The sequence below is a fragment of the Muscardinus avellanarius genome, assembly GCF_963383645.1.
Source record: "Muscardinus avellanarius genome assembly, chromosome: X".
NCBI lineage: Eukaryota > Metazoa > Chordata > Mammalia > Rodentia > Gliridae > Muscardinus > Muscardinus avellanarius.
In genome coordinates, this window is record NC_137792.1 from 41,133,472 (window position 1) to 41,276,222 (window position 142,751).

General features: G+C 46.7%; 6 protein-coding genes across 8 annotated transcripts; 5 read left to right on the forward strand and 1 right to left on the reverse strand.

The window, feature by feature from the left end:
- Positions 1-16,905: 16,905 nt before the first annotated feature.
- Positions 16,906-39,470, forward strand: TBC1D25 (TBC1 domain family member 25; the record flags this gene model as incomplete). Of its 3 annotated transcripts, none has more annotated exons than XM_080719563.1 (6): positions 16,906-17,040; positions 19,690-19,799; positions 21,132-21,286; positions 37,461-37,588; positions 37,683-37,871; positions 38,112-39,470. In XM_080719563.1, the coding sequence occupies 6 exons, from the start codon at positions 16,906-16,908 to the stop codon at positions 39,468-39,470; spliced, it is 2,076 nt and encodes a 691-aa protein (XP_080575689.1). The 3 variants fall into 3 exon arrangements, with proteins under 3 accessions (XP_080575689.1, XP_080575688.1, XP_080575690.1); XM_080719562.1 differs by having other exon boundaries at positions 16,906-17,028; positions 19,642-19,799; XM_080719564.1 differs by having other exon boundaries at positions 16,906-17,028.
- Positions 39,471-48,856: 9,386 nt separating this feature from the next.
- On the forward strand, positions 48,857-52,106 carry RBM3 (RNA binding motif protein 3). Its single transcript, XM_080718286.1, has 7 exons — positions 48,857-48,894; positions 49,486-49,605; positions 49,790-49,896; positions 50,537-50,642; positions 50,743-50,836; positions 51,166-51,251; positions 51,548-52,106. The coding sequence occupies exons 2-6, from the start codon at positions 49,503-49,505 to the stop codon at positions 51,224-51,226; spliced, it is 471 nt and encodes a 156-aa protein (XP_080574412.1). The 5' UTR covers positions 48,857-48,894; positions 49,486-49,502; the 3' UTR covers positions 51,227-51,251; positions 51,548-52,106.
- A 5,460-nt stretch (positions 52,107-57,566) lies between these two features.
- Positions 57,567-68,659, forward strand: WDR13 (WD repeat domain 13; the record flags this gene model as incomplete). The annotated part of the gene is made up of 9 exons (XM_080718466.1): positions 57,567-57,613; positions 58,300-58,540; positions 59,518-59,627; positions 59,751-59,881; positions 60,635-60,942; positions 61,675-61,855; positions 61,962-62,103; positions 67,693-67,811; positions 68,475-68,659. The coding sequence occupies exons 1-9, from the start codon at positions 57,573-57,575 to the stop codon at positions 68,657-68,659; spliced, it is 1,458 nt and encodes a 485-aa protein (XP_080574592.1). The 5' UTR covers positions 57,567-57,572.
- A 30,537-nt stretch (positions 68,660-99,196) lies between these two features.
- Positions 99,197-109,280, forward strand: WAS (WASP actin nucleation promoting factor; the record flags this gene model as incomplete). The annotated part of the gene is made up of 12 exons (XM_080718374.1): positions 99,197-99,328; positions 99,655-99,795; positions 102,545-102,631; positions 102,732-102,834; positions 102,935-102,976; positions 103,070-103,123; positions 104,112-104,286; positions 104,568-104,610; positions 104,807-104,960; positions 105,784-106,190; positions 106,439-106,553; positions 109,225-109,280. The coding sequence occupies 12 exons, from the start codon at positions 99,197-99,199 to the stop codon at positions 109,278-109,280; spliced, it is 1,509 nt and encodes a 502-aa protein (XP_080574500.1).
- Positions 109,281-119,903: 10,623 nt separating this feature from the next.
- LOC308278863 (small RNA 2'-O-methyltransferase-like) lies at positions 119,904-121,085 on the reverse strand (the record flags this gene model as incomplete). The annotated part of the gene is made up of 1 exon (XM_080718866.1): positions 119,904-121,085. One exon carries the CDS (start codon positions 121,083-121,085, stop codon positions 119,904-119,906), a length of 1,182 nt encoding a protein of 393 aa, XP_080574992.1.
- Positions 121,086-123,207: 2,122 nt separating this feature from the next.
- Positions 123,208-140,801, forward strand: SUV39H1 (SUV39H1 histone lysine methyltransferase; the record flags this gene model as incomplete). The annotated part of the gene is made up of 6 exons (XM_080719377.1): positions 123,208-123,226; positions 127,082-127,227; positions 128,686-129,348; positions 139,677-139,823; positions 139,909-140,038; positions 140,668-140,801. The coding sequence occupies 6 exons, from the start codon at positions 123,208-123,210 to the stop codon at positions 140,799-140,801; spliced, it is 1,239 nt and encodes a 412-aa protein (XP_080575503.1).
- Positions 140,802-142,751: the final 1,950 nt, after the last annotated feature.

Sequence of the window (142,751 nt, forward strand, 5' to 3'; positions counted from 1 at the left end):
ACCCAGGAGCCTTCTACCTCTGGGCTACACCTCTAGACCTATTTTATTTTTTATTTGGAAACAGGGTCTCACTGGGTTGTTGAGAGCTTCACTAAGTTGCTGAGGCTGGCTTCGAACCTATAATGCTGTCTCAGCCTCCTAAGTACTGGGATTACAAGTGTGCACTACCACGCCCAGTTTAAACAGGGCCCCTTATAAACAACAGAAATTTTATAAGAGTTCTGATGACATTTTTACTACATCCTCACGTAGCAGAAGGGTAGTCCCCGGGTTCTTCATCTCTTTATAAGAGCATGAATCCTATTTATGAAGGTACCGCCTGCATGACCGAATTGCCTCACATGACTCCAATTCCTAACAGTATCATTTGGGGGATTAGGTTTCATCATAGGAGTTTGTAGGTGGACATAAAAACCATTCCTCCAAACCAATAATCCAAGCTGTGTTTTTTGGGGGAGGGGACATATTGGGAATGGAACCCAGGAATGCTCTACAATTGAACTACATTCCAAGTCCTTCTTTTTATGTGGTTCTAGGGATTGAACCCAGGGACATTCTACCTCTGAACTATACCCCCAGCCGCATTTTACTTTTTAGTTTGAAACAGAGTCTCACTATGTTGTTGAGGGCCTCTCTGAATTTCTGAGGCTGGCCTTCAACCTGCAATTATAATCCTGTCTTGGTCTCTCAACTACTAGGATTACAGGCGTATGCTACCATACCTGGCTCCCAGCCATTTTCATTTTGAGACAGTACCTCAAAAAGTTGCTGAGGCTGGCCTTAAACATTTTTTAGGCCAATGTGGCAGAATAGAGGACCCAGAAACAAGTCCACACACTTAAAATCAATTGATTTTTGACAAGGGGGCCAAAAACATACACTGGAATAAAGCCTGTTCAACAAATGGTGTTGGCAAAACTGGTTAACCACATGCAGAAAATTGGAAATTAATCCCACTTTCTCACCCTGCACAAGAGTCAATTCAAGATGGATCAAAGACTTGGAGATCAAACCAGAGACCTTGAAGCTCCTTGAAGAGGGCATAGGTCCAACACTGCAACACATAGGCACAGATAAAAACTTTCTCAACAAGACTCCAAAGGCACAACAAACTAAAAGGTGAATCAATACGTGGGATTGCATGAAACTGAAGAGCTTCTGTTCAGCAAAGGAAACTGTCAAGAACCTCAATCGAGAGCCAACAGAATGGGAGAAAAATTTCGCCACCTACACCTCCGATAGAGGACTGATATCTAGAATATACAGAGAACTCCAGAAACTCAACACTAAAAAAACAAAAAATCCAATCAAAAAATGGGCAAGTGAACTAAATAGACACTTCATGAAAGAAGAAATTCAAATGGCCAATAAATGCATGAAAAAATGTTCAACATTATTGGCAATCAGAGAGATACAAATCAAAACTACCCTGAGATTTCACCTTACCCCAACTAGCATGGCAACCATTCAAAACACAAACAACAACAAACACTGGCGATAATGTGGAGAAGTGGGAACTCTAAACCATTGTTGGTGGGATTGCAAATTAGTGCAACCACTTTGGAAAAGTGTATGGAGAATCCTCAGAAGAATGGGAACAAATTTTCCATTCGATCCAGCAATATCACTTCTGGGTATCTACCCAAAAGAAAGGAAACCGAACTACCAAACTAATGCATGTGTATCTATGTTCATAGCTGCACAATTCACCATTGCCAAAGTATGGAACCATCCAAGATATCCATCAGCAGATGAATGGATTACAAAACCGTGGGATATGTACACAATGGAATTTACTGAGCCATTAAAAAAACTCAATTACATCATTTTCAGGGAAATGGATGGAACTGGAGGACATTATGCTAAGTGAGATTAATCAGTCTCAAAAAATAAGAAATCAGATGCTTTCCCTAATATGTGAGAGGTAGGGAGAAATGGGTCATAGGAGGAACTCTAGATGAAAAAGGAAATCCTATAGAGGAGCAAACAAGACAAACTAACTGTGGGGATGGGAGTGGGGAGAAGGAAACTCTTCAAAGCACCCGATGCACTTACTCATATCCTAGTCAACCACTAAGCCAAGCATGAGAGGGAGGGATGGGGAGGGAGTGGGGTGGGGGCTGGGTGGGGGCTGGCTGGGTGATGTGTGCATTTATGTCTACACAAGTTTTTTGCTTCATTATGATGTATAAATACAATGCAACAATAAAAATTAAAAAAAATTTTTTAGGGTACTGGGGATGGAACCCATAGGCATTCTACCTCCAAGCTACACCCCCAGCCCTATTTTATATATCGTGTTTGGAAACAGGGTCTCACTAAGTTGCTGAGCACCTCACTTAGTACCTGAGGCTGGCTTCGAACCTGTGCGATCCTCTTGTCTCAGCCTCCCAAGTGCTGTGTTTACAAGCGTGCGCCACCACGCCTGGCTGAGGCTGGCCTTAATTTTATGATCCTTTTCCCTAGACCTCCTTGAGCAGCTGGGAATATAGTCATACATCACAGTGCTTGGTATAAGCGATGCTTTTCCTAATATGTACATCAAAATACTTTCAGGATCTACTCATTACTCAGATCCAAAGCACTCTTGCATTTTTAGTTATTTGTTACGGCAGCGTTCCACTCCCAGTTCTTCTCTTGGGCAGCCATATCAAAATGCCAAGATGACAGAATGTGGTGGCACATACCTATAATCTCAGTATTTGGGAGGCTGAGACAGAAGGATCACAGGTTGAAGGCCAGTCTTAACAATGTAGTGAGGTCCTCTGCAACTTAGTGAGACCTTGTTTCAAAAAAGAAATAAAATAGGGCTGGGGGGCCGGGCTTGGTGGCGCACGCTTGTAATCCCAGCATTCAGGAGGCTGAGACACGAGGATCGCAGTTTGAGGACAGCCTCAGCTACTTAGTGAGGCCCTCTGCAACTTAGTGAGACCCTGTTTCAAAATAAAGAATAAAAAATAGAGCTGGGAGTGTAGCTCGGAGGTCGATGCCCCTGGGTTCCATCCCCAGACACGAAAAAAAAAAGGGGGGGCTGGAGGTGTAACCCAGAGGTAGAATGCCCCTGGATTCATTCCCCAACACCATACACACACACACACACACACACACACACACACACTCACTCACACACACAGACTAGGTGGCTTTAACACACAAACAAAAAATGTCTATGCTATTTGTTGGAGGTAACTAGGTCACTGAAGATAGGGGACAGAGATTGGAGTTGGAAGGCAGGTTACTTTATTCCCTAGTGAAGGCTCAGCAAGGAAGCTAGAGGTCTGAGCCCCAAACTGAGAGCATGCAGATTCTTTTATACATTTGGTCACCTGATTTTTAGAGAGGAGGGGTAACCGTGAGACTTGTTTTTCCTAGCATAAACATGATGTAAAAGCAGAACAGCAATTAGTCAGTATATTGTTTCTATTACTTCTGTGTCTTATCTTGCAGGCCGTCTAGGGACACGCAGCTTTGTTTACCTCTGAGGGGGCCTGAGCTGTGTTTCATCTTGTAGATTGTCCGCTTGTTAACATCTCAGGGGGACTGTGAAGACCCTTTATTTTTAGGCTCCTAGACAAGAGTAATTTTTCTTTAGGACGAAGCCAGGCTCCTGTCTCATTTCCCCCCTTATGAGAATTCTCAATATATTTAACAAGAAGTTCTCAATTTTTGATATTGCTTTCAGCCAGAGCCGTAAGGATGGCATATGGGAGTAGGTTTCTTTTAGGCATTGAGGTTTCTATTACTCGTTGAATCAACCCCCTGACACATGGGACGAGGCTGCGTTGGACCAGGATGAAAACTTCCGTTACTGCTATTAAGGACATTATTTTTTTTTTGCGAGTTTAGTGATGGAACCCAGGGGCATTCGACCTCTGAGCTACACCCCCTGCCCTATTTTTTATTCTTTATCTTGAAACAGGGTCTCACTAAATTGTGGAGGGCCTCACTGAGCAGCTGAGGCTGTTCGTGAACCGTGATCCTCCAGTCTCGGCTTTCCTCCCGAATGCTGGGATTACAAGTGTTCGCCACCATGCCCCACTTATTAAGGACATTAAGACTTAAGACAATAAAATTTTCCAATTCTTAAACCATTTTCAGAGCATATCGTTAAAAGGTTTGTCAACAGCAGGGCATGGTGGCACAAGCTTGTAATCCCAGTACTTGGGAAGCCGAGACAAGAGTATTGTACAAGTTCGAAGCCAGCCTCAGCTACTTAGTGAGGCTCTCAGCAACTTAGTGAGACCCTTTTTCCAAATAAAATATAAAGAAATAGGGCTGGGCTGGGCGTGGTGGCGCACGCTTGTAATCTCTGCGCTTGGGTGGCAGAGACAGGAGGATCGTGTGGGTTCAAAGCCAGTTGGGCACGCTGGCTTAGGAGACCCTGTTTCCAAATAAAAAATATATATAAATGGATCTGGGAGTGTAACCCGGAGGTAGAAGGGTTCCCAGGAACCCCAGTACCACCAAATTAATTAATTAATTAATTAATTAAATAAAGAGCAAAAAAAGAAAATTAAAAAAAATAGGGCTGGGAGTATAGCCCATAGGTAGAAAGCCTCTGGGTTCCATCTCCAGTAACACACACACACACACACACACACACACACACACACACACACGGCCTAGTCCCAGTACAACCTGAATTCAATTCAGGGCGTATATATTTGTCAGCTTGAGAAAGCTCTTGCTGTTACATCAGGCTGCCATAAGATATAATCTGACATGCATCAAATCTGACAACAATAGGTTTGTCAATTCTGGTCACATTAATGGTGAAGATGGCAGAAATTAGCTGCAACAACTCTATTAGTCCTCCCCACAGGATTGGAATCGCCAATTGTTTTTTTGTTGTTGTTTTTTTTTTATTCTAGCAATGCAAAGTGAAATTGGGCAGACACCTAAGTGCTAAAATCAGGATTACCATAAATCCAGTCAGTCCTAAATAAATAAAGTCAGTCCTAAAACACTTATGGCAGAAATCTTGTAGTCCAATTTTGTGGCATGAGGTGTTGTGGCACTCCTCAGTCTTCCAGCCCGTTGGCCTCTGGGTGCAGCGGGAGCAGGGCGGGTTGGCTTTTCCAGGATCCCCTTGTTTGGCACTCTGGATTTCTCCTGAGCTCTCCAGTAAATTGTCTCTGGGGCTCTTAATCCAGGGCTGCTGGCTTCAGGCAGCTGTGATGAATCCAGACAACAATATCTTTGACTTTTACGGCTGTTGGGGTGGAAAGAATAACAGTAAAGGGCCCTATTTTGCCTTGAAGGGAGCCTGGTTGCAATCTTGACACAAACTAAGGTTTTAGGCTTATAGGGAGGGACTGGGGTAGTTCATCTGACTGGTGTTTTGTCTAATACCCATTTATGTATGTCATGTGTGACTTTAGTTAGTTTTTTCTTTAATAAGTTTATGTATTATTTTACCATTTGGGAAACAAATATAACATTACAGTTATACAGAAGTTAACTTTTACTTTCAAAGTAAACTTTAGAATCTAGGATCCAGTAAGCTAACTATAGAAAACAAAAACAGAAAACACAGGAAATGATCTCAATATAACTTCACTGTAAACTCTTTAAATAGTTTCAAAATGTAACCTGCAATCCTCCAATCCTCCTTTCTTTTTTTCTTTTTCTTTTTTTGGTGATACTGGGGGTGGAACCCAGAGACTTTCTGCCTCCAGGCTATACTCCCAGACCTATTTTATATTTTATTTGGAAACAGGGTGTCACTAAGTTGCTGAGAGCCTCACTAAGTAGCTGAGGTTGGCTTCAAAACTGTGAGTTCCTCCTATCTCAGCCTCCCAAGCGTGGGGATTACAAGCGTGCACCACCACCTAGGCTTGCAATCCTCCTTTCTAAGCCTCCCAAGCACTGAGATTACAAGCATGTACTGCCATACTTGGTTAACATATCTAGCTCTCAATCCAGAGTCCAAACCTTTACCTAGAATTGGTGTTGAATTTTTTGCTTTGGGATTAAAATTCCAAAGTTTGGTGGTCTTTTATTGACAGAGTAGTACACAATAATTTGTATGATCTCTTAAAAATTATTTCTCAAGCCAGGCGTGGTGGCGCACACTTGTAATCTCCCAGCATTTGGGAGGCTGAGACAGGAGGATCACAGGTTTGTAGCCAGCCTCAGCTACTTAGTGAGGCCCTCTGCAACTTAGTGAGATCCTGTTTCAAAATGAAGAATAAAAAATAGGTCTGAGGGTGTAGGTCAGAGGTAGAATGCCCCTGGGTTCCATCCCTAGTACCGCAATAAAGAAAAAAAACCTAAAAAATAGGACTGATGTAGCTTGGAGGTGCAATGCCCCTTGGTTCCATCCCCAACTCCCTGGGTTCCATCTCCAGTACCACAAAAATAATAATAATAAAGTAAAAGTAATTTATTATGGAAATTCTTGCAAACACACAGAAATAAAGAGAGTAGAACTAGTAAGCTAAAAAAGAAAATATAAGCAACTTTAAATTATCACACATGCAAAATTCCTTTCTGTGTGTGTGTGTGTGTGTGTGTGTGTGTGTGTGTTACTGGGGATTGAGCCCAGGGGCATTCCATCTCTGAGCTAAATCCCAGCCCTATTTTATTTTTATTTATTTTATTTTTTAATTTCATACTGGAAATTGAACACAGGGGCATTCTACCTCTGAGCTATATCCTCAGTCCTATTTTATTTCTTATTTTGAAACAGGGTCTCACTAAGTTGCAGAGGACCTCACAAGTTGCTGAGGCTCGCTGCAAACCTGCAATCCTCCTATTTCAGCCTCCTAAGTACTGGAATTACAGGTGTGTGCCACCATACCTGGTTCACATAAAAAGTTTTTATAGCTGGGTGTGGTGGCGCATGCTTGTAATTCCAGCATTCCGGAGGCTCAGACCAGAGGATGGCAGTTTGAGGACAACCTCAGCTACTTAGCAAGGCCCTCTGCAACTTAGTGAGACCCTGTTCCAAAATAAAGAATAAAAAATAGGGTATGGGGTATAGCTCGGGGGTCAAATGGCCCTGTATTCCATCCCCAGACCCGCAAAAAAATTTATAAACTTTTTTTTGGGGGTATTAGGGGATGGAACCCAGGGACTTTCTACCTCCGGGCTACACCAGAGCCCTACTTTATAATTTATTTGGAAACAGGGTCTCACTAAATTGCTGAGAGCCTCACTAAGTAGCTGAGGCTGGCTTTGAAACTGTGTGATCCTCCTGTGTCAGCCTCCCAAGTGCGGGGATTACAAATGTGCGTCACCATGCCCGGCTTTATAAATTTTTATATTAAGATTATCTTATAACAAAACAAGGAACAAATTAAGATAATCTAAGTCATCTAAATCAGCTGGGCATGTTAGCACGTGCTTGTGATCCCAGCATTCAGGAGGCAGAGACAGGAGGATTGCAGGCAGGTTCACCGACAGCCTCAGCTACTTAGTGGGGCCCCTTGAAACTCAGTGAGACCCTGTTTCAAAAAAAGAATAAAAATTTAGGGCTGGGGGTATCTCTCAGAGATAGAATGCCCCCGGGTTCCATTCCCAGTACAAAAAAAAAAAAAAAAGATAATCTAAATCTAAGTCTTACAAGTGGCCTGGATTTTTTGTGTGTGTGCATGTGTGGTACTGGGAATGGAACCCAGGGGCTTTCTACCCACAGGCCACACTCTCAGACCTATTTTTTCACACTTTATTTGGAAACAGGGTCTCACTAAGCTGCTGAGAGCCTCACTAAGTAGCTGAGGCTGGCTTCGAACCTGTGCGATCCTCCTGTCTCAGCCTCCTAAGTGCAGGGATTACAAGCATGCGCCACCATGCCCGGCTACAAAATGGCCTGAATTTTAAAGAGACATGGGTTTTCTTCACTGTTATTTACATTTTAGGTAGGACTGACTAAAATAACAAACTTTTTTTTTGGGGGGGGGTTGGGGATGGAACTCAGAGGCATTTGATCCCCAAGCTACACCCCCTGCCCTATTTCCTATTCTTTACTTTGAAACAGGGTCTCACTGAGTTGCAAAGGGCCTCATTAAGTAGCTGAGGCTGTCTGCAAACCGTGTAAATGAATGAAAGCTTGCTGATTGCGCAGTGCCTTGGATACAGAAGGAATAGCCCCACCTACTGTCCACTTCACCCATTGAGCAGGAGCTGCTTTCTCCTGGACCTTCAATTCTCTCCTCTGTAAAATGCTGCTGCTGCTACTACTACTAGTACTAACTACTACTACCTACACACACCTACAGATGAAATCAACAGATATTTGTAGATAGTCTGAATATTATTTGTATCTGTTGAATATTAGAATAAATAAATAAATGAAAGAGGACGTTCTCCCCAGGACTATGCCAAGGGCTATATGTGTATATATTGAACCCAGGGATGCTTTACTTCTGATCTATACCCTCGGGCCGTGTGTGTGTGTGTGTGTGTGTGTGTGTGTGTGTGTGTGTTACTGAAGCCAAGGGCATTCTACCTCTGAGCTATACCCTAGCTTTTTTTTTTTTTTTTTTTTTTTTAGATTTTGTTTTGAAACTGGGTTTCGCTAGGTTGCTGAGAGCCTCACTAAATTGCTGAGGCTGGTCTCAAATCTGCAATTCTCCTGTCTCAGTCTCCCAGGTACTGAGATTACAAGCATGCACTACCGCACCCAGTTCCTTTTTATTTTTATTTTGAAACATAATCTTGCTAGGTTGCTGAGGGCCTCACTAAGTTGCTGAGGCTGGTCTCGAACCTGTGATCCTCCTGTCCCAGCCTCCCAAGTATTGGGATTATAAGTGTATGCCACCGCACCCGGCTTCTAGTATCTTTCCTTCTGCGAATCTCTGCACTACAGAAGATGACCACATCACCCTCTCCATTTAAAACCTGTGCTCTGCCAGGCGTGGTGGTGCACACCTGTAATCCCCTCGCTTGGGAGGCTGAGACAGGAGGATCACGCAGGTTTGAAGCCAGCCTCAGCCATTTAGTGAGGCTCTCAGCAACTTAGTGAGACCCTGTTCCCAAGTATAAAATATAAACTAGGTCTGGGAGTATAGTCCGGAGGTAGAAAAGCCCCTGGGTTCTACTCCAGTACCACCAAAAAATAAAAATAATAAACCCTGTGCTCCATACACTTAGCATAAGCTCCAAGCTGCAGGAGAATTGTTTGCTCATCCTATCCTTTGATAAGTGAAATGAAAAGTGAACTGCCAGATTTATTTCTCTCAGAAACTCTAGCTATGCCGTAGGTGTTTTGGACTCCGTTACATGGGACAGGAAACACCTACCAACAACCTTCTTTCTGCCTTTCAAAGAAAAGTCCCCATTGTTTATAGCTTCCAAAAACTGGAGATATCTACTTAATGTTAAATACCAAGGCAGTGAGTTATTTACAAGTATACTAATTTGTTTTTTGAGACTGGTAATATTGCCTAGTATAATATTCTTAAGTTCCATTTTTTTTTTTTTTTTGCGGTACTGGGGATGGAACCCAGAGGCATTCTACCTCTGAGCTATACCTCCAGCCCTATTTTGTGTGTGTGTGTGTGTGTGTGTGTGTGTGTGTGTGTGTTGCTAAGGATGGAACCCAGAGGCATTCTACTTCTGAAACAGGGTCTCACTGAGTTGTAAAGGGCCTCACTAAGTAGCTGAGGTTGTCCATGAGCCGTGATCCTCCGGTCTCAGCCTCCCAAATGCTGGGATTTCAAGCATGCGCCATGATACCTGGCTGAGTTTCATCCATTTACCTGCAAATGCCATGATTTTGTTCTTTATGGCTGAGTTAAGTACTATTGTGTGTATATACCATAGTTTTGTGATCTATTCATCTATTGATGAACACCTAGTTTTGTCATATATACATATGTACATACATATGCCTCAAAATTAAACTGTAGATTGGTCTAAAAGTGCTGTGGGGCAAGCCGGGCGTGGTGGCGCACGCGTGTAATCCTTGCGCTTGGGAGGCTGAGACAGGAGAATCACATAGGTTCGAAGCCAGCCTCAGCTACTTAGTGAGGCTCTCAGCAACTTAGTGAGACCCTGTTTCCAAATAAAATAGAAAATAGGTCTGGGAGTATAGCCCAGAGGTAGAAAGCCTCTGGGTTCCATCCCTAGTACCACCAAAAAAAAAAAAAAAAAAAAAAAAAAAAAAAGCTGTGGGGCATGGCTAATCCCAGCTACATGAAAGACTGAAGCAAGACTGAAGCAGAAAGATCACAAGTCTGGGCAATTTAGCAAGACTTTTGTCAAAAAATGAACCTTAGCCAAGTGTGGTGGCATACACCTGTAATCATAATATTTGGGAAAAGGGTTGATAGTAGCCAGGCATGGTGGCGCACACTTATAATCCCAGTATTTGGGAGGCTGAGACAGGAGAATCACACGTTCACAGTCAGCCTTGGCAATTTAGAGAGACTATTAGCAAATTAGCAAGACTGTTTCTAAATAAGAAATAAAATGAGGCTGGGGGGTGTAGCTCAGAAGTAGAATGCTCCTAGTTACAGTCCTCTGTTTAAAAAATTAAATGGCCGGGCATGGTGGCGCGCGCTTGTAATCCCCGCGCTTGGGAGGCGGAGACAGGAGGATCGCGCAGGTTCGAAGCCAGCCGCGCTGGCTTACAAGACCCTGTTTCCAAATAAAAAAATATAAAAAATCGGTCTGGGAGCATAGCCCGGAAGTAGAAGGGCTTCCAGGAACTCCAGTACCACCAAATAATAGTAATAATAATAATAATAATAATAATAATATGTTAAACTTAATCTGGTCAATGTGGAACACGCTGGTAATTAAAAAACTTAGGAGGCTGAGACAGGATGATTGCAGTTTCCAGACCATCCTCGGCAATTTAGTGAGACCCTAAGCAACTTAGCAAGATCTTGCTTCACATTTTAAGAATAAACTGGATGTGGTGGTACACACCTGTAATCCCAGTACTTGAGTGGAATCGGAGGATCGAAGTTTCTCCACCAACCTCAGCAGTTTAGTGAGGCCTTCCACAACTTGTTTCAAAATAAAAAATAAAATAGGGCTGAGGTGTAGCTGAGAGGTAGAATGTCCCTGGGTTCCATCCCCAGACCCGCAACACACACACACACACACACACACACACACACACACACACCCCGGTGTGGTGGCACACACCTGTAATCCTAGTACTTAGGAAGCTGAGACAAGAGGACCACAGGGTGGAGGACAGCCTCTACCTCCGCAACTTAGGAAGACTGTTTCAAAATAAAAAAGAAAAGCCGAGTGTGGTGGTGTGTGCTTGTAATCCCAGCATTTAGGAGGCTGAGACCGGAGGGATCGTGGTTCGTGGCCAGCTTCAGCTACTTAGTGAGGCCCTCTGTAACTTAGTGAGACCCTGTTTCAAAATAAAGAATAAAAAATAGGGCAGGGGGTGCAGCTTGGAGGTAGAAGGTCCCTGGGTTCTATCTCCAGTATCAAAAAAAATAAAAATAAAAAAACTAAAAAAATAAAAAGGGCAAGTCATGGTGGCGCACACCTGTAATTCTAGTACTTGGGAGGCTGAGACAGGAGTCTCGCAAGTTTGAGGACAGCCTCAGCAACTTAGCAAGATCCTATTTCCAAATCAAAAACTAAAAAGAGGGCTGGTGGTGTACCTTGGAGTAGAAAGCCCTTAGGTTCCATCTACAGCATTACAAAACAAACAAAATTTAATAATAAAAAGGGTTTGGGGGCATAGCTCAGAGGTAGAATAATGTCCCTGGGTTCAATCCTCAAAACCAAAACCAAACCAAACCAAACCAAAACAAAACACGTATAATCTTAGCCAGATGTGAGGGTGCTTGCAGTTTCTAGGCCAGCATGTGGTAATTTAGCAAGACTCCGTTTCAAAATTTTAGCTGAGTGTGATGGTGCATGCTGGTAATCTCAGTACTTGGAAGGCTGAGATAGGAGCCTTGCAGGTTTAAGACCAGCCTTAGCAAAATTCTCAGTAACCTGGCAAGCCTCTGTTTCAGAACAAGAAATATAGAGCCGGGCGTGGTGGCACATACTTATAATCCCAGCATTTGGGAGGCTGAGACAGGAGGATCGTGGTTCCCAGACAGGCTCAGCTACTTAGTGAGGCCCTCTGCAACTCAGTGAGACCCTGTTTCAAAATAAAGAATAAAAAACAGGGCTGGGGGTGTAGCTTGAAGGTATAAGGCCCCTGGGTTCCACTTCCAGTACCACACACACAAAAAAAAAACCCAAGAAATATAAAAAGGGTTAGAGGTATAGCTCAGAGGTAGAAAAGCCCTGTAACAGACACACATGTGTGTGTACACACACACACACACACAGAAAAAAAGGTAAAATTTTTTACATAGGGTTTTGGGTGCAGCCAGGGGTAGAACTACCCTGAGTTCTCCCCCACCCCCAGAACTAGTGGTTGAACACAGGGCATTCTACTTCTGAGCTATACCCCCAGCCCTATTTTTTTTTTATTAATTTTGAAACAGAGTCTCACTAAGTTGTAAAGGGCCTCACTAAGTAGCTGAGGCTGGACTTGAACCTGTGATCCTCCTGTCTGAGCTTCCCAAGTACTGGGGTTACAAGCGTGTGCCACCACACCCGGTGAACCACCTTAAATTCTATCCCCAGTGTCACACACACACAAAAGTTACCCTTAAAGGTAGAATCCATAGAACACCGTATTATCTAAAGTCCAGTCATTTAAAAAGACTCTTTTGCTAGAAATAATATTGAAGAGCTGGGCATGGTGGCGCACACTTGTCATCCCAGCATTCGGGAGGCTGAGACCGGAGGATCACGGTTCGCAGCCAGCCTCAGCTACTTAGTGAGGCCCTCTGCAACTCAGTGAGACCCGGTTTCAAAATAAAGAATAAAAAATAGGGCTGGGGGTGTAGCTTGGAGGTTGAATGTCCCTGGGTTCCACCCCCAGACCCGATAATAATAATAATAATAATAATAATAATAATAATATTGAAAAGTGCAAGCCTGTTTTTTGTCCAAACCACATGGTGGTTGTTCATTTTGCCACACACAAGTTTTCTCAAAAAAATGTCTAAGATATGTTCATTCAGCCAATATTTAGTGGACATACACATGTTTTTTTTTAACAACCCTAATCAGACAGACATACAATTTAATAACAAGGCTGACCTCACTACGTTGTGGGGATTGAATAAAACTTTATTTATTTATTTATTTATTTTTGCGGGTCTGGGGATGGAACCCAGGGGCATTCGACCTCCGACCTACACCCTCTGCCCTATTTTTTTTTTTTTAATTTGAAACCGAGGCTCACTGAGTTGCAGAGGGCCTCACTAAGTAGCTGAGGCTGTCCGCGAACCGCGATCCTCCGGTCTCAGCTTCCCGAATGCTAGGATTACAAGCGTGTGCCACCACGCCCGGCTTAAATAAAACTTTAAATACGTAGGACCACATCTCAAAGCTTTTAAAAAGCTGAGAGCCGGGCATGGTAGTGCACACTTGTAATACCCTTGCTTGGGAGGCTGAGACAGGAGGATCACGAAGGTTTGAAGCCAGCCTCAGCTTCAGCTCAGCCTCAGCTTCTTCTTAAAACAGAGACCCTGTTTCCAAATAAAATATAAAAAATAGGTCTGGGAGTGTAGCCTGGAGGTAGAAGGCCCCTGGGTTCCATCCCCAGTATCACCAAAAGAAAAAAAAAAGAGTAAAAATCTGAGAGAATATAGCTTAGTGGTAGAGTCTCTGTCTTGCAAGCACAAGGACCTGGGTTCAATTTCCAGAACCACCAAAAAAAAAAGAGGAAGTTATAAGAGCCAACCGTGGTGGCACACACCTGCAATCCCAATACTTGGGAGGCTGAGACAGGAGGATCTCAGGTTTGAGGATGGCCTCAGGACACTCTCAACAACCTAGCAAGATCCTGTTTCAAAACAAAAAATAAAAGACAAAAAAGGGCTGGGGTATACCTTGGAGGTAGAATTCCCCTGGGATCAATCCCCAGTACAAGGGGAAAAAAAATAAAAAGCCAAGTGTAGCTTGGCGGAAAGTTTGAGACTAGTCTTGACAACTCAGTAAGACTTTACTTAAAAAAAGGGGAAGGGGGAGCTGGTGTTGTAGCTCGGTAGTCGGGAGCCTCTGGGTTCAATTCCAAATAACACACACACACCACACGACTCTAAGAAATAAAACACAACATTAAGAAATAAAACCTGCGCCAGGCGTGGTGGCGCAGGCTTGTAATCTCCACGCTTGAGAGGCGGAGACAGGAGGATCGTGCAGTTTCGAAGCCAGCCGCGGGCGCTAGTTTAGGAGACCCTGTTTCCAAATAAAAATATAAAAATAGGTCTGGGAGTGTAGCCCGGAGGTAGAAGGGCTTCCAGGAACCTCAGTACCACCAAAATAAATAAATAAATAAATAATGTATAATAAATAATGTATAAAAAAGGTCTGGGAGTATAGTCTGGAGGTAGAAAAGCTCCTGGGTTCCATCCCAGTGCCACACACACAAAATAAATAAATAAATACAAAATAAAGAATAAAAAATAGGACTAGCGCCAAGAGTGGTGGCATATGCTTGTAATCCCTGCCCTTGGAAGGTGGAGACAGGAGGATTGCACAGTTTCGAAGCCAACCACGCTGGCTTAAGAGACCCTGTTTCCAAATAAAAAAAATAGGTCTGGGAGTGTAGCCCGTAAGTAGAAGGCTTTCCAGGAACCCCAGTACCACAAAGAAGAAGAAGAAGAAGAAGAAGAAGAAGAAGAAGAAGAAGAAGAAGAAGAAGAAGAAGAAGAAGAAGAAGAAGAAGAAGAAGAAGAAGAAGGAAAGAAATAAAACCTAGCCCGGCATGGTGGCGCACACTTGGGAGTACTTGGGAGGCTGAGACAGAAGGATTGTGGGTTCTCGGTCAGCCTTAGCTACTTAGTGAGGCCCTCTGCAATCTGGGTTCAATCCCCAGAACCGCAAAAAAAAAAAAAAAGTTCTACTAAAAAAAAAAGTACTAGTAGTTGTAGAGAGCATAAAAATGTACGTTCGTGCGTGTGTGTGTGTGTGTGTGTGTGTGTGTGTGTGTGTTACAGGGATGGAACCCAGAGGCATTCTACCTCCAAGCTACATCCACAGCCTTATTTTATTTTATTGTATTTGTGGGTCTGGGGATAGAACCCAGAGGCATTTGATCTCCAACCTACACCCCTGCTCTATTTTTTATTCTTTATTTTGAAACAGGGTCTCACTAAGTTGCAGGTTTCACTAAGTAGCTGAGGCTGTCCACGAACCACGATCTTCCAGTCTCACCCTCCTGAATGCTGGGACTACAAGTGTGCACCACCACGCCCGGCTTCTCAGCCTTTTATTTATTTACTTATTTGCAGTACAGGGAATGGAACCCAGAGGCATTCTGCCTCCAAGCTACACCCACAGCCCTATTTTTTATTCCTTTTTTTTTTTTTTTTTTTTTTGGTGGTACTGGGGGTAGAGCCCAGAGGCTTTCTACCTCCGGGCTATACTTCCAGACCTATTTTATATTTTATTTGGAAACAGCGTCTCACTAAGTTGCTGAGAGCCTCACTAAGTAGCCGAGGCCGGCTTCAAACCTGTGCGATCCTCCTGTCTCAGCCTCCCAAGCGCAGGGACTACAAGTGTGGGCCACCACGCCCGGCTTTTATTCTTTATTTTGAAACAGGGTGTCACTGAGTTGCAGAGGGCCTCACTCAGTAGCTGAAGTCTGGCTTTTATTATTTATTTATTTAGTATTATTTGCAGGTCTGGGGATGAAACCCAGGGGCATTCAACCTCCGAGCTACACCCCCTGCCCTTGTTTTTTATTCTTTATTTTGAAACAGGGTCTCACTAAGTTGTGGAGGGCCTCACTAAGTAGCTGAGGCTGTCCCCGAAGTGCGATCCTCTGATCTCAGCCTCCTGAATCCTGGGATTATAATCGTGCGCCACTACGCCCGGCTTTTATTCTTTATCTTGTGTTTTTGAAACAAGGTCTCACTAAATTGTGGAGGGCCTCACCTAAAGGCTGAGGCTGGCTGTGAACCTGCGATCCTCCTATCTCAGTCTCCCAAGAACTGAGATTACAAGCATGCGACATCATGCCCGGTTTAAAATTAAAATTGTGTGTGTGTGTGTGTGTGTGTGTGTGTGTGTGTGTGTTGCGGGTCTGGGGATGGAACCCAAGGGCATTAAACCTCCGAGCTCCACCCACTGTCTGTGTTTTTATGCTTTATTTTGAAACCGAATCTCACTGAATTGCAGAGGGCCTCACTAAGTAGCTGAGGCTGTCCGCGAACCGCCATCCTCCTGTTTCAGCCTCCCGAATGCTGGGATTACAAGCATGTGCCATCACGCCTGGCTTTAAAATGTGTTTTTAATAAATTAATAAAATATAACAAGCGCTGAAAAAAAGCAAAAATCATAAACGTACAGTTGCACGAATTTTCTCAACATATTAATTAAAATTACTCAGGGGAAAGGATTTTTTTTTTCCGTTCAGCCGATTCATCAGAAGAGAGGGGCCACAGGTATTAGAAACCGATGACATCATCTGCCAGCGGCGGCGCGAAACAATTTGGGGCGGGGTGTGGAATCTTGACTTTCTCAAGCAGCAATTTTCTTTCCCCGCCCACCTTGCCGGAAGGGGTCGTCATTATTACACATCCACCCGTGGACGAATCCGGAAGTAGACTGCCAAAACAGCCAGCCTCGGGACCAGGGAAGGCGGGGTCTCAGGAGGCGCCTGCAACGGTGGCAGAAAAGAAGCTGAAAGCCGGACTTTGCGGGAGCGGAGCTCAGGGCAAGCGTATTCTAGGCGCATGCGCGGAGGCGACCTCCCGCTAGGGCCTGGTGGGAGGGGCCGTGGGGGCAGGGTCTCGCGGCGCTCTGTGCGCCTGCGCCCTGGCGCAAGGTGGGGCCGCGGGCGCCCGCTCTGTAGGGTGCGCGCCGGGGTCGGGGGCAACAGTCAGCTGTCACCCTGAGGCTGGCGGCGGGATGGCGACGGCCTCCGGGTCCTCGGACTTGGCTGGCTCCGCAGCGCCCCCGCCCGGCGGGGGAACCCAGCCAGTGGCCGCGGCCGAGGAGGAGGAGCGAGAGGTGGTTCGAGTCCGAGTCAAGGTGAGCCCGGCGGCCGCTCGGCCCTCGGCCATGGCAACCAAGGGGAGGGGAAGGCGGTGGCTGTCGTAGGATGGAGGGCGGGACCTGAGATTTGGGGCGTTATCTGAGGGCGAGGCTTGAAGGCTGAGTGGTGGTGGTGGGGAGAAGACCTGAGAGAGTCGGCTTTAGGGACACCTCCTGGGGCGTGGGACTGAAAATGGTGAGGAAGGACCTATGAAAAGGGACTCTGCGGTGAAGGGGCGGGCCTGGAGGGTTGGAGGAGGGGCCGCAGTAGTGGAGAGGTGGGGCCCTGAGGAATGGGGGGTGCTGGTGCCGCCTGAAAGGGGAGCTCTGTAGTGTCAGCCTACGCTAGGTGTTGAGAGCACACTTTTGTGCAAGTCCGTACCTTTGAGCCCACCTGCTTGTATGGGGCGGGGAGGGGGAGACAAAACAGCTAAATAAGTGAGATGCTTGGGACTGCCTAAGTCAAGGGGAAACCATGAAAAAGGCTATGAACTAGGGATTTACTTTTTTTTTTCTTGTCTGTAGCACTGGGAATTGAACTCAAGGGTATTCCACCTCCGAGCTACACTCCCAGGCCTATTTTGTTTGTTTTTTTGAAATGGGGTCTCGTTATGTTGCAGAGGGCCTAAGTTACTGAGGCCGGTCTCCAACCTGCAATCTTCCCGACTCAGCCTCCCAATTACTGGGATTACAGATGTGTGCCACCACGTCCTGCTAGGGAGTTACTTTAGCCAAGGCTCTGCAGGGAAATCGCCGGGGGGGGGGGTGGGTTTGGCAGCGGGAAAGGCAAGGGCAAAGGCTGAGAGGTGGTGTGAGTTTGTTATGTTCCTGTAGGTCCTCATATTGCTGGTGCAGCCTTTGTGAAGGGAAGAGGGGTGGGAGGTGACTCATAAAGGAGTGCAGGTGGTTGAGCCGCCTTTGTTGTGTGAGGGAGGAAGCTGTTGCCAGTAGCTCCAGCAAGCATGATAGTGGCCCAGACTAGGATGGTGGCCTTGGCAGTGATGAGAAGAGGGTGAACAGGTCACTGCAGTGTGATTGAGCTCTAAGGGAAAGGTTTGGGAATTCAGAAAAAAAGATGATACCTGAGCCATGAGTGAGCCAGATGAAAAAAGTGGGAAGGGTGTTTCAGACAGAAGAATCAGCAGAGACAAAGGCCTGGAGCCAGAATGTGTTCAGGAAACTTCCAGTGGTTTGGTACTACCAAAATGTAGAAAAAAAAAAAAGTATAGCTTGGTGGCCCATGCTTATAATCCCAGTACTTGGGAGGCTGAGATGGGAGGATTGCAGGGTCAAGGACAGCCTCAGTAAATTGTGAGACTCATTAACCTAGCAAGACCCTGTTTCAGAATTTAAAAAAAAAAATCAAAAGCCGGGCCTTGTGGCACATGCCTGTAATTCCAGTACTTGGGAGGCTGAGACAGGAGGATCTGGGTTCATGGCCAGCCTCGGCTACTTAGTGAGGCCCTCCACAACTTAGTGAGACTCTGTTTCAAAATAAAGAATAAAAAAATAGAGCTGAGAGTATAGCTTAGAGGTAGAGTGCCCCTGGGTTCCATCCTCAGTACTGTAAGAAAAAAATTAAATAGGGCTGGGAGTGTGTTTTGGAGGTAGAACACCCCTGGATTCAATCCCCAGTGTCACACATACACACACACAACCCCCCCCACACACACACACACACAAACCTGGGGCTGGGTGTGGTGGCAAACACTCGTAACCCTGGTACTTGGGAGGCCGAGACAGGAGGATCAAAGGTTCAAGACCAACCTCAGCAACTTAGAACTTCAACAACTTAGCTAGACCCTGTTTCAAAATAAAAAGTAAAAGCCGGGCGTGGTGGCGCACACTTGTAATCCCAGCATTCGGGAGGCTGAGACCAGAGGATCGCGGTTCACAGACAGCCTCGGTTACTTAGTGAGGCCCTTTGCAACTCAGTAAGACCTGGTTTCAAAATAAAGAATAAAAAATTGGGCTGAGGGTGTAGCTCAGGGGTAGAACGCCCCTGGGTTCCATCCTCAGTACCACACACACACACACACACACACACACACACACACAAAAAAAAAAAAAAAAACGAAAAAAGTTAGGGTGTAGCTTGGAGCCTTGGGTTTGATCCTTTACCAAAACAAACTAATAAACAAACGTGACTGGGGAGGAGCTTGGCTGGGGCCCCTTAGGTCTACTTGCTGGGGACCCTCGAGTTACTATTGAAGAGATTTTAGCAGGGCAGTGACAGAGATAGCTATGCTACTTGGTGGCAGGGTGGAGGATTGATATAATTGTGGCCAAAATGGACATGGTGATGCTGGCAGCCATATTTGAAGGGATGAAGAACTGGATGCCTAGACTATTGCCATTACCTCCTCCTCACTGGACCCCTTGCTTCTACCTGCCCTCCCCTTCACGCACCCACAGTGTTTGTGAAGCAGCCATAGGATCCTATAAAATCCTAAGTGAGGCCCTGTCTCTCCTCTGCTTGGACACATCCCATGGCTTCCTCTCGGAACAAGAAACAGAATCCTCACGATGGCCTAGAATACTGGCTTCAGTCTGGCCCCGCCACTTGTCTGACGTTTCCTTCTACCTTTCTGTACCTCACTCACTCTTTAGCCTGGTGACGCCTCCGCGTATGGCCTACCCTGTGTCTTCTCTCTGCAGAAATGTGAGAACTTCTTAGCAGCTGAATTCCGCTCTTTTGCAGTAGACCCCCAGATCACCTCACTGGATGTGCTGCAGCACATCCTCATCCGAGCCTTTGACCTGAATGGGTGAGTGGGGTGATGCTGGGACTGGCCAGCGGGCGAGTCACCTCAACAGTGGTTGCCTGCCTTTAATTTTGTGTTGTCATTTTGGTAGGGTTTGTGTTTATTTTTCGATTGTAAGTAATCACACAGTGAACACCACAAACATACATGTTGGAATATTTGGGGGAACCTAGTCATAAGATAAATTCCTAGCAGTGGTATTGCTGGGCTAAAGGGTGTGTGCTTTTTAAACTGAAAATGGATCTTTCAAAGATGCTCTCAGACGAGTTCTACCGACTTAAAACCTCACTAGCAAGCTGGGCGTGGTGGCACACGCTTGTAATCCCAGCATTTGGAAGGCTGAGACAGGTGGATCGCGGTTCACGAACAGCCTCAGCTACTACTCAGTAAGGCCTTTTGCAGCTCAGTGAGACCCTGTTTCAAAATAAAGAATCAAAAAATAGGGCTGGGCGTGTAGCTTGGAGGTAGAATGCCCCTGGGTTCCATCCCCAGTACCTCAAAACAAAGAAAACCTCACTACTAGCATAATAACTATTTGATTTCCTCACACCCATGCATTGAGTACTATAAGACTGGAGGTGTAGCTCAGTGGTAGAGCACTTGCCTAGCATGTGCAAGGCCCTGAGTTCCATCCCCAGTGCTAAATAAATAAATAAATCATGACAAAGTATTGTATATCATTCATTCATTAACATATTTAGCAGTGGTTACTATAAAACACTATAAAATCTGCCAACCTGTAGAGCTGAAAATTGATGTCTATTGGGAGCAGAGGCAAAGGTTATTCTGTGATGGTGGTTATTTTGGAGGAATTCATGCCCATGGTAACAAATTTAAACAGTACAAAATTGATGGGTATTTAGGATGTTTCCATGGTGACAGTGATTATCACACAACATTCTTCTTGGCATAGTTGTACAAATATAACTAAAGAATAAATTCTAAGTTTTTTGTTTAACTTTTGGGCATAAATATTTTTGTTGTGAAAAATAACAAACATACAGATTGCTTTATTTTTTTATGTAGTAAGAAGGCTGCTTTCTTCCACTTCTATCCCTCAACTACACTGTTACCGTCCCCAGCAGGGACCAACATTTTACCAGTTTTCAATGTGCCCTCCAGATATAAGCAGGTGTGTATCTGTCTCTGTGTTTGTGTAACAAAGTGGATATAAATGACCTGACCTCAGGCTGCCCACAATCCTTAGCATAGTACCCAGCAGATAGTAGGAAGTAATTATTAACACTTTCATTACCCACCTCATTTTAGAAACTGTCCCTGGAGTCCCCAGGGCACTGGGGAACCCTGAGAGCTCACTTATATCTTTCTGTCCAGGAAGAAGAATTTTGGCATTAGCTACCTGGCCCGGGACCGGCTAGGACAGGAAGCTTACCTCTCCCTCCTGTCAGACTGGGACCTCAGCACAGCTTTCGCCACTGCCTCCAAACCTTACCTGCAGTTACGTGTAGATATTCGACCCTCTGAGGACAGTGAGTACCCAGTGCTCAGAGACACTTCTCTGGGACCCACCCTTCACCCCCATAGAACGACTCCATCCCTTGTAATACAAGTATGCTTCAGTGAGCTGAGCAGCAAAGTATTCTAGGTCCAGATCCCTGACTCAGGCCACTGGGCCTCAGTTTCTTCACCTGTAAAGCAAAGATGATGGTATCTTATGGCTATTATGAGGATTAAATAGAGAAATTCACATAATACTTGGGAGGAGATTGAATACTTAAGACAGGAGGATTGCAAGTTCATGGCCAGTCTCAGTCATTTAGTGAGGCCTCTGCAACTTAGTGAGACCCTGTTTCAAAATAAAGAATAAAAAGTAGGGCTAGAGGTATAGCTCGGAGGTAGAAGGCCCCTGAGTTCCATCCCCAGCCCCCCCCCCACACACACAAAAAGATAAATTCATATAAAATGCCTGGAACAATACATGACCACATAGTGAATGTTCAGAGTGTTAGCTCTAATAAAAATTAATACACTATCTAGTAACACACTATTATAGCATATAGCCTAGTAATTCATGTTATTATATAATGCACTATAACAGTATAGCTGTGTTATATATTTCAGTTGTAATATCTAGAATAGCAATGTTTATTATAACAATGGTAGTTGGATTTATTCATTCACTCATCCTTTACTCACATTCATTTGTTTACACTCTTTCTAATTCATTTGTTCCCTTGACCTCTCGGCCACTTCTATCTTCTTATATACATTCCACCACTTTTGCCTATGTTGGTCCCTGCAAACACAAATAAATTAACACATGGTCCCCAAAATGTGATTATTATTATACATTAGATAATAGTATTCTTGTCAGTATTAAATTTCCTAAATGTGTATCTTAGTCTGTTTGTGCTTCTATAACAATACCACAGCCTAAGTAATGTATAAAGAATAGAAATACACCTCTCACTATTCTGGATGCAGGGAAACCCAAGATCAGCATGCTGACAGGTTGGGAGTCTGGTGAAGACTTTTCTGCTTTGTCTTCACATGGTAGAAGGGACAGAGAATAAAAAAAGGGGATGAATGCTGTGTCCTCTCCTGGTGGAAAAAAGGAAACCCACTCTTTCAAGCCCTTTTATAAGGGTCCTAATCCCCTAATCTTTTTTTTTGTGATACTTGGGATTGAATCCAGGGGTATTTTACCTCTGAGATACACCCCTAGCCTTGTTTTATTTATTTTTTTTTGTTTTGAAACAGGGTCAGCCAGATGTGGTGGCACATGTCTGTAATCTCAGTATTTGGAAAGCCAAGACAGGAGGATTGAAGGTTCACAGCCAGCCTTGGTAACTTACTGAGGCCCTCTGCGACTTAGGTAGACACTTTTCAAAATTAAGAAAATAGGGCCGGGGGTATCTCAGAGGTAGACTACCCCTGAGTTCAATCCCCAGTATCACACACACATACATACACACACAAAAGAAAGTAAGTTGCAGAGGCCTTTGCTAAGTTGTTGAAACTGGCCACAAACCTCTCAGCCCCCCAAGTATTGGGATTATAAACATGAAGCACCATATCCAGTGTCTTTAATTTTTTTTTTCTTTTTTTGTGGTATTGGGGATTGAACCCAGGAAATTCTACCTCTGAGCTACACCCTCAGCTTTATTTTTTTATTTATTTTTGTGGTACTAGGGATGGAACCCAGAGTTGTTCTACCTTTGAGCTATACCTCCAGCCCTATTTTATTATTATCATTTGGAAACAGGGTCATACTAAGTTGTAGAGGACCTCACTAAGTTGCTGAGGCTGGCCACAAACCTATAATCCTCCTGTCTCAGCCTCCCAAGTACTGGGATTACAAGGATGTGCCACCACGCCCAGCCCTATTTTTCTTTTTCTTTTTCTTTTTTGAGGTACTGAGGATGGAACCCAGGGGGATTCTACCTCCAAGCTACAGCCCCAGCCCTATTTTTTATTCTTTATTTTGAAGCAGAGTCTCACTTAGTTGCAAGGAACCTTACTAAGTAGTAGCTGAGGCTATCTGCGAACCACAATCTTCCTGTCTCAGCCCCCCAAATGCTGCGATTACAACCATGCGCCACCACGCCTGGCTCCCCTAGCCCTTTTTATTTTATTTGTATTTTTATTTTGAAACACAGTCTCACTAGGTCGATAAGAGTCTCACTGCTGGGCTTGGTGGTGCACGCTTGTATTCCTAGTACTTGGGAGGCTGAGACAGGAGGATCTCAGGTTCACAGCCAGCCTCAGCTACTTAGGCCTTTCACAACTTAATAAGACCCTTTTTCAAAATAAAGAATAAAATTGAGCTGAGGGTATAGCTTGGAGTGAGAGTGCCCCTGGGTTCCATTCCTAGTACCACAAAAAGAAAAAAAAAAACCAGTTAAGAGTCTCACTACTTACTGAGACTGTCTTTGAACCTGTGTGCTTTCTGCCTCAGCCTCTCAAGTATTGGGATTACAAGTGTGCACCACTACACCTGGTGGCTATTAAATTCAGCATATGAATTTGGGGGTATGCATTCAAATTCTAGCAGTGTAGTAATGATAGCAGGGCTACTGGAGGAAAATTTGCTTGTTCTTGGGGGAAACATAGGCAAGTATGGAGGCGTAAAGTATTATGATATCTGCAAAGAGTTTGGCAAAAAATGCTTCTACATAGAGCCGGGCGTGGTGGCGCACGCTTGTAATCCCTGCGCTTGGGAGGATGAGACAGGAGGATCACACAGGTTCGAAGCCAGCCTCAGCTACTTAGTGAGGCTCTCAGCAACTTAGACCCTGTTTCCAAATAAAGTATTAATAAATAGGTATGGGAGTAGAGCCCGGAGGTAGAAAGCCTCTGGGTTCCACCTCCAGTACCACCAAAAAATGTTTCTACATAGAAAGAGTGAGATAAAAAGAAATGTGGCAAAAATGTTTACGACCCATAATCCCAGATTTCTGAGAGGCTGAGGCAGGAGAATCGTAAGTTTGAGGGCATCTGGACAATTTAGTGAAACCCTGTCTGAAAAAACAAAAAAATTGCCGGGCATGGCAGTGCACTCTTGTAATCCCAGCATTTGGGAGGCTGAGACAAGATGATCATGGTTTGCGGACAGCCTCAGCTATAGCCTCAGCTACTTAGGCCTTTTGCAACTCAGTGAGACCCTGTTTCAAAATAAAGAATAAGCCGGACATGGTGGCACATGCTTGTAATCCCAGCATTTGGGAGGCTGAGACCTGGAGGATCGCGGTTCGCGGACAGCCTCAGCTACTTAATGAGGCCCTTCGCAACTCAGTGAGACCCTGTTTCAAAATAAAGAATAAAAAAATAGGGCTGGGAGTGTAGCTCGGAGGTCGAATACCTCTGGGTTCCATCCCCAGACCCACAAAAAAATAAAAATAAAATAAAATAAAGAATAAGCCGGGTGTGGTGGCGCATGCTTATAATCCCAGTGCTTGGGAGGCTGAGACAGGAGGATTGCACAGGTTTGAAGCCAGCCTCAGCTACTGAGTGAGGCTCTCAGCAACTTAGTGAGACCCTGTTTCCAAATAAAGTATAAAATAGGTCTGGGAGTATAGCCCAGATGTAGAAAACCCCTGGGTTCCACCCCCAGTACCATAAATAAATAAATAAATAAATAAATAAATAAATAATAAATAGGTAGATAGATTGATGGATGAGAGTGTCACTTGGAGGTAGAATGCCCCTGTGTCTCATCCCCAGTATCACACACACAAAAAACTTAAGCTGGGCATTGTGGCGCATGCTTGTAATCCCAGCACTTGGGAAGCTGAGGCAGGAGGATCACAGGTTCGCAGCTAGCCTCAGCTACTCATTGAGGCCCTCCACAATTTAGTGAGACCTTGTTTCAAAATAAAGAATAAAAATAGGGCTGGGGGTGACTTGGAGGTAGAACGCCCCTGGGTTCAATACCCAGTACCGCAAGAAAAAAAAAAAAAGAAAAGAAAAGAAAAGAAAAACCAAAAGATTGGCTGGTACGCCGGCCGTGGTGGTGCATGCTTGTAATCCCTGCGCTTGGGAGGCAGAGACAGGAGGATCACAGAGGTTCGAAGCCAGCCGCACTGGCTTAAGAGACCCTGTTTCCAAATAAAAAATATAAAATAGGCCTGGGAGTGTAGTCCGGAGGTAGAAGGGCTTCCAGGAACCCCAGTACCACACACACAAAAAAAAGATTGGCTGGATGTGGTGGCACACACTTGTAATCCCAGTTTGAGGGAGGCTGACACAGGAGGATCACAGGTTGACGACAGCCTCAGCAATGTAGTGAAGCTCTCAGTAACCTAGCGAGACCCTGTTTCAAAAACAAAAAGAAAAAAGAGGCTGGGGGTGTAGCTCAGAGGTAGAATGCCCCTGAGTTCAATCCCCAGTACCAACCAGAAAATTTAAAAATAAATAAATAAAATAGGACTGGGAATGTGGCTCAGTGGTAGAACACTTGCTTAGTATGCATTCGGCCCTGAGTTCAATACCTAGTACCAAAACAAAACTTTAAAAGGCCTAATAACCTGATATGGTGGTACATGCCTGTAATCCCAGTACTTGGGAGGCTGAAACAGGAGGATCACAGGTTTCAAGCCAGCCTCAGCAATTTAGAGAGGCTCTCAGCAACTTTTTGAGACCCTGTTTCCAAACAAAAAATAGGGCTTGAGATGTAGCTCAGATCTGCAGCACCATGAAAAAAAAGAGGCTAGAAATGTATCCCAGTGTTAGATGGCTCCTTGGTTCAACCCGCTGTACTGGAAAAAAAACATCATTGGGATCTATTTGAGGAATGTATAGGTGTTCCATGTATTTGTTGTTGGTCTTGTTAAATTTTACTGCAGGTTTGAAAGGTTTTTGTTTTGTTTTGTTTTGTTTTTTTGTTTTTTTTTGGTGGTGGTACTGGAGGTGGAACCCAGAGGCTTTCTACCTCCGGGTTATACTCCCAGACCTATTTTATATTTCATTTGGAAACAGGGTCTCACTAAGTTGCTGAGAGCCTCACTAAGTAACTGAGGCTGGCTTCGAACCTGCACGATCCTCCTGTCTCAGCCTCCCAAGCGCGGGGATTACAAGCGTGTGCCACCACGCCCGGCTTGAAAGGTTTTTAAAATAAGAAATTATGGAGTAAATCATACAGTTCCCAGCCTCAGGGGGCTCCAGTATCCATTAAGAATGACTGAGGCGTTTCTTTTTGTGGTACCTGAGGCTTGAACCTAGGCTTGTTCTACCTCTAAGCTATACCCCTTGCCCTGTTTTATTTTTGTTTTGAAACAGTGTCTCACTAAGTTGTTGAGGACCTCCCTAAGTTGCTGAGACTGGCTGTGAACCTGTGCTTTTCCTGTTTCAACCTCCCAAGTATTGGGAATATAGTATTGGGTATATCAAGCCACCATACCCAGCTTGACTCAGACATTGTGTGTGTGTGTGTGTGTGTGTGTGTGTGTGTGTGTGTGTGTGTATACACATGCACACGCACGCACACATGGACTACTGAGGATTAAACCCAGGGGAATTCTATCTCTTAGCTATATCCCCAGCCCTATTTTTTAATTAATTAATTTATTTATTTATTTATTTTTGCGGGTCTGGGGATGGAACCCAGGGGTATTCAACCTCTGAGCTACATCCCCTGCCCTACTTTTTATTCTTTATTTTGAAACAGGGTCTCACTAAGTTGTGGAGGACCTCATTAAGTAGCTGAGGCTGTCTGCGAACCGCAATCCTCCTATCTCAGCCTCCCAAATGCTGGGATTACAAGTGTGTGCCATCACGCCCAGCTCTATTTTTTATTTTAAAACAGGATCTCAGCTAGGCATGATGGCCTATGCTTGTAATCCCAGCATTAGAGAAGCAGAGACTGGAGGATTGTGGTTCACAGACAGCCTCCGCTACTTAGGAGGCACTTTGCAACTCAGTGAGACCCTGTTTCAAAAATAAAAGAAAAGAGGCCGGGCGTGGTGGCGCACGCTTGTAATCCCCGTGCTTGGGAGGCAGAGACAGGAGGATCGCACGGGTTCGAAGCCAGCCTCAGCTACTCAGTGAGGCTTCCAGCAATTTAGTGAGACCTTGTTTCCAAATAAAATATAAAAAATGTTTGGGAGTATAGCCTGGAGGTAGAAAGCCTCTGTGTTCCACCCCTAGTACCACCAAAATAAATAAATAAATAAATAAATAAATAAATAGGACTACCAAATAGGGCTGGGAATGTAGCTTGGAGGTACAATGCCCCTGGGTTCCATCCCCAGTACTGCAAAGAAAAACAAACAAACAAACAAAACCAAAACAGGGTCTCACTATGTTGTTGAGGCTGGCCTCAACCCTGCAACATTCCTACCTCAGCCTCCTGGAAGTGCTGGACAGAGTAAGGCATTTGATTGACATCATAGTAACAAGTACATAACTAACATGGATTGAACACTTGGGCCATTCTATACGTATATTTTTTCAGTGAATTATCAAAATAATCCTCCAGGGTAGGGATTATTGTTATCTCTGTGTAGCAAATGAGGAAACTCCGGCTCAGAGAATTGACAGGACTTGTCCATATCATATAAACGGTAAGCGGGAGGACAGGCTTTGAACCTGAGTGGATAAACTGGTTTGAGTCCTTGTTCTCTTGTTTAGTCCATTATTTGTACACTGAAATTATACAATACAGTGACATTCATAGTGCTACATTCATATGGGTCCTTGTTCTTAATCACCTGGCTCTACAACATTTTGGGCTTGTTAATACTGGCAGCTAAAGCCAGGCACAGTGGCTCAGGCCTGTAATCCTAGTAAATAGAAGGCTGGGATGGAAAGGTCAAGATTCAAAGCCAGCATGAGGTAACTTAGCAAGACCTTGTTTCAAAACAAAAAGGCCTAGGCTGGGGCCAGACGTGGTGGTACATAGTGTAATCCCACTTGGGAGGCTAAGATGGGGATCATAGGTTTGAGGCCTGCCTCAGCTATTTATTTACTTACTTATTTGTTTGTTTGTTTATTTATTTATTTTGCGGGTCTGAGGATGGAACCCAGGGGCATTTGACCTCCGAGCTACACCCCCTGCCCTATTTTTTATTCTTTATTTTGAAACAGGGTCTCACTAAGTTGCAGGGAGCCTCACTGAGTAGCTGAGGCTGTCCGTGAACTGCGATCCTCCAGTTTCAGCCTCCCAAATGTTGGGATTACAAGCGTGCGCCACCACGCCCGGTTACATATTTATTTTTGAGGAATTGAAAATTGAACCCAGGGCATCCTACCTCTGAGATATACCCCCAGCCATATTTTTTTATTTTTTAAAATTTGGAAAAAGGGTTTTTTCTAAGTTACAGAGGACCTAAGTTGCTGAGGCTGGCTGTGAACCTTTGCTCCTCCTCTCAAAATAAAAAATAAAAGCCAGACGTAGTGGTACACACTTGTAATCCCAGTATTTGGAAGGCTGAGAGAGAAGGATCTGGGTTCTCAGCCAGCCTCAGCTACTTAGTGAGGCCCTCGGCAACTTAGTGAGACCTTGTTTCAAAAAAAAAAGAATACAAAGTAGGGCTTGGGATATAACTTGGAGGGAGGCTGCTGCCAGTGTGACAGGACACCACACTAGGGTAACTTTGTACGTGTGTGGTACTGGAGATTGAATCCAGTGAGTTCTACTTCTGAGCTACACTACCAGCCATATTGTTTTTTATTTTGAAACAGTGCCTCACTAAATTGCTGATGCTGGCTTGAACCTGGATCCTGCTGTCCCAGCCTCCTGAGTACTGGGATTATAAGTGCGCATCACCATGCGCATGTGTGTGTATGGTACTGGGGATTAAACCCAGGGGCTTTCTACCTCCAAGCCACGCCCCAGCCCTATTTTATTTTTTATTTTGAAACAGGATCTCACTAAAGATCTCACTAAATTGCTGAGGCTGGCCTTGAGCCTGCAACTCTCCTGTCTCAGCCTCCCAAAGACTGGGATTATAGGTGTATGCTATCATGTCCAGCTAACTTTGTTTTATAAATAAAAGTATACTCTAAAATGATGATTAAAAGTATAATATAATGAATATATAAACCAGTAATAGTTATTTATTATCAAGTTTTATGTACTGAGCCACTATAATTTCAGTACTTGGGAGGCTGAGAAAGAAGGATTGCAGGTTTGTGGCCAGCCTCAGTAACTTAGGCCCTCTGCAATTGAGTAAGAACCTGTTTCAAAATAAAATAGGGGTGTAGCTTGGAGATAGAATATCCCTGGGTTCCACCCCTGGTACCACAAATAAATTGGTTAAATTAAGTTAAATAGTGCTGGTGATTAGCTCAGGCATGGGTTCAATCCCCAGGACTATACACCAAAAAGTATGTACTGTACATAATTCTATTTGCTATACTCTTATCTCTTATGACTGGCAGTGAAGTAGTTTTGTTTTTTGTTTTTGTTTTGTATGTGTGTGTGTGTGTGTGTGTGTGTGTGTGTGTGTGTGTGTGTGTGATACTGGGGGTGGAACCCAGGGGCTTTTCTACCTCCGGGCTATACTCCCAGACCTATTGTATATTTTTTATTTGGAAACAGGGTCTCACTGAGTTGCAGAGAGCCTCACTAAGTAGCTGAGGCTGGCTTTGAACCTGCACGATCCTCCTGTCTCAGCCTCCCAAGCGCGGGGATTACAAGTGTGCGCCACCACGCCCGATAAGTAGTTTTGTTTATATCATCATCACATCATTAAAGAAATGTTCTGCTAGAGTAGGTAAGATATTTGTAGGCAACAGGAATTTTTGAGTTCCATTATAATTCGTGGGATTACTGTCATCTATCTGGTCCCTCATTGACCAAAATGACATATGCAGTACATAACCTTGTATACTCAAACTTGTGGCCCACCACCTTTTTGGTGCTGGTGATTGCCCAGGGATCACACAGGCTAAGTATATGCTCTGCCACTCAGCTACTCCCCTGAGCCTCTTACTCTCCCTTTTGCTTTTTCCTATCTTGAGCCCTTGTAATCAGTGGTCATTTGCTTAGAGGACTTCTTTGTTCTCCATTCAGGCGTATGGTTTAGATGTACACTGTCAAAAATGTCACTCTTGGCTTGGGGGTGTAGCTCAGTGGTCTAGAGCATGCCTTAGCATGCTCAAGTTCCTGGGCTTCCTCCCCAGCACTGCAAAAACTGGCTAAAAAGATCTGTATTGTCTTGGCCTGGTGTGAGCCACTTGAATCTCAGGCCTTTCATTTCACTGTTCCATTAAGGTGTCTGAGCCACTATCTTCTTGCTTCCAGAATTATGCTGCAGATTTCCATCACCAGTCTGAGTTTCCTTTCATTGTAAGCAGCCTATTGTTTGCCACTGGAAGCTGGCAGGGCATTTCCCTCATCCTTAGAATCTGGACATTTTACTAGTACATGACTAGGCTCCAGGGAAGCCTGTTGTATGTCTTTGTTAATTACTCCTAGTTAAGACTTAGTGAACTATTTCTTTATCTCAGGGAACTTTCCCTCTGTACTTTTTACCCATTTAATTCTAAAGTCATCAGCTGATCTCTTTTGTCCCCTGTCTTTCCTGGTATTTGCATGCTAGGTCCCCCGGACTTGGCCCCTAGGTCTCTCTCTTATCACTGAAATCATCTAGTTCTGTGCCTTAAAGTGGTTCTTCAGTTTGGTCTTTCAGATGGTTAGTTGACTTTCAAGTCGCATGACCTTCATCTAGCCTGTAAAGTGTTTGGTGATCTGATTAATGTTTTAGAAGACCGGAAGCCGTTGGGAGGGTAGGGAGAGGGACAGAGAGGAAGAGGAGACTGGTAATGAGGTATTTTCAGGAGACATAGATGATGGCTAAGACAGGATGACAAGGTGGAGATGAGAGAAGAGGTGGAAGTGAATTCTGTGTTCTGTGCAGAAGCCCCAGGACTCAGTGATGGTTTGGACTTAGGAACTAAGAGTGGGCGGGGCAAGGATATGTCAGTTTTCTGACTTAAGTAACTCAAGAGAGGGAGATGTTACTCACTCTGGTGAGGAGCAGAGGAGGCGGCTATGTCTGGTCTGGATCTAGGGCTCTCTTTTGGACCCTTTAGCTTTGTTTGCATTTCTTTGTGGTATGGGAGATAGAATCCCGGAGTACTTTGACACTGACCTACAACCCCCATCCTTTTTACTTTTTATTTATTTATTTATTTTGCAGTACTGGGGATGAAACCCAGGGGCATTCTACCTCCGAGCTACACCCCTAGCCTTATTTTTTATTCTTTATTTTGAAACAGGGTCTCAGTGAGTTGCAAAGGACCTCACTAAGCAGCTCAGGCTGTCTACGAACCACAATCCTCCTGTCTCAGCCTCCCAAATGCCGGGATTATAAGCGTGCACCACCATGCCCGGCTTCTACTTTTTATTTTAAGAAGAAGTCTCAGTAAGTCACCTAGGCTGGCCTTGAACTTGTGATCCTCCTGCCTCAGTCTCCAGAGTAGCTGGAATTATAGGCATGTGCCACTGTAGCCTATTTGTTGTTTGGTGTGAGTGTGAGTGTGTGTGTGTGTGTGTGTATGTGTGTGTGTGTGTGTGTGAGAGAGAGAGAGAGAGAGAGAGAGAGAGAGAGAGAGAGAGAGAATATACACATACACACATACATGAGATTGAACCCATCCTCAGCCCTTTTTTTATCTTATTTTGAGAAAGGGTTTCACTAAAGTTGGCCAGGATGACCTTGAACTTGTGATCATCCTGCCTCAGCCTTCCAAATCACTGGGATTACAGGTATGCTTCCTTGAGCCCATCTTTGTTTGTTTGTTTGCAGCTCACTGGGGATTGAATGCAGGGACATTTTACCTCCAAGCTACACCCCAGCTCTATTTTTTATTCTTTTATTTGAAAGAGGGTCTCACTAAGTTGCAGAGGACCTCACAAGTAGCTGAGACTGGCCACAAACCTGCATGCGATCCTCCTGTCTCAGCCTCCCAAGTACTGGAATTACAAGTATACACCACCATGCCAGGCATTTTTTTTTTCCTGGTACTGGGAATGGAACCCAGGGGCATTCTCCCTCTGAGCGACACCTCTAGTCCTAATTTTTTTTTTTTTGGTGGTACTGGGGGTAGAACCCAGGGGCTTTTCTACCTCTGGGCTATATTCCCAAACCTATTTTATATTTTATTTGGAAACAGGGTCTCACTAAATTGCCTAGAGCCTCACTAAGTAGCTGTGCGATCCTCCTGTCTCAGCCTCCCAAGCATGGGGATTACAAGCGTGCACCACCATGTCTGGCTAGCCCTAATTTTTTATTCTTTATTTTTGAAACAGGGTCTCACTGAGTTGCAAAGGGGCCTCACTAAGTAGCTGAGGCTGTCTGCGAACCACGATCCTCCAGTCTCTGCCTCCTGATTACTAGTGTGTGACACCATGCCCAGCTGATGTTTTGTTTTTTGAGACAGTATCTCCCCATGTTGCCCAGGCTGGCCTTGAACTTACGGGCTCAAGTCATCTTCCTGCCTCAATTTCTTGAGTAGGTGTGTATCACCATGCCTGGCTGGACCCCTTGGCTTTGCAGTGCTCTGGGAGACATCCCAGGAGAAACAGTGACATCTAACACAGCCTTGCTTTCCCTCAGCCTCATGGGAAAAAGTGCAGTAGATGCCATGCAAATACTGCTTAAGAACAGAATTTGCCTGCAAATGACAGAGGCTTAAATAAGTAGACATTAATAAGTACCATGTAATGGAGTTTGGAAGTTGGCCATTGGATGTTGCTTAGCAGCCCTGTGGTGTCTAGGCTAATATCTCTTAAGATTATTGAATTTGAGCCGAGGATGTAGGCCCATGGTAGCACGCCTGCTTAGCATGAGCAGGGTACTAGGTTTGATTACCAGCACTGCAAAAAAAAAAAAAAAAGACTCTTGAAGCTGGATGGTGGTGCATGCCTATAATCCCAGTACCTGGGAGACTAGGACAGGAAGATTGCAGGTTTGAGGACAGCCTCAGCAACTTACAGAGACCCCATTGCCAAGTAAAAACTAAAATAGGGCTGGGATGTAGCTCAGAGGTAGAATGCCCCAGGCTCAATCTCTGATACCACACACACACACACACACACACACACACACACACACCCTCTCTCTCTCTCTCTCTCTCTCTCTCTCCCTCTCCCTCTCCCTCTCTCCCCCTCTCCCTCTCTCCCCCTCCCCCTCCCCCTCTCCCTCTCCCTCTCCCTCTCCTAAACTGGGCATTGTGGCACAAGCTTGTAATCCCAGCATTAGGGAGGCTGAGACAGGAGGATCATGGTTCACAGACAGCCTCAGCTACTTAGTGAGGCCCTTTGTAATTCAGTGAGACCCTGTTTCAAAATAAAGAATAAAAAATAGTGCTGGGTGTGTAGCTCTGAGGTAGAATGCCCCTGGGTTCCACCCCGAGTGCCAGGTTAAAAAAAAAAATCCTGAACTTAGCTTCAGGTGGCCACTGCTACTTTAGCCACTACCGTGTTTGAAGCAGGAAGAAAGGATGTGATGGGCAGTAGAAAGAGAAGGCAAAGACTTCTGCTGGTAGGTTTTTTTTTTTTTTTGGTGGTGGTATTAGAAATTGAACTCAGAGCCGGGCGTGGTGGCGCATGCTTGTAATCCCAGTGCTTGGGAGGCTGAGGCAGGAGGATTGGATTGCATAGGTTCGAAGCCAGCCTCAGCCTCAGGTACTTAGTGAGGCTCTCAGCAACTCAGTGAGACCCTGTTTCCAAATAAAGTATAAAATAGGTCTGGGAGTCTAGCCTAGAGGTAGAAAGTGCCTGGGTTCCACCCCCAGTACCACACACAAAAAATACTGAACTCAGGGGCATTCTACCTCTGAACTACACCCCCAGCCCTATTTTATTTTTATTTGCAAACGGTCTCACTAGGCTGATGAGAGTCTCACTACTTGCTGAGGCTCTCCTAGAACCTGCGATGCTCCTGTCTCAGCCTCCCAAAAACTGGGATTGGAGGTGTGTGCCACCACACCTGGCCAGTTGATGTTTCAAGGGCCAGAACTGGATAAAGTCAAGCAGAGCATGGTTTCCTTTGCCTAACACAACATACCCGGTTTCATAAATACTTTTTCAAAAATGTATCTGGGAAGCCAGGCATGGTCGCACATACTTGTAATCCCAGTATTTGAGAGGCTGAGATAGGAGAATTGCGGGTTTGCAGACAACCTCAGCTACTCAGTGAGGACCTTACAACTTAGTGAGACTCTGTTTCAAAACAAAGAATAAAAATAGGGCTGGGGGTGTAGCTAGGAGGTAGAATGCCCTGGGTTTCATCCCCAGTACTGCAAAAAAAATAGTAAAAAATAAATTAAGAATGAAAAATAGGGCTGGGACTGTACCTTGGAGGTAGAATGCCCCTGGGTTCAATCCTCAGTAATGCAAAATAAATAAGTAGATAGGTAGATAGATAGATATTTAGTTAGTTCGGGGGGTATAGCTCAGAGGTAGAATGCCCTTGAGTTCAATTCCCAGTACCACAATAAATAAATAAATAAATAAATAAATAAATAAATAAATAAATAAATAAAATAAGTGGCTAATGCAATAATGCACACCTGGGGGGGGGAGTAAGGTAAGAAAATAGCTAGTTCAGAGCCAGCCTGGGCAACTTTATGGGACTGTATTTCAAAAAATAAAATAATAACAAAAAGGACTGGGGAGCCAACTGTAGTGGTGTATGCTTGTAATCCTAGTACTTGGGAGGCTGAGGCAGGAGAATCACACATGTTCAAAGCCAGCCTCAGCTACTTCGGTTCTCAGCAACTTAGTGAGACCTTGTTTCCAAATAAAATAAAAAATAGGTCTGAGAGTGTAGCCTGGAGGTAGAGAGCTCCTGGATTCCAGCCCCACACTTGTAATCCCAGTACACACTTCTAATCCCAGCATTCAGGGGGCTGAGACCGGAGGATCGCAGTTTTCAGACAGCCTCAGCTACTCAGTTGAAGCTCTCCACAACTTAGTAAGACCCTGTTTCAAAATAAAGAATAATAAAACAGGGCAGGGGGCGTAGCTCAGAGTTCGAATTCCCCTGGGTTTCATCCCCAAACCTGCAAAATAAATAAATAAAAAATAAAAATGAAAAAGGACTGAGGACGTAGCTCCATGGTAGAGTGTCTCTGGGGCTCCATCCCAGTAATGCCAAAAAATGATAATAAAATAGAATGGCCAAGTGTGATGGCGCACGCTTGTCATCGCAGCATCTGAGAGGCTGAGACTGGAGGATCGTGGTTTGCGGACAGCCTCAGCTACTTAGTGAGGCCCTCTGCAACTCAGTGAGACCCAGTTTCAAAATAATGAATAAAAGATAAGGCTGGGTGTGTAGGTAGAATGCCCCTAGGTTCCATCCCCCAGTACAGCAAAAAAATAAACAAAAATATAATAATGGTCTGAACTGTGGTGTAAATAGGGTTCCAATCCCAGCCCTACCACTTCCTGTCTGTAGAATCTTTGTCCCTTACTGGTTGTTCAAACCTTTGAGCATCATTTGGAAAATAAGAATGGTAATGGCGTCTTCTACTGTTTGTGGGGTGGGTCTTGTGTGAATCAGGAATTTGGACTCTTAAGCTTTGGACCTGAGGTTTGAAGTTTAGTTTTTACCTTTTTTTTCAGTACTGGGGATTGAACCTAGAGGCATTCTACCTCTGAGCTACACCCCCAGCCCTATTTTTTATTCTTTAATTTGAAACAAGGTCTCACTAAGTTGCAGAGGGCCTCACTAAGTAGCTGAGGCTGGCTGCAAACCCCCAATCCTTCTGTCTTGCCTCCCAAGTACTGGGATTAGTGTATGCTACCATGCCCGACACATTTATTTTTGTGGTACTAGGGACTGAAGCCAGGGGCACTGTAATACTGAGCTGCATCCCCAACTTTTTTTTTTTTTTTTTTTTTTTTTTGCAGGTCTGGGGATGGAACCCAGGACATTTGACCTCCAAGCTACACTCCCTGCCCTGTTTTTTATTCTTTTTTGTGTGTGTGTGTGTGTGTGTGTGTGTGTGTGTGTGTGTGGCACTAGCGGTGAAACCCAGGGGGCTTTTCTACCTCCGGGCCATACTCCCAGACCTATTTTATACTTTATTTGGAAACAGGGTCTCACTAAGTTGCTGAGCGCCTCACTAAGTAGCTGAGGCTGGCTTCGAACCTGTGTGATCCCCGTCTCAGCCTCCCAAGTGCGGGGATTACAAGCGTGCGCCACCACGACTGGCTTATTCTTTATTTTGAGACAGGGTCTCACTAGGTTGCAGAGGGCCTCACTCAGTAGCTGAGGCTGTCTGTGAACCGCGATTCTCTGATCTCAGCCTCCCAAATGCTGGGATTACAAGCATGTACCACCATCCCCGCCTGCTAACCATTTTTTATTTTTTATTTTGAAATAAGGTCTCAGCTGGGCCTGGTAGGACCCGTAGTCCCAGTACTTGGGAGGCTGAGGCAGAAAGATAGCAAGTTTAAGACCAGCTTCAACTTAGCGACACTCAGCAACCTAGTGAGATCCTGTTTCAAAATTTAAAAAGGTGGCCGGGTGCAGTGGTGCATTCTAGTACTTGGGAATCTGAGATAGGAGGATTGCAGTTTTGTGGCTAGCCTCAGCAGCTTAGCAAGGCCCTCTGCAACTAAGAGAGCCTGTTTCAAAATATTAAATAAAACAGACCTGTGGGTGTAGCTTGAAGGTAGAATGCTTCTGGGTTCAATCTCTAGTATCACAAAAAAAATTTAAAGGGTTGGGTATGTAGCTAGGAGGTAGAATGACTCTGGGTTCAATCCTCAGTACCAAAAGAAAAAAAAAGGAGATAGGATCTCACTAAATTGGTACCCCTCTTTAAATTTTATTTTGAGACAAGGCCTTGGTAAGTTTCCCAGGCTGACCTTGAACTTCTGATCTTCCTCCCTCAGCCTCTCAAGTAGTTGAAATTACAGGCATGTATCACCATGCCCAGGTCACTAGTATTTACTATTTTTTATGTTAGTGTTAAGCCCTTGTCCCAGTTTCTGGCACCTAATAAGTATTCATTAAATATTACTTTATATCATTAAAATATTAGATGCTGCTCAGCCATTTTGTGAGACATTTACCACACAAAAAAATTGTTCATGGTTTGGTAACTGAACATAATTTAGGTGATGTGGGAAGAGGGAGTGGGAGTTGCCCATGGTCCTACAGGTCACCTGGTTTGGGAAGGACAGGAACCAGGCCCTGAAGTCTGGGTTCTCAACCTCATTTTCATAGCACTTTACTCTGTGTACAGGCCCGCTGCTGGAAGACTGGGACATAATCAGTCCCAAGGACGTCATTGGCTCTGATGTGCTGCTGGCTGAGAAACGGTCATCACTGACAACAGCCGCCCTGCCCTTCACACAGTCCATCCTCTCTCAGGTGGTTTCAGGAACCGGGGGCGCCCTGCTGTGGTTGGGGGGTGGGGTAGAGCCTACCCAGCTAACTGGCGGCCTACCGCCCTTGTTCCTTCCAGGTGGGCCGTACTTTGTCCAAAGTCCAGCAGGTGCTAAGCTGGTCATACGGGGAGGATGTCAAACCCTTCAAGCCCCCCCTCAACGATGCTGAGTTTCACACGTACCTGAACCATGAGGGCCAGCTCTCCCGTCCTGAGGAGTTGCGCCTGCGCATCTATCACGGCGGTGTGGAGCCCTCTCTGCGAAAGGTGAACCTCCCAGTCATGTACTACATCCATGACAGCTGTGCTTGTTGGTAGCTCAAGAGATCATTCAGAACGTACTGTTGTAGGTGGGGTGGAGATACTTCAGGGCAGGACACTCAGAGGGGCTGGAGGCAGACTTGTCACAAGGAGGACAGAGGCCACTCCAGGTGGGTGGGTGGTGACTGGGTGCAGCGGCTTACCTGTAGAACCTTGGCCTCAACCTCTGCTTTCATCCCTGGCCAGGTGGTGTGGCGATACTTGTTGAATGTGTACCCCGATGGGCTGACAGGCCGTGAGCGGATGGACTACATGAAACGCAAGAGTCGTGAGTACGAGCAGCTCAAGAGCGAGTGGGCACAGCGGGCGAGTCCTGAGGACCTGGAATTCATCCGCAGCACTGTCCTCAAGGATGTACTGCGTACTGACCGCGCCCACCCCTACTATGCGGGGCCTGAGGATGGCCCCCACCTGCGGGCGCTGCACGACCTGCTCACCACCTATGCCGTTACCCACCCACAGGTGTCCTACTGCCAGGGCATGAGTGACCTGGCCTCGCCCATCCTCGCTGTTATGGACCATGAGGGCCACGCCTTCGTCTGCTTTTGTGGCATCATGAAGCGCCTGGCCGCCAACTTCCATCCTGACGGTCGCGCCATGGCCACCAAGTTTGCCCACCTCAAGCTGCTGCTGCGACACGCCGACCCTGACTTCTACCACTACCTGCAAGAGGCAGGTGCTGATGACCTCTTCTTCTGTTACCGCTGGCTCCTGCTGGAGCTCAAGCGCGAGTTCGCCTTTGATGATGCCCTCCGCATGCTTGAGGTCACCTGGAGTTCACTGCCACCGGATCCTCCTGAACACGAGGTAGAGCTTGTTGGACCCCCCAGCCAAGTGGCAGACACTGGCTATGGTGGCCACAGGGGGCGGCCTGTGCGACAGAGGCACATGCTGAGGCCTGCTGGTGGAGGAGTCGGTACCTTCGAAGATGCTGTTGACCACTTGGCCACGTCCAACCAGGGGCCTGGTGGCGGGGGACGTCTCCTGAGACAAGCCAGCCTGGATGGCCTCCAGCAACTCAGGGATAACATGGGCCCCAGGAGGGACCCACTGGTCCAGCTACCCCACCCAGTGGCCCTCATTAGCTCCAAGTCCCTCTCTGAGCCCTTGCTGAACTCCCCAGACCCACTGCATTCCTTTTCCCACCCTGATTCCCCATCTTCCTCATCTCCACCATCCACCCGGGAGGTCTCTCCCGCTGGCGACATGGCCATAGAATCCCCCTTGATAAAAGTGGCAGGCTCCCCACGAGACCCTGGGAAGTCCTTGCCACCCCTACCCGCAATGGGCCTGCCCCCACCGCAGGAGTTTGGCCGGGGGAACCCATTCATGCTCTTTCTCTGCCTGGCCATCCTACTGGAGCACCGTGACCATATCATGCGCAACGGGCTCGATTACAACGAGCTGGCCATGCACTTTGACCGCCTCGTGCGGAAACACCACCTGGGGCGTGTCCTACGAAGAGCCAAAGCTCTCTTTGCTGATTACCTGCAGTCAGAGGTATGGGACTCGGAGGAGGGGGCCGAAGCCACAGCCCCATCTTGATCAGGTTCCCTCCGGCCCCCCTCCCAGCCCTCTGGATCTCCATTCTTTGCTATGAGGGCATACACATGAGATCCCATCTCCCTGCCTGCCAGCCCAAGACCTTTTGGAGCCTGGGGCTGTCGCTCTCCAGGTTTGAGTGTGTAGGGCTCTGCTTTAGCACTGCCCCATGGAGGCCACAGCCTCTTGTGTTTTGTTTTTAAACAACTATACTTTGCACACAAGATCACTGTGGTCTGCGTATTTCTCTGCCCCCTCCCTGGATTTTGCTGCAGGTGGAATCCCCAGGGTCTTTTTACCTGGTGGGGCTGAAGTATTCAGTTGGTAGAGTATGGTTCCTGTGTCCACAGTGGCGGGACAGTAGCTACTGAAAGTCTTCCATGAGATTCATTACAAAGACTAGGGAGTTGCGGCCTGCTTAGAGAGGCACATCAGGTCATCCACCTCTGGTGCTCTACACACCACAATTTTTAGGGTCTAGAGATTCCCAAACTGGGTGATATCACCCCCAGGGGGATCTGGAAGGATCCAGGGTGACAGTAGTAGCCTTGGGTGCAATTAGGGAGTATTGAATAAAAATAAGGGAGTAGTGGGAGTGTCCAGGGAACTCTGAGTCATTTTTTTTTTCTGAAAAGGGACTGGTAAACCAGTAAGTTTGAGAATCTGAGATTCTAGACCCTTCAGTGTAAGTTTGTAGGGGCCGATGTTGACAGTCCTGAGCAAAAATCTAAAGCTATTATCTTGTCACTTCCTTTGAAGCCAACTTGAGGAACTGTGGTCTTGCCATGTGTAAGGCCCTGAACTGGGTTTCCAGGTCATGGGTACTACTTAACCATTTCAGCAGTAGAAACCATGTATTTGGCTGGGCATGGTGGCACATGCTTGTAATTCCTGTACTTGGGAGGCTGATACAGGAGGATCGCGCAGGTTCGAAACCAGCCTCAGCTACTTAGTGAGGCTCTCAGCAACTTAGTGTGAGACCCTGTTTCCAAATAAAATATAGAAGAGGTCGGGGTATACCCCGGAGGTAGAAGGCCCCTGAGTTCAATCCCCAGTACCACACACACAAAAAGAAACCATGTATTTGACTTTTCATCACTATTAATATGGACAAACAAATCAAATACTGATGGAACACAGGCCCTAAAAAAAGTCATCTACTTACTCAGAGGATAATTATTTGAAGCAGGTCCTTCCCTCCCCACTTACTATCTCAGAAAGTGGGATTCTAGTACAGGCCAGATCCTGTCCTCCACAAAGGATGTGGCAGATGATAGGTGAATTACCTAGGGTCCTCAGGTCATGGCCTAGCTGTAACACCTTCTGGCCACAAGTGGTCGCACTAGGCAATACTGCAAGAGATGAACGGGCATGAGGGCACTCTGTCTCCCCCAGGTTGCCATAAAGTCCCTTAACAGGCTCTAGCTAGGTATGGTAGTGCCTGCCTGTAATCACAGTGCCTCAGAGGCTGAGACAGGAGGATCGCAAATTCAAAGCTAGCCTTAGCAACTTAGCAACTTAGTGAGGTACTCAGCAATCTAGGAAGACCCTGCTTCAAAATAAATAAAATACAGCTGGGCGTGGTGGCACAGGCTGGTAATCCTAGTACTTGGGAGGCTGAGACAGGAGGATTGCACAGGTTCAAAGCCAGCCTTAGCTACTTACTGAGGCTCTCAGCAACTTAGTGAGACCCTGTTTCCAAATAAAATAGAAAATAGGTCTGGGAGTGGAGCCCTCTGGGTAACACCACAAAATAAATAAATAAATATAATAAATAATAGGGCTGGGGGTGTAGCTTGGAGGTAGAATGCCTCTGACTTTCATCCCAAATCCGTCCCCATGTACACAAAAGCTCTTTTGAGCCATGTGTGGTACATGCCTGTAATCCTGGTACTTGGGAGGCTAAGACAGGAGGACTACAGGTTACCAGCCTCAGTAACTTAGCAAGACCCTGTTTCAATATAAAGAATAAAAAGGGCTGAAGTTGGAGCTCAGAGGTAGAATACCCCCTGAATTCAATCCCTAGTACAAAGAAAAAAAGCTCCCATCATCCATGGATATTAGAGTGGAAGCTAAACTTTGCTCAGATGAGGGCGCAGTCCCTTGAAGAGCAAGGCAAGACCATTCTGTCCAGGATGCTCAGACACTTTAGGCCTGCGAAGTGCATGCTGTGGATAAAGGGCTTACGCTCCCCCCAGTGGTCCCTCTACTACATGGGGTGTCTGGCTCTCTTGGGATCTGAAATGTTCCTCTGGTCAGTAACAAGCTGACACTCTCTGGGGTACATTCTGTGATAAATGAGCTCAGATATTTGAACAGCCTGGCAAGTCAGTTTTGTATATGGTGGCTTAGGAACTCCGAGGCCTGAAGGGTCCTTTCTGTGAATTGGAGGCTCAGATGCCCTTAATAAGGACAGAAGTCTCTCTTATTCTCTGGGTATCCTTGGGCCTACTGGTTTCTGCCAAGATGGAAGAAGACCACACAAGCTGCTGGTTCCCTTGCCTGAAATCAACCCTGGCGAAACCACAGAGAGAAAAACAGCTTCCAGAGATGACAGCGGAGCTCTGAGGCCCACGGGAAACCGAAGGCTGTCTTTTACACACGTGTGCTTTGAGGGGCATCAAATAGAAGGTATGTTATGGAAAAGGAAATGTAAGTTCTGGTTCTTACCCTGTTCCCTGTGTCACCTTGGGGAGATCCTTGCCTGTCCCCATCACTATAGTAATCATCCAAACCCCAGGTACCGGTGTCTGTGGCTAGCATTAGGACAGCAAGTGTTTTACTTGGGGGAGAAATTAGCAGCCAGAGGCAATCAATCCACATCTCCTCCTCCAGATGCCAGAGCTAGGCACTTGGGAGACTGAGACAGGAAGATCACAAATTTGAGGACAACCTCAGCAACTTAGTGACTGAGCAACATAGAGAGGCTATCAGCAACCTAGCAAGACGGTTTCAAAACAAAACAAAAAATGGGCTGGGGGTGTAGCTCAGAGATAGAATGGATTCAATCCAAGCCAGGCATGGTGGTGCACGCTTGTAATCCCAGCATTCAGGAGGCTGAGACTGGAGGATCATGGTTCGCAGACAGCCTCAGTGACTTAGCGAGGCCCTTTGCGACTTAGTAAGACCCTGTTTCAAAAATGAAAAGACCAAGCCGGGCGTGGTGGCGCAGGCTTGTAATCCCAGCGCTTGGGAGGCAGAGACAGGCAGATCGCACAGGTTCGAAGCCAGACGCATTGGCTTAAGAGGCCCTGTTTCCAAATAAATATATAAAATACGTCTGGGAGTATAGCCCGAAGGTAGAAGGGCTTCCAGAAACCCTAGTACCACCAAAAAATTGAAGGAAAAAAAAAACTAGAGTGGGCCGTGGTGGCACACACTTGTAATCCCAACATTGGGGAGGCTGAAACAGGAGGATTGCAGTTTGCAGCCAGCCTCAGCTACTTAGGCCCTTTGCAACTCAGACCCTGTTTCAAAATAAAAGAATATAAAATAGGGCTGGGGATGTAGCTCAGAAGTAGAATGCCCCTGGATTCCATCCCCAGTACTGCAATAAAATAAAATAAAATAATTGTTTTATTTTGTGGTGTTGAGGATTGAACCCAGCAGCATTCTACCTCCAAGCTATACCCCTAGCCCTATTTTTTATTCTTTATTTTGAAACAGGGTCTCACGAAGTTGCAGAGGGCCTTACTAAGTAGCTAAGGCTGGACATGAACCCGGATTCTCCTGTCTCAACCTCCCAAGTATTGGAATTACAGTACAGAAAAATTTTAAGTAAGAAATAACAGATATGAGAGCCAGGTGTGGTGGCACGTGACTGTAAATGAATAAAAAGTAAAAATAAAAAGGGCTAGGGTAATCCCAGTCAGTACTTGGGAGGCTGAGACAGGAGAATTGAGAATTTGAGGACAGCCTCAGCAAGTAATGAGACTCTCATCAACCTAGCAAGACTCTGTTTCCAAATAAAAATAACATAGGGCTGGAGGTGTAGCTTGGAGGTAGAATGCCACTGGGTTCAATCCCCAGCATCACCAAATAAATAAATAAATTGGGCTAGGTGTAGCTCAGGGGTAGAATGCCCTTGGGTTCAATCCCTAGCAGCACACACAAACAAGGATAAGAGTGTAACTCAGAGTTGGAATGCTTCACAAGAATAAAATGAATAAGCCAGGTGAGGTGGCACATACCTGTAACTTTAGTACTTGGAAAACTGAAACAGGATGATTTCAGGTTCAAGAACAGCCTCAGCAACTTGAGACTTCATCAACCTAGCAAGAACCTGTTTCAAAAAAAAAAAAAAAATAGAAGCCGGGCGTGGTGGCGCACACTTGTAATCCCCCGGCTTGAGAGGCTGAAACAGGAGGATCGCACAGGTTCGAAGGCAGCCTCAGCTGGTTTAAGAGACCCTGTTTCCAAATAAAATATATAAAAAATAGATCTGAGAGTGTAGCCCGAATGTAGAAGGCCCCTGGGTTCCATCCCTACTACCATCAAAAACAAAAGAGAGACCCTGTTTCCAAATAAAAATATAAAATAGGTCTGAGAGTATAGCCCAGAGGTAGAAGGGTTTCCAGGAACCCCAGTACCACCAAAAAATAAAATAAAATAGAGCTGGGCATGGTGTTGCATGCTTGTAATCCCCGCACTTAGGAGGCTGAGACAGGAGGATCGTGCAGGTTCGAAGCCAGCCTCAGCTACTTAGTGAGGCTCTCAGCAACTTAGTGAGACCCTGTTTCCAAATAAAATGTAAAAAAAAAATACATCTGGCAGCATAGCCCAGAGATAGAAAGCCTCTGGGTTCCACCCTCAGTACCAACAAAATAAATAAAATTATAAAAAAAATAGAATAGGGCTAGGAGTGTAGCTCAGAGGTAGAATGTCTCTGGATTTAATCCCCAGCACCACAAAATAAATAAAATTTTAAAAATAAAATGAAAATAAAAACAAATAGTAGGTTTTATCCCAGGAATGGAAACACGATCCAAATTAGAAAATTAGTGAATATAATTGATGACAAAAAGAGAAAATATGATTTTTTCAAAGTAAAATATGATTTGAGCCCAGTGTGGTGTCATGTTCCTATAATCCCAGTACTTCAGAGGCTGAGACAGGTAGATTTCAGATTTGAGACCAACCTCAGCAAGTAGTGCGACTCTCATCAACCTAGCAAGACCCCGTTTCAAAATAAAAATAATGGGGATGGTGCTGTAGCTTGGAATTAGAAGTCTCCTGGATTCAATCCTCAGTAACACAGTAAAAAAGAAATCATAAATAAATCTTATTTACTATTAAGTAAAATTTTAAAAAATGATTTTATTATGTTTACACCTGTTTATAATATAAAAAAAGAACTAGCAAATGAAATAAAGAGAAGTTCTTTAACTTGATAAGTTATCTTGCAAAAACTTGAAATGCCTAATAGAGTCGGGAATGGTGGGGCGTGCTTGTAATCCCAGTACTTGGGAGGCTAAGACAGGAGGATCACAGGTTTGAGAGCAGCCTCAGTAACTCAGCAAAACCCTCAGCAACTTAGTGAGACCCTGTTACAAAATAAAAAATAAAATTAGGCTGGGGGTGTCGTTCAAAGGTAGAATGTGACTGGGTTCAATTCACAGTAACATAGGCATGCACGGGCACGCACACACACACACACACAGAATGCATTTCATTTAACATCAGAAACAAGTCAAGGATATCCATTCTCCACACTACTATTTAATATATAACTGGCTAATGCTATAGCATAAGGAAAGGAAGTGAAGTATAAGTTGTCGAAGGAATTGATAAAATTTAATATGCAAATCATATGGGGAAAAAACAGTAGGACTAATAAGAGTTCAGCAAGGCCAAACCAGATAAAAGATCAACCTATGCAAATCAAAAGCATAGCCAGGTGTAGTGGTGCACACCTGTAATCCCAGTACTTGGGAGGCTGAGACAGGAGGATCACAGGTTCGCAGGCAGCTTCAGCTACTTAGGCCCTCTGCAACTTAGTGAGACCCTGTTTCAAAAGAAAGAATAAAAAATAGAGCAGGGCGTATAGCTCAGAGATAGAATGCCCGAGTTCAATCCCCAGTATCACAAAGAATAAAAATAATAAGTAAATAAATAAATAGGGCTGGGGGTGTAGCTCAGAAGTAGAACACCTCTGAGTTTACTCCCCAGTAACAAAAAATTAGTAAAAATAAAAAGAAGGAAAGCTGGGCGTGGTGGCCCACACTTGTAACCCCAGCATTTGGGAGGCTGAGACAGGAGGACGGTGGTCCGCAGACAGCCTCAGCTACTTAGGCCCTTCGCAACTCAGTGAGACCCTGTTTCAAAATAAAGAATAAAAAATAGGGCTGGGGGTGTATCTTGGAAGTAGAATGCCCCTGGGTTCCATCCCCAGTACCACAATAAACAAGCAAACAAAAAGAAGGAAAAGAAATTGTAAAACTCCAATGGAAGTAGATGATCTAATGATAAGACATTTCATACTCTGCTGGGGAGATTTTAGGGATATATTATCTGTTGGTAACAAATTGCCTCCAGTACTTACTGCTTTAAAACAATAAACATTATCTCCATGGTCCTGAGTGGTCAGGATTCTGGGAATGACTTAGCCGGTGGCTGTGATTTAGAGTCAGGAGACTGCTGTCAGAATGTTAACCAGGACTGCAATCCTGTCAAGTTTGGCTCCACATTTTTTTTTCAGTACTGGGGATGGAACCCAGGGGCATTCTACCTGCAAGCTCTACCCCCGGACCTACTTTTTAAAATTTCTTTCTTTCTTTCTTTCTTTCTTTCTTTCTTTCTTTCTTTCTTTCTTTCTTTCTTTCTTTCTTTCTTTCTTGTCTGGGGATGGAACCCAGGGGCATTCAACCTCTGAGCTACACCCCCAGTCCTATTTTTTATTCTTTATTTTGAAACCGGGTCTCACTGAGTTGCAGAGGGCCTCACTAAGTAGCTGAGGCTGTCTACAAACCCGTTCCTCCTGTCTCGGCTTCCCAAATGATGGGATTACAAGCATGCGCCACCATGCCCAGCTTCTTAACATTTTTTTAGAATTGTAATAAAGTTTAATTCGAATTTAGGTTATAGTGGCACATATATGTAATCCCAGTTGAGGCCGGAGGATCACAAATTCAAGGCCAGTCTGGGCAATTTAGGAAGAGTCTGTCTCAAAATACAGTTTTTATTTACTTTATATTTACTTATTTATTGCAGTACTGGGGATGGAACCCAGTGGCATTGTACCTCTGAGCTACACCCCAGCCCTATTTTATTTTTACTTTGAAACAGTATCACTAGGTTGATGAGTCTCTGTATTTGCTAAGGCTAGTCTTGAACTTGTGATCCTTCTGTCTCAGCCTCCCAAATATTGGTATTACAGGTGTACATCACCATACCCAGGTAGAAATTTTTTATTTTGAAACAAAGTCTCAATAGGTTGTTGAGAGTTTTGCTAAATTGTTAAGGCTGTCCTTAAACCTGACAACCTCCTGATTCAATCTTCCAAGTACTGGGATTATAGGTATGAGCCACCATACCTGGCTTAAGATAACCTTCAAAAGGAAGAATTATCAATAGGAACTTACTCAGTACATATCAAGACGTACCAATGGCCTTAATAATTTAAGGAAAAACCCCTCAAAACTAACAATAACCCAGGAGCTTCCAAGTAGACCAATGGAAAAGAAACAGCTCAGAGACATAGCCATAAATCTATAGAGCTTAATATATGATAGAAGTGGACACACACACACACACACCACATGGGACAGATTGCTTAGTTGATGGTAATGAGACATTGAGACATCTGAACCTCTCTCTCTGACTCTCAGTGCTGGGGATTAAACCTAGGGCTTGGTACAGGCTAGGCAAGCACTCTACTGCTCAACTACATTCCTTTTTTCTCTTTTTTTCTTTTTTTGCGGTACTGGGGATGGGACCCAGGGGCATTCTACCTCTGAGCTACACCCCCAGCTCTATTTTTTATTCTTTATTTTGAAACGGGGGGGAGGGGCTCTCTGAGTTGCAGAGAAAGAAAAGAAAGGAAAAGAAAAAAATCTGTCAAATTCATTCATTGTAAAGGAGGCTAAGGCACTGACGACTTAGACAAAACTAAATTTTGGGCACTAGGTTCAGAGAGACACTCCAGACACTACTTGCTTTCAATTTTATGCTGCACTGTGAATGTCCATTCTGTGGATCAAAGGCTTAGCTACCCTAAGTGACAATTTTTCCTCCTGTGGATTGGGGTTTACACTCTCTGAAGATAGGATATACATTCTGTTTAGCAGAGAGCATCTCAGGCAATGTACTGATGGGGAAACCAAGAGGCCAGCTCACGGGGGCAGTCAGATAAGGCTGGGAGCTAAAGTCAGAGGGTGAGAAGGACCAGAGCAGGGAAAGGAGTCCCTTAACAGGCAGCTAAATATGGGGCAGAGGAGAAATGACGGGGTCAGGATTAGTACCTTACAAAATGTGGGAAGCCGTGGAGTATTGCGGTTTACGGACAGCCTCAGCTACTTAGTGAGGCTCTATGCAACTCAGTGAGACCTAGTTTCAAAATAAAGAATAAAAAATAGGGCTGGGGTTATAGCTCAGAGGTCGAATGCCCCTGGGTCCCATCCCCAGACCCACAAAAAAAAAAAAAAAAAGAAAAAAGGAAAATGTGGGGTCGTCGGGCGTGGTGGCGCACACTTGTAATCTTCGGCAGAGGATCGTGGTTCGCAGACAGCCTCAGCTACTTAGTGAGGCCCTCTGCAACTCAGTGAGACCCGGTTTCAAAAAAAAAATAGGGCAGGGAGTGTAGCTCCAAGGTCAAATACCCCTGGGTTCAATCCCCACACCCGCAAAAAAAAAAAAAAAAAAAAAAAAAGTGGGACTTATGTTAAGAACTGTGAAGGGTAATGACTTCAGGGACAGTGGGGAATAAAACATCAAGCCCTTGGAGGGTGTGAGGTCAGAGGTCTAGAAGGTAATGGAAATTGACGTCAGTCGCAGGGCACTATGTTGGCGAGGTCCTACTGCGATAGGAGATCCTCACACCCACTAAGGGAAATGACGTCAAGAACGGGAGGATGAGGTCAGAGACGAAGGGGTACTAAAGCAAGAGAGTTGGCGCCTTTAAGGGACAAAGGCGGCTGGGCCGGTCGGGGGTGGGGGGTGCAGGCGTCGGTATGCGCCAATCACACAAAGGCCGCCTCCACTTCCGGAAGCTTGCCGAGAATTTAGCTCCCTTCGCTTGCCGTCCTTTCCTAGGACACCCCTCCCGGCTGGCCTCAGCCAATGAGCACGCACGCCGGCGCGCGCTGGGGGGGGCGTTTCGTGACGCGACGTTACGTACGCTTTATCAAGCGTCTTCGCGCGCGGCAGCTTCCCTATTCTCGCTGCTCCTCCGAGCTTACGTGTCTCCGGCCTTCTTACTTTTCTTTTCCAGGTAAGCGGCATGGGTCTTGTGGATCAGCCGTCCCCGGCCTCTCTAACGTGTGCCCATGCTCGCGGCAGCGGTGGGCACGAGTGGGGGGAGAGACGGACGCGTAGGATTGTGTTTTCTTGGGACGGGCGGTCCGGTGCTCGAAGACTTAATCTCTGGGTTGGCGCTCAGTGTCTGAGTGCGAGGAATGTCGGGAGGGACCTGAAACGTCGGTGGCGGCGGTGACCACGCGACAGTCGAGACCTGGTGCCCCCCCTTTCCCCACGTGACCGCCGCCATCTTGTTCTGCGGGCGCGGAGGGAACGCCAAGGATGTTCTGGGCCTGCGCTGCAGCACAAAATGACGGGCGTGGTGGCAGAGCACGTTGTGTGCATGCGCGGTGGTGGCCCCCCCAACCAAAAACGGCTAGTGTTCCAAATCAGCGCTTCAGATTTCCCGCCTTTTTAGCCTTCCTCCTGTATTTCTCCTTATTTAGCCTTTTAATTTGCTTCTATTGTCTATTTTATATAATTTCATTTCACCCTCATTTTTCTTGACATCTTTTACCACCCACCTTGAATATTTCTTCCACCCTTCTCTGTACTGTCCCTGCAGGACTCAAAATCACTGCCATGTCTTCTGAAGAAGGAAAGCTCTTCGTGGGAGGTCTCAACTTCAATACGGATGAGCAGGCACTGGAAGACCATTTTAGCAGCTTCGGGCCTATTTCTGAGGGTGAGACACAGGCCAAACCTTATACAGTGGGGAGGCGAGAGCAAGACTGGCACCTTTATATTTCGTTGATGGTTAAAAGAAAGACCTCCTTTCTCTATAATTAGCTCTTTTTCCAGGATACTCTCTGCCACTTTTTTTTTTTTTTTTTGCTATTGACTGATCCAGGTTTCTCTTCTGTTTTTAGTGGTGGTTGTCAAGGACCGGGAGACCCAGCGATCCCGGGGTTTTGGCTTTATCACTTTCACCAACCCAGAGCATGCTTCAGATGCCATGAGAGCCATGAATGGAGAGGTGAGGCCTCCAACCTGCAGAGGGGCCCTGTCCCCATCTGCCACTTCCTCCAGTCTTTTCTGTTTTTCCCTCTGTGTCTGCTGGGGGCAGCGCGGCTATGAAGCCCTGCAGTGCCCACTCACAGGAGCATGACTGCCTTCTGTTCTAGGGGGTGGAGGGCAGCAACAGACAGAGCCGGGCTGCCCGGGAGGCGACGACTGGTCCTGCATGAGGCCGAGAAGCCACCTGTGGATGGTTGACCTGCCCTGGGCTTAGGTAGTAGAGTCTGCAGACCTGTGGGCCTGACCCGGAGAGGACCTCGTGAGTCTTCTGGGATGGACTCGGAAGCCTCAAACCAAGAGAGGTGTCTTTCTAGCCCAAATAGTCGGGCAGCTTAGGAGTGGGGAGGAGAACTCGGCCTGAGTTCAGTCAAGATGTAAGTAGTAGCAGTGGTAACATGGTGGATTCAGGTCATTTTATGGGGTCCTATAGCTCCAGATGAAGCCATTCTGGTCAAAGGAGCTTGTTCTGGAACATGGCACCCAGAACTTGGTGCCCAGCAGGAATTTCTGGGCTCTGGCCCACCTGCCCGTGCCCACTCTAACCTCACCACTGCCCTGACATCCAACCCATCTTCCTTGTGTTTCCTTCCCACACCTAGTCCCTGGATGGTCGCCAGATCCGTGTGGACCATGCAGGCAAGTCTGCCCGGGGCACCAGAGGGGGTGCCTTTGGGGCCCATGGGCGTGGTCGCAGCTACTCTAGAGGTAAGTGCAGTAGCGAGTTTGATCATGAGGTAAAGGGGAGAGGCAGCTGTTGTTGGCCTGTGTCTAGACAACAGGCATTTAAAAACTTCCTCGACTATAGGTGGTGGAGACCAAGGCTATGGGAGTGGCAGGTATGACAGTCGTCCTGGAGGATACGGATATGGATATGGGCGTTCCCGAGACTATAGTGGCAGGTGGGTAACCAAGGTATTGAGTACTCTGCTCCTGCTTTTCTGAGGAGCTCAGCATCCTGGGCATTTCTTCCCATGACATCTTGGTGTTAATGTTGTGTGCTTAAAACAAGTGTGAAACTTAGCTGGGGGTATGGTCGTCTAATAATTGCAACATCGTGGGTGATAATGCATACATGTTGATCACCTAAATATGTCACATTCCCATGTAATATGACTTTTGTGTACTATGCATGATTTAATGCCATAAAATTGTTCACTGTGGTCATTGTGGTTCCTATGTTATCTGCAATGTAGAATACATTCTTGTGAAAACAATTGTTTTTTCCCAGAAGCCAGGGTGGTTATGACCGCTACTCAGGAGGAAATTACAGAGACAATTACGACAACTGAGCTGAAGCATACACACGTAATATAGGTGAGGCCTGAATGTTGGCACTGAACAGACCCTATTCTGTTCCTCAGCTTTCCTTCTGGCCAGTCTGCTCAGGATTTCTGCTGCTCTGACATATCTTTCCCAGCCAGCCCACCAAACGTCATTTCTAGGTTTCCCTTGCTGTCAGGTGCATGTCAGGGCTAGTCTGCTTGTGGGGGTTCTGAAAACCCATCTGCTGTGATCTTGCTCTTTCAGGGATGGAGTAGGTGAAGAGGTGAGAATGTTGTCAGCCTTTTTCTTCCTGCCATCACAATTCTACCCCTTCTTACTGTTCTCAGATACACAAGGAATAACACTTCTGATCCAGGATCGTCCTTCCAAATCGCTGTATTTATAAAGATTTTTGGAGCTGCGCTGAAACATCTGTTTTAGTAAATCAACGTCTATTTTTTAATTGAGCTCCCAGGGTAGCTTGTTTAAAAGCTCCGTGTGTTCTTTAAATTTTTTTCCATTTAAATATAAATTGGGGGTTTGTAGAGTTCCAGGTATTTTTCCTTTTATCAGGTATTTAATTTGGGCTCCTCAGGATTTCTGGCAAGAAAAAAAAAAACTTGGCCAGATTTTTTTTTAAATGAATGTGTACCTAGGGACGTTTTTAAAACCTGTACACAATGTTTATTATGGCTAGAAAGCAATTTCTGAATGTACCTATAAGCAATCTGTCAAGAATATGATACTTAGAGATGTTTTTTATTCAAGATCACCGCCCTGGTTATATAGACAAGCTTCTTTAAAACATTTGTGAATGTCATTTTTTAATACTGGAAGAAAAAATATTCTGTTGTGTCTCATGTAGTGTTTAGGATGTCCTTCACGGAGCTGATTAAAAAGATGAAACCTGAACATCACTTGATACTGATAATGCCTATTCCTTACTCGATCCAGCTTACAGGTTAAAAACAGGCAGGTCAGGAGGAGGAGGGGTACTTGCAGAAAATTTGGTGGCAGGGATTGCAAACAGGGTAGACTTCAAGATGGATATTTTAGAATTGATTTGGGTATCTATCCCAGCCTCTGAGGTGTGGCAGGTACAGGTAAAATCTCCTAAGAACTGGAATTGGGTTTCCTGAGATGGATTCTTGGTCCTAGCAGCTACTCAAGTGTTTGCTTGGATTTTGCCCAGCTTTGAGCAATAGTTGTGCAACCTCCTTCCAAGATGTATAAATGTAATGGCATTAGCTCTAAACCTTATCATAACCAGAAGGATGCCAGCTTATTCCCTTGAATGAAGAAATTTAGATTTATTTCATTTTCACGATTCTCAAATCTTGTGAGAAAGATGAGAGAAATGTGACTTGAGAGCAGGGATTTAAGAGCTCAGATTAGATTGAAACTCCAGACTTAAAATTTGATTATTTTGTAAGTGGTAAATTTTAAAAGTTACCTGCTACTTCACAGGTAATTTGACATTAGGCAAGTCTTTTAACTGCAGTGTGCCTTATCCCTGTGGGCTTTCGACACTTCTTTCTAAGGGATAAATGAATAGGCCTATGACACCACTCGGGACATTGATTGTTGGATCTCAGATAAGATAGTAATGGCCCTTTTGAGTCTGGTTTTTTTTTTTAATCTCTAGCTGGTGTTGGTTCCTCAATTCTGCCTCCCTCATTGTTTTAGTAGCTGTGTTTGGTCTCTATAGAAAAGACCTTATTCCTCCATTGGTCTGTTTCAGAACAGAAATGTCAATTGTTTCTTTGGCTTTCATCTAGCCAGTACTGAGCCAGATACTCACCAGGTTGCAAGCTCCTGGACATGATTACACTAAACTGCCTTATTCCCTCATCCATAGGGCATGGAGCCTTGTGTTAAAGAGTCCCAGTCCTGGAGTCCTGCTTCCTGGGTCTCCCAGCTAGTAGGGACAGGCCCCAAGGACCCTTCTTCCTCCTACCCAAATGGTCGTGAATTTGCTTTGGCAGGTGGATGGAGACTCGGGGACTTCCCAGACTTCTGCCTCACCCACTGAGCCAGGCCCAGGTTATGGGGCATTGTGGCTAACCCCACCAGGTGGGTACTTGGTCTGAGGAGGCATTCATTCTATGCCGGGTCTTTGGGGAGCTAAGGTGATGGGAGCTGGCAGGAGGACCATCCTCGACTGCCTTGTAGGTGGTGGTGGGTAGAGCCTTTGTTCCCTACCTCCGGAGGGGAAGTGGTTCCTCTTACACACCCCTCCCCTCTCAGCTGAGGTAAGGTCCCATGATCAGTCACATTGTTACTTCAACAAGAAAATTCACTCATAGGTCTGTATAACAGCTGTCAACTCACTGCTTTCCAGATGGCAGGAAGTAATTCAGCTGTGGGAGGCCCAGTCTTACTGTCATATGGAAAGGGGCCCAGGAAGCTCACAGCATTTTTCCATGTTGCCATAGTTCCTGATAAAATTCCAGATTTGAAATTCAGTGGACCCTCTCCCTTTTTTTCTGTGCTAGAGATTGAACCTGGAACCTTGTACATGGTAAGCACACTCTCACTGACACCGGGGCCTCAAATAGCTAATTCCATCATGAGCACCCCCTTGCTAGGATCCTGCTTTGGTTTGGCCACTATCTCACAGATGTGCAGGTTCCACAAGGATGCACAGACTGGGAACCCCAGACACGCAAAGGTATCTTGACAGCATACATCCTAGGACTGGCAAAGACTTACTTTCAATCCATGGAGATCGTCTCTACTAAAAATCTATTTTGTAACAGACTGATTAAGTTGCTGAGGCTGGCTCAGAACCTGCAATCCTGTCAGCCTCCCAGTATTGAGATCATAAGCATGTGCTGCCATGCCTGCTAGGTTTTAAATTTTGAGACTAGGGTGCCAGAGTTACCCGGGCAGCTGGGATTTGACCTTTTGTGCTGTTGGCTGGGTTTTTTGTTTTGTTCTGCAGTGTTGAGGATCAAACTCAGGGCCTCGCATATGTGTTAGCAGGCTCTCTGCTAGGTTAGATCTCCATTCTCAACCATGGTTAAAAAAAACATCCTTCCTCCAAGCATTTTTCAAGATATAGAATAAATTAAGGTTGGCTTTCAAGTCCTAAACCCAGTCACTTCTACCCCAATTGGGTGGGAATCACTTTTCAGACCTTATTTCCTAGGTTAATTTTGACTGCCTCGGTTTCAACATCTATAAAATTGAAACAATACCCATCTCCGGTTCTGGGTAAATGTTCTGGGCCCCAATACTGTTGTTGTACCCTTAGCCCACATTTGGAAATTAGAGGATATAGAAAACAATTTCCTTTCAAAAGCTGTTTTAAGTTGCTGTGAATACTTCAGGTACATGGAAGCATTTGCTAACTATCAGCCCAAATTCCTACTGCTTAGCTCAGATCTGCTTATCAAGGTGAAACCTGCCAGTCCCTGCCCAGCAACATTCCTCAGCTGACGTACAGGGCCACCATCCCATACTGACAATTTATAATGCACAAAAATCTGAAAAACTAATGTTTTCAAATTTGGCACCAAGAAAAAATTTGGTAAGCCCTGTCTAGAAGCTTTGCGTTATATTACCCACTTAGCTTGGTTATATATAAGGCTTAATGAAGAAAATCTGGTGCTTGGTTATGAGAAACTACCTTGTCCTATGGGGGAGTGGATCATAATATATATGTTCAAAGTTAGAACTTATATATTGTTAAAACAACTGTTGAATTACTCTGAATAAATATTTCCAGTATGCTGTTGAGTTGTGTGAAATTTTTATTTTTGGTACTAAATGGAACCTAGGGTTTTGGATTACATGCTCAGCACAGATTACCATATAGCTATACCCTCCAATCCCTGGTAGGTGTGTGTGTATGTATGCTTTTACTCATGTTATACTGAAGGCTAGAAGTGAGCAAGAGTCCTGGCTTGTGTCAGCCTACATAGATGAAGTCTAGTATGGGCCTGCAATCAATGATATTCAACAAATGCAATGTATGAAAACAGGTTAAATGGGATTTGCCATTTTATTGAAAGGGCAATGGTAATTTACACATTTAGTCTCCCATGAGGTTTAACATGAATGAAATCCTGTACTTGCCTACCTATGACTCACCCAAGGGCTCCCTATTGTATTAGGAGAGGGGAACCCCCCCCTTGCACTGGGATTACACAGGGGTACTCTACCTGTGAGCTACATCCTCAGCCCTATTATTTTGTAACAGGGCCTCATTAAGTCCTATTTAATTTTTTTTTTTTTTTTTTGGTGGTACTGGGGTTCCTGGAAGCCCTTCTACCTCCGGGCTACACTCCCAGACCTATTTTTACATTTTTATTTGGAAACGGTCTTCTAAGCCAGCACGGCTGGCTTCCAACCTGTGCGATCCTTCTGTTTCTGCCTCCCAAGTGCGGGGATTACAAGTGTGCGTCAACCACCACTCCCGGCAAACAACATGTTTAAATCATTCTTTGTTTTTAAGACATCAATCACTCATGCCTACTTGGGGATTGAATCCAGGGGCTTGCATATGCCTGCAAGTACACTACCACTTAGCCAAATTTCCAAATTAAGTTGCTGAGGCTGGCCTCGAACCTGAACCTCGTTTCTCAAGTATTGGAATTACAAGTGCGAGCCACTGTGCCCAGCTTCTGGAACTTTTGATTCTCCTGCCTTAGCCCCCTGAATAGCTGAAATTATAGGAGTGTGTAGCCGCACCCACTGAAACTTGTTTTCACCTGTAAGTCTCCCTAGCTCACTTGAAGTGTTGACTGGTAACATAGCATGCATTTAAGGTATACAAAATTTTATGTGCACATTTGGAGCGATTAGCAATTAAGTTAATGATCTGTTAACTGCACATAGTTCCATTTGTGTCTGCAGTGAAAATAACCGAGGTCTCAGCAAATTTCGTTTGCCTGGTTCAGTTGCATAGTATGGGAAGTATTTGGTATGTAAACCTCCTGAAAGCTTACAGTGGCTAAGTCAATACAATTCAGTGGGACATAAATAGACCTATTTGTTTCAACACAGAAAAGTAAGGCAAGATGTTCTTCGCATGTGTTTCCTCAGTTGAGGTGGCTTAAAATAATTGGGTGATAGCTGGGTGTGGTGGTGCATGCTTTTAATCCCAGTACTAGGGAGGCTTGAGACTGGAGAAACACAAGTTCAAAGCCAGCCTCAGCAACTTGGCAAGGCTCTTGGCACCTAGTGAAACTAGGTTATAAGATTTTATATCTTATTTTAAAATCAGGCTAGAGGTGTAGCTTGGAAGTAGACTGCCCCTGGGTTCAAATATCAGTACCCCCTCCCCAAATTGTGCCTTATGCTTGGAGATTGTTCAATCGCCAGTGTAAAACACACAAACACACAAAGATACAATAGTAAATTACTATGCCTGAACTTGAATCTTGTAAATTGTTCACCCTGATGATGTTAAGATACAACTTCGGGTTGAGCCAAGCATGGTGGTGCACACTTGTAATCCCAGTACTTGGGAGGCTGAGACAGGAGGATCGCGGGGTCAAGACCAGCCACAGCATCTAAGTGAAATTTAGCCATGAAAAGGGCCGGGGATGTAGCACACAGGTAGAACGCCCTTGGGTTCAATTCCCAGTATTAAAGTTTAGCCAAGATTATGCTGCTAAAATGCAGCCTACCACTTTCACATGAAAGTGGTAGCTCTGGTTTCTAGTGAGTGATTTACAGACTCTCCCCACCCCTGTGACCCCCGACATTATCCCAGTGTACACAGAAAAGTGCAGTGAGGGAGAGGGCAGAATTCAAAGGGTGGAGCCTCTTGTCTTTGGGCTGGAAGTTCCTGTCCCTCATTGCGCTTGCGAGACTCCCACGCCCCGGGAAGTGTTCCCATCGATTCGCTCTGAGCTCGGCAGCTCTCTCTAGTAGCAGGCAGCCATCTTGTCTGGATCCTGAGAAAGGGAGAAGAGAGACAGAAGGAGCGAGTGACAGTGGTCTCAGGGCCGCCCCGGGGGCCTCAAGAGCTGGAGGCAGCCCCGGAGGTGGTCCTCGATCCTGGGATATGTTCTCGGACCAGAGAAGGGAAGGCGAAGGGTGGCGGGGTCAAGATGGGTGGGGGATGTCAAGCAATAATTGCTAGTCAGGGGAGGGGCGTAGCTATGGTGACAGGGGAGGGGCGGGGTCCGCTGTGAATTGCTGTTGTGAGTCACCTGGGCGCTGCCCAGGAAGGGCAGGGCGGGGGAGATGACCGTGGTAACGTCCCAGTGGGATTTCACGACAACCCCGGCGTGGAGGGACTCGGTGTCTATGGCAACGATTCCCTGGTGGAACTAGATCTCTTCGCTTGGGACACTGACATTGCAAGCCCTTATCCTGCAGGCTTCCGCGGGCGGACAAGCCAGAGGAGGAGGCCGGGGAATGGCCGCGGTGTGGCAGCAAGTCTTAGCAGTGGACGCGAGGTGAGGCGTGGGGTTGGAGCCCATGGGAGCGGAACTTACTTTGGTGCATGCGCAATGACGATAAATGAGGCTGGGCAGAGGACTTGCCTTTTGCAGCTGTGTGGGCAAGCCCGAGGTGAGCATGCGCAGTGTCAGGCCGGGAGTGGGGGCACACCCGCCCGCAGAGAGATGGCCCAGCCCAACAGGTTTATGAAGAGCATGCTGGGAAAATGCGGTCAGATATGGGCCTGCGCAAAGAGGCTCCCTGGTGGGGAAGTGTAGCCCAGTCTGGTAACTTTCTATCCTCCATCATTTCCCCTGCCTAGACTTCTGCTACTATGTTGCCACCCCACACTAAACCCAGCCATTGCCCCACATTAACCTCCATTATCGGGTCGATCTGATCTATCACAATGCTAGACTGACCTCCCCCCTTAGTTTGCACTGAGAGGGTCACCCCATACTGATCCCAGCAAAGCTGCAGGCTGACCCTGTTGTCCCCATACTGACCTTATCACCATGCGCATTAGTACTGCGGTATCACTCCCATCGTAGCATCAGAAAGAACTTCCCCATCACCAGTGTCGTTCACTCTTGTCACCCAGACCCCAGTCATTGCCACAGACCTCGTTCTCTGGGCCTCTGCCCCGAGCGGATTGATTTTTCTGTCCTGTGCTCGCTGCCCACCTTGCCTCCTGGCCCCGCAGGTACAACGCGTACCGTACACCAACGTTTCCACAGTTTCGGACCCAGTATATCCGTCGGCGCAGCCAGCTGTTGCGGGAGAATGCCAAGGCTGGGCACCCCCCAGCACTGCGTCGGCAGTACCTGAGGCTGCGGGGCCAGCTGTTGGGCCAGCGCTACGGGCCCCTCTCCGAGCCAGGCAGTGCGCGTGCCTATAGCAACAGCATCATCCGCAGCAGCCGAACAACCCTTGACCGCATGGAGGTGAGCCCTGGTCACACCGCCTGCCGTGCATCTCGCCTGCCTCTGCACTTTCACCACAGACTTTTGCCAAGCACCTGCGATGTGGGAGGCTCTGTTCCAGACTCTTAGGGTCAGCAGAGGACAAAAAGAGATAATATACCATCTAAGTCAATAAACAGACAATAAACACGATAAACAGGCAATAAGCAAGATAAGCACGTCAGTAGACATGTAGCAAGCCAGATAAACAAGACGATAATCACCATGGTGAGTAGTAAGAAGAGGGAAAAATAAAGCAGACTTGGGGGAGAAAACTGGACTAGTGGGGAGGGCGGAGCGTAGCTCAGTGGTCAAAGTGTGAGGTCTGGGGTTTGATCCCCAGCACTGCAAAAAAAGTGGGAGGAATAGCTTGGGTGACAGAGGGGAGCTATTTGATGGACTGTTCTTCCCTGAGGTGGTGACAGCTGACACCTGTATGAAGTGAGGGACTAGGCCAGGTGGTTTTCTGGGGAGTGTTCTCTGTGCTGAGAACATATATTAAGTAGGTGCTGAGCAGCAAGGACAGAAACTGGAAGCAGTGAAGAAGCCACAGCAGTGAGGCGGGCGAACTGCGATGGTGGTGGCCAGGGACAGGAGATGTGTGTGATGAGAAGGGATGAGGCCCTTCCGGGTAGGTTTGGAAAACTCCAGACCTCAGATGTTGTCCGGAGCTATTTTAAGATGCACCCACCCAGCTGGGCACGGTGGTGCGCCCTTGTAATCCTAGTACTTGGGAGACTGAGACAGGAGGATGGCAGATTCAAGGACAGCCTTGGCAGTGGAATGAGACCCTCTGCGATTTAGCAAGACCATGTTACAAAATAAAATCATGAAACCGGGCTAGGGGTGTAGGTCAGAGGTAGAATGCCCCTGGTTCAATCCCCAGTATCACACACACACACACACACACACACACACACACACACTGACGCAGCCGCCCTGACCCTCTCTGCTTGCAGGACTTTGAGGATGACCCTCGAGCCCTGGGGGCCCGTGGGCACCGCCGTTCCGTCAGCCGTGGCTCCTACCAGCTGCAGGCACAGATGAATCGTGCCGTCTATGAGGACAGGTATGCACCCGAGGCAGCCAAGCAAGGGGTGGGCGTTTGTGATGAGGAGAGGGGCTCTGGGGCACGGCAGGATGGGTACCCACACCTACCTCCTGTCACCCCCCACTTCCTCTTGGCACCCAGGCCTCCGGGCAGCGTGGTACCCACGTCAGCAGCCGAAGCAAGCCGAGCCATGGCTGGGGACACATCGCTGAGCGAGAACTACGCATTTGCGGGCATGTACCATGTATTTGACCAGCACGTAGATGAAGCAGGTGAGCCAGTGTGATGAGTCCCATGACAGACATTTGTTTAAGCAACCATTAAGGCATCCTTTCCCAGATTGCCAGGCCTCTGAAGGAGGAATGACCATCCACAAAGCCTTTGGCAAACTCAAACTTCCTTGCAAAGTGGTCAGCAAAGGCCTCAGAAACTCAAGAGAGCAGTAGGTTCCCTGAGTTTCTGAATCACGTGGAAGAGTTCAAAGCTTTTACTGGTAGTCAGCTGCGGTGGTGCATGCTTGTTATCCCAGTACTTGGGAGGCCGAGACAAGAGGATGGATTACAAGTTCGAGGTAGCTTCGATAACTCAGCAAGACCCTATCTGGAAATATAAAATGGTCTAAAAGTGTAGCTCAGTGGTAGAATGCCCCTGGGTTCATACCCCAGCACCACAAATAAAGCCTTTGCTGCCAATAAATCCCTTTGCAGAGGGCACGGTGGGCTACAGTGTCAAAAGTCCTCCATAACGCCAAGCCCTTGATTGTAACGTACTTGCTAAGACAGCGGAAGTTTTTTCACATTAAGGAAGGCTTCACGATACCAAAGCACCCAGCAAGATCGACAGAGCGTGTTGGCGGAGGGCCTGCTAAGGTTACAGCTGCCTGTGCTAGGCAAGGAAAGCCCTCTGCGGAGGCCGCCTTTCCTAGCGCACTGCGCTCTCACCCCTGCACACACGCCGGAGCCTTTTATAGGTGAAATGGCCTGGCAAGCCTGCAGACTCCCACCTGTGGCTCCTTGACATTGCAGTCCCTAGGGTGCGCTTCGCCAATGACGACCGGCATCGCCTGGCCTGCTGCTCCCTAGACGGCAGCATCTCCCTGTGCCAGCTGGCGCCCGCCCCACCCACCGTGCTCCGGGTGCTGCGGGGCCACACCCGTGGCGTCTCCGACTTCGCCTGGTCTCTCTCCAATGACATCCTCGTGTCCACCTCGCTCGATGCCACCATGCGCATCTGGGCCTCTGAGGACGGCCGCTGCATCCGGGAGATCCCCGACCCCGACGGCGCGGAGCTGCTCTGCTGCACCTTCCAGCCCGTCAACAACAATCTCACTGTGGTCAGGCTCCAGGGGGCATGCCGGGGCCGGGGGTTGTCCAAGGGCATCAGAGTGCAAAATCTAGGACCTCAGCCAAGTGCAGTGGCACACACCTGTAATCCCAGTACTTGGGAGGCTGAGACAGGAGGATCACAGGTTTGAGGCCAGCCTCAGCAACTTAGCGAGACCCAGTTTCAAAATAAAAAGCAAGGCTGGAGCATAGCTCAGAGTTATAGCACTCCTGGGTTCAATCCCCAGCACCACACACACAGGAAAAATATCTAGGATCCCCCTAGTTCTGTCATGCAGTCCTACTGTGATTAGGCTCCGGGACAGATTGGTCGGGAGGCAGAAGGATATGAAAAAGCTGGCGCGGCCTGGGGGTGCGGGTGTCAAGTACAGGGGAACTGAGCACCAGAGCTGGGGTTCTGGGGTCTTTTCTGTTGTGACACCAGCAGCCTCTGGGTCTCCAGGAAGGAGCAGGAAGGGGCAGGGGGAAGCAATTACATGATTGTAGGCCTGGGAGAGAGAGCCCTGAGACTTTTCAACTGGTTGAGGGGCAGTATTAGGGCTCGGAGACCCCTTCAGCCCCACGAGCAGCTGTCGTAGTCTGAGGGGGTTGCAAGAAGGGCTAGGTAGGGAGCAGGCACGAATACATCCGGGTCACCTTCTGGTCTGCCCACTGCAGCCTGGCTGCGGTCAGACTCCAGGAGGGCTGGGCGCAGGATAACGGTGTGTGCGTTCCACCCGCAGGTGGGAAATGCCAAGCACAACGTGCATGTCATGAACATCTCCACGGGAAAGAAGGTGAAGGGTGGCTCCAGCAAGCTGACGGGCCGCGTCCTTGCGCTGTCCTTCGATGCCCCCGGCCGGCTGCTCTGGGCGGGCGATGACCGCGGCAGTGTCTTCTCCTTCCTCTTCGACATGGCCACGGGTAGGCAGGGCACAGAATCACGCCTGGGTGCGCTCCCTCCTGTCCCCCCAGGCCTCGGCCCTTGCCCACCCCGCTGCCTCACCCCTGGCCGCCGCCTCTGTTGCAGGGAAGCTGACCAAAGCCAAGCGGCTGGTGGTGCATGAGGGCAGCCCCGTGACCAGCATCTCTGCCCGCTCCTGGGTCAGCCGGGAGGCGCGGGACCCCTCGCTGCTCATCAATGCTTGCCTCAACAAGCTGCTGCTGTACAGGTGGGTCAGCCCGCTGCCGGGGTCACCGGGGGAGAGAGGGCAGGCTTGCTTCCTCCATCAGACTAGGACAGCAGCCTGTCCGCTCCACCAGATTCATTTCACTGAGGGTAGAGGCTTCGGCTCCTCATGTTATGATAATAGTGGTAGGAGTGTGGCTCAGTGGTAGAGCAACTTACCCACCATGTTCAATCCCCAGTACTGAAAAAAAAAAAAAAAAGGATAACGGTGCGATATGATGGTGGTAATGATGTTAACGTCAGTAGCAGCACAAATACTGACAGCAAGCCTGGCGCTGTGGTACTTACCTGTAGTCCCAGTACTTGGGAGGCTGAGACAGGAGGATCGTAGGTTCAAGGTCAGCCTCAGCAACTTAGTGAGACCCGGTTTCAAAGTAAAATATAAGCCAGGCATGGTGTCACATGCTTCTCATCCCAGTACTTGGGAAGCTGAGACAGGAGGATTGCAGGTTTGCGACCAGCCTCAGCTACTTAGGCCCTCTGCAACTTAGTGAGACCCTGTCAAAATAAAGAATAAATTTATTCTTTAAATAAATTCATCCAGCCGGGCGTGGTGGAGCACGCTTGTAATCCCCGCGCTTGGGAGGCGGAGACAGGAGGATCGCGAAGGTTCGAAGCCAGCCTCGGCTTAAGAGACCCTGTTTCCAAATAAAATATAAAATAGGTCTGGGAGCGTAGCTCAGATACGAAAGGCTTCCAGGAACCCCAGTACCACCAAAAATAATAATAAATAAATCAATTCATCCAGCCGGGCGTAGTGGCGCTCGCTTGTAATCCCCACGCTTGGGAGGCAGAGACAGGAGGATCGCGCAGGTTCGAAGCCAGCCATGCTGGCTTCAGAGACACCTGTTTCCAAATAAAATATAAAATAGGTCTGGGATATAGCCCGGAGGTAGAAGGCCCCTGAGTTCCATCCCCAGTACCACCAAAAAAAAAAAAAAAAAAAAGTTAAAGCTCAACTGGGTGTAGTGGTGCACACTTGCAATCCCAGTACTTGGGAGAAGGAGGATCACAGGTTTGAAGCCAGCCTCAGTTAGTGAGGCCCTCTGCAACTTAATGAGAACCTGTTTCAAAATAAAGACTAAAAAATAGGGTTGGGGTGTAGCTCAGAGGTAGAATGCCCCTGGGTTCAATCCCCAGTACCGCAAAAAAAAAAAAAAAAAAAAAGTTGAGACTCATTTTTCTTAATCCCTTTTACTTATTGTACATATTTATTTTGTGGTGCCAGGGATGGAACAAGGGCCATGTAGATAAGCCAATCTCTACCACTTAGCTCTATCCCCAGCCCTTGCCATTTTGGGTAGGCATTTGTTTGTTTGTTTTGGGGAGGGACAGAGAAGATTTACTCTTTCCCTGCACCTGTCATGTTTCCCAGATGCAGCATTCAAGCCAGGCATGGCGACACAGTCTGTAATCCTGTACTGGGGAGGCTGAGACAGGAGATTCGCAGGTCAAGGCCAGCCTCAGCTACCTAGCGAGACCCGGCAACCTAGTGAAATCCTGTTTCAAAGTACAAAACAAAAAATAGGTCTGGAGCTATCACCTAGAGGTAGAACACCTCTAGGTTCAATTCTCAGCCTCCCAAATGCTGGGATTACAAGCGTGTGCTACCACGCCCGGCCCCACCCTATACTTTTATTCTTTTTCCTGTGTGTGTGTGTGTGTGTGTGTGTGTGTGTGTGTGTGTGTGGTACTGGGGGTGGAACCCAGGAGCTTTTCTACCCCTGGGTTGTACTCCCAGACTTATTTTATATTTTATCTGGGAATAGGGTCTCACTAAGTTGCTGAGAGCCTCACTAAGTAGCTGAGGCTGGCCTTGAACCTGCGATCCTCCTGTCTCAGCCTCCCAAGCGCTGGAATTACAAGCGTGCATCACCACGCCCGGCTTTATATTTTTATTCTTTATTTTGAAACAGCGTCTCACTAAGTTGCAAAGAGGCTCACTAAGTAGCTGAGGCTGTCCTCGGACCGTAATCCTTCTGTCTCAGCCTCCTAAATGCAGGGATTACAAGTGTACATTGCAGAGGGCCTCACTACGTAGTTGAGACTGGCCTTGAACCTGCAATCCTCCTGTCTCAGCCTCCCAAATACTGGGATTACAAGCACGCGCCACCATGCTCGGCAGAAGGATGCTTTTTATTGAACTATTTTAGTTTTCTTCTTGAAAAAAGTGTAGTTGGGCGTGCTAGTACACACCTGTAATCCCAGTACTTGGGAAAGGGAAACTGAGACGGGAGGATCGCAGGTTTGAGGACCACCTTAGCAAGTAGTGAACCCTCATCAACTTAGTGAGACCGCGTTTCAAAAATAAAATAAAAACTGCGCGTGGTGGCACTTGTAATCCCAGCATTCGGGAGGCTGAGACAGGAGGATCGCAGTTCGTGGCCAGCCTCAGCTACTTAGTGAAGCCCTTCGCAACTCAGTGAGACCCGGTTTCAAAAAAAATAAAAAGACTAAAAATTAGGACTGGGGGTGTAGCTCAGAGGTAGAATGCCCTTGGGTCCCATCCCTAGTATTGAAAAAAAGGGGGGTCGGGCGTGGTGGCGCACGCTTGTAATCCCCGCGCTTGGGAGGCAGAGACAGGAGGATCGCGCAGGTTCGAAGCCAGCCACGCGCTGGCTTAGGAGACCCTGTTTCCAAATAAAAATGTAAAAATAGGTCTGGGAGTGTAGCCCGGAGGTAGAAGGGCTTCCAGGAATCCCAGTACCACCAAAAAAAAAAGAAAAGAAAAGAAAAAAGGGGGCTGCTAGGAGTGTAGCTCGGAGACAGAATGTACTCGGGTTAATCGATTCCTCGTCCTCAAAAAAAACCACAAATAAAATAAAATAGGTTTGAGGGTGTAGCTCAAGAGGTAGAATGTCCCTGGCTTCAATCCCCAGTACCACACAAAAAATATTCTATGTAGATATACACATTTAAAATTTTTATTTCAAGCCGGGCGTGGTGGCGCACGTTTGTAATCCCAGCATTCGGGAGGCTGAGACAGGAGGATCGCGGTTCGCGGCCAGCCTCAGCTACTTAGTGAGGCCCTCTGCAACTCAGTGAGACCCGGTTTCAAAATAAAGAATAAAAAATAGGGCAGGGGGTGTAGCTCGGAGGTCAAATGCCCCTGAGTTCCATCCCCAGATCTGCAAAATAAATAAATAAATAAATAAATAAATAAATAAATAAATAAATAAAATTTTACTTCAAATATACTTTTTTTCTTTTTGTGGAACTGGGGATGGATCCCAGGGGCATTCTACCTCTGAGCTACACCCCCATCCCTATTTTTATTTTTTATTTTGAAACACGGCCTCACAAATAGCTGAGGCTGGTGGCCAACCTGCGATCCTCCTGTCTCAGCCTCCCAAGTACTGGGATTACAAGCATGCACTACCATGCCTGGCTCAAGTATACTCTTTGTGTGTGTGTGTGTGTGTGTGTGTGTGTGTGTGTGTGTGTGTGTGCGCGCACACACACAGGGGCATTCTACCTCTGAGCTACACCCCCTGCCCTATTTTTTATTCTTTATTTTGAAGCAGGGTCTCACTGAGTTGCAGAGGGCCTCACTAAGTAGCTGAGGCTGTCCGCGAACCGCGATCCTCTGCTCTCAGCCTCCCAAATGCTGGGATGACAAGCGTGCGCCACCACGCCCGGCTCAAGTATACTCCTAAATAGTTGCTGCACCAATAAGAAATTTAAAAAAAGAACAGAGTATTTGCCTGCTTCCCCTATCCTCTCCCTTCCCTCCCTCCTCCCACCGTCTCAGCCCTCCTATTGCCCTAGCGAGGATGGTGACAGCCGACATCTTTCCAAATTGTGTTCTCTGTCCTGAGAGAGGGGTCCTGAGAGAGGGGCCTTGTTTTACAGAAATGGGCCCCATCTGCATCTTGTCCACATCTCACATCTCACCCTTGAAGATGCCTTCGGGGGGAGCCCCCAGGTCACCTGTAGGGTGGGTTGTACTTTTTTGTTTCATTTTGAGGCTGGAACCCAGAAGCATTCTACCTGGAAGCTATATACTCCCAGGCCTTTTGTGGGTGGGGAGGTTTATGCTACTGAGGATGGAAGCCAGGGGCTTTCTACCTCTGAGCTATAGCCTCAGATCTATTTGATATTTTTAATTTGGAAACAGGGTCTCACTGAGTTGTAGAGGGCCTCACTCAATTGCTGAGGCTATCCTCAAACCTCTAATCCTCTGTCTCAGCCTCCCAAAGTACTGGGATTACAAGCATATGTCACCCCGCCTGGCTCCCTCAGCTCTTTTTATTGTTTGTTTATTTTTGCAGGTCTGGGGATGGAACCCAGAGGCATTTGACCTCTGAGCTATACCCCCTGCCCAATTTTTTATTCTTTATTTTGAAACAGGGTCTCACTAAATTGTGGAGGGCCTCACTAAATAGATGAGGCTGTCTGTGAATCGCGATCCTCCCAAATGCTGGGATTCTAAGCATGTGCCACCACGCCCGGCTCTATTTATTTATTTTTATTTATTTATTTATTTATTTATTTATTTATTTATTTATTTATTTATTTTTGCGGGTCTGGGGATGGAACCCAGGGCATTCGACCTCTGAGCTACACCCCCTGCCCTGTTTTTTAGTGGTACTGGGGGTGGAACCCAGGAGCTTTCTACCTCCGGGCTATACTCCGAGATCTATTTTTTATATATTTTATTTGGAAACAGGTCTCACTAAGTTGCTGAGAGCCTCTCTAAATAGCCAAGGCTGGCTTCAGACCACTATCCTCCAGTCTCAGCCTTCCGAATGCTGGGATTACAGACATGCACCATCATGCTCAGCTCAATACAGAGCAGCAGCCAATCAGTGAGATGCTGTTTTAAAATAAAAAATAAAGTTGGGCGTGGTGTTGCATAGTAGTAATTCCCAGTACTTGGGAGGCTGAGATAGGAGGATTGCAGATTTGCGGCCTGTCTTGGTAACTTAGTGAGATCCTGTTTCAAAATAAAAGAATAAAATAGTGCTGGGGTTGTAGCTTGAAGATAGAATGCCCCTAGGTTCCACTCCCAGTATTGAGAAAAAAAAAAAGAAAGAAAAGAAAAAGAAGAGAACTCTAGGTGGGCATGGTAGCACACTCCTATACTCCCAGTACTTGGGAGGCTGAGATGCGGATCACAGGTTCAAGGCCAGCCTCAGCTACTTAGCAAGGCCTTCAACAAGTAAAACCTTCAGCTAGTAAGACCCTGTTGAAAATTTTTATTATTTATTTATTTTTGGTGGTACTGGGGGTGGAACCCAGAGGCTTTCTACATCTGGGCTGTACTTCCAGACCTATTTTATACTTTATTTGGAAACAGGGTCTCACCAAGTTGCTGAGAGCCTCACTCACTGAGGCTGGTTTTGAACCCATGTGATCCTCCTGTCTCAGCCTCCCCAGTGCTGTGATTACAAGCGTGCGCCACCATGCCCGGCTTGAAAATTAAAAAAAAATAAAATAAAATAGGCTGGGGAAGGTAGCTCAAAGGGAGAACGCCCCTGGGTTCAATCCCCGTTACTACACAAAGAAAAGGAAAGAAAAGACCCTTCCGGCTTACCACTGCCCCCTTCTTGCTCTCTCATCCTCTCCTCAGGGTGGTTGACAACGAGGGGACCTTGCAGCTAAAGAGAAGCTTCCCCATTGAGCAGAGCTCACACCCTGTTCGCAGCATCTTCTGTCCCCTCATGTCCTTCCGACAGGGGGCCTGCGTAGGTGAGTCCCAGAGGGCAGGGGACCGGGACACTCGGGGAGAAGGAATGACCAGGGCTGCTACTGACCTTGCTCAGATACCACAGCTTCCTGGGTCTCATGACCTCTTCTGCCCTGAGAGCCTCATGCTGGGGCTCACAGCTCCAAAAACAGACCCCCAGACACCCCAGAGACTTCACAGTCTACACACAGAACCCAAAGGGAAGCTAGGAGCCGCGGTGCACACCTGTAAATCCCAGTGCTTGGGAGGCTGAGACAGGAGGATTGTAGGTTCGTGGCCAACCTCAGCAACTTAGGGAGACCCCGTTTCCAAGTATAAAATAAGCTAAGCATGGTGGCATGTGCCTGTAATCCCAGTACTGGGAAGGCTGAGACAGAAGGATTGCAGGTTCAAGGCAAGCTTTGGCAAGTTAGGGAGACCTCATTTCAAAATTTAAAAAATGCAAAGTGCTAGGGTTATAGCTCAGAGTTGAGCACCCGTTGGTTCAATTACCCTGATACCAACAACAATGAAAAAGAACCAAAAGGTTAGGTGACTTCCCTTCTAGGGATGGCCGCCCTCATCCCTCCCCAAGCCAGGCTGTGTCCTTCCATATCAGACACCCTGGGCCTTCGTACCTGCAGACCCAGCTACCTCCTGATGGCCTTTCCCTGTCACCCTTCCAGTGACAGGCAGCGAGGACATGTGCGTGCACTTCTTCGACGTGGAGCGGGCGGCCAAGGCTGCTGTCAACAAGCTGCAGGGCCACAGCGCGCCCGTGCTTGACGTCAGCTTCAACTGCGACGAGAGCCTGCTGGCCTCCAGCGACGCCAGTGGCATGGTCATCGTCTGGAGGCGGGAGCAAAAGTAGGGTCCTGCCAGCCCCGGGCTGTCCACCTCCCCACCCCCACCCCGCCCACCTTGTGTTGTAAATAAAGTTTCCGTGGTTGGGCTGAGGGCCAACTCCCAGGTCTGCTGGGGGTGGCACCTGGGAGAGGGCAGCTCTGGCACCCATGGGGGGGCGCTTCCTCATGCAGTGGTGTGTTCATGCAACATGCACCTACCGAAGGCTGGCTGTGTCACGCTTTTTTACACGGTCAGCAGACAGTATTAAGCATCAACTGTGTGCCAGGAGCCATTCTAGGCACTGGGGATGCAGCCGTGACGCGCACTGACAGGAATCCCTGCCCTGGTGGGCTCCTGCTCCCGTGGAGGCAAAAATACAGCCAGTCCCTGACTTGTGATGATTTGACTTTTCAGTGATTCAACTTAAAGATGATTTGACTTAGGATGTTTCAACGTTACGATTTTCTGACTTTATGGTGGGACGACAGTGTGCCCATCCAACCAGTATGTGTGTTTTTTTTTTAAACTTTCAGTACAGTATTCAGTAAATGACACAAGCTAGTCAACACTTTATTATAACATAGGCTTTGTGTTAGATGAATGTGCTCGACTGTAGACTCCTATGTGTTCTGAGCACAGGTACAATAGGCTGGGCTGAGCCGTGTTGTGTGGTAGGTTAGCTGTGTTAAACGTATTTTTGACTTAGAGTGTTTACAACTTTTGATGGTGTTTATCAGAGCGTGGCCCCACTGTCAGGCAAGACGCTGCTGTATGTAACGGGCTAGTCAAAGATGAGTGGTGCAAAGAAAAATAAAGCAAGGAAGGGACGTAGAGGTGCAGAGGTGGGGATTTGGGTCTTTTTTGGTGATGTCATTATGGAAGACATTTCATTGCTTTGTTTAGAAGAAGATCAGGAATGAAATGAGACGGAGCCATAGCATGGGAGGGCGTGTGGGGAAGCTGAACATCCCCGATGGAGGAAAGCCGGCACGGAGGCTCTGCGGCTACAGTGTGCCCGAGGGGTCATTGCGTACGCCCAAGGCTGGCCGGCCCAGGGTGTGGTAGTAGATGAAGCTTAAGAGGCCTAGTTATGTAGGGCTTCTTGGGCCTTTGGCCTTTGTAGGACTTTGGTCTTTTTCCTGAGTAAGAGGGAAGTTGCCCGTTTTGAACAGAGGGATGATGTCGTCTGGCTGTATTGAAGTTTGGTGAGAAATGTTGAGTTCTACCCCAGAGGACTCATCATATTAATTTGCAGGACGTGGTTGGCTCCCTTGGGGGGCTGAGATTCCTGGGTGGGCCCCATATTTGTGCATTGCTCTTTTTCCCATAGCAGGGATTGGAGATGTTGGGTGTTTTGGAGCACCCAACAGGGAAAGAGGCAGCCATGAACCTTGAGGCTCTTGCTGTGGGGTAAGGGCAGTGGGAAGCCTCCCAGACCACCCCTGTTTCCTCCCAGTCCCACTCAAGGCCCCAAATCAAGCCCTGGTCCATCTCAGAGACCAAAAAGTGATACTCATTATGGAGCCCTGAGTGAGGAGAGATTGCTTGGATATTGATAAGAGGATAAATTACCCAAATCCCTTGTTACTGGCCAGAGTACCCAGGAAACATGAAAGTTACCAGAGATGTCCAAGAGGCTCTCGCTCCGAATCCTCCCTTCCCTCCAGCTGTATATGCATCAGTTCTAACTGTGGCTAATATTTTGGGACTTCACGTCAGTCCACAGAGTCATAGAAACTCCGACGTAGCGGCCCAGTGTTGCTGAGCTGTAGAACTAACAACAGCAGCCTGACTGAGGGAGGAAAAGAATCTATTCCCTCTACTGTTACTTGACAGTGTGTTTACTTGCAGCTCAAAGCATTTCCTGACTGATACTTCCAACCGACAGGCATTAGGGTAAATGGTGATGAGGTAGGGATTTCTGTGAGCTGGATCATTCATGTAATCAAGAGCATGTACGGATATATGTCAGCCTATGTGCTACAGGCTCAGTGATTTGCTAAGAGGACTCTTAAGACTCAGCAAATTGTGGTATTCATGGCTTTTATTTATTATAGAAAAAAAAAAACCCTCCAGCAACATTAGCAAAGAGAAATAGGGCCTGGGGACAAAAATTTGTGCCTGGTCTCTGCCCAGACACAAATTTTCCAAAGGTTTCTGCCATTTGACTCACATAGGATGTTCTCAGTTCCCCCAGTGATGGGGTTGCAGCAACATGTGTGCAGTGTTGATCAGAGAAGCACTTCAGAGACTTAGTGCCCAGGGTTTTTACTGGAGGCTGGTCACATAGGCACACCTGTCCTGCACTTAGCCAGACTCCCAGAAGGAAGGAGAGTGTTCAGCATGAACCACACTGCTTATGCCAGTAGTTTAGGCATAGAGAGCCTTTCCTACTTTTTAGGGAACGGTGGGGACACTTAGGAAATGTAAATTCTCATACACTGATCAAGGGCCAACCTTGAAGCAGGCCTTCCTGGTGATAGCAGGTCAGCCCATGTTAACGCTTCTCTGCAGTAGCCACACAAAATAGATCCTTGGTTTCAACCGAGGTCCATGGATGGCAAGATAATTTGGAGGAACTTCAGTTTTCTCGAACCTCTCTTCTTTACACTCTTGATGTGTTATTGCGTCTAGATTCAGGATGGTTTGTTTGGTCATGGTGATTGTTGTGCATGATTTTTTGGGGTTCCTCCTTGTGAAATTTTCCAAGTGGCAGAGTTGACATTCTGTCTTCAACTCACCATGGTGATACTTTTCTTGATTCACAGTCTAAGGGGAAATAAACACTGGGTAAAACATAAAGAATAAACTCTGATGTTACTGGTCAAACTCAGGCCTCTGTTAACTTGTCCATCATCACAGTGCCTCTGGGTTGATATCAGAGCTGGGCCCTGCTAACCATTCCACCATCGATGCCACTTTCATCTCCCCTCAAAACCAGGTCTCTAGCCAGGTGTACTGGTATGTGCCTGTGTCTCAGTACTTGGCAGGTTGAGACAGGACAGTAGGATCATAGGTTTGAGTCCAGCCTCAACAACTTAGTAAGACCCTATTTCCAATTAAAAAAATTTTAAAAATAGGGCTAGGAAGCCAGGCATGGTGATGTACACTTGTAATCCCAGTACTTGGGAGGCTGAGATAGGAGGATTGCGGTTCGCAGCCAACCTCAGCTACTTAGTGAGGCTTTCAGCAACTTAGCAAGATCCTGTTTCAAAATAAAGAATAGAAAATAAGGCTGGGGGTGTAGCTCAGAGCTAGAATGCCCCTGGGTTCCATCCCCAGTACCGCAAAAAAAAAAAAAAAAAAAAAAAAAGAAAGAAAAATAGGGCTAGGGCTAGAGCTTGGAGATAGAATGCTCCTGAGTTCAGTCTTCAGCAACACACACACACACACACACACACACACACACACACGCACCTTCATTTACTGGTCCATGCCCTTTGTCTGACTCGTTTGTTTTGGCACTGAGAATTGAACCCAGGGGAAATGTAACTCAAAATCTAGATTTAAAATTTTAAAATTTATTTATTTATGTGGTATTGTAGAAATTGAACCCAGAGACATTCTACCTCTGAGCTAAACCGCAGCCCTATATTTTATTTATTTTATGAGGTACTGAGTTTTTGTTGTTGTTGTTTTGTGTGTTTTTTTTTTGTACTGGTGATGGAACCCAGGGGCATTCTATATCCAAGCTATACCCCCAGCCCTATTTTTTATTCTTTAATTTGAAACAGGGCCTCACTAAGTTGTAAAGGGCCTCACTAAGTAGCTGAGGCAAGCCCTGAACCTGGGATCCTCCTATCTCAGCCTCCCAAGTACTGAGATTACAAGCATGAGCTACTATGCCCATCTTTCTCTTGTTTTTAATTTTATTTTATGCACTGGGGATTGAACTCAAGGGCTTTCTACCTCCAGTCTACATCCCAGCCCTTTTTTATTTTTGTTTTGAAACAGGATCTCTCTAGGTTTCTGAGAACCTTACTTCATTGCCAAGGCTCTCCTTGAACCTGTGACCCTCATACCTCATCCTCCCAAGCACTAGGATTAGCCCAGCTAATACTCTACAGTTTTAGAGCATGCATACTGGCATGGGTTAACTAGTCCATCATCCATACCGTTTCTGTGTGTGTGTGTGTGTGTGTGTGTGTGTGTGTGTGTGTGTGTGTAGTTTTGGGGACTGAACATAGGGGGTTTCTACCTCCAAGCTATACCCCAGCCCTTTTTATTATTTTTTATTCTTTATTTTGAAACCGGGTCTCACTGAATTGCAGAGGGCCTCACTAAGTAGCTGAGGCTGTCCACGAACTGTGATCCTCCTGTCTCAGCCTCCCAAATGCTGGGATTACAAGCGTGCGCCACCACACCCGGCAACATTATTTTTTAGAAACAGGATCTTGCAGCCAGGCGTGGTGGCGCACGCTTGTAATCCCCGCACTTGGGAGGCTGAGACAGGAGGATCGCGGAGGTTCAAAGCCAGCCTCAGCTACTTAGTGAGGCTCTCAGCAACTTAGTGAGACCCTGTTTCCAAATAAAGTATAAAATGGGACTGGGAGTATAACCCAGAGATAGAAAAGCCCCTGGGTTCCACCCCCAGAAACACACACACACACACACACACACACACACACACACACACAGATCTTGCTAGGGTGCTGAGAGTCTCACTATGTCGCTGAGGTTGTCCACGAACCTGCTATCCTTCTGTCTCAGCCTCCCAAGTACTAGGATGACTGGCATGCACCACCATGCCCGGCTCCGCATGCCCTATTTTCTGAAATTGAACCTGGACCTACTGTCTTTGAACATCAATCCCGCTTTGGTTTGATGGTAAATATTCCAGCACTGGTAACCATCTGATCTCCATTCAAATAGTGGAGATGGAAACGGAATTTTTTTTTTTTTTATGCGGGTCTGGGGATGGAACCCAGGGGCATTCGACTTCTGAGCTACACACCCTGCCCTACTTTTTTTTTTATTCTTTATGTTGAAACAGGGTCTCACTGAGTTGCAGAGGGCCTCACTAAGTAGCTGAGGCTGTCCGCGAACTGTAATCCTCCTGTCTCAGCCTCCCGAATGCTGGGATTACAAGTGTGCGCCACTACGCCCGGCTCACCTTATTCTTTATTTTTGAAACAGGGTCTTACTAAGTTGTGGAGAGCCTCACTACATAGCTGAGGCTGGCTGCGAACCTGTGATCCTCCTGTCTCAGCCTCCCAAGCACTGGGATTATAAGCATGTACCACCATGCCTGGCTCAAATGTGCTTTTTAAAATAAAGAATAAAAAAAAATAGGACTGGGGGTATAGCCCAAAGGTAGAATGCCAGAGTTTAATCCCCCAAATAAATAATAATTTAAAAAATGCTAAAGGAAGCCAGGCATGGTGGCACAAGCCTATAATCCCAATACTTTGGGATGCTGAGACAGGAGGATCGCAGGTCCAAGGACAGCCTCACCAAGTAGTGAGACTCATCAAACAGTCTCTATTACAAAATAAAAATCAAATTGGGCTGAGGGTATAGCTTGGAGGTCGAATGTCCCTGGATTCAAACCCGCAGTACTAAAAAATAAAAGTAAAAATAGGGATAGAAGCCGACAAGGTGGTGGTGCATACCTGTAATCCTGGCCACTCAGGAGGCTGGATCAAGAGGAGAGCAAATTTGAAGCCAGCCCTGGGCAATTTAGAGAGACTCTGCCTCAAAATGAAATGACAAAGGCTTAGATGTAGTTCAGTTTTAAGAGTACTTGCCTACAGTGTGTTAAGCTCTGAGCTCCATCACCAGTACTGAAAAGGAAAAAAATGAGTGTGGTGGTACATTTCTATATCTCAATACTTGGGAGACTGAGACAGGAAGATCACAGGTTTAAGGCCAGTCTCCAAAATTCAGTAAGACCCCTGGCAACTTAGTGAGACTATGTTTCATAATAAAATTTAAAAGCAGGCTAGGGGTGTAGTTCAGAGGTATAAGGCCCAAGTTCAATCTCCATTACCCAAAAATAAATAAAAATAAGCCAGAGCTGGGTGTGGTTGCACCTACTTATTAATCCCAGTACTTGGGAGGCTGAGACAGGAGGATCATAGGTTAGAAGACAGCCTCAGCAATTTAGTGAGACCCTGTTTCAAAATTTAAAAATAAAATAAGGATGGGAGTGTAGCTTAGAGGTAGAATGCCTTTGGGTTCAATCCCCAGTATCACAAAACAAACAAACAAACAAACAAAGCAGGCATGGTGGCATGTGCCTGTAATCCCAGTACTTGGGAGGCTGAGACCGGAAGATTGAAGATTGAAAGCTAGCCTCAGCAGTTTAGCACAGCCCTCTGCAACTTTTTTTAAAATTTTTTATTGGTGCATTCTATTCATACATCATACTGGGGTAAAAAGCTTCTGTGTACAAACATGCACACATCGCCGATTTAACCCCTACCCAATTCCCACCCCATTCCCTCCCCGTCCCTCCTTCCCTTGCTTGGCTTAGTGGTTGACTTCGATATGTTTAAGTACATCGTTTGCTTTAGATATTTTCCTTCTTCCCCCCTCCTTTCTCCTCCTTTAGGTTGTCTGTCTTGTTTGCTCCTCTATAGGATTTCCTTTTTCATCTAGAGTTCCTCCTATGACCCGTTTCTCCCTAGCTCTGCAACTTTTTGTTGTTGTTGTTGTTGTTGTTGTTGGTACTGGGGTTCCTGGAAGCCCTTCTACCTCTGGGCTACACTCCCAGACCTATTTTTTATATTATTTTTATTTGGAAACAGGGTCTCTTGAGCCAGCGAGGCTGACTTTGAACCTGCTCGATCCTCCTGTTTCCACCTCCCAAGCGCGGGGATTACAAGCCCGGCTAACCCTCTGCAATTTGATGAGATACTGTTTCAATATATAAGTAAAATAGGTCTGGAGGTAAAGCTAAGAGGCAGAATGCCCCTGGTACCACAAAAATTTTCCTAATTTTTATTTTGCAGTACTGCGATGGACCCCAGGGGCATGCTACCTCTGAGCTACATCCCCAATCCTATTTTTATTCTTTATTTTGAAACAGTGTCTCACTTAGTTGCAAAGGGCCTCACTAAGTAGCTGAGGCTGTCTGCAAACTGTGATCCTCCTGTCTCAGCCTCCCGAATCCTTGTATTATGAGCGTGTATCACTATTCCCGGCTTAAAAACTCTCTTAATTTAAAAGTAAATTCAAATGCCGGGCTTGGTGGCGCACGCTTGTAATCCCCGCACTTGGGAGGTGGAGACAGGAGGATCATGCAGGTTCGAAGCCAGCCGCGCTGGTTTAAGAGACCCTGTTTCCAAATAATAATATAAAATAGATCTGGGCGTGTAGCCCGGAGGTAGAAGGACTTCCAGGAACCCCAGTACCACCAAAAAAATAAATACATAAAAAATATAAAATAAAATAGCTGAGCATAGTGGCACACGCTCAAAATCCCAGCATTTGGGAGGCTGAGACAGGAGGATCACAGTTCAAAGACAGCCTCAGCTACTACATAGTGAGGCCCTCTCTAACTCAGTGAGACCCTGTTTCAAAATAAAGAATAAAAAATAGGGCTGGGGGTGTAGCTCAGAGGCGGAATGCCCCTAGATTCCATCCCGGGTACCCCCCCAAAAAAAAAAGAAAGAAAGAAAGAAAATGAATGGACCATGTATCCATGTCCCCTCTTCCTCTGCTGTCCACTAACCCTAATTTATAAGCCTATTTTGTTTATTTATTTATTTATACTTATTTATTTATTTATTGGTACTGGGGATTGATACCAGGGACATTCTACCTCCAAGCTATTCCCTCAGCCCTATTAATGTTTTTTTAATTTTATCTTTACTTAATGTTTCTATTTTTATTATTTTAATTTAATTATATTTTTATTTTTGTATGTATGTATGTATTTATTTATTTATTTATTTATTTGGTGGTACTGGGTTTCCTGGAAACCCTTCTACCTCCGGGCTACACTCCCAGACCTATTTTATATTTTTTATTTGGAAACAGGGTCTCCTAAGCCAGCGCGCGCGGCTGGCTTCGAACCTGCGCGATCCTCCTGTCTCCACCTCCCAAGCGTGGGGATTACAAGTGTGCGCCACCATGTCCAGCTCATTTATTTATTTTTGATGCTGAGGATTGAACTAGGGGTTCTACCTCTGAGCTATACCCCAGCCCTATTTTTTATTTTGAAACAAGGTCTTGTTAAGTTACTAATGACCTTGGTTAAGTTGCTGAGTGTGGCCTCGAACCTGCAATCCTCTTGTCAGCCTTCCAAGTACTGGGATTCCAGGTGTGTACCCTTATGTCTGGCTTAAAACAATCTTTGACACTAAGAACCCCTGAAAACTGCAAGGCTGTTTTTTTTCTTTTTTCGTTTTTCACTTCATAAAAAGTTGCCCTGGGACTGGCTGCACACATCTGGAATCCCAATACTTGGGAGGCTGAGACAGAAGGATTGCAGGTTCAGGGCCAACCATATCAATTTAGGGAGACCTTCAGTAAGACCATGTTGCAAAATAGAAAAATAAAATAGGGCTCAGGGCACAGGTCAGAGGTAAAATGTCCCTGGTTCAAATTCAAGCACCCCCCAAAACACTAGAAATGATTGTCTGATGTTTTACTGTTAAATAAGTGGCATGAGAAGACTTGACAAATCAAAAGACACCCACAAAGCCAGGTGTGATGGTGCACGCTTGTAATCCCAATACTCAGGAGGTTGGGACAGGAGGATCGCAGGTTCGCGGCCAGCCTCAGCAACTCAGTGCGGCTGTCTATAACTTAGTAAGACTCTGTTTCAAAATAAAAAATAAGCCGGGCACGGTGGCGCACACTTGTAATTCCAGCATTTGGGAGGCTGAGACAGGATCATCACGGACAGCCTCAGCTACTTAGTGAGGCCCTTTGCAACTCGGTGAGACTCTGTTTATAAATTAAAAAAAATAAAGGCCGGGCGTGGTGGCGCCCACTTGTAATCCCCGCGCTTGGGAGGCGGAGACAGGAGGATCGCGCAGGTTCGAAACCAGCCACGTGCGCTGGCTTAGGAGACCCTGTTTCCAAATAAAAATGTAAAAATAGGTCTGGGAGTGTAGCCCGGAGGTAGAAGGGCTTCCAGGAACCCCAGTACCACCAAAAAATAAAAAATAAAAAAATAATAAAAATAAAAAATAGGGCTGGGGATGTAGGCCAGAGGTAGAATATTTCTGGGTTCCATCCCCAATACAATAATAATAATAATAATAATAATAATAATAATAAACAAGTAGGACTGAGGGTGTAGTTTGGAGGTAGAATGCCCCTGAGTTCAATCCCCAGTATTTTTTTTTAAAGTGAGATTTATAGCCAGGCGCGGGGGTGCACACCTGGAATCCTAGTATTTGTTTGTTTTTTTTTTTTGTTTGTTTGTTTGGTTTTTTTTGGTGGTACTGGGGTTCCTGGAAGCCCTTCTACCTCCGGGCTACACTCCCAGACCTATTTTTTAACATTTTTATTTTGAAACAGGGTCTCCTAAGCCAGCGCGCGCGGCTGGCTTCGAACCTGCGCGATCCTCCTGTCTCCGCCTCCCAAGCGCGGGGATTACAAGCGTGCGCCACCACGCCCGGCTGGAATCCTAGTATTTGGAAGGCTGAGACAAAAGAATCGCAAGTTTGGCTCAGCAAGTACTGAGAGTCTGAAGAAGCCTAAATAGAAATGGAATAGGGCTGGGTATGTAGCTCAGAGGTAGAATGCTGCTGGGTTCAATCCCCATTACACACACACACACACACACACACACACACACACACACGCGTGTAAATGCCACATTTTCTTTATCCATTCATCTGTGATGGACACCTAGGTTGCTTCCATAATTTGGCTATTGTGAACTGTGACACGGTAGCCTTTACTCAACCAGAAAGAAGAACAAAACAGTATCTTTTGTAGAAAAATGGATGGGACTGGAGAATATTATGCCGAGACCAGAGGGTTTCAAAAAGTTAAGGGCTGGATGTGTTGCTCTCATATGTGGAAGCTGGAGAGAAAATAAGAAATAAAGTGACCTCAGATGAGTGTGGAGAGAGACCAATAGAATAGTGGGAGGGGAGGGAGGAAGGGAGAAGGCGAGGAAAGGAGGCCCGAGGAAAGGAGGCCTGAGGAAAGGAGGCCCGAGGAAAGGAGGCCGAGGAGGGGAAGAGTTCAAATAATGCTATGTTCATATATGAAGCCATCCCTACAAATGTCACTAAATGTATGTGGAGCAAGGAGGGGGAGCGAGGTGGAATATGGCGGGAAATAGCCCAAGTGATGTGTGCATGCAAGTTTGTGTCACTATGATGTATTATTATAATGCACCAATAAAAGCATTAAATAAATAAGACCTCAATCTTCCTTCAGTTAAAGGTGTATGGTTAAAATGCTATTAATATAAACCTGTTAGCAAATGTATGCTTTATGGGCTGTCCCTAAAGGTTTGTGCCTTTTTTTTTTTTTTTAGCGGGTCTGGGGATGGAACCCAGGGGCATTCGACCTCTGAGGTATACCCCCTGCCCTATTTTTTTATTCTTTATTTTGAAACCGGGTCTCACTGAGCTGCAGAGGGCCTCACTAAGTAGCTGAGGCTGTCCGCAAACCGCCATCCTCCAGGTCTCAGCCTCCCGAATGCGGGGATTACAAGCGTGTGCCACCACGCCCGGCTCCCAGCCTATTTTTATTTTTATTTTGAAACAGGGTCTCTAGCCAGGTGTGGTAATGCAGGCCTGTAATCCCAGTATTTGGAAGGCTGAAACAGGAGGATCATAGGATCGGGGCCAGCCTCTGCAGCTTCATGAGGCCCTCTCCATCTTATTTCAAAATAAAAGAATAAAATAGAGTTGGGGGTGTAGCTCAGAGGTAGAATGCCTCTGGATTCAATCCCCAATACCATCTAAAGAAAAAAAGGAGAAAATAATAAAAGAACAAAAGAAACAGGGCCTTGCTAAGTTGCTGAGGCTGATCTCCAACCTGTGATCCTATCTCAGCCTCCCAAGTACTGAGATTACAGACATGTACCACCATGCTTGACTTATGTTTTATTTTGAAACCGTGTTTCACTATGTTGTTGAGGCTGGCCTTTCTCAGACCCCCAAGTACTGGGATTATAACCCTGTGCCACCACACCCAGCTTATTTTTTTTTTTATTTTGGAACAAGACCTCACTAAATTGCTGAGGCTGGCCTCCAACCTTGTCTCAGCCTCCCAAATACTGGGATTTTAGGCATGCATCACCATGCCGGGCTCGCCTTCTTGTTACATTGTGCCATGGCCTTTGCTATGTGTGTGCAAGGGGGGAGAGAGGCCTCTCTGCCATTTCTTTCTCTTCTCAAAAGGAAGACAGTCCCACTGGGTTAGAGCCCTACCCGTCTGGCCTCATTTAACTTCTGTGTGTGTGTGTGTGTGTATTACTGAGGATTGAACCCAAGGGTGTTCTACCTCTCAGCTACATCCCAGCCCTTTTTATTATGAAACAGAATCTCCTTAAATTGCCGAGGATCTTACTAAATTGCTGAGGCTGTCCTCAAACCTCTGATCCTCCTGTGTCAGCCTCCTAAGGTATGTACCACCACATCCAACTCTCATTTAATCTTTCTTTCTTTTCTTTTTTTTTTTTTTTTTGGTGGTGGTACTGGGGTTCCTGGAAACCCTTCTACCTCCGGGCCACACTCCTAGACCTATTTTATATTTTATTTTTATTTAGAAACAGGGTCTCTTAAGCCAGCGCGGCTGGCTCTGAACCTGTGCGATCCTCCTGTCTCCGCCTCCCAAGCGTGCGCCACCACACCCGGCTTAATTACTTTCCTAAAGGCCCTATCTCCAAAGAGGTCAGGCTTCAATATATGAACTGTCAAAGACACAATTCAGTCCACAACACTAGCCATGGGCCAGCCTTTGCAAATAAACCTTTCTAGGAATAACAGTCTCGGGCCTTTTATTCAAATTCTTTTTGGTACAATCTCTAATACCAGATTCCAGAAACTGTGGAATGGCTGCCAAATTAGTTTGTTCCATGAGGAAAAGGAAGCCGTCATTGAGTTCTGCGTGTGTGTGTGTGTGTGTGTGTGTGTGTGTGAGAGAGAGAGAGAGAGAGAGAGAGAGAGAGAACGAACCCAGGAGCATTCTACCTTTGAGGTGGTCCCCCAGCCCTATTTAATATTTTTTTATTTTGAAATAGGGTCTTACTAGCGTGATAAAAGTCTCACTACTTGCTGAGGCTGTCCTTGAACTTGCGATTCTCCTGCCTCAGTCTCCCAAGTACTGGGAGTACAGGTGTGTACACACTCGGCAGAGTCTACATTTATGTTGAAACGGGGTCTCACTAAGTTGCTACGCCTGGTCTCGAACCTGCGATCCTTCTGTCTCAGCTTCCCAAGTACTGGGATTACAAGTGTGGGCCACCACGCCCTGCTTGGCACTGGGTTCTTTGCAATCCAGATTACAGTGGCTCTTCCCTGTGTATTGAGAACCTTCCTGGGCTGGGGATGTAACTCAGTGCTTGAGCACATGCCTGGCACGTGTGGGGCCCCAGATTTGATACCCAACGCCAAAAATCAGCAAAACCAAAAATAAAATCGAATCAGGTGTAGTGGCACACACCTGTAGCCAGGAAACTGAGACAGGAGGATTGCTTGAGCCCAGGAATTCCAGGCTAGCCTTGGCAACAGAGCAAAATTCTGGCTCAAAACCAAAACCAAAACAAACCCAAAACACCTCAAAATGAAAACAACGTTTGCCAGGAATTGTGGCACACTTTTGTAATTCCAGCGCTTGGGAGGCTGAAACAGGAGGATCACGAGTTCGAAGCCAGCCTCAGCAACTTAGGCTTTCAACAACTTAGCGAGAACCTGTTTCCAAATAAAAAATAAAATAGGACTGAGGGAATATCCTAGAGGTAGAAAGCCCCTGGTTTCTGTCCCAAGCGCTACAAAAGAAGAAAAGAAAGCAACATTTTGCAGATCATTGCTGCCCAAACATAGAATTTGGGCGGCTACACAAGGACCTGGGATTTTATATCATTTCTGAGAGACTGGCAAAGAACTAGAGACAGAAGCAAACCGATGTGTTCTCAATCCTTTCTGCATATTCATTCATTCTCACCGTCACCCGTGAAATAAGTAAAGTACAATTATCCTCATTTCACAGATCAGGAACTGAATGCACAGAGAGGTTTAGTAACATGTCCAGGGTCACACAGTGAATAAGTGGTAGAAATAGGATTTGAACTCGGGTGGTTCATACACGTCAAATCATCCCATCTGTAATGAGTGGGGGCCTCGCTGGCTTAAGAGACCCTGTTTCCAAATAAAAAATATAAAATAGGTCTGGGAGTGTAGCCCAGAGGTAGAAAGCTCCTGGGTTCCACCCCCAGTACCACACACACAAAAAAAAAGAGGGGTCATCTTCAAGCGGGCTTCGGGATCTTTATTCTAGGCTTCTGGCTTTTGCTTAATGGTGCAGGCTCCTCTCATTTGCCTCCAGGGCTTGAAACTTTCTCGTGGCTTCCTCTTGATGGCACTGTTGCTCCAGAAACAGCAAACAGCTTCGCACTTCCCCGCCCACCCCGCAAATAATACCCTTTCTTCCCACCCTTTGCATCTGAAAAAAAAAATGTATATATATATATATATATATATATATATATATATATATATATATAGAGAGAGAGAGAGAGAGAGAGAGAGAGAGAGAGAGAGAGAGGGGAAGAACTGTGGCTGCGGGAAAGCAGGACACCTGCAGTGCGCTTCAAGGGGTAGCACCTCCCACCTCCTGCTGCCCCTTTGTTCCTGTGAATTTGAAATCGGCTTGCTGCAGGTGACTCCTGCCTGTATTCCTAGCAAAGGAGGATCCCGGGTTCGAGGCCAGCCTCAGCAGTTTGGCGGAGCCCTGTTTCACAGTAAAAAAATAAAATAGGGCTGGGGGTGTAACAGAGGTAGAATGCCTCTGGGTTCAATCTCCAGCAGTTCACACACACACACACACACACACACACACACACACACACACACACACTCAGAGGCACGCACACATGCATGCACAAACTATTCTGAGCTAGAAACTGCAAACTCTCCGCAGACATCATTTCTAGAACCCCATCTCTGCTCTACTTAGACTTTAGTGTGTGTGTGTGTGTGTGTGTGTGTGTGTGTGTGTTACTGAGGGTTGAACTCAGTGACATTCTACCTCCTAGCCATATACCAGCCCTATTGTGTGTGTATGTGTGTGTGTGTGTGTGTGTGTGTGTGTGTGTGCGCGCGCGCGCGCGTGTGTGTCTGGGTCTGGGATGAAACCCAGGGGCATTTGACCTCTGAGCTACACCCCCTGCCCTGTTTTTTATTCTTTATTTTGAAACAGGGTCTCACTGAGTTGCAAACAGACTAAGTAGCCCGGCGTGGTGGCGCACGCTTGTAATCCCCGCGCTTGGGAGGCGGAGACAGGAGGATCCCGCAGGTTCGAAGCCAGCCGCGCGCTGGCTTAGGAGACCCTGTTTCCAAATAAAAATGCAAAAATAGGTCTGGGAGTGTAGCCCGGAGGTAGAAGGGCTTCCAGGAACCCCAGTACCACCAAAATAAATAAATATATAAATAAATAAATAAATAAATAAATAAAGGGCTGAGGGTGTGTGGCAGTGGTAGAGGGCTTGCCTAGCATGTGCAAGCGCCCGAGTTCCATCCTCAGCGGCAGAAAAATTTTAATAAAACAATGAAAAAGGTCATCCATGCCACTTGCAGATCTTTTCAGAAAGAAGAAACTTGGACTTGGGGGTGTAGCTCACTGGTAGATAGAGGTCCTGGGTTGGATCTGCAGAACTGAAAAAAAAGAACCACCTTGTAGGAATGAGCCACCCACATAAAACCAACATCTTCCTAGGAATAATTTCTCATTTTATAAACTTTCAATGTTTATATGTCTAAATGTTCATATTTTTATTTACATAAATATAGATTTGTGGCCTTGGGAATGGAACCCAGGGGCAATCTACCTCCGAGCTACGCCTCCAGCCCTATTTTATTTTATTTTTATCTTGAAATGGGGTCTCGCTAGGTTGGTGAGAGTCTCCATAATTGTTGAGGCTGTCCTCCAGCCTGCTTATCTCGGCCTCAGTCTCCCAAATACTGGAATTATAAGCATGCATCACTATGCCTGGGTAAATATATATTTTTATAAAACTAGACTTACAGCCAGGTAGAGCAAAACTGGAGGTATTCAGTCTGTGAGCCACTCCCTTGGACCTTTTTACTTTTTATTTTGAAACAGGGTTTGGCTCGATGGCTGGGTTGTTGAGCATCACTTAAGTTACCAAGGCTGTCCTCGAATTTGTGATCCTCCTATCTCAGCCTCCCAAGAACTGGCATTACAGGTGCCCACAACCAGGCCCGTCTAACATTATCTTTCTTTCTTTCTTTTTTCTTTTTCTTTCTTTCTTTTTTTTTTTTTTTTGCAGTACTGCAGTACTGGGAATGGAACCCGGGGGCATTCTACCTCTGAGCTCCACCCCCAGCCTTATATTTTTTATTATTCTTTTTTTTTTTTTGGTGGTACTGGGGTTCCTGGAAGCCCTTCTACCTCCGGGTTACACTCCCACGGGCTACACTCCCAGACCCATTTTTTAACTTTTTTATGTGGAAACAGGGTCTCTTAAGCCAGCGAGGCTGGCTCCGAACCAGCGCGATCCTCCTGTCTCCGCCTCCCAAGCACGGGGATTACAAGCGTGCACCACCACGCCCAGCGTTATTATTCTTTATTTTGAAACAGGGCCTCACTAAGTTGCAGAGGGCCTCATTAAGTAGCTGAGGCTGTCCGCAAACTGCGATCTTCCAGTCTCAGCCTCCCAAATTCTGCGATTACAAGCGTGCACCACCACCACGCCCGGCCCAAAACCATGATCTTTTAAAATTTTTTGCGATACTGGGGATTAAATCCAGCGCTGCACATGCTAGGCACATGCTCTACCAATAAACTACAATGCAAGACCGATTTTTTTATTTTTTTGCGGTACTGAGGATGGAACCCAGGGGCATTCTACCTCTGAACAACACCCCAGCCCTATTTCTTATTTTTTATTTGGAAACAGGGTCTCACTGAGTTGCAAAGGGCCTCACTAAGTAGCTGAGGCTGACTTCGAACTTGTGCGATCCTCCTGTCTCAGCCTCCCAAATGCTGGGATTACAAGCGTGCGCCACCACATCAGGCTGCAAGACCGATTTTTACATTTTACTTTGAGACAGGATCTCACTAAGATGTTGGGGTTGGCCTTGAACTGGTGATCCTCCTGCTTCAGCCTCCCAAGTAGCTGAGAATAGAGGTATGCACCAAGCACCACACTACACACTGTTTAATGTGTGTGTGTGTGTGTGTGTGTGTGTGTGTTACTAGGGATTGAACCCAGGGCCATTCTACCTTCAAGCTACATAGCCAGCCCTATTTTATTTCTTATTTGGAAGTAGGGTCTCACGAGGTTGGTGAGAGTCTCACTACTTGCTGAGGCTGTCCTCAAACCTGTGATCCTCCTGTGTCAACCTCTCAAGTACTGGGATTACAAGTGTGCGGCACCACACCTGGTTTGACTTTAATTTTGATCTTGCCGGTTATAGTGACAGATGCCTGTGATCCCAGCAATTTCTTTGTGTGTGTATATATATATATATATATATATATATATATATATATATATATGTGTGTGTGTGTGTGTGTGTGTGTGTGTGTGTGTGTGTGTAGCACTGGTGATTGAAGTAGAGCTAGTTTTAAAGACGTGATTCAGTACTGCAAAAAAAAAAAAATAGGACTGGGGCTGTAGCTCAGAGGTAAAATGCCCGGGTTCAATCCCAAGTACTTTGAAAAATATATATAAAGAAAATAGAACATGACTCTAATCAGCCATACAAGTAGAAACTGAGTGTATACTAACAGCCAGACAGTGTTCTGAGCCAAATTTGTACACATCACAGAACAACACTGAATAAACAGCTCTCTCTAGGTAGCTGAGGCTGGCCACAAACCTGCGATCTTCCTATCTCAGCCTCCCAAGTACCGGGATTATAAGCGTGTACCACCAAGCCCAACTAGCTTTTTAAAATTAAAAGGAAATTTGGTACTGGAGATTGAACCAAGGGGCATTCTATCTCCAAGCTATACCTCCAACCCTATCTTATTTTTATTTAGAAACAGGATCTCACTGTGTTGCAGAGGGCCTCACTCAATTGCCGAGGCTGGCTTTGAACCTGAGATCCTCCTGTCTCAGCCTCCCAAGTACTAGAATTATAGGAGTGCACTGCCATGCTCGGTGTCTTTTTTATTCTGTGTGTGTGTGTGTGTGTGTGTGTGTGTGTGTGTGTGTGTGTGAGAGAGAGAGAGAGAGAGAGAGAGACAGACAGACAGACAGACAGACAGACAGACACACACTAGGGGTTGGACCCAGGGGCCTTCTACCTCTGAGCCACACCCCCAGCCCTATTTTATTATTATTATTTATTTACTTATTTGCAGAACTGGGGACTAGACCCTGGGGCCTTCTATCTCCGAGCTATACACCCAGTCCTATTTTTTTTACTCTATATTTTGAAAAAGGGTCTCACTGAGTTGCAGAGTTACTCACTAAGTAGCTGAGGCTGGCCACAAACCTGCGATCCTCCTATCTCAGCCTCCCAAGTCCTGGGATTACAAGCGTGCCCCATCACACCCGGCCTTATTTATTTATTTATTTATTGAAAATTTAAAGAAGTTTATTAAAAAGATAGAAATAATACAGAAGATACTTACAGCCCCATGCCAGAATGGCATGGAGGGGGTGGTTCAAATGAATGCCCCACCCCTATTTTTTTAACTTTTTTTTTTTTGGTAGTACTGGGGTTCCTGGAAACCCTTCTACCTCGGGGTTACACTCCCAACTCTATTTTATTTTTTATTTGGAAACAGGTCTCACTTAATTGCTGAGGCTGACTACAAATTTGTGATCCACCTGTCTCAGCTTCCCAGGTACTAGGATCACAGGCATGTGCCACCACACCTGGCAGCAAGACCCTGGAGAACTCTACCTCTGACCTACACTCCCAGCTCCATTTTTTAATTTTTATTGTGAACCAAGATCTTATTTTTTTAAAAAAAAACAGGGTCTCTCTAGGTTGCTGAAAGTCTTACTACTTGCTGAGGCTGTCCTTGAACCTTCAATCCTACTGTTGCGGCCTCCCAAGTACCTGGGTTAGATGCATAAGTCACCACAGTCGGCTCTTATTTTTATTTTTGAGAGTCTCACTACTTGCTGAGGCTGTCCTCGAACCTGCAGTCCTCCTGTCATAGCCTCCCAATTACTAGGATCACATGAAAATGACAAACATCTGTCCTTCTTTATGGCTGAATAAAATTCTATCACACATATATGATATACATGTATAGATGTGTGTATGTACATATGTATACAATACCTTCTCTCTCCATTAGTCTTGTTGATGGACACCTAGGCTGGTTCCATAATTTGGCTCTTGGTAACTGTGCTCCCATAAAGATGGCTATGCATGCATCTCTGGAGTGTGCCGACTTCAATTTTCAGGGTAAATGCCAAGAAGTAGTACAGCTGGGTCATGCGACGGTTCTGAGATAGGACAGGGGATATGAGGATAGGTGGAAAGGAAGCACGAGGGACAGAACAAGAGTGGCCATGATTCAAGCCAGGCATGCTGGTACACAGCATGTGTCAGTTAAATGATTCGCAATAAATTTCTATTTATTCATATTTGTACACCCATACTTATTAGTTTTTATTTTATGGGGGAATAATAATATTAATGCAATTTCTTGTTACATATTTGGACATACACATAACATCATTTGGTCAATGTCATTCCCCAGTACCTCTCCTTTCTCTCCCCTTCTCTCCCCATGGGTCCTTTCTCTCTACCGGTCTCCCTTCTACTTCCATGAGATCCTCCCTTCATCCTTTCTTCTCTCTGGCTTCAACATATGAGAGAAGAAACATATACCCCTTGACTGTACCACCACAGCTAAATTTTTATTTTTTTTATTTTTTTATTTTTTTTGCGGGTCTGGGGATGGAACCCAGGGGCTTTTGACCTCTGAACTACACCCCCTGCCCTATTTTTTATTCTTTATTTTGAAACCGGGTCTCACTGAGTCGCAGAGGGCCTCACTAAGTAGCTGAGGCTGTCCGCGAACCGCGATCCTCTGGGTCTCAGCCTCCCGAATGCTGGGATTCCAAGCGTGCGCCACCACGCCCGGCTTTAAATTTTTATTTTTAAACAGGGCCTAGCTAAGTTGACGAGAGTCTCACTAAGTAGCTGAAGCTGGCTTTGAATCTGCGATCCTCCTGTTTCAGCCTCCCAAGTACTGAGATTACAAGTGTGTGTGCTACCACACCTGTCTTTTCAAATGTGATAACGATGTTCTTTCTATCTGGCACATGCCTATAGACCCAGCTACTAGGAAGGCTGAGGCAGGAGGATCACTTGAGCCCAGGAGTTCAAGGCCAGCATGGCAAGCAAGAAACCATCTAAGAAACCCATGTATAGCTGGGCATGGTGGTGCACGCTTGTAATCCCCGCGCTTGGGAGGCAGAGACAGGAGGATCGTGCTGGTTCGGAGCCAGCCTTGCTGGCTTAAGAGACCCTGTTTCCAAATTTAAAAATATAAAATCGGCCTGGGAGTGTAGCCCGGCGGTAGAAGGGCTTCCAAGAACCCCAGTACCACCACACACACACACAAAAGAAATCCATATATATATATTATGGGGATACATTTATTTATTTATTTATATAAATATATATAAATATATTTGTTTTATATATTTTATATAATTTTATTATATTTTTCATACAATAAAATACATAATATATAACAAAATAGAATATATAATATAATAAAATATAATAAAATATATTTTATATATTATTTATATATTTATAATATATAATATATATTTATATGGGTATTTATATTTATCTGTATATATATATATTTTTTTTTGCAGAACTGGGGATAAAACTCGGGCATTCTATCTCCGTGCTACACCCCCAGCCCTATTTTTATATTTTTTATTTTGAAACAGGGTCTCACTGAGTTGCAGAGGGCCTCACTAAGTAGCTGAGGCTGGCCACGAACCACGATCCTCCATTCTCAGCCTCCTAAATGCTGGGATTACAAGCGTGCGCTATCATGCCCCACTGCATTTTTTGTTTTATTTATTTATTTGTTGCTGAGGCTAGTCGCAAACCTGCAGTCCTCTTGTCTCAGCCTTGCATGTACTGGAGTTACAGGGGTGCACCACCATGCCTGGCTTCATTTTTATTTTTATTTAATGGCAGGGTCTAAGTTGCTGAGGGCCTCATTAAGTTGCTGAGGCTGGCTGTGAACCTGTAGTCCTCCTGTCTCAGCCTCGCATGTACTGGGGTTACAGTGTGTGTTGTTGGGCCTGACTTATATTTCTATTTCTTCTTCTTCTTTTTTTAGTACTAGATATTGAACCCAGGGGCACTCTACCTCCAAGATAAACCTTTGTCTCTTTTTAGTTTTTGTTTTGAAACAGGGTGTCAGTAGGTTGCTGATAATCTCACTAAACTGCAAGGCCTTGAATCTGTGATCCTTCTGTCTCAGCCCCCCAAGTACTGGGATTGCAAGCAAACACCACCATGCCTGGCTTGACAAAGAGATTTACTTAGGAAAGGGAGGAATTCAAGGCAGAATGTGGACCATCTCCAGATATGTCAACAGGGTGAATTTTCAGTGAGACTGAAATATGTGGTCCCATCGTCCTGTCCCCATCCTGCCCCCTTAGTTGAATCATTTAATTTGGTTACTCATTTCCCCAGAGGATGGCGTCAGGATCTCTTCTGTCCTCTAAGCATTGCCAAATAATGATTTTTAGGAGGTCACTCTGAAATGAGCTAACAGACCCACTGGGTTCTTAGAAGGAAAGGGGAGGACTCAAGGGATCTCACCAAGCCCTGTGGAGCTGCAGAGGCCACCAGGGGTCCTCTCACACTGCTGCCAAATTAGATGGTCAGCTAATTTGGAACCGCAAATTATAAGGTAGTCCAAAAGCAAAACTATTCCGGCAAGTTCCAATTCAAATGGATTGGGGTGTGGCTCACTGGTGGAGCACTGCCCTAACGTGCATACAGGCCCTGGGTTCAATTGCCAGTACCAGAGACGAGAAAGGAGGAGGGAAGAGAGGGAGAGAGGACAGAGAGGGAGAGGGAGGGGGAGAAAGATGGAGGATAGAAGAGGGAGAGAGAAGAGGGGGAAGAGGGAGGGAGGGGAGAGAGAGAGAGAGAGAGAGAGAGAGAGAGAAATTTAAGTATGCAAGAACACTATAAACGCCTTGTGTGGTGGCACATGCCTATAATCCCAGTATTTGGGAGGCTGAGACAAGAGGATTATATGTTTGAGGCCAGCCTCAGCAACTTCTTGAGACCCTGTTTCAAAATTATTTTTTTAAGTGGGGCATGGTGGTGCGTGCCCTGGCTTCAATCTCCAGTTCCTCAAAAAAGAAAAGAAAAGAAAAAATTAAAAAGGGCTGAGGATAAAGCTCAGAGGCAGAAGGCTTCTGGGTTCAATCCCCAGTACCACATACATGAATACATTCATACATACACATTTTACTTTTTTTTTTCAATACTGGCCATGGAACCCAAGGGCATTCTACCTCCGAGCTACAACCCCAGCCCTATTTTTTAGTCTTTATTTTGAAACAGGGTCTCACTGAGTTGCAGAGGGCCTCACTGAGTAGCTGAGGCTGTCCTCGAACCGTGATCCTCCTGTCTCTGCCTCCCAAATGCTGGGGTTACAAGTGTGCACCACCATGCCTGGCTCACATTTTACACTTTAAAGGCTTGAGGGTGTAGCTTAGTACCTCTGGGTTCAGTCCCCAGAAGGACACACACACACACACACACACACACACACACACACACCCCACACACACACAAATACATACCTACATATATATGTACAAATTTTAAAGGGTTGAGGGTGTAGCTCGCTCAGTGCCTCTGGGTTCAATCCCCAGTAGGACACAAACACACACACACACACACACACACACACACACACACACACCCTAAAGAGATCTTTACCGGAAGCCTACGAAAGGGAGGGGCTAATGGTGCTCTGCAGGTGGAAAATTGGGAAAGTATTTATTCTTCTAAACACATTTTGTCAAGATGGCTTTTTAACTGTTGTAACTTTTGTCAGAAAGAGTGAAGTTAATATAACAGTACATCATATCTAAATACCACACAGATTTAAATGTTCACACTGATTTAGTGTCTGGAAAGCCTAACATCCACTGTGCTGGTCCCACTCCATGAGATCCAAACGAAGCCAGGTGTGGCACAAGCCTATAATCCCATCCCAGTACTTGAGAGACTGAGACAGGAGCTTCGCAGGTTAAAGGACAGTCTCAGTAAGTAGTGAAACTCTCATCAATGTAGCAAGACCCTGTTTTAAAATAAAAATAAGGCCTGGCTGGTGGCGCACGCTTGTAGTCCCCGCGCTTGGGAGGCTGAGGCAGGTGGATCGCGCAGGTTTGAAACCAGCCTCTCTGGTTTAAGAGACCCTGTTTCCAAATAAAAGTATAAAATAGGTCTGGGAGTGTAGCCTGTAGGTAGAAGGGTTTCCAGGAACCCCAGTACCACCAAAAAAAAAAAAAAAAAAAAAAGAAAGAAAGAAAGAAAAAAGAAAAGGTTGGGGGTGTAGCTTGGAGGTAGAATGTTCCTGGGTTCATCCCCAGTGCGCGCGCGCGCGCACACACACACACACACACACACACACGCATTACTTGTATTTGTAGAAATTAGAGAACAAAAGAATTACGAACCGCAGGAGCACCCTATTGGGTTTGTTACAGAGGTTACGATGAAAACGCCATGGTGTGTGACCTCACTAACGCCCCACAGTAAGCACCCTCTTCTGCCCCTCTACGGGTGAACAATTCGCCCCTGAGTTGGTATTCGAACCCACGACCCAAAACCCCCACTGCTCAGCTTCCCGCAACCGCGCAGGGGACTGGTGCTACTGCGCATGCCCAGAAGCAGTGACCAATGGAAGCCCAGTGCGCAGGAGCAGAGGCGGAGCCATGTTATTCCTGCGGCCTCACGGCTTCAGAAAATAACAGGGACCAGAATTTGGTCATCGACCAATCAGAGCCCACTGTGACCTGTTTCTGAGCCAATTGCCTGCTCGAGTGCGTTCAGAACTGGTTCAAAATTAAGGGGGTGAGGAAGGCTAAATGGCGGGTATGAGAGATACCAAGGGTTGACCGGAGAGTGAGATCCACCCGAGGAGGATAGCAGTAGGAAAGACAGGACGGGATCTTGGGACTAACAGGACGAACCCGTGCGGGAACGAGGCATTTCTTCACCATATTTCGCACTCCTCCCCCGCAAACAAAATGGTACTTTGCAAGATGGCCGCCCAGCCGCAGTGGTACGGTCCTGGGTGGGCTTGTTCTATTTGTGTGTTCCTCCCCATGCCTGGCGTGGTTCCTCCCAGGCTGAAGCGTTATCCCTTGCAAACTGGGATCACACAGACTGGGAAATGCACACCCTTGGGAACACACACGGGTTTGGATGCACCTAAGGTTACACACCTGAGTGTGGACACTTAAATGTGGGCACAGTCTGCTGTGCGGGTACTCCTACAAAGATTGGGATGCAGGTAGAGTTGTTGGTGACTTAGGGTACGGGCAATGTAGGGACAAGGAGGGGACCTTTGGTTTCGTACCTGGGCTGTTTGGCTGTGCAGGTAGGAGTGTAGAGAAACTGTCGTGGTACCTCTGAGGCTGGCAGGGAGGACATGTCACATCCCTAGAGGAGTCTGGCTGGGCCCCACGGAACTGACCTCTGAGGAGGGTTTAGCAGGAGGGGAAAGTAAAGAAGGGGAGCTTGAATGTGGTTATGTGTTCAGGTCTCTGGCCGTAGATCAGTGGTGGGATCTGAAAGTCTGATAAAGGAGGGGAGTGCCTTGGGGTAGTGCTAGGCTAATGGGATGATAGTCCACTTATGTGAAACAGCTGTTTCATAAAAATGACAATACTGCATAATGATGTGTCAATTCTAATCACTTTATGCGAATGATCTCCTGTAGTCCTCACAACAACCTTAGCTACCATTTGTTTATATATATATATATATTTTTTTTTTAATTATTATTATTATTTTTTTTTGCGATACTGAGGATTGAAGTCAGGGGCATGCTACCTCCAAGCTACACTTCCAGTCCTATTTTTTATTCTTCATTTTGAAACATAGTCTCTGAGGGCTTCACTAAATTGCTGAGGCTGGCCAGGAACCTGTGATCTTCCTGTTTCAGCCTCCCAAGTACTGAGATTACAAGCGGGAACCCCCACACCCGGCTCACGGTTTATTATTTTCACTTTGTGGGTAAGAGAACGTAGGCATTCAGAAGTTCCCAGGAGGTAAACAAGCGAGAAGGGCCAGAGTCGTCAGGGCAAGGCTGGAGGATGCAGTCTCTGGTTCTACCCACTAATTCCTTTTTTCTTCTTTTTTTATGCTAGGGATGAAATCCAGGGCCCTGCGCGTGCTAGGCAAGTGCTTCACAACTGAGCTATACCCCGGGCCACAGAGCCAGCCTTATCTCTACTGATGTCCGATTTTTTTGGGCTCACCTAGTCCTTCCCTACCCCACCAGGACTGGGTGAATATGAGACACCTGTGGGAGGGGCTGGCCTCTCGACTCTTGTTTTTCTCCACTTTTTCCCAGCCATGGGAGAGAGCAGTAAATTACAGCATGGGTATCTAACCGTAAATTATCTACTCTTTGCATGCAGGGTCTTGTTCTGGGTTGTGGGGATATTGCAGCGAGTAAGACAGACAATGGTCTGCTCCTGCCTGCCCTGGGGGGGTGTTTGGGGTGTTCTTGGTAGGCAGGTTTTGTTTGTCACGATGATTGGGGTGCTTCAGCATTGAGTGGGGAGAACTATGATATGCTGGAGGGAAGCCCCCTATTACAAAGACATGAAACAGAGTCACTTCAGGATGGTAAAAGGAGGCCTGGCAAAATTGCTTCTTATAAAAAGGGAGTATTGAGTCCGGCATGGTGTTGCACACATGTAGACCCAGTACTTGACACAATGCTGAGATCGGAAGATTGTAAGAGGATCTCAGCAAGTAGTGAGATCCTCATCAACCTAGCAAGACCTTATTTCAAAATAAAAAATAAGCCGGGCGTGGTGGCGCACGCTTGTAATCCCTGCACTTGGGAGGCTGAGACAGGAGGATCACACAGGTTCAAAGCCAGCCTCAGCTACCAAGTGAGGCTCTCAGCAACTTAGTGAGACCCTGTTTCCAAATAAAAAAAATATAAAAATAGGTCTGGAAATATAGCCCGGAAGTAGAAAGCCTCTGGGTTCCACCCCCAGTACCACCAAAAAATTAAAAAATAAATAAAAAATAAAAGGGGGCTGCGTGCAGTTCGCTCAGAGGTAGCGCTCTTCCCTGGCACACATAAGGCCCTGGGTTCCATCCCCAGCACCTCACACATGCAAAAGTAGCGCAGTGTCTAACATAATAAAAAGCGGGTCCCATCATTATTGCCAGGCGTGGTGGCGCACGTTTGTAATCCCTGCGCTTGGGAGGCTGAGACAGGAGGATCACACACTTTCCAAGCCAGCCTCAGCTACTGAGTGAGGCTCTCAGCAACTTAGTGAGACCCTGTTTCCAAATAAATATAAAATAGGTCTGGGAGGATAGCCCAGAGGTAGAAAGCCCCTGGGTTCCACCCTCAGTACCACCAAAATAAATAAATAAATAAATAAATAAATAAATAAATAAAAAGGGGAAAACTGGGCATTGTGGCCCATGCCTCTAATCTCAGTACTTAGGAGGCTGTGACAGGAGGATCTTAGGTTCCAGGACAGCCTCAGGAAGTAGTGAAACTCTCATCAACTTAGTGAGACGCTGTATGAAAATAAAAAAATAAAAAAAACTGGGCATGGTGGCGCACACTTGTAATCCCAGCATTTCCGAGGCTGAGACCGGAGAATCGCGGGTTGCGGACAGCCTCAGCTACTTAGTGAAGCCCTTTGCAACTCAGTGAGATCCTGTTTCAAAATAAAGAATAAAAAATAGGGCTGGGGGTTGTATCTTGAAAGTAGAATGTCCCTGGGTTCAATACACAGTAGCGGGGGTGGGGGTGGGTGGGGGGGGGAATAAGTACAAGCTGAACACAGGAAACAGCCGGCCATGTGGCGTCCCCTAGTGTTGGGGAGGGGTAGGTGCAAGGTATCCTGGTTCTTAGGGTTCTTGGTGTTCACTGTCTTACATTAGATCAGCTCTCCCAGGGAGACACCCAGGGAAGCTGGATTAAGGTTTCTGCTTTTGTTTTGAAGTCTATTTGGAGGGTCAGGAGAGCGGATGACCTTTGAGGTTGTCCCCTCACCAAGTACTGCCATTCAGTGCAGAAAAACAAGGGCTGATGGAGACAGACAAGCAAAATAAACCAGCTCAGCCCGGCATGGTGGCACCTGCTTGTAATTCCAGTACTTGGGAGGCTGAAACAGGAGGCTTGTAGGTTCAAGACCAGCCTCGGCAACTTAGTGAGTCTGTCCACAACTTTTGAAACCCTGTTTCAAAATAAAGAATTCCTAGCCGGGCGTGGCGGCGCACGCTTGTAATCCCCGCGCTTGGGAGGTGGAGACAGGAGGATCGCGCAGGTTCGAAGCCAGCCGCTCTGGCTTAAAGAGACCCTGTTTCAAAAATATAAAATAGGTCTGGGAGTGTAGCCCGGAGGTAGAAGGGCTTCCAGGAACCCCAGTACCAAAAAAAAAAAAATTAAAAATAGGGCTGGGGGTGGAGCTCAGAGGTAGAATGCCCCTGGGTTCAATCGCGCGCGCACGCGCGCACGCACACACACACACACACACACACACACACACACACACACATCCAGCTCTGAGTTATTGATGCAGGTTACTAGAGTGATCCAGTGATATGAACAATGGGGAAAACTATACTAAAATGATTAATAAATCACTGTATACCAGAATATGAAACCTCATTCTGTTCGTGACTAAAATAACAAAAACATTGCTTTAGGTTTGGTGGGTTTTTTTGGGGGGATTGTGGTTCTGAGGATTGAACCCAGGAGCCTGCTACATCTGAGCTACACCCCCAGCCTTATTTTATTCTTTTTTTTTTTTTTTTTGCAGTACTGGGAATGGAACACAGAGGCATTCTACTTCTGAGCTACACCCCCAGGCCTGTTTTTTATCCTTTTTTTTTTTTTTTTTGTGGGTCTGGGAATGGAACCCAGGGGCATTTGACCTCTGAGCTTCACCCTCTGCCCTATTTTGTATTTTTATTTTGAAACAGTCTCACTAAGTTGCAGAACGCCTCACTAAGTAGCTGAGGATGTCCAGGAACTATGATCCTCCAGTCTCAGCCTCCCAAATGCTGGGATTACAAATGTATGTCACCATGCCTGGCTTTTTATTCTTTCTTTCTTTTTTTTATGATTGAAACCTAGGGTCATTCTACCTCTGAGCTACACCCCCAGCCCTATTTTTTATTCTTTATTTTGAAACAGGGTCTCACTGAGTTGCAAAAGGCCTCACTAAATAGCTGAGGCTAGCCGCGAACTGTGATCCTCCTGTCTCAGCCTCCCAAATATTGGGATTACAAGCTTGTACCACCATGCCCGGCTCCCAGCTTTTTATTCTTTCTTTTTATTCTTTCTTTTTTTCTTTCTTTTTATTATTATTTATTTTTTGTGGGTCTGGGGATGGAACCCAGGGGCATTTGACCTCCCAGCTACACCCCTGCCCTATTTTTTATTCTTTATTTTGAAACAGGGTCTCACTAAATTGCAGAGGCTGGCCTCATTAAGCAGCTAAGGCTGGCTGTAAACCTGATTCTCCTTTCTCAGTCTCCCAAGTGCTAGGGTTATAGTGTGCTTGGTCATGTCTTGCTAGGGTTTTTTTTTTTTTTTTTTAGTAATGAGGATAGATCCCAAGGACAGTCTGCTTCTGAGTGACATCCCCCACCCGATTTTTTCTTTTGAAACAGGGTCTCACTAAGTTGCAAAGGGCCTTACTAAGTAGCTGAGGCTGGCCGCGAACCACAGTCCTCCTGTTTCAGCCTCCCAAATGCTGGGATTACAAGCATGCGACACCACACCCGGCTTAGGTTTATTTGTTTGTTTGTTTATTTACTGCAGTGCTGGGAATAGAACCCAGGGGCATTCTACCTCCAAGCTACACTTCTAGCCCTATTTTTATTCTTTATTTTTGAAACAGGGTCTCACTAAGTTGCGGAGGGCCTCACAAAGTAGCTGAGGCTGTCCGTGAACCACTATCCTCCGGTCTCAGCCTCCCAAATGCTGGGATTACAAGCGTGCGCCACCACGCCTGGCCAGGTTTTTTTTTTTTTTTTTTTTTTTAGAAAAAAAACAACACAAATTTCTGGGCGTGGTGGCGCACGCTTGTAATCCCCGCGCTTGGGAGGCTGAGACAGGAGGATCGCACGGGTTCGAAGCCAGCCTCAGCTACTTAGTGAGGCTCTCAGCAACTTAGACCCTGTTTCCAAATATAAAAAAGGTCTGGGAGTATAGCCCGAAGGTAGAAAGCCTCTGGGTTCCACCCCTAGTACCACCAAAAAAAAAAAAAAGAAAAAAAGAAAAAAACACAAATTTTATACTTGTGTGCTACAGAACAACAGGATATAAATTGGGCTAGGTGGCATATGCTTATAATCCCAGTACCTGGGAGGCTGAGACAGGGAAATCTCAGATTCAAGGGTAGCCGCAGCAAATAGTGAATCCTTCATCAACCTAGCGAGACCTTGTTTCCAAATAAGAAATAAAATTGGGCTGGGGGAGTAGCTCAAAGGTAGAATGCCTCTGGGGTTCAATCCCCAAGACCATACACACAGAAAATAAGCTGGGCATGGTGAGACACCCTGTGATATGAATACTGGGAAGGCTGAGACAGGAGGATGGCAGGTTTGAGGACAGTCTCTGCAACTTAATGAGACCCTGTTTCAATATTTATTTAGTTTGGGCCCCTGAGGATTGGATCTAGAGACATTCTACCTCTGAGCTACACCCCTAGCCTGACTTTATTTCTTATTTGGAAACAGGGTCTCGCTAAATTGCAGAGGGCCTGTGAAGTTGCCAAGGCTAACCTTGAACTTGCAATCTTCCTGTTTCAGCCTCCCAAGCATGTGTCACCATGCCCAGCTTCAATTTAAAATAAATTAAAAAGGACTGGGATGTGGCTCAGAGGTAGAGGATGAAGAAATCATTTGGGAGCTACAGGGAGGCGATACAAAGGAATGGGGAGGTGAGTCAGGGGCTTCTGAGTTGTTGGCAACACCCAGAGGCTCAGGATAGGGATAGGATCACAGGGGTTCACCGTGTAATTAAAAGGAAGAGTTGGGGGTTTGCACACCTATAATCCCAGTGATTGGGAGGCTGAGACAGGAGGATCACAGGTTCAAGGTCAGCCTGAGTGATTTAGGAAGACCCGATTTAAAAAATAAAGTAGGTGTAGTGGCCACACCTGGTAATCTCAGTACTTGGGAAACTGAAACAGGAGGATCACAGGTTTATGTCCAGTTTCAACAACTTGGTGAAGCTCTCAGCAATTTAGGGAGACCGTGTTTAAAAAATAAAAAAAAAGCACGGGGATTTCAAGCGTGCGCCACCACGCCCGGCTACCCCTGCCTTATTTTTTATTCTTTACTTTTGAAACAGGGTCTCACTAAGTTGCGGAGAGCCTCACTAAGATGAGGCTGTCCACGAACCGCAATCCTCCAGTCTCAGCCTCCCGCCCGAATGCTGGGATTACAAGCGTGCACCACCATGCCCGGCTTAATTTTTTTTTAAATAGAAAAATTGTAGCCAGCTGGTTGTGGTGGCACACACTTGTAATCCCTCCCCCCGCCCCCCCGCTTGGGAGGTGGAGACAGGAGGATCGTGCAGGTTCAAAGCCAGCCTCTCTGGCTTAAGAGACCCTGTTTCCAAATAAAAATATAAAATAGGTCTGGGAGTGTAGTCCGGAGGTAAAAGGGCTTCCAGGAACCCCAGTACCACAAAAAAAAAAAAAAAATAGGGCTAGGATGTAGCTTAGAGGTAGAACTTACCTGGATTCAATCTCCAGTACAAATAATAATAATAATAATAATAATAATAATAAAGCTGAATTTGTAATGAAGTAACCCCCTTGACTCGAAGCCTTGCAACCCAACCCCAGGCTAACTGGGTGCTTGAGGGTAGGAAGGAGCCTGTGCAGCCCATGACCGTCCCCCTGGCAGCCAGCCCTCAAGGGCTGCTCAGATGGCTCAGCCCTTGCTGCCAGCCAGAAGAAGACGGGCCCCAAGGGGTGAGAAGGAAGGATAGGTCCTGAGCTGGTCCAAAAGATGTGTGTAGCTAGTCAAGTGGAGGAGGGCCGCGCCTGCCCAAGAGAGGAGGCTAGGCCCTATGAGGGGCCCCGGGAGGACTCGTTTCCCTTGTGGGTTTTTTGCACTTCCTGTTCCCTTGTTCACTGCGGAAGTTCCTCTTTTTACCCCGTATACACCCAGAGCCTCACAGGGGAGGACAAGGCAGAGGCACCATGAGTGGGGGCTCTGTGGGAGGCAGGGCCGGGGGCCGCGGGGGAGCAGCCCTCCAGCAGAACATTCCCTCCACACTTCTCCAGGACCACGAGAACCAGCGACTGTTCGACATGCTTGGCCGAAAATGTCTGGTGAGATGGAGATCTCGCCTGGCCTCGCTCGCCCCTTCCCTCCTCTTCCTCTCCCTCCTACCTCCTTCTCTTCCCCATCCTCCCCTGCTCCTCCTCTCTCTTCCTGTCCTCCCCCTTCTCCTTTCCCTCTCCCCCTTCTCATCCCCTAGGATTCACCTACTGTGGCTCGCCCATCCCAGGAAGAGGTCGGTATCTACTTGCCTCCCCTCTGGCTAGAGCTCTCCCTCTGGGCCCAGGACAGCCACAGGCATGGAAGGACCAGGCCTAGCTCCACGACCCCTGGCTACCCTGACCAGACTCCACTGACCCCCATTCTCCCCTCGCAGACACTGGCCACCGCAGTCGTTCAGTTGTACCTGGCGCTGCCCCCTGGAGCTGAGCACTGGACCATGGAACACTGCGGGGCTGTGTGCTTCGTGAAGGATAACCCCCAGAAGTCCTACTTCATTCGCCTTTACGGCCTTCAGGTAAACCCTGAATCCCATTTGCCATGCAGGCCAGTTCTCAACCTGTGAAACCAGAAATGTATGCATGGCCCGAGCCCTCGGGCAGTGAACCCTTGAGCCCCAACCAGATCCCAAACTCGGTTTTGACTTTCTGAATCTAAAAGACTTAGATTTATGGCTATGGTAGTGCACACCTGTAATCCCTGTACTTGGGAGAGGGAGACAGGAGGATTATAGGTTCAAGGCCAACCTCAGCAACTCAGTGAGACACTGCTTCAAAATAAAAAATAAACTGGGCCATAGTAGCACAGGCCTATAATCCCAGTACTTGGGAGTCTGAGACAGGAGGAACACAGGTTTGAGGCCAGCCTCAGCAACTCACTGAGACTCTCAGCAACTTAGCCAGGCCCTGTTTCAAAATAAAAAATAAAAAGGACTGGGAGCCAGGCATGGTGGCGCACTCTTATAATCCCAATATTTGGGAGGGTGAGATCAGAGGATTGAGGTTCGCAGACAGCCTCAGCTACTTAGTGAGGCCCTTCACAACTCAGTGTGACCCTGTTTCAAAAATGAGGAGACTAAAAAAAATAGGGCTGGGGGTGTAGCTTGGAGGTACAATGCCCCTGAGTTCCATCCCCAGTAAATAAAAAAGGACTGGCGATAGCTAGGTTTGATGGCACATGCCTGTAATCCCAATACTTTGGAGGCTGAGACAGGAAGATTGCAGGTTGGAGGACAGCCTCAGCAATTTAGCAAGACCCTTTGCAACTTAGTGAGACCCTGCTTCAAAGTTAACAACAAATAGGGCTGGGGGTGTAGCTCAGGTGTAGAAAGGCCCTGGGATCAATCCCCAATACCAAAAAAGAAAAAAAAAGGGGAGAGGCAGGGCCCAGGGATATAGGTTGGATTAATAATCCCTCTGAGTTCACTCCCCAGTACCAGAAGAAAGGAGGAAGCCTTGGGGTGTAGCTTGGCAGTAGAATACTCCTGGGTTCAATCCTCAGTACCCCCTAAAAACAAGAAAGAGAAAAATTCAACAGGAGTGACATGAGTCTCAATATGAAGACCTCTAAACCCAAATATTGACCCCCTAAGCCTAATATGTTCCCCCAAACTCCAGAAAATGGCACACTGTTTAAACCTGAACCTTATAGCCGACATTTTTGGGGGTGCTAGGGATTGAACCCAGAGGCATTCTACCTCCAAGCTACACCTCCAGCCCGATTTTATTTCTTATTTGGCAACAAGGTCTTAACTAGGTTGCTGAGAGCCTCGCTAAGTTACCAAGGTTGGCTTTAGAACTACGACCCTTCTGTCTCAGCCTCCCAAGTACTGGGATTACAAGTGTGCACCACCACGCCTGGCCTTAAATCCAATGTGAGTGTGTGTGTGTATGTGCGCGCACTGCTGGGGATTGAACCCAAAGGCATTCTATCTTTGAGCTACATTCTATTTTTTATTATTTGGAAAAAGGGTCTCACTTAATTGATACAAGCCTCACTAAATTGTTGAGGCTGATTTCAAACCTGTGATCCTCCTGTCTCAGCCTCCCAAGTACTGGGATTATAGGCATGCACCACAACACCCGGCTAAATCCAACTTTTTTTTTTGTACTGGTATTGAATCCATGGCATTCTACCTTTGAGCTACACCCCCAGTCCTGGAACCTAGGGGCTTTTCTACCTCCAGGCTATACTCCCAAAACTATTTTTTTATATTTTATTTGGAAACAGGGTCTCACTAAGTTGCTGAGAGCCTCACTAAGTAACTGAGGCTGGCTTCGAACCCATGTGATCCTTCTGTCTCAGCCTCCCAAGCATCACCATGCCCGGCCTAAATCCAACATTTTGAATGGTCCTAGAACCACTTGTAATCCCAGCATTTGGGAGGCTGAGACAGGAGAATCGTGGTTCACAGACAGCCTCAGATAGTACTTATTGAGGCCCTCTGCAACTCAGTGAGACCCTGTTTCAAAATAAAAAATAAGAGCCGGTTGTGGTGGCACACGCTTGTAATTTGTAATTTGCACATTTGGGAGGCTGAGAATTGAGGATCACGGTCTCAGCTACTTAGTGAGGCCTGCCACAACTTAGTGAGACCCTGTTTTAAAATAAAGAATAAAGCCGGGCGTGGTGGCGCACACTTGTAATCCCTGCGCTTGGGAGGCGGAGACAGAAGGATCACGCAGGTGCAGGTTCGAAGCCAGCCGCACTGGCTTAAAGAGACCCTGTTTCCAAATTTAAAAAAAAAGTATAAAAATAGGTCTGGGAGTGTAGCCTGGAGGTAGAAGGGCTTCCAGGAACCCCAGTACCACAAAATAAAATAAAATACAATAAAGAATAAAATATAGGGCAGGGGGTATAGCTCGGAGGTTGAATGTCCCTGGGTTCCAGCCACAGACCTGCAAAAAAATAAATAAATAAAAATAAAAAATAAGGCTGGGGATGTAGCTCGGAGGTGGAATACCCCTGGGTTCCATCCCCAGTAACACACACACACACACACACACACACACACACACACACACACACCAAATCCCACATCTAGGGCCCTGAATCTCCAATCAGATCCTCTCACAGAGTGTCTGGTTCTCAAACTATATCCCAACCCTGACATCTAGACCCCCCAACTCTTTGATGTTGAGCTGAAAAGTCTCCAATACAACCCTGGCTCCCCAAATCCAGACACCACACTTCCCAATCAGATCACAAAGTCCTGCCACTCGGGGCATGCCTTGGTGCCAGCGTGTCCCCCACCCTGCCCTCCCCAGGCTGGCCGTCTACTCTGGGAACAGGAACTGTACTCACAGCTGGTCTACTTCACTCCCACCCCCTTCTTCCACACATTTGCTGGAGATGTAAGTGGCCAACTGACCCCTTGGGCCTCACTTGGGGTGCGGGGAGGAGATGGGAAAGGCACGGGGGCCTGGCAGGCTGCTGACCCCAAGATGTATGCAGGAGTGCCAGGTGGGGCTGAACTTCGCAGACGAGGGAGAGGCCTTGGCCTTCCAGGCACTGGTTCAGGAGAAGATACAAAAAAGGAATCAGAGGCAAAGTGGAGGTGAGGAGGCCTCGGGGGAGGACAGAGGTGAGCACTGAGGTGGGGACCTAGAAAAGCCCTTCTCATGGTCCTGGCTCCCAATCCACTTGTCTAGCCGCAGACAGACGCCAGCTACCTCCACCGCCAGCACCTGCCAGCGAAGGTGAGTCCTTTAGTGCCAGCAGGGATGGACAGGGGCCAGCCCAGGAACTTGTGGCAAGACCGTGACAGCTCTCCATTCATTCTGTCTTCCCAGAGAGGAGAGGAGGGCTCCCACCCCTGCCCCCGCATCCAGGTGGAGAGCAAGGTGGTGAGTGGTGATTCTTTTCAGCGTCTCTGGATGGATGGGTGGGCGGTGAGCGCGCAGGTGGATTAGCGGGGGAAGGGATGGGCAGATGGATGGAGATGTGGGCAGATGAGCAAGTGCACTGCTGTGTGGATGAGTGGGTGATGGACTGGGGGCAGACAGGTGGTTTAGTGGAGGGATGGACTGGCAGGAGGTTGAAAGATAAGTAGAGATATAGGTGGATTATAGACAGATAGATGAATAGATATGTGGATAAATGGGTGAATACATGGGCGGATGATTGAGTGAATTAATGAATTAGTAATGAACAGCAAGTAAATGAATAAGTGACATAATATTCTAGCCAGTAAAGAAAGCAATATACAAATTAACTATTTAGTGAATGCGTGAATAATTTTTTTATTTTGCGGGTCTGGGGATGGAACCCGGGGCATTTGACCTCTGAGCTACACCCCCTGCCCTATTTTTTATTCTTTATTTTGAAACCAGGTCTCACGGAGTTGCAGAGGGCCTCACTAAGTAGCTGAGGCTGTCCGCGAACCACGATCCTCTGGTCTCAGCCTCTCAAATGCTGGGATTACAAGCGTGCGCCACCATGCCTGGCTAAATGTGTGAATAATTTAACAAATTAGTTGGTGAATGAGTCAGGAGCTAGGAATGGCAGCGCACATTTGTAATTCCAGTAATTAGGAGGCCAGGACAGGAGGATTGAAGGTCTGAGGCTATCTTCAGCAATGAGTCAGGAAATGCATGACTCAATACCTAAGTGGTAAGCATGAGTCAATGAATAAATGAATGAGTCAGTAAGTGTACAAATGGTTCCAGAGATGTACCCATGTCTCCATAGACTCTGCTTAGACCCCTTACCCACTGCATCCATGACCATCAAACACACACAAATTCCCCCAATAGTCTTCCCATTTCTCTAGTCCCTATGCTTTTGCTGGTAGGTAAGTGGGTCGATAGTCCATTCATCCTATTTTCCCCACAGGCCCATCTGCTGGCCAGCTGGCCCTGGGGCTGGTAACAGTGGACATCCAGAACCCTGACATCACGAGTTCACGGTACCGTGGGCTCCCGGCACCTGGCCCGGGCCCAGTGGATAAGAAGCGCTCAGGGAAGAAGAAAATCAGCAAGGCTGATATTGGTGCTCCTAGTGGATTCAAGTGAGGACCTCTGTCCCAGGGCCCACAGATCCCTGGGAGGAGGGGGATAAGAATAAGTGGATGGAAGGAAGGGCTGATGGATGGGTAGCTGAATGGATAAATGAATGGCTGAATGAATTGGTCAAAGAATGAATGCACAGGTGATTGGATGGCTGGGTCGATAGGAAGTGGTGGATGGATGGGTAAGTAAACGAGTGTGTGTACAGGAGAGGGCAATTGGCCGTCACGGGGAAGGAAAAGGAGGGCAGTGGGCTTCACTGGACTCTCCTCACCTTCTCTAGACATGTCAGCCACGTGGGCTGGGACCCCCAGAATGGATTTGATGTGAGTACCACCAAAGTCCCCTGGACCCCACTCCAATTCCACCCGCCCTTCTGTGGAGCACTGCTCAGATCGCAGCCCCAGCCTCTGCCCTGCCCTGCGGGACAGCGCTCTGGGGTGCTGCCCCAATGCTCCTCCTGCTCCTTCTCACCACATCTTCTTCCCAAACTCTGGACCTGGCTTCTTGCACCTGGAGCAGGTGAACAACCTCGATCCAGATCTTCGGAGCCTGTTCTCCAGGGCAGGAATCAGTGAGGCCCAGCTCACCGATGCCGAGACCTCCAAACTTATCTATGACTTCATTGAGGACCAGGGCGGGCTGGAGGCCGTGCGGCAAGAGATGAGGCGCCAGGGTGAGCCCCGTCCTCTGCTTCCTCTCCAGCCTGGCACTTGATACACTATTGTACTGCTTGAATCGAGACTTGATCACCTGGGGGACCCATTTTTACAAATGAGCAAAAGCATGAGCCGCGCATGGTGTGCACGCCTGTAATCCCCGTGCTTGGGAGGCTGAGACAGGAGGATCGCGCGGGTTCGAAGCCAGCCTCAGCTACTTAGTGAGGTTCTCAGCAACTTAGTGAGACCCTGTTTCCAAATAAAATAGAAAATAGTTCTGGGAGTATAGCCCGGAGGTAGAAAAAGGCCCTGGGTTCCACCCCCAATACCACCAAAAAAAAAAAAAAAAAAGAGCAAAAGCAGCCAGGTGCTGAGGTACCTGCCTATAATTCCAGTACTTGGGAAGCTGAGACAGGAGGCTTGCGAGATCAAGGCCAGCTGGCAGCTACTTTGAGAAACCCTGTTTCAAAATAAAAATAGATAAGAGCCTGGCGTGGTGGTGCACGCTCGTAATCCCAGCATTTGGGAGGCTGAGACCAGAGGATTGTGGTTCGCAGACAGCCTCAGCTACCTAGTGAGGCCCTCTGCAACTCAGTGAGACCTGGTTTCAAAATAAAGAATAAAAAATTGGGTTGGGAGTGGAGCTCAGAGATAGAATGCCCACACACACACAAACCACACACACACAAAAATATGTATATATATATGATTGGAAGTGTAGGTCAAAGGTAGAATTCCCCTGGATTCAATCACCAACACTTAAAAAAAAACAAGCAAAACTGAAGCGTGGAAGAAAAAAAAACATAATAATCATAATTGTGTGTTATTTTCCACCCACAGAGCCGCTTCCGCCGCCCCCTCCGCCATGCAGAGGAGGAAATCAGCCCCCTCGGCCCCCTGCTGTGGGGGGTATCAAGGGTCGTTCTGGTCCGCTGCCCCCTGTACCTGTAGGGGGTGCCCCTCCCCCACCCATACCCCGGGGACCCCCACCTCCAGGCCGAGGGGGCCCCCTGCCACCACCCCCTCCAGCCACTGGACGTTCTGGACCACCTCCCCCGCCCCCTCCTGGCGCTGGGGGGCCACCCGCGCCACCCCCACCCCCACCCCCACCCCCACCCCCTGGCTCTGGGAGTGGGCCAGTCCCTCCCCTACCCCCTCCGACTCTGGTGCCTGGGGGGAGCCAGGCCCCTGGTGGGGGTCGGGGGGCACTCTTGGATCAAATCCGGCAGGGAATTCAGCTAAACAAGGTGAGGACGGGCAGAATGGAGAACTGGGGATCCGGGACTTGGGGGTACCTGAGGTGCATTAGGATATCCAGGGACCAAGGTGAAGACTGATGGGGGCACCGAGACTTTGGAGTTCATCGATAGGGTTGGGAGGCTAATAGGGAGCCTTACAGGGGATTGGAGTGTGTGGGAGGAGAGATAATAAAGAGAAGGGGGGAGATGCCCCTCTCAGCAGGCCTGACCCTCGGTGCCGCCTCTGCTTGCTGCAGACACTTGGGGCCCTAGAGAGCTCAGCACAGCAGCCACCAGCCCAGAGCTCCGAGGGACTGGTGGGCGCCCTGATGCATGTGATGCAGAAGAGAAGCCGAGCCATCCACTCCTCCGGTGAGCTTATCTGGACCGATTGTGAGCCTGGGCCCCAGGGACAGCATTGGCTGTAAACAATCTCAGGGAAGCCGGGCGTGGCGGGCGCACGCTTGTAATCCCAGCATTTGGGAGGCTGAAACTGGAGGATCATGGTTCGCCGACAGCCTCGGCTACTTAGTGAGACCCTCTGCAACTCAGTGAGACCCGGTTTCAAAATAAAGAATAAAAAGTAGGGCTGGGGGCATAACTCAGAGGTAGAATGCCCCTGGGTTCCATCCCCAGTACCACACATACACAAAAATAGTAACACCAGGGAACTGAGTGTGGTGGTATATACTTGTAATTCCAGTGAGGTTCTCCACAACTTAGACCCTGTTTCAAAATATTAAAGGATTCCCGGGCGTGGTGGCGCACGCTTGTAATCCCAGCGTTTGGGAGGCTGAGACCTGGAGGATCGCGATTCGCGGACAGCCTCGGCTACTTAGTGAGGCCCTCTGCAACTCAGTGAGATCTGGTTTCAGAATAGAAAATAGGGCAGGGGGTGTAGCTGGGAGGTCAAATGCCCCTGGGTTTCATCCCCAGACCTGCAAAATTATACACACACACACACACACACACACAATGTTAAAGGATAGGGAGGTAGAATGCCCCTAGCATTCATCTCCAGCACCTCCCCCCCACACACACACACAAGTCGTACACTAAGGGCTGGGATGTGGCTCAGTGGTAGATCGATCCCTCACCTAGTACGCATGAGGCTCTGGGTCCTCCCCTCCAGCACTGCAAAAGAAATAGTGATACTTATCTGGTCTATTTATGATAGTATTCAAATGAATGTGTGTGTGTGTGTGTGTGTGTGTGTGTGTGTGTGTGTGTGTGTGATTCTGAGGATTGAAACCTGGGGCTTTCTACCTCCAAGCTATACTCCCAGCCCTTTTTATTTTTTCTTTGGAAACAGGGTCGCCCTAAGTTGCTGAGAGTTTCCCTAGAAAGCTGAGGCTGGCTTTGAATCTGTGATCCTCCTGTCTCAGCCTTCCAGGTACTAGAATTACAGCCATGTGCCACTGTGCCTGGCTTCATGAAACAATTTTTTTTGCAGGTCTGGGGATGGAATCCAGGGGCATTCGACCTCTGAGCTACACCTCCTGCCCTATTTTTTATTCTTTTTTTAATTTGAAATGGGCTCAGCCGAGCGTGGTGGCACATGCTTGTAATCCCCGTGCTTGGGAGGCTGAGACAGGAGGATCGCACAGATTCGAAGCCAGCCTCAGCTACTTAGTGAGGCTCTCAGCAACTTAGTGAGACCCTGTTTCCAAATAGAATATAAAAATAAGTCTGGGAGGCTGGGTGTAGTGGCACACACTTGTAATCCCCGCGCTTGGGAGGCTGAGACAGGAGGATCACGCAGGTTCGAAGCCAGCCTCAGCTGGCTTGAGATCTTGTTTCCAAATAAAAATATAAAAAATAGGTCTGGGAGTATAGTACAGAGGTAGAAGGCCCCTGGATTCCATCCCCAGTACCACAAAAATAAATAAATAAATAAATAAATAAATAAATAAAAATAATTTGAAATAGGGTCTCACTAAGTTGTGGAGGGCCTCACTAAGTGAGGCTGTCCTTAAACCGCGATCATCCAGTCTCAGCCTCCTGAATGCTGGGATTACTAGTGTGTGCCACCATGCCTGGCATGAAACAATTTTTTAAAAAAATCTTTGTTAATAATATTTATTTTTTTGCTGGACAGTCTCAGCTACTTAGTGAGGCCCTATGCAACTTAGTGAGACCCTGTTTCAAAAATAAAGAATAAAAAATAGGGCTGGGGTGTAGCTCAGAGGTAGAATGCCCGAGTTCCATCCCCAGACCTGCAAAAAATCATATTTATTTTTATATTATATTTTGGTACTGGGGATGGAACCCAGAGGCGCTCTACCTCTCAGGTACACCTCAGATCCATTTTATGTATGTATGTATGTATGTATGTATGTATGTATGTATGTATATATCGGTGCTGGGAATAGAACTGAGAGACTTCTACCTCTGAACTACACCCCTAGCCCTTTGTATTTTTATTATTTTGTTTGTGGTACTGGGGACTGAACCCAGAGGCATTCTATCTCTGAGCTATACCCCAGCCTTATTTTATTTTTATTTGGAAACAGGATCTCACTGAGTTGCTGAGAGCCTCACTACTTGCTAAGACTGTCCTCAAACCTGAGATCCTCCTGTCAAAGCCTCCCAAGTACTGGAATTACAAGCATGCACCACCATGCCTGGCTTTGTTTTTATTTTGAAACAGGTTCTCACTAAGTTGCTGAGACTTGCCTCAGACCTGTGATCCTCCTGTCTCAGCCTCCCAAGTGCTGGGACTGTAGGCATGTGCTGCCATACCCAGCTGCTAATAATATTTGATTTTTTTCCCCATTAAGTGACAGAGGGGCTACCATTAGCCCTTTGTGTGACAATAATAGTCTGACTAACCAAACTCTGTATAATACTATATCAAATTAAATTCCAACCAGAATGCAGACCCCAGTGATAATCCCTATCTTGCCCAAACTCTCCCTCTAGCAGATGTTAGTCTAGGCCTTATACTCACCTCCTAGGACTTAGGACCTATCCACTAACCCTCCAGGACCTTTCAATGCCCTTGCCCACCCTGATTCTCATCTTTTCCCCTCCTTCCCTCCAGACGAAGGAGAGGACCAGGCCGGGGATGAGTTTGAAGATGATGAATGGGACGATTGAGCTGTCCTGGGAGAACTGGCCCCACAGGCCCCACTCCGCCGGCTCTGAGCCCCCTGCCCCACCCCCACGGCCCTCCACTGTCAGCTTCCTGTGCCCCCAGCCCCAGTGCTGCCATCCTTACTGGCCCCCACCCTCATCCTAGCAATACCAGGAACCCTTTTTATACAGAATTTCTCAGTTTTCTTCCCTCAAGGATTTTAAAACAAAAATAAAATAATTATCTTTTTTGTCTCTCTCAATCTCAGTGTAATTATATTCCAAATGTGGATCCTTCTTCCCCTTTGGTACTGGGGATTGAATCCAAGAACATTCTAACTCTAAGCTAGAGTGTCAACCTTTTTTTGTGTGTGTGGTACTAGGGGTGGAACCCAGGGGCTTTTCTTCCTCTGGGCTATCCTCCCAGACCTATTTTATACTTTATTTGGAAGCAGGGTCTCACTAACTTGCTGAGAGCCTTACTAAGTAGCTGAGGCTGGCTTCAAACCTGTGTGATCCTCCTGTCTCAGCGTCCCAGGCGCGGGGATTACAAGTGTGCGCCACCACAACCAGCTTCAGCCTCGACCATTTTTATCTTTTATTTATTTATTTATTTTGTGTGTGGTACCCAGCATTGAGCCCAGGGGCATTCTACCTTCAAGCTACAACCTCAACTCTATTTTCTTTTTCTTTTTTTTTTTGTGGTACTGAAGGTGGAACCCAGGGGCCTTCTACCTCCAGGCTATACTCCCAGACCTATTTTATACTTTATTTGGAAGCAGGGTCTCACTAACTTGCTGAGAGCCTTACTAAGTAGCTGAGGCTGGCTTCAAACCTGTGTGATCCTCCTGTCTCAGCGTCCCAGGCGCGGGGATTACAAGTGTGCGCCACCACAACCAGCTTCAGCCTCGACCATTTTTATCTTTTATTTATTTATTTATTTTGTGTGTGGTACCCAGCATTGAGCCCAGGGGCATTCTACCTTCAAGCTACAACCTCAACTCTATTTTCTTTTTCTTTTTTTTTTTGTGGTACTGAAGGTGGAACCCAGGGGCCTTCTACCTCCAGGCTATACTCCCAGACCTATTTTATACTTTATTTGGAAACAGGGTCTCACTAAGTTGCTGAGACCGTCACTAAGTAGCTGAGGCTGGCTTCGAACCTGCGCGATCCTCCTGTCTCAGCCTCCCAAGCGCGGGGATTACAAGTGTGCACCACCACACCCGGCCTCAACTCTATTTTTTATTCTTTATTTTTGAAATAGGGTATCACTTAGTTGTAGAGGGCCTCACTAAGTAGCTGAGGCTGGCCATAAACCTGTGATCTCTTGTCTTAGCCTCCCAAATATTGGGATTACAAGTGTGTACCCCCAAATATGGCTATTTTTTTTTACTTTGAAATAGGGTCTTGCTAAGACACTGAGGGTCTTGCCAAATTACTGAGGCTGGCCTTGAACTTGTGCTCCTCCTATTTCAGCCTCCCAAGTACTAGCATTACCTGTGTTGTGTCACTGTGGCTGGATATCAAAGTCCCTTTTATTAATTTACCCTGTTTTATTTATTTGGCCATACATATATGTAAGCCTGTATTTCTTTTTTACTTTCCTTTTATTTCTTTTTATTGGCGCATTATAATTATACATAATGGTGGAATTCATAGTGATATAGTTATGTGTGCACATAGACCAGGTCTTGCAGTGATAACCAGGCTGGCCTTGAACTCCTGAGCACAAGCCAATCCTCCTGCTTAGCTGGGGCTCCAGGTGTTCACTGCTCCCAGAATTAGCCTGTATTTCTTTGTTTCCTTTTCTTTCAGTCCTCTGTCTCCCTCTTTCTTTCCTTTCCCCCTTCTCTCTCTCCCTACTCCCCTCTTTCTTCTTTCTTTCATGGTACCGGGGATTGAACCCAAGGGCATTCTATCTCTGAGCTACACCTTTTTATTTTTTTATTTGGAAACAGTCTTACTAGGTTGCTGAGAGCCTCAGTAAGTTGTTGAGCCTGGCTTTGAACGTGCGATCCTCCTGTCTCAGCCTCCCAGGTACTGACTGGCCTTATGAGTGCACACCACCATACCTGGCTTTCTGTCTTTCTACAAATATTTACTTCTTTTTTTTTTTTTTTGCGGATCTGGGAATGGAATGCAGGGGCATTTGACCTCCAAGCTACACCCCCTGCCCTATTTTTTATTCTTTATTTTGAAACCGGGTCTCACTGAGTTGTACAGGGCCTCACTAAGTAGCTGAGGCTGTCTCCAAACCGCGATCCTCCGGTCTCAGCCTCCCAAATGCTGGGATTACAAGCGTGCGCCACCACGCCCGGCCCAAATATTTACTTCTGAGTACTATGTTGGGCTAAGGTAGAATGAACAATTTAGGGCCGGGCGTGGTGGCGCACGCTTGTAATCCCTGCGCTTGGGAGGCTGAGACAGGAGGATCACACAAGTTCAAAGCCGGCCTCAGCTACTTAGTGAGGCCCTCAGCAACTTAGTGAGACCCTGTTTCCAAATAAAATACAAAAAAGGTCTGGGAGTATAGCCCGGAGGTACAAAGCCTCTGGGTTCCACCCCCAGTACCACCAAAAGCAAAAATAAAATAGGTCTGGGAGGTAGAAGGGCTTCCAGGAACCCCAGTACCACAGACACACAAAAAAGATAGTTATTGCTATTGAAGCCAGAGGTAAAGGTGAAATATTCCACTGCCAGGAAAGGCCACTTGGAGGAGGTAACAGGTGGGCTAGATCTAAAGAGAGAAAATGGTAGGCCAAGTAAGTAATTGTGAAAAGATATTTCCAAATAGAGGAAGAGCCATCGCAAAGACCCTGAGATGAGAAAAAGCTTGGCATGAAGCTAAGCGTGGCAAATGAATGGGAGAGGCATTCATTCATTCATTCACACGTTTATTTTTTCAATCTGCACAATACAAACAACAAAAATATACTCAATAATCAGTCATCCCAGCTGGACATGGTGGCACACACCTGTAATCCCAGTACTTGGAAGGCTGAGGCAGGAGGATCATAAAATCGAGGCCATCTTTTGCAACTTAGCAAGACACTGTTTCAAAATGAAAAAATAAAAGGAGCTAGGGGGTATAGCTTGGAGGTAGAATGCCCCTGGGTTCAATACCCAGAACCACAAAAAAAAAAAAAAAGAAGAAGAAAGAAATAATTCCCTATGGTATAGCCATTTTGCATTCCTGTAATCCTTGGGAAGCTGAGATAGAAGGATTGCAGGTTCAAGGCTAGCCTCAGCAATTTAGGGAGACCCTCAACATCTTAGCATGTTTCAAAATAAAAATAAAAAGGGCTGGGGATATAGCTCTAGCTCAGAAGTAAGAATGCTCCTGGGTTCAATACCCAGTACTAAAAATAAATTAATTGAGCCGGGCGTGGTGGCGCACGCTTGTAATCCCCGCGCTTGGGAGGCTGAGACAGGAGGATCGCGCAGGTTCGAAGCCAGCCTCAGCTACTTAGTGAGGCTCTCAGCAACTTAGTGAGACCCTGTTTCCAAATAAAGTATAAAATAGGTCTGAAAGTATAGCCTAGAGATAGAAAAGTCCCTGGGTTCTACCCCCAGTACCACAAAAAAAAATGAATAAAACAAAAAGGAAAAAATAAAAATAAATAAATAAACCCCGGGGAAGGGAACAACCTCTAGATAAAGGAGGGAGTCTCGCTGGGCCAGGTGGCGCACGCTTGTAATCCCCGCGCTTGGGAGGCGGAGACAGGAGGATCGTGCTGGTTCGGAGCCAGCCTCTCTGGCTTAAGAGACCCTGTTTCCAAATTAAAAAAATATAAAATAGGTCCGGGAGTGTAGCCCGGAGGTAGAAGGGCTTCTAGGAACCCCAGGACCACACACAAAAAAAGGAGGGAGTCTCAAGTGTCCCTGAATTCTTTTTTTGTTGTTGTTGTTGTTTTGTGGTATTGGAGATGGAACCCAGAGGCATTCTAACTCTGAGTTACACCTCCAGCTCTATTTTATTTATTTTGAAACAGGGTCTCACTAGGCTGATGAAAGTCTCACCACTTACTGAGGCTGTCCTCGGACCTGTGAATCTCCTGTCTCAGTCTCCCAAGTATTGGGATTACAAGTGTGTGCCACCATGGCCAGCTATTTCCCCTCAATTCTTAATCCTTTCTTAATTCTTTACCCCCACTCTATTCCCCTACCCAGGCTAGGTAGAGGGTAGAGGGGTGGGGGAGACTGGGGAAAACTGAGTCTAGGAAGGCCTGGCAACATCGCCTTTTCTCCAAATTGACAATAGAAATTTGGTGTCTGGTATTCTGGGACAACTTCTGTACACTTTGTCCTGGAAAAGACCTCCCAAGGAGCAACCTCTGAATGTATCTGAATCCCTGGCTAGTGCAGGCTGACTTGGGGTAAAAGAACTGATGGAAATACAGCATGAGGATCACTGTACACCTGCAATCCTAGTGCTTGGAAGTTTGAAACAGGAGGATTGTAGGTTCAAGACTAGCCCTAGCTGCCCTAGCTGGTCTCGAACCTAACTAACTAAATAAATAAGTAAATAAATGGGACTAAGGGTGTTTCTCAGAGGTAGAATACCACTAGGTTCAATCCCTGATACCACAAAAGAAAGGAAAGAATTGATTAAGCCAGGCATGTTGGCATATACTTGTAATCCTAGTACATGGGAGGGTAAGACAGGAGATCACAGGTTCACAGCCAACCTAGGTAATGTAGTGAGGCCCTCTGCAACTAAGTGAGTCCCTGTTTCAACATAAAAAATAAAATAAGGCTGGAGGTGTATCTAGGAGATAGAATACCTCTAGGTTCCATTCCCAATACCAAAAACAAACAAAGAAACAAATAAAGAAAAAGAAACAAGATAAAGAAAAGAAAAGCATTGGCTAAGGGCTTGGAGGTCTACTTCCGGGATGGACTATTTGCCTAGCATCCCCAGTAATACACACACACACACACACACACACACACACACACACACACACACATTGACTAAACAAGTTACCTGACCTCTCTGGCCCTACGTTTCCTCTTTTTTTTTTTTTTTTTTGGTGGTACTAGGGTGGAACCCAGGGGCTTTCTACCTCAGGGCTATACCCAGACCTGTTTTATATTTTATTTGGAAACAGGGTCTCACTAAGTTGCTGAGGGCCTCACTAAGTAGCTGAGGCTGGCTTCGAACCTGTGCGATCCTCCTGTCTCAGCCTCCGAAGCGCGGGGATTACAAGCATGCGCCACCATGCCCGGCCTTCCTCTGTCTTTGAAATGAGGAAAAATATACTTTGATCCCCTGGCTGTGGCAAGAATTAATTAAAGTAGATGCTGCTGTCTGCAAAGTGCCTGGCTCCTTGTACACATCTATAAATAGTAGCTGTTATTATCATTGCTATGCTGTTATTGTTAGTACTGGATTTCACTGACTGAATCACCATTGATTGTTAAATAAGCCATTATTTTATTTATCACTGAGAAAGAAAAAAAATATGCCGTCATTTAAATTATGACTCACTAGCACTTGCAAGATGTAGGCTTGTTTTTGAGTTGTTCAAAAATTAAATGTTAGCCGGAAGTGGTGGTTTATGCCTATAATCCCAGTACTTGGGAAGCTAAGACAGGAGGACTGCAGGTTTGAGGCCTACCTCAGCAACTTAGTGAGACTCCCTCAGCAAACTCATGAGACCCTGTTCCAAAATAAAAATTAAAAGGTTTGGGGATGGCTGGGCATGGTGGCGCATGCTTGTAATCCCCGCGCTTGGGAGGCGGAGACAGGAGGATCACGCAGGTTCGAAGTCAGCCTCTGCTGGCTTAAGAGACCCTATTTCCAAATAAAAAAAATAAAATAGGTCTGGCAGTATATCCCGGAGGTAGAAGGCCCCTGGGTTCCATCCCCAGTACCACCACCAAAAAAAAGGGGGGGGGTTGGGGATGTAGCTTGAAGTTAGAATGCTCCTGGGTGCAGTCCTCTATACTCCACCCTTCCCCCAAAAATGTTGAACTGGGTGTTGTGGCCCATGCCTATAATTACAGTACTTTGGAGGCTGAGACAGGAGGATAACAGGTTTGAGGACAGCTTCAGCAGCTTAACATGAGGCCCTCAGCAACTTAGTGAGACTGTTTCAAAATAAAACATAAAGCTGGGCATGGTGGCGCATGTTTGTAAGCCCAGCATTTGGGAGGCTGAGAGGAAGATCGTGGTTCACAGCCAGCCTCAGCTACTTGGTGAGGCCCTTTGCAACTCAGTGAGACCCTATTTCAAAATAAAGAATGAAGGATGGGATATAGCTCAGTGGCAAAACGCCTACTTTACAGGTGTGGTGGTTTGGGTTTGATCCCCAGTTCCAAAAGACCAAAAAAAAAAAATAGGGCTGGGGGTGTCACTTAGAGGTAGAACGCCCCTGGTTCCATCCTTAGTACTGCAAAAAATAAAAAATAAAAAATAAATTCAGACCTCTACCCTTATTATGTTATATTGTTTGGGTGGGGGCAGGGGCCACTCCCTACTCCCCACAATCTCCTAGATCACCCCCTCTACATTCAGGTAGGCAGATTTATGTCTTAAACCACTCTTCCGATTTGTTCCGTCTACTGGCCTCACAGGAGTAAGTAGGAGGGCCCCACTTGCCAGGGAGACTGGGATTATGTGAGGACTAGCATCAGACTGTTCTAGAAGCAATAGGGCAGAGAAAAGTTGCATGATGGGACTTAAGATGGTTGACTCATGGCAAGCAGGGACCAATGGAACTTCAGATAGACCAGCCATTTCTCCAGCCAAATCAAAGCTAGACGCAAGGCAGACAGAATATCCACTTGGTTGACTGTATGACCATTTATAAGACAGAGTGACAGGAAGATGGATAGTTTGAGGAACTTACAGAAGAGTTTCCTGAAGCTGAGAGGCACTGAACATCTAACTGAATGACAGCTTGCCTAGGACGGGCTGGCACTGGTGACCTAACAGTGGAGAAGTCGGGCCTGGATGGCAAGATATTCTGAATGGTGACTATTGGCAGGAATTACATTTGGCCTGAGAAACTGTCTGGATGTTGTGGTCCTACTAAGGGAGGGCTAACCTGAGGGGATTTCAGGCTAACTGATTAAAGTGGTCTGTGGCTGCCTGCTGGGCAGCTGTATCTGGTGACTAGTTGTCCAACCTGACTCAAGGGTGACATGTTTGAGGGCCTGGCTGGGTGCTCTAACCTAACAATCACCCCACTGGTTGCATGGTGGGTGGGATGCTGAGAATATTGACCGGGCAGGCTGACAACATGGTGAAGGGCAGATTGAACAAAGCATAGGCCAGCTGACCCAGAGCAGGATTAACATGACTTCTTGAATCCTTGGCTGTTCAGACTGTCTGCTCTGACAGACTCCCAGCCCCTCTGAGGCTGTAAGAAGATACTAACCCATGGTAGGAGGAGCTGCCTGACAAAGGACAGAACAGTGATAGGAATCTTGATTGCAGCCATCTTGGTCGTAACTGCCATCTTGCCTACCAGGGGACCCTGGCACATATTTCAAACCCTACAGAATAAATAAGGTCATTAAGATGAGAAAGAGAGCCGGGCGTGGTAGTGCACATTTGTAATCCCTATATTTGGGAGGCTGAAACAGAAGGATCACAGTTTGTGGCCAGCTTCATCTACTTAGGCCCTCTGCAACTTAGTGAGACCCTGTTTCAAAATAAAGACTAAAAAATAAGGCTGGGGTGTACCTCAGAGGTAAAATGCCCCTGGGTTCCATCCCTAGCCCCAGAAAAAAAGAAGATGAGAAAGAGCCAGGCATGGTGACACATGCTTGTAACCCCAGTACTTGGGAGGCTGTGACAGGAGGATTACAGGTTTAAGGACAACTTCAGCAAGTAGTGAGGCTCTCATCAACTTAGCGAGACCTTGTTTCTTTTTTTTTTTTCTCAAGTTAATTTTATTAGCAAAAAGTGTGAACTATTTTGAAAAGAGTAAACTATCAGTCATAGCATTCAGCAACACATTGGGTATGGAAAAGTGAACAATATTAAGTAAAATAGAAGCCAATGAGATATCTCTCATATGTATATAGTCATGCTTTTTTGTTAGTCTCTTGGTCAACTTTCAGTGTAATTTCCACACATACAGAGGCGCTCAAACACAAATGTAGGAGCACAAGGGCAAAGTTTGGCAATTATTTTGGGTTACTTATGAGTCTGAAATAAACCTTGTATAGAGTTTAACTTTGATGTGAGCCACTGTATAAGAAGTATGAATCTTTAAACATACTGATGCTGAAACCGATGTCCAACTAATGATAATAGTGTTTAAAAATACTTTTGTATAATAGTTATATTTTAAAGGCAGAAAAAATGAAATAATTTTAAATAATCTTACACGTGTCCACATGAGCAGGAAGATAACCAATTCACATTAATTCATCTTAAATTACATTTGCGAGAGTCACACATATAAGACCATGTGCCACTGAACAGTGTGCCTGCACTTGAACGAGTGAGAAAGATAAATCTTAGTCTGACAGCACAATCCAGAGTCGATTAGGGTGGTGTTATTTCAGCTATTCACGTAAAGTGTCTATAGGACAGAACCTATCTAAAATTAACTTTTTTATTCAATAATCTACATGCCCTAATGAAACTATAAACTGTGATTAAAACCCAAAATATAAAACTTAAACACAACCGAGTGCCTAGCCAGCGACAGAAGAGCACCAGAGGGAAGGGTCGCTTCGTGCACGAGCACCTCCGGGTGCACTTCCTGGAAGCTTCCTAGAAGTCAGTTACGGGAGGAAAACTGCCTCTTGTGGATGCAGTAACTTGCTAAATCAATTGAGGACCACACACTGTTATTCATTACATAAGGAATAACTGTTCCCATGCTGTTAATTTTTCCCACATTACTACAGCCTGACACTAGGAACATGCTACTTTCTAACAGTTTCTGAATGACTATTTGGCATAGAAACAATGAAAAATAGGACAAGATCTGAATATGTGACTGATGACATTTTTGAGCACCAGAGACCTTGTTTCAAAACAAAAATAAAATAGGGCTGGGGTTGTAGCTTGGAGTTAGAATGCCCCTGGATTCAATCCCCAGTACCAAAAAAAAAGAAAGAAAGAAAGAAAGAAAGAAAGAAAGAAAGAAAGAAAGAAAGAAAGAAAAAGAAAAGAGGCAGGCAAGCATTTCATATTGGCTACTAATGCCTAGATTCTTTTTTTCTCTTTTTTGAAGTAAAACTCTTTATTTTCAGATGATATGACCTTTCATGTAGAAAATCCCAAGAAGAGACGGGCATGGTAGCACATGCTTGTAATCTCAGCATTTGGGAGGTTGAGACAGGAGAATCTTGTTCACAGACAGCCTCAGCTACTACTTAGTGAGGTCCTTTGCAACTCAATGAGATCCTGTCTCAAAATAAAGAATAAAAAGCCGGGCATGGTGGCGCACACTTGTAATCCCAGTATTTAGGAGGCTGACACAGGAGGATCTTGGTTCACAGACAGCCTCAGCTACTTAGTGAGGCCCTCTGCAACTTAATGAGACCCTGTTTCAAAATAAAGAATAAAAAATAGGGCTGGGGGTGTAGCTTGGAGGTAGAATGACCCTGGGTTCCATCCCCAGTACCGCCAAAAAAAAAAGAAAAAAAAAGTGTAGGGCTGGGGGTGCAGCTCAGAGGTAAAAAGCCTCTGGTTCAATCCCCAGTACTAAAACAAAAGTTGCTGAATGTAGCCATGAGCCTGCGATATTCCTGTCTCAGCCTCCTAAGTACTGGGATTACAAGTATGCACCACCACGCCAAGCTTACATTCATTATTTTGATTGTGGTGATGGTTTCATGGGTAAATATATATTATATATATATACATATATATATATATACACGTATATACATATATATACATATATACATGTATAATATATACATATATGTATATATGTTAAGCAACAACTAAATTTTATACTCTAAATATGTGGAACTTACTATAGTCAATTATACCTCAATAAATTGTCAAAGTATATACTTAAATATGACATAGCCAAACTTAAGAATATTAGATTCTTAAGACCAGATTGTTTCTTTTTTTATAATTTTAAATTTTAACAGTGTATTTAATCACTTTACAATGTTTTAATGTTAGCCAGGCGTGGTGGCTCACACTTGTAATCTCTGCGCTTGGGAGGCTGAGACAGGAGGATCACACAGGTTCGAAGCCAGCCTCAGCTGGCTTAAGAGACCCTGTTTCCAAATAAAATACAAAAATATAAAATAGGTCTGGGAGTGTAGCCCAGAGGTAGAAGGCCCCTGGGTTCCATCCCCAGTACCACATACACACAAAAAGAATGTTTTAATGTCCCATTCAACACAGGGCTCTAACACCAAAATATGGGTAAGTTCAAAATTAACACATTACAATATCAAATTTCTTCATTCTAGAGGAAACATCAAAGGAAAAAAAATCTAATTAAAAAGAAAGTAGACCCCCAAAAAACCTAAACCCTAACACATTTCTCAGGTAAAGGGCAGCCTGGCTATATGTCAGGCATATCTATCCGCCAGTTTAGAAAGGACTTGTATTAAAACTTTTAAAATATTACTTGAATTATGACTACATAACAGGTATAAATTCTAAGTAGGCCTAAGCATCACCGAGGCCTTGGATCTGGGGCCTCGGGTGGCTCAGGAGTCCTCAGGCCAATAGTCCCAGTGCTTGTACAGTTCGTCCACGACAGCAGACCCATCGCTGCTCAGCTGCACGGAGTCAGCAATGAGTGATCTCGCTCGTTCCTCATCTACACACAGGCGGTGCAGTGTGGGATAAGCAAGGAGTCTTCGCAGGGGTACGAAGAATTTATCTCCTTCACAGAAGGGTTTCGGAGAATTCTCTATCCTGGCCTTTTCAGCTTCTGTACAAACTGCTCCCAATCTGAGGTGGGGGGCACCGGAGCAGTCAGCACTGTCTGGGTGCGCACCAGATCCCTTCCGTTCTGTCAGCATCCGCTGATGTCTCAATCTCAGGCGTTCAACCAGTATCAGTACCTCCCTGATCAATACAGTCTTGAGCATCTTCTCCTGCTGTAAACTCGGGTAGGAAATTGTATAAACAGATTCATAAACATGTTGATCGTGTTGATCTGAAAAGCAGGATTCAGTCATCTTTCCGCCATTTTTCCGGAAGACACCTATTTGGGTACAGTATCCGACATGCTCAGCCCCCGCTGGTGGCTCCCCTACCCCAGTAAACTCCACTGAGTAATTATAGCAATTTGCCACTTGTAAAGCCCAGGCCTGAAACTCCATTCTGTTCCACTCAAACTTATGATCTACATCTCTTGGGGTCACTCTGGGGAACAGGGGGTTGAACTCAGAGTTTGGTGTGCTGATGACAATCATGGTTGGAGACAGGTACCCAAATAGCACTTTGGGAAATCTGGCCAGATCATCTGAATCCAAATGTTCTATTAATTCAATACATGTTATCAAGTCGAATCCAAGCAGGCGGGAATCTCTTTCTACAACGGAGCCATGATACAGAGTAATGGTTAAGTCCAGATCCCGGGGTTTTACAAACTCCCCCAAACAGGGAGACAACTGATGCCCATTTGACTGTAATATTTTCTTATCAATATCCACTCCAACAAGCCACTGAATGCATGGGTAGACTTTTAGCAGCCTTAGGAGCTTGGTATCACCACATCCCAGGTCTGCAACCTTCTTGGGTTTATGTTGATCGACAAAATCTCTAACAAACTGGAACCGTTGTTTGTATAATGGAGGTTTAAACTTAATTACCTTCTCAGGACAAACTTCTTCAAAATTACCATCAATCACACTCTGGCACTGTTCATTCTTTTCTTCCATTTTGTTTTTTTGTTGAGACAAAAAACACAGATGTATCCTTCAAGCTGCTACCAGGGAATCAGCAACGACTGAGCTGTAAATAGAGAATAATCCCTTATAATAAAGACACCTGCAGGACGCAGCTCCCCGGATGGGAAGGGGTGAAGAGGCTCTCCTCTTTCCTCTTTTTAGGTGTTGTCATTTAACATACAGAATTTACCCAGTTGGTATGGGTTCAGGCATTAGCAAACTAGCTCTTTAAAGTCTAACTTTCCCAGATTGTTTCTTAACTGACATTTAACATATTAATAAGCCGGGCTTGGTGGTGCATGTTCCCAAGTATTTGGGAGGCTGAGAGGAGGGTTGCAGGTTCGCAGTCAACGTAAGCAACTTAGTGAGGCCCTCTGCAACTTAGTGAGACCCTGCTTCTCGTTAAAAATTAAAATAGGCACACTTGTAATCTCTGTATTTGGGAGGCCGAGACAGGAGGATCACAGTTCCTGGCCAGCCTCAGCTACTTAGTGAGGCCCTTTTCCCTGTTTCAAAATAATGACTAAAAAATAGGGTTGGGGGTGTAGCTCGGAGGTAGAATGCCCCTGGGGTTCCATCCTCAGTACCACAAACAAACAAACAAACAAAAAATAATAAAATAGGGCTCGGAGTGTGGCTCATAGGTAGAATGCCCCTGGGTTCAATATCCAGTACTACTACTACTACAAAAAAAAAAAAAGGCTGGGGGTGTACTTGGCGGTAGAATGACCCTGTACTCAATTCCCCATAACATACACACACACATTAGTAGTTGCTTTGAGAAATCTATATATATTCGGGTTGGCCCCGCCCACGTGTGTGTGTGTGTGTGTGTGTGTGTGTGTGTGTGTGTGTGTTTGTGTGTACGCTCTGGGGATGGAACTCAGCGGCATTCTGCCTCCGGACTATACCCTCAGTCCTATTGTGTATTTATTTATTTATTTTGAAAAGGGTTCTCGCTAGGTTGCTGAGTCTTACTATGTTGCTGCGTCTGTCCTCTAACCTGCAATCCTCATGTCTCAGGAGACCGATTGCAGGCGTGCGCCACCATGCCCACCATGCTCAGCTCTCACACGCATTTGTCTAGCTTGGTTTCCAAATCCCTTCTTCCTGCCTCAGGGTGCTGGGATTCTCAGGTCTTGATGGCGTCCAAGACACGCTTCTCTTTGTAAATCCCGAACAGGCTGCACTTTGTGCAATCCTAGGTTTTTCTCCTTCTCTGGTCTTCCCGCACCTACCTTTGGCAGCTGGTTCTACACGGGCTTTTTCCTACACTCTATGACCTCCTACAGGTGGCCAGGAGGCTTCCTTCTACCTCTAGTTTTTGTGACTATTTTCTGTGAGCAACGAACTGGGTGTTGATTCTGATCATGGTGTACACAAGGAGTAACCCGAGGGAACTGCAGTGACAACTGACAGTGTCACGGGGCTATAGCTAGTCGGGGCTTAATTCCAGCCTGCTTGAGAGCATGGTTGAAGTTTTTCTGGGGTGGGGGGGGCGGGCTCGCAGCTCAGGGCAAGGCTGGATGGCTGCGGACTGTACGAGAGAACGCCCGCGCCGGAGGGCAGGAACGGGGGCGACTATGGACTGCCAGTGGAAATGGGGACGCGGGTCCGCATGGGCACCTGCCTGGGGTGACTATCCGGGTCTGGTGTGAATCGACTGAGCAGCTTCCAATGGCGCTAGCACACCTTGGGAGTCATGGCCAGCTTGGGGTTAAAAGTGATGACGGACTGACAGACGGAGGTAATCGGGGGTCTGACCGGACGGAGAATCTCCGGTCTGACTGGCTGACGACGTGATTGGCTAGCAGCGTGACAGACAGACCGGCGTAAGGCAGGGCCTCGGGCCACCTCGGCTGCCGCCGCCGCCGCCGCCGCCGCCGCCGCCGCCGCCGCCGCCCAGACGCACTCTGGGAAAACGCGGCGAGCACCCGCCCGCGAGACCGAGCCGGGTGGCGGGGAGGGGTCCGGTCACGGCTCGCCGGTTGGTCCGCGCGGGCGCTGCTGGCGGCGAGGCGCGGCCAATAGGCTGCGCGTTCCCGACCACGCCCGCGCGAGCTCTCTTCTCGCGAGGCCGGCTAGGCCCGAATGTCGTTAGCCGTGGGGAAAGATGGCGGAAAATTTAAAAGGTGAAGCAGTGGCGGCTGAGGCGCGGGCCCGCCGGCCGGGCCGGGTGGGCTGGCGGGGTGGTGTCTCGGGCTCGGGGCCCCGGCGTCCGTGGCCGGGGAGCCGGGAGCCAGAAGCGGGGCGCGTAAAGGATGGGGCTGGGGAGCGCGGGCCTGGCGCGCGAGGCTGGGCGGGGCTGAGAGGAGGGGGCGCGCGCTTCTGGACGCGGCGGGCGCCGGGCGAAGTGGGGACGCCGGGGAGGGTGCTCGCCTCTGATCGCCGCCCGGCCGGCGCGCGCACGCGCGGGGGCATGTCGGGGAGGCCGCGCCCGCGCGCGGGAAAGTCGGCCCCCCGTGACCGTTACCCTTTCGGTGTCCACGCGAGACGCCGGAAGGGGAGGGAAGAGAAGGGGGCAGACCCCTCCCTTAGAGTGGCGGGACTGGCGACTCTGCACGGGGCGAGGATGCCGCCTCTCAGCCTCGGTTGGAAAAGGTTTGGAGTAGAAGATCCCCTCCCAAACGGAGGAATGGGGGCCTCCATATTAAGAGACCTGGACTCCCCCAGTGTGAAAAGGAAGAGAGGTGTGTGTTGGGGGGGCTCCTCTGCACGAGAAAAGCTGTGTGGAGGATGCATTCCACAAGTGGGAGCAGGACCTCTGACGGATAGGCGAGGAAGGCTGGCATCGGTGCAAGCCGGCAGCTGGAGGCGTTGGTTGGGACCACTTCCGTGGGGTTTGAAACGCAAGTTAAGGGCTCTGGGAGAGAGGCATCCTAGGGAGAGGGAAGCGTGGGCACAGGTTCAGTCTCCACTAGGCCTTGTATGAATGGCGGGGGTGGAGGAGGAAGTGCACACAGGATCATTTTGAAAGGCTCCTCTGTGCTTTTAGGTTGACATCTAGTGTGTTTCATCATGAATTTCTCAGTTTGATATTTGTCATGGGAGGTAGAAAATCTTAAATATTTTATTAAACAGGTGGAATAGAATGTGGAGTGGTTACATTTCTTACATGATTTAATAAAATGGCTTCTAAAGCACATTAATGAGACATGCCTTGAATCAGATATATAAATAGATACGTATATATATATTTGAATTCATGTTTTTAAAAATGTTGGTGGCTCCAGAAACATTCCAGGTTTATTTATTTACTTATTGTACCGGGGACTGCAGCCAGGGGCATTCTATCTCTGAACTACACCCCCAGCCTTATTTATTTATTTTTTGTTTTGAAACAGGGTCTAAGTTGCTGAGGCTGGCCTTGAACCTGTGATCTTGTCTCAGCCTCCCAAGTACTGGGATTATAGGCATGCACCATTATACTGGGCTCCCAGGTATATATATATATTTTTTTTTTTGGTGGTACTGGGGTTCCTGGAAGCCCTTCTACCTCCGGGCTACACTCCCAGACCTATTTTTACATTTTCATTTTGGAAACAGGGTCTCCTAAGCCAGCGCGCGCGGCTGGCTTCGAACCTGCGGGATCCTCCTGTCTCCGCCTCCCAAGCGCGGGGATTACAAGCGTGCGCCACCACGCCCGGCGCTCCCAGGTATATTTTTAAAAAATGGATGTCACAAATCTGTACTGCTTTGCATATCAGAATATAAACCTTTGCTTGAGCCCCCACCCTTCACAGAAATGTAAATGAGATTGAAAGTCTCATTAGTATGAAAAATGTACCTTGTTGGTTTAAGGCACTCTAGACTTAAGGATTCAAAGAAGCTTCCTGTAATGTCATATCATTCCATACTCCTTTTTTGTGAGGTGGTACTGGGGATTGAACCCAGGGGCATTCTACTTCCAAGCTATACCTAAGCCATGTTTTATTATTTATTTATTTATTTATTTATTTATTTATTTATTATTTTTTGCTGTACTGGGGATGGAACCCAGGGGCACTGCACTTCTGAGGTATACCCCCAGTACTATTTTTTAGTATTTTTATTTTTATTTTATTTATTTTTTTGCGGGTCTGGGGATAGAACCCAGGGGCATTCGACCTCTAAGCTATACCCCCTGCTTTATTTTTTATTCTTTATTTTGAAACAGGGTCTCACCAATCAGCTGAGGCTGTCCACAAACCGTGATCTTCAGGTCTCAGCCTCCCAAATGCTGGGATTACAAGTGTGTGCCACCACGCCCGGCTTAGTCTTTTTATTTTTTGAAACAGGGTCTCACTGAGTTGCAAAGGGTCTCCCTAAGTAGCTGAGGCTGTCCTCAACCGCAATACCCCAGTCTCCGCCTCAACTGCTGGGTTTACAAGTGTGCTACCATGCCCGGCCTATGTTTTATTTTGAAAAGTCTCATTAAGTTGTTGAGGGCCTCTCTAGATTGCTGAGACTGGTCTTGAATCTGCCATCCTCCTGTCTCAGACTCCCAAATACTAGGAATTCTGGTTCAGCTCCTTACTCCTTATTTACAATTCCAAAATCTAAAAAGCCCTGAAAACTGAACTTTTTTTCTTAAATTTGGTATCGTTCATGGCAAAGGGGGATTTTTTTTAAGTGGGACTATTCAATGAGACTAACTTTATATCTTTATTTCTCCTATTGTAGAAAATTCATACTTTTGCTACAGAAGCAAATGTGTTTAATTAGGACCTGATGTCCTTGACCATGGGTATACCTTGTAAAATTCTCCAAATTTTAAGCCAGGCATGGTGGTGTACTCCTGTAATCCTAGTACTTAAGAGGCTGAGACAGGAGGAATGCAAGGTCAGGACCAGCTTCAGAAATTTAGCGAGACCCTATTTCCAAATAAAGAAAAAAACAGAGCTGGGGGCATGCCTCAGAGTTCAGTCCTCAGTGTCACCCCCCCAAAAAAAAAATTCCAAATTATATCTGGCCCAGGAGTTTCAGATAAGGATTGAAGACAAGTCTTTCCAGTTATACTTTTGTTTGATGCCCTGGAGGTGTGGTGGTGGTGGTGGTGGTGGTGGTGGTGGTGGTGGTGGTGGTGGTGGTGGTGGTGGTGGTGGTGGTGGTGGTTGTGTGTGGTGGTGGTGGTGGTGGTGGTGGTTGTGTGTGGTGGTGGTGGTGGTGGTGGTGGTGGTGGTGGTGGTGGTTGTTGTGTGTGGTGGTGGTGGTGGTGGTGGTGGTTGTTTTAGTACTGAGGATTTGAACCCAGGGGCATTCTACCTCTGAGTTATACCCCCAGCCCTATATTTTATTCTTTATTTTGAAACAGGGTCTCACTGTGTTGCAAAGGGCCTCATTAAGTAGTAGCTGAGGCTGTCCTCCAACCACGATCCTCCTGTCTCAGCTTCCCAGATGCTGGGATTACAAGCATGTGCCACCACGCCTGGCCTTTTATGTTTTTATTTTGAAACAGGGTCTCACTAAGTTGCAGAGGGCCTCACTAGCTAAGGCTGGCTACAAACCCATGATCCTTCAGTCTCAGCTTCCCAAGTACTGGGATTACAAGCTTGGGCCATCTGCTTGGAGCCCTGGAGATTTTAAGCTTGTCTCCACCCCTTCTGGGGCAATGCACCCTACCGAGGTGGTAGTTGTTTTCTTTCTTTTGCAAACTGGGTAGAAGGGTGAGCAGGTCTTTAAAGTGGGTGGGTTCACTGGCAATTTTAAAAATAATGTAGAGGGAGCGAGAAGCTCTGGGAATAGAGTCCTTTGGAACAACTCATGCAGCAAACCCCATTTTGAGCCCCACTGCCCCAGGGGTAGCTTTGGACATTGAATATTGGGGTTCAAGGAAATGACACAGTCAAATTGCAGAAGGGCCTCAGCATGGGAAAGGCCTGTGGATTAAATTTCCCTGGCTAGTAGGCAGCTCCTGGGATGCCCCGGGGAGGACTTGGGTCCCCTTTGGTCCCTGGCCTGGTTAGGCTGCCTAGTAATAATAGTTCTTTCTGGCATTCTTGTTCCAGGCTGTAGTGTGTGTTGCAAGTCCTCTTGGAATCAGCTGCAAGACCTTTGCCGCCTGGCCAAGCTCTCCTGCCCTGCCCTAGGCATCTCTAAGAGGAACCTCTATGACTTTGAAGTCGAGTACCTGTGTGATTACAAGAAGATCCGAGTGAGTATTGAGTCCGCTGAACCTGCCAGGAGATGGGTCTCCAGGAAGTTAGCTTCCTTTGTTCTTTTTCCCCATTGTCCTTATCTGTTTCCAGAGGGAATTTACTGAGCCTTCCTGAAAAGAATAGACCCTCTTATCCCTGTGTTTTTACAGGTAGGAAAACTAAATGGCTTTCTGAGGAGAGCAGGAGCCAGAATAAGGCCCCATATAAATCTCTTCTCCACTTCTCTGGAAATATAAACCAACTAGAGAGAATAAGATGCTGAGCACAGGAGTAGAGAGGATGACTGCTAGTGGTTACTGAGTGCTTTCAGTGCCGGCACTTCCTCTTAAAAACTCATTAATCCCTCCATAGCACTGTGAAGTGGCAACATCTTTGCTGAAGGAGGTAATGTCAGAATAGTTAGCAGAAGCCAGGCGTGGTGGTGCATGCTTATAATCCCAGTACTTAGGAGACTGATACAGGAAGATCACAGGTTCAAGGACAGTCTCCGCAAGCAGTGAGACTCTCATCAACCTAGTGAGACTGTGTTTCCAGATAAAAATAAAATTGGGCTGGGGTGTAGTTCAGAGGTAGAATGCCCCTGGGTTCAATCCCTAGTCTCTCTCCCTCCCACCCCCCACAGAATAGAAGCAGCACACTTTGCTTCAGGTTCTGGTTATGTAGCCCCAGGCTCCTTTCCCAAATGTTCATGACTTCATTTTCCTCATCTATAAAATGGGGAGGCCTAAAAGCTTCTATCTCCTACAGAGTTGTGAGGGTTAAATTAATTACTAGGACATGTCAGTTGCTCAGAATAGTACGTACGTAGTAAAATGCTTGAAAACTGTTAGCTATTTTCTTGGTTATAGATGAGGAAACTGAGGGACAGCATAGCTAAACAACTTGAGGTCAATACAACCAGAGAGGTACAGATTAAAGATTTGTATAAAGATGTGAAACTTGAGAGTCTGTACTATTGAACTCTGTCCAACAGTCACTCTCCTAACAATAAAAGGGGCAAGGGAGGAAGCTGAGGGAAACTGAGGAGCTCCTGCAGGAGGCCAGGCAAGCCTTGGAAGTAGTGACAGTAGTTTGATGGTTTGAAGTGGTCCCACTTCATATATATTTGGAAGGTGCTCCTAGCAGAATGGCCTCAGGGTAGGTGTGGGGAGTGTGAGCAAAGGAGGAATATAGGTGTTCCCAGGAGTTTGGGCTAGAAAAGCTAGAAGGAGAGAGGAGATGGAAAAGACAGAAGAGGGAGTAGGCTTGGGAGATTAAATACAAAGTAGGAGTTTGGGCAGACAGTAATGGGCAAAAGACAGTAAGGGAGAGAGAGCTGGAGTTGAATCTAGTAAGCCTCACTCCAGAGCTTATGCTTTTTTAGCTACTGCATGGAGTTATTCCAGAAAAGGGGTGGGTGTTCTCCTTTGGCCCAAGTGTCTTGCCATTTATTGTGCCCCCACACCTCCCAATAGGAACAGGAGTATTACCTTGTAAAGTGGCGTGGATACCCTGACTCAGAAAGCACCTGGGAGCCTCGGCAGAATCTCAAGTGTGTGCGCATTCTCAAAGAGTTCCACAAAGACTTAGAAAAGGAGCTGTTCCGGCGACACCACCGGTTGAAGCCACCCCGGCACCTGGACCCAAGCTTGGCCAACTATCTAGTGCAGAAGGCCAAGCAGAGGCGGGCACTTCGGCGCTGGGAGCAGGAGCTCAATGCCAAGCGCAGCCACTTGGGACGCATTACCGTGGAGAACGAGGTGGACCTGGATGGCCCCCCACGGGCCTTTGTGTACATCAATGAGTACCGTGTTGGTGAGGGCATCACTCTCAACCAGGTGGCTGTCGGCTGCGAGTGCCAGGACTGTCTGTGGGCACCTTCTGGAGGCTGCTGCCCCGGAGCGTCCCTGCATAAGTTTGCCTACAATGACCAGGGCCAGGTACGGTTGCGAGCCGGGCTGCCCATCTACGAATGCAATTCTCGCTGCCGCTGTGGCTATGACTGCCCCAACCGTGTGGTACAGAAAGGCATCCGCTATGACCTCTGCATCTTCCGCACGGATGATGGGCGTGGCTGGGGCGTCCGTACACTGGAGAAGATCCGAAAGAACAGCTTCGTCATGGAGTATGTGGGAGAGGTAGGGAAACTAGACTGTGTGTTTGCAGCTTTTTCTCCTGTGTGTTAGCAAAGTGTATACCCAGCTTCCGTACCCTGCACCCAAAAGCCCTCTGCTTTCCTTGTGGGAAAGGCCTGGGGCATTGGTGTTAGTGTACTAGGGACATCCTGGCAGGGGCTTGTACTCCAAGCTGGTGTGCACCAGCATGACCAAGCTCGTACTTTAAAGAACACTGATTAGCTTAGGTGTGGTGGCCCAGACCCGTAATCACAATACATGGGAGGTTGAAACATGAGGATTGGTGTTCAAGGCCATTCTCAGCAACTTAGTGAGACCCTGCTTCAAAAATAAAAAATAAAATTGGAGTCTTTGTGGTAGCACAGCCCTTTAATCCCAGTACTTGGGAGGCTGAAACAGGAGGATTACAGGTTTGAGGATAGCTTCAGCAAGTAGTGAGACAGACTCTCATTAATTTAGTGAGACCCTGTTTAGAAATAAAAATAAGAAAAGGGCTGAAGGTAGAGCTCAGAGGTAGAATGGCCCTGGGTTCAATCCCCAATACCACAAAATTAAATAAATAAGTAAATGAATGAGTGAATGAATGAATGAATAAATTATGTTGAGGGTGTACCGCTCAGAGGTAGAATGCCCCTGGGTTCAATCTCCAGAACCACAAAGGTAAATTAATTAATTAATTAATTAAAAATCATGTTGAGGGAGTAGCTAGAGTAGATTGCCTCTGGGTTTGGTCCCTAGTGCCACAAAAAAGTCCAGTGTAGCAGCACATGCCTGTAATCCCAGTTTTTGGGAGGCAGAGGCAAGATGATTGCAAGTTTGAAGCCAACTTTAGCAATTTAGCAAAACACTGTTTAAGCAATAACAAAAGAACAGTGAGGTTCTGACTTCATAAGAGTACCTAGCAAAGAAGGAAAGTGGGGACTGAGATAAAGGCAGCAATACTTTCAGAGGCCAAGTGGTTACTTGAAAAGGCGTGTCCCCCTTCTTATCTCCCAAGAGGCCATTTTATCACAGTATCTGCCCAGAGAGAATGCCTTTCACTACTCCACACCAAAGGAAGGCAAACACTCTGGAGAAGGTTGTAGATATGCCTTGGACAGGTTGGCTATGTCCTCTAGACTTTCAGGTCACTCTGGGGAAAGGCTGGGTACACTAGGCAGGCCAATTGCTGTAATGAACGATCCCCAAATCTTAGTGACTTTGCTCATAAGAAGTTAATTTGTGCTGGGTGTGGTTGTACCCCCTTGTAATCCTAGTACTTGGGAGGCAGAGATAGGCCCAAAGGTTCAGGGCCAGCCTCTGCAATTTGAGACCCTGTTTCAAAATAAAGAATAAAATTGGGCTGAGGGTGTAGCTCTGAGGTAGAATGCCCTGGGTTCAATTTCCAGTATCACAATAAAAGAGAGTTTGCTCATGAACAGTTCAGTGTGGGTGTTTGGGCTAAGCAGGCATCCTTGTACACAGTGACTCCGACACCTAGGATCTTTCCTTATGCCTTTCCTGTACCTTAGAGCCTCTGAATCCCTGCTGGATTCAGCATTGCCTGGCAGGTGGGCTGTGTGGGGAATTGAAGGGGAGGGTTCTAATGGGTCAGGCAGTGAACATCACTTCTGCCCACGATCCATCGGCTGGAACTGAGTCACTGGCCTTACCACAGTGCAAGGGAGGCGGAGGTTGTGCTCTATCTATGTGCTCAGGTGTAAAACAGAAGGGGTCTGAGTGAGTAATTGGCAAGTGTTAGCAACAGAAAGCGTCACCTCCTGACGTGGGATGTGGTTGGTGAGCATTTGTGGGGGAGCAGTTCTTTCAGTTGGTTTTCTTTTTTTTTTTATATATTAGGGATTGAACCAGGGACATTCTACCTCCAAACTATACCCAGCCCTCTTTACTTTTCATTTTGAAAAGGGGTCTTTTAAGTTATGGAGGCTGGCCATGAACCTTGGGACTACTGGCATGTACTACCACGCCCTGCTGAGCAGTTTTTGTACAAAGGAGTGTTTCATGCATTGGGAAATACTTAGCATCCCTGAACCTTGACCATTTAAATCTATGAATGTGCCTTGTCATGGTGACTATCCCAGATATCTCCATATATTTCCATAGGCCTTGGAGGTGTGATATGGTTGGGAAACAACAGAAACTTACCTGAGGGTGTCCATTACTTATAGTAATGACTGATGACAAAGAGAGGCTTCCACTCTATGGAACCCTAGAATAGAGAGGGTCAGACCCCAGGAGGACAGAGACAGTCTGGAGGCAGAATGGTCTAAACCACAGAGGAACCTTACAGCTGGACAAGGGTACAGCCACACCCCAGATGGTCTACTGGAGGAAATGGCCATATGCCAGGGGACCAGACAGTCTAGAGGAAATTTCCACACCCAAAGGGTTCTTGACAGCAGCAGGAGGAGGGATCCTGAAGATCTATAAGGAGAGCTGTCCACATCCCAGAGGGCCCCAACTCAGGAAATGTCCATACCCATGCTGTCCCAAGGGTCAGGAAAAGAAGTGTCCTGCCAGACCCAGTGGTACATGCCTATAATCCCAAAACTTGGGAGACCAAGATAGGATAGCAGGCTCAAGGTCAGACTTAGCAGTGTAGAGAAACTCTCAGAAACTTAGTGAAACAAATGGGTTATAAAAAGACCTTTCAGCCAGGATGGTGATGCACGCTTGTAATCCCAGCATTTGGGAGGGTGAGACATGAGGATCATGGTTCGTGGCCAGCCTGTTACCTAGTGAGGCCCTCTGCAACTCATTGAGACCCTGTTTCAAAATAATAAAAAACAGGGCTGGGGGTGCAGCTCAGAGTACATGCTGTCCTCAGCAGGAAGTGTCTTGGCCTCACTGTACTGATATATGAGGGAAAAGCCACCTACACACAAGTTTCTGCCAGAGGAAGAGCCCACATCTTACAGGCAGCCTGAGTCCCCTCGGCCTCCAAGCTTGGAAGCAGCAGGGTTTCCTAGGGCCCTCTCACCCTTTCCTCACCCTTCCTGCTCTGTACACAAACTCTCCATGTTGTCCCTTGGCTTTCCTCTTGTCCTCCTCCGGTACCCTCGGACCCTCAAGTCCTCCTGAGGATGCCACAGGTCTCCAAATGTTGCTGGAGTTAATTTCATCTTCCCAAGTGGCCTCTGAAGAGGCTGCATCCCAGCCCCACTGCTCATCAGAAATTACTTCACCTCTCCGTGTGACAGCTTCCTAATCTGGCAAAGGGGAGCACTGACTGCATCAACCTGGTATGCTTGGTAGAAGCATTTCACTGGTTAGTCTGTGTGCGTCGCTTGGAAGGAGCACTCAAACAGTGCTCATTGCCCAGTAAGCCTTAGGCTGGGGTTAGCAGGTATAGCCTAAAAGTCAGAAAATACAAAATGCTTGGAAAGTGAAAGGTGTGAGTGAGAGAGAGAGAGAGAGAGAGAGAGAGAGAGAGAGAGAGAGAGAGAGTGAGTGTGTGTGTGTGTGTGTGTGTGTGTGTGTGTGTGTGTGTGGTGTACTGGGGATGGAACCCAGGGGTGCTCTATTACTGAGCTACACTTCCAGACCTTTTTGTTTTGTTTTGTTTTTTTGTAGTACTGGGGGTTGAACTCAGGAGCATTCTACCTCCTAGCTATACCTCCTGTTCTATTTTTTATTCTTTATTTTGAAACAGTCTCACTAAGTTGCAGAGGGCCTCACTAAATAGTTGAGGCTGGCCATAAATCTGTGATGCTCCCATCTTAGCTTCCCAATTGGGAGTACAAGCGTGCACCACTCTACCTGACTTATTTTTTATTTTGAAACAGCCTTACTATGTTATACTCTAGCCTTGAACCTCAAATCCTTTTGTCTCAGCCTCCTAAGTACTAAAGTTACAGGCATGCACTTGCACTATCATGCCTGGTTGCTATGGGCCTATTTTCTTACTTTTTTTTCCTGATAAAGGCTTATTTATAGTCTTTGTTATCCTACTTAGGGTGAATATTCTTATATTTCATTGTAGAAATATCAGTGTACTCATTTATGTAGTGTTGTTCCAGACACTTCCGAGGTGCTATGTAATTGAGGGCAGAGCCTCCAACCCTGGATGCCATGATGTCCTTCTATTATTCTAGGGACACTGACAATCTACATTGACAGTTCCTGCCATTGCTGGAGTGGCCCTTCACTACTTTGCATTAAATTCTGTCTTCTTTCCCCCCTTCTATTCTAGGTCCAACTTTCACATCACATTTCTTTTTCTTTTTCTTTTTTTTTTTGGTATGTGTGGTACTGGGGATTGAACCCAGGGGAATTTTACCTTCAAGCGAAACCCCCAGCCCTACTTTTTATTCTTTGTTTTGAAAGAGGGTCTTACTAAATTGTGGAGGACTTCCCTAAGTAGCTGAGGCTGGCTGCAAACCTGTGATTCTCCTGTCTCGGCCTCCCAAGTACTGGGATTACAAGTGCGTGCCACCATGCCTGGCTAGAACTTTCATATTTCTGTAGAATGTTTCCACCCTCACCCGGCAGAAAATGTTAGCACATTTTGTCCATTGTAAAAGATGTGCTTTTTTCATATTTTCATATCTCTGAAATGAAAGTCTTAACTGATTTAATTAAATGATAGTGTATCATGTGAATGGTATCACATCTTTTTTGTGGCACTGGGAATTGAACTCAGAGGCATTCTACCTTCTGAGCTATACCCCCAGCCCTTTTTATTTTTAATTATTTGTGTGTGTGTGTGTGTGTGTGTGTGTGTGTGTGTGTGTGTGTTGCTGGGGCTTGAACACAGTGGCATTCTATTTCTGAGTTATACCCTCAACCCCATTTTATTTTTTATTTGGAAACAGGGTCTTGCATAGTTGCTGAGAACCTTGCTAAATTGTTGAGGCTGGCTTCAAACCTGTGTTCATCCTGTCTCAGCCTCCCAAGTACTGGGATTACAGGCATATACCACCACGCCCAGCTTCCCAGTCCTTTTTTATTTTTTTTGTTTTAAAACAGGGTCTTTCAAGGGTGCTTAGAATCCTGCTATATTCCTGAGGCTGTCCTCAAACTTGCAATCATCCTGTCTCAGCCTCCCAAGTATTGGGATTACAAGTGTATACCATCACTCCTGGATTATTTTGTGTGTTGGGGGAGACTGGGGGTAGAACCCAGGAGCCTTGTACTTCGGAGCTACACCCCTAGACCTTTCTTTTTTAAACTTGAAAACAAGATCCTGCTAAGTTGCAGAGAGCCTCACTAAATTGCTGAGGCTGACTTCCATCCTGTAATCCTCCTGTCTTAGCCTCCCAAGTACTGGATTACAAACATGTACACCACACCTGGCTCATATTTTTATTTTTGAAATTGTCTCGCTAAATTACTAAGTCTTAAGTTGCTGAAGCTGGCCTTAAACCTGTGATCCTGTCTGAACCTCCTAAGTATTGGGACTACAGGTGTGTACCAGCACACCGTCCAGAAAATACATTTTGCATGCATGATCTTGTTGGGTCTTTACAATAGTCCCCATCAGGTTGGTCTTTCGTCACTACCATTCTCATTTCACAGAGGCCCAAAGAGGTTTAGGAACTTGTTCATAGTCACAAAGCTAATGAAGTGAGTAAAAAATAAAGGCCCAAGTGTCTCAAACTGGTGTTCTGCCAGGCCTGCCAGCTTTTTTCATTTTTGGCTGAGGTAGTAGGCACAGAGAGAGAATGTTCAAGATCCCAACATCCAAGAAGGGCCAGAGGCAGTTGACTCTGAGTCTTCTAGTTCTTGGCAGTCTTTCAAAGCTGCCAGCTTCTAGGCTGTGTTCCCCACCACCAACACACATGCGTGCAGCGCACGCGCGCGCACACACACACACACACACACACACACACACACGTCAGGAGAGCTACTAGGGAACAGGCATGGGGACATATTTGTTCCCCGGCTTTCAGGATTATCCACCCACTAGAGTGAGACTGAAAAGATGAGAGAGAAGGAACCGTTGGTGCCCTGGAGGGCTTGCAGTGTGACTCACTCCTAGTGAGACTGGGGGAGCAGGTAGGGGCAGAACAGGCAGGATGATGGAGCCAGGGAGAATGTGGGTACTCTCCCTGGCTTGGGGGAGGGATGCAATTAAAAAGATGGCTCAGACACTAGCCAGTGTGCTAGTGAGCTAAAGAGGCTCCCCTTTGATCTCAGAGCTTAATGAGAAAGGTGGTGGGCTGGGAATCTGGGAGCTCAGAGTAGTCCATCTAGTCTTATCTGTCTGAGCTACACTACAAGATAGAACACATGTTCTCCAGGAGGTGGAGGGAGACTGACCTCTGTAAGCTCCTCCACACCCACACTCCTGTGGTTCTCGTTGCATCCCTCAGGAGAGAGTCCCTGTTCTTACACCCTGGTGGCAGCAATGCCCTCCCCCTTTTTTTCAATACTGGGGATTGAACCCAGGGGCATTCTACCTTCAAATGACACCCCCAGCCCTATTTTTTATTCTTTATTTTGAAACAGGGTCCCACTGAGTTGCAAAAGGCCTCGTTAAGTAGCTGAGGCTGGCTTCAAACCTGTGCAATCCTCCTGTCTCAGCCTCCCAAATTCTGGGATTACAAGCGTGCACCACCACACCCAGCTAGCGATGCCCTTTTATGTAGCTTATGTTAGACAATATATATCTTGCATTGCTTTGAATTCCCCCAAGCACTGAATTTCCTGAGCAACATCTTGCACTGTGAACATCTCAGGCCATCTATCATCTCTGTGATTTGTAGAGGCCAGGCCTGGATTCTGTGTTTCTCCCGCCAGTTTTTGACCCTGATGGGTAGGCCTCAGTCCTTAATACAAATCCACAGTAATGGGCTGGGGATGTAGCTCAGTGGTAGAGTGCATGCTTAGCATGTATGAGGCTTTGGGTTCCACCCACAGCACCACAAAAACAAATTCTCTGGATGAATGAGTGAACAAAGAAGCAAAATGAAGCCAGGTATGATGGTGCATGCTTTATGATCCCAGCATTTGGGAGGCCGAGGCAGGAGGATTGCGGTTCTTGGACAGCCTCAGCTACTTAGTGATGCCCTTTGCAACTCAGACCCTGTTTCAAAATAAAGACTAAAAAATAGGCTTGGGGTTGTAGCTCGGAGGTAACAATGCCCCTTGGGTTCCATCCCCAGTACCGCCAAAAAAAAAAAAAAAAAAAAAGAAAAAAGAAATTGAACATCGGGGGGTCTGGAGCAGGGGGGCAGTAAGTAGTGTGGCTTGGGGGAAAATCTGGGTTTTGGAAAGGCAGTATTCATTGGCATTTGGTACATTACATAGCCAGCAGGTGATGACATGAGGTCAAAGATGGTGAGGACACTATTGTGGTCATTCTGGCTAGAGAACACAGGGTGGTCCAGCCTGCAAGGAAATGGATTTGAAAGTTGAGAGAAGCTGGTTGTGGTGGTGCACACTTGTAATTCCAGTACCTGGGAGGCTGAGATAGAAGGATCCACAGGTTCAAAGCCAGCCTCAATAACCTAGTGAGGCTGTCAGCAACTTAATGAGACCATTTCTAAATATAAAATAGGGGTGTAGCTTGGAGGTGGAATTCCCCTGGGTTCAATCTTCAGCAACACACACACACACACACACACACACACACACACACACACACACACTCACAGAGTTGGAAGAGCATGGCTTCCAGGCTGCAGGAGAGTGAGTACGGAAGGTGCTCAGGTGAGTCTTGGATTGGTGTTTAGTTTTGGCAGGGGGTCGTGGCATGGGCAGTGGGTTTCTGAGGAAAGGAAGAAGTGTGAGGAAGAGAGTATTGGAGCTGCTTGGAAGAGCACTATTTGGACAGAGGACAGGTTGCTGGGCTGGAGAGCAGAAAGAAGAAAGATAGTAATGAGCTGAGCACAGTGGCACGCCTGTAATCCCAGTACTTGGGAGCCTGAGACAGAAGATCAAAGGTTTGAGAGAGAGGTACAAGAAACTGAGGAGTGGTAGCATTCTGGGCTGACGAGGAGGAAGAAGTGTTGGCCACTGTGGGGCTCACCCAGAGAAGGACATAATCAGCCTCATTTGCTCGTTGCCAGAGGCTGTAGTTGCTGGCTCCAGGGGAAAGAGGAGACACGGCAGGCAAGGAGGTATCTGTTGGTAAGGGTGGGGTAGAATCCATTGATAGCATTTGGAAGGCAAATACAGGTCAGAGCTGGCATGACAGAGCAGCTTGATGTGTACTAGGATGGCCAGGGCCCACTGTGGAGTTACATGGGAGTTACCTTCTGTCTCCAGCAGCCCCACTCGACCCTATCAGGGTCATTGACACCATTCTGAACGAAGACTTCTCTCATCTCTAATTTCTTTTTCTTTGGTACTAGGGATTTAACCATAGGGCTTTTCTATTTCTGAGCTATACCCAAGCCCTTTACATACATACATACAAACATATATACATACACATACAAACACGTATGTATGTGTGTGTGTGTGTGTATATATATATATATATTTTTTTTTTGCAGTACTGGGGGTGGAACCTGGAAGCATTCTATCTCTGAGCTACACCCCTAGTCCTATTTTTTATTCATTTTGAAACAGGGTCTCACTGAGTTGCAAAGGGCCTCACTAAGTAGCTGAGGCTGGCTGTGAACCGCGATCCTCCTGTCACAGCCTCCCAAATGCTGGGATTACAAGCGTGTGCCACCACGCCTGGCTTTATATTTTTATATATATATTATATATATTATATATAATATATATATACACACACATACATACATTTTTTTGGTGGTACTGGGGTTCCTGGAAACCCTTTTACCTCCGGGCTACACACCCAGACCTATTTTATATTTTTTATTTGGAAACAGTCTCTTAAGCCACCACAGCTGGCTTGGAATCTGAGCAATCCTCCTGTCTCCCAAGTGCGGGGGTTACAAGCGTGCACCACCACGCCCGGCCCGCAAGAACCTGTTTAAAAGTATATATGTGCCGGGCATACATATATATGGCGCACGCTTGTAATCCCCGCTCTTGGGAGGTGGAGACAGGAGGATCATGCAGGTTCGAAGCCAGCCACTCTGGCTTAAGAGACCCTGTTTCCAAATAAAAAATATAAAATAGGTCTGGAAGTGTAGCCCGGAGGTAGAAGGGCTCCATCCCCAGTACCACCAAATAAATAAATTAATTAATAAATTAATTAAACCATAAACAGGTTCTTGCTAGATTGCAGAGAATCCCACTAAGTTGCTAAGGCTTTCTTCAAACCTGCAATCATCCTGTCTCTGCCTCCCAAGTACTGCAATTACAGGTATGCACCACCACACTACCCACCTTCTTGTCCTACATCAGTCATTCTCTCCCTTTCTCCTCAGTGTGTACCCTGGGTTTCATTCATTTTTGCCCTTGCTCTGAGTCTCTCTATCTGTGTCTTGATCCCCATCTTGCTGTCCCAAGGGCATGGCTCTAAGACATCTCAGGCAGTCATTCTTGCTATCTTACTTTCTCTTGTTTTCTTTGTCATTCTGTCTTAAGTTTTTGGCATCAGCCCCTTCAGGCCATCTCAGACTCCCAGAGATTTGGCCTTGGATGTTCAGGGGTGGAGGTGGGTAGGCAGTCTTTTCTGTGGACCTTTTGTACTAAGATTGTTTCAACTAGGGGTGTGTGTCTGTCTCTCTGTCTTTCTTTGTGTGTGGTACTGGGGATTGAAGCCAAGGGTATTCTTGCTCTGAGCTACACCCCCCAACCTTATTTTATTTTGAAACAGGGTTTTGCTAAGTTACTGAGCACTGCTAGCTTTGAACCTGCGATCCTCCTGTCTCAGCCTCTCAAGTACTGGGTTTACAGGCATGTGCCACCATCCTCAGGCAGCCTCTAACTCTTCTGTGTGCCTTTCCCATTCATTTAGGCCCTTTTCCCACCATCACAGGTCTCCCCCCTTGTTCTCCATGTCCTCACCACATGTGCAGCCCAGTCTCCCTTGTGCTGGGTCTCTCACTACTTCCTGATCTCTTGTCCTAGATCAGTCATTCTCTCCCTCTCTTTCTCTTCATTGTACCCTGGCTCTCATTCTTTTTTACGCTTGTTCAGAGTCTCTATTTGTCTCAGTCCCTCTCTTGCTGTCCCAAGGGCACAGGAAGCTATAGAACATTTCAGGCAGTCTCATTGGGCAGCAGAAGGCAGGGCTTCTCCCTTTTACTCTAACTGCCTGTTGCAGCTCAACCCCATAGCAAGACTCCTGCCATCCTGAGGCCTGAGGAAGGGTGAGCAGTGGCAGCCCAATGGGAAGACCCTCTTCATTGCTGTCCCCATGTGTCCGTGGGGTGGGGGTGCCTTCCAGGGGCCCAGGCCAGAGTCAGGATCAATGCTGGCTTTCTTGACCTTTTCACTGCCAATCTCCCCTGCCCTTTCTCCAGATCATTACCTCAGAGGAGGCAGAGCGGAGGGGCCAGATCTATGACCGCCAGGGCGCCACCTACCTCTTCGACCTGGACTACGTGGAGGACGTGTATACCGTGGATGCCGCCTATTATGGCAACATCTCTCACTTTGTCAACCATAGTGTCGGTGCCCCTGGAAGGTGGGAAGGGGGGTGGGAGGGGCAGGCCAGTGCCTCTCCTCACCCTCCCACTATTCTTTCTCGCCCAGTGTGACCCCAACCTACAGGTGTACAACGTCTTCATAGATAACCTTGATGAGCGGCTGCCCCGCATTGCTTTCTTTGCTACAAGAACCATCCGGGCAGGCGAGGAGCTCACCTTTGATTACAACATGCAAGGTGGGGGTGGCAAGGGCCCAGGGGCAGGGGTATAAGGTGACCTGGGATGGTAAGGTCCCTACCCCAAGGCATACCTGTCACTCAGAACCATGGGAAATTCATTAACTGGGCTTTAAGATACTCTTCCTGACTCCTAGTCTCCTGTCAGGGACTCTTGGATCCCTGCCCACCCCATGGGGGTCTGCACATTCCCACCTGAGACACTAGTACCACCTCTCAGGCCTCTTGGGGGAGGGTGTATGGCTAGAGAGTTAAGGTACTCCTAGCTCTATCCCCCTGTGAGATTTCTCATGCCAAGCCTCTGGATACCTTTGACAGCTTCCATGACAGACTAGCCACTGCTGACATATTCTGGGAAGATCTTGGTCAGGAGAGTAACATGACCCTCCTCATGCCCTGAGAGCCCCCCTCTCCTGACAGTTCTCAGTCCCTGGCCTGAACACACCTCCAGAGCTGTGCTCAGGCTCTAGCCTCAAACCATTACCCCTAAGTTCCCCTCCTAACACAATTCCCAGGCCTTCTTCCAGCTCCTAAGCTCCTTGGGGGCTCTTGGTATAAAGGGTAGCAGGATGCTTCGTCCAGTCCTTCTAATGAATTCCCTCCCTCCCTCCCTGGCTGTGACTTCACAGTGGACCCCGTGGACATGGAGAGCACTCGCATGGACTCCAACTTTGGCCTGGCTGGGCTCCCCGGCTCCCCCAAGAAGCGAGTCCGTATTGAATGCAAGTGTGGGACTGAATCCTGCCGCAAATACCTCTTCTAGTCCTGAGAAGTCTGAGGCCAGACTGACCAAGGGGGCCTGAAGCCACATGCCCCTCCCCCACTGCTGCCCTGCTATTGGGGAATGAACTCCAGGGCCTCATCTGCTGCCACCTAACCCAACCCCAACCCATCCCCGCTCCACCTGCTCCAGGGTCAGGGCTGTGGTGAGGACCAACTCCAGGAGTCCGCTTTCCCTCTCCCAGCCCTGTCTGTGGGTTGCACTTACAAACCCCATCCACCTTCAAAAGTACCTTTTCCACGTCAAAATAGCCTGCAGTTGGGATTCATGGCCTTTCCCGGTCCAAGTGTCACATAAGCTCAATCCCAGCCCCAGAATGGAAAGATGTTTGTGCTTGTACCTGCTTCTACCTGCAGCCTGAGGGGTGTGTTGCAGGCATCTTGCCTTATGACCCCAAGGGTATAAGGAAGCGACTCCAGGGCAGGCAGGCATCAGAGCCGAGTTCCCAGCCCAACCTGAAGCTGGTTCCCTGACTACAGAACATTCATACTAGTGAAATAAAAGGCAAGGTAGGGGGAGGCTGAGGCTGGATTTTGGTTTTGTGATGTGTGTGTGTGTGGTGAGGATTGAACCCAGGGGCATTCTACCTCTGAACCATACCCCTAGCCCTTTTAATTTTTTGTTTTTGAGTCAGGTTGCTGAGGCTGATCTTGAACCTGCATTCCTATTTCAGCCTCCCAAGTACTGGGATTGTGAGTGTACACTACCACGCCTGCTTCTGAGGCTGGTTTCTACTCATCCTGCTTACGATGCTGGCTAGTGTTGACGTCAAGCCACAGGGTGTCTCAGCCAGGGCTGTGCATTTGAGAAGTAGATGCCCATGGCCCCCTAGCCAATGAGAGAAAGGTAGTCCAGGTTTTGCCAGGCCTAGAGGTACCTAGGACTGAGTTCTATCTTTGGGGAACACAGAGAAGGTGCTGCGGGCTCTTGGGGGGGCACTGAGGATTCTGAGTACCTGTCCTGAGATGTGATGACTGCTGGAACTGCGTGGAGTTGGAACCAAGACCTAGATAGTCCTTAGATAGCACTTAGGAGAATAGTATGGGTTGACAGGAAGCTGATGAGGTGCACCTGGTCCATGTGGATTGTCTCAGGGAAGCCTTGAAAACCACAGAGGTGGATCCCAGGAAAGGGCCCATGTGGCAGAAGGCGAGGTGCAGGCCTAGAATGGTGGGGGAGTTTACCCATTAGAATATGGTAAGGTGAGAGAGAAGCCCCTGTTACCCAGTTCCCGGCCCTTTGCGCTCACCTGGGTCCTCTGGTCTCAAAAAATAACTGCCTACAAATGTACAAAAGGCGAAGGTTCTGATGGCTGCCTCGCCCCTGCTCCCCTACCCCTGTGAGGTCTTCTCTAAGAAGCCTTTCCTGACTACCTGTACCTAGAGTGCCCCTACGTGAGACTGTGTGCCCTGCTACCAGATGCCCAACCTAGGTATCTGTCTGTGTGTGTTCCACCCTTCCCCCCCAGGCTGACCTTCAGGCATGGACTGAATGTGGTTTTATTGTATACCCCTCTGCCCTGCCCAGTCTGGAGTGGGCATCAATAAAGTGTGTTGTTGACTGAGCAAACGGAATTGTGGGATTGAGGGCCTGGTAGGGGTTGGGCTGGAGAAGTTGGGAGCTGAGGTTTTCTGGGAATGTGGTCCTCAAGTTTCAGCCATCTGACTCAGATCTTACAATGTACTACTTGCACCACCAACTACACAGTATCTTGACCTAAAATAAGGTGGTTCCATGCTTTCATTTTGAAGTGTACTTAAAAAACATCTAGTGCTGTAAATGGATAAACCATTACCACTCACCATAAACAAAATAACTAGCCAAAGAAAAAGTACAGTAGGTCTAAAAATACACTAAAATTCAAGCTGGACACTCCCTGCTCTTAAAGGCTTTGAATTCATAGTCTACCTACTGTATTCAAAAAGAAAACTG

What these genes read in the sequence shown, in the direction of transcription:
- RBM3 (XM_080718286.1), top strand. Translation starts at nt 49,503, where the DNA reads ATGTCTTCTGAAGAAGGAAAGCTCTTCGTGGGAGGTCTCAACTTCAAT. An exon ending in TGAGAGCCATGAATGGAGAG is followed by an intron (nt 49,897 to 50,536) that starts GTGAGGCCTCCA and finishes TCCCACACCTAG; the next exon opens with TCCCTGGATGGTCGCCAGAT. An exon ending in TGGTCGCAGCTACTCTAGAG is followed by an intron (nt 50,643 to 50,742) that starts GTAAGTGCAGTA and finishes CCTCGACTATAG; the next exon opens with GTGGTGGAGACCAAGGCTAT.